The sequence below is a fragment of the Microtus pennsylvanicus genome, chromosome 2 (genome assembly GCF_037038515.1).
Source record: "Microtus pennsylvanicus isolate mMicPen1 chromosome 2, mMicPen1.hap1, whole genome shotgun sequence".
Taxonomy (NCBI): Eukaryota; Metazoa; Chordata; class Mammalia; order Rodentia; family Cricetidae; genus Microtus; species Microtus pennsylvanicus.
The window spans coordinates 83,393,177-83,537,355 of record NC_134580.1 but is presented as its reverse complement, the minus strand read 5'-3'; the positions used below and the strand labels follow the sequence as shown (position 1 = coordinate 83,537,355).

At 40.6% G+C, this 144,179-nt stretch overlaps 1 protein-coding gene and 1 pseudogene across 3 annotated transcripts; one reads left to right on the top strand and one right to left on the bottom strand.

Annotated features, from left to right (window-relative positions):
- Positions 1–9,391: 9,391 nt before the first annotated feature.
- LOC142844960 (sentrin-specific protease 2 pseudogene) lies at positions 9,392–10,900 on the bottom strand (annotated as a pseudogene).
- Positions 10,901–43,099: 32,199 nt separating this feature from the next.
- Positions 43,100–113,715, top strand: Qser1 (glutamine and serine rich 1). 3 transcript variants are annotated; one of them, XM_075961609.1, is made up of 12 exons: positions 43,102–43,388; positions 68,598–68,704; positions 70,016–73,687; positions 79,691–80,010; positions 81,322–81,438; positions 81,986–82,119; positions 83,561–83,778; positions 96,079–96,216; positions 97,816–97,913; positions 107,554–107,706; positions 109,803–109,898; positions 112,660–113,715. In XM_075961609.1, exons 1-12 carry the CDS (start codon positions 43,222–43,224, stop codon positions 112,798–112,800), a joined length of 5,361 nt encoding a protein of 1,786 aa, XP_075817724.1. In that variant the 5' UTR covers positions 43,102–43,221; the 3' UTR covers positions 112,801–113,715. The 3 variants fall into 3 exon arrangements, 2 of the variants coding, with proteins under 2 accessions (XP_075817725.1, XP_075817724.1); XM_075961610.1 differs by lacking the exon at positions 107,554–107,706 and having other exon boundaries at positions 43,101–43,388; XR_012909685.1 differs by lacking the exons at positions 107,554–107,706; positions 109,803–109,898; positions 112,660–113,715 and having other exon boundaries at positions 43,100–43,388; positions 83,561–83,750.
- Positions 113,716–144,179: the final 30,464 nt, after the last annotated feature.

Below are 144,179 nucleotides of genomic sequence, written 5' to 3'. Positions count from 1 at the left end.
ACCACACAGAACCTCATGGAAGGGAAAGTGGGAAGTACCCTTGAACACATTGGTACATTAGACCACTTCCTAAATATAACCCCAGTAGCATAGACACTGAGGGAAATAATTAATAAATGGGACCTCCTGAAACTGAGGAGCTTCTGTAAGATAAAGGACATGGTAAACAAGTCAAAACAGCTGCCTACAGAATGGGAAAAGATCTTCACCAACCCTACATCTGACAAAGGTCTGATCTCCAAAATATACAAAGAACTCAAGAAATTAATCATCAAAAGAACAAATAATCCAATAAAAAAAATGGAGTACAGACCTAAACAGAGAACTCTCAACAGAGGAATCTAAGATGGCTGAAAGACACTTAAGGAAATGTTCGACATCCTTAGTCATCAGAGAAACACAAATCAAAACAACTCTGAGATTCCATCTTACACCTGTAAGAATGGCCAAGATCAAAAACACTGATGACAACTTATGCTGGAGAGGATGTGCAGTAAGGGGAACTAAGGGGAACACTCCTCCATTGCTGGTGGGAGTACAATCTTGTATATCTGCTGTGGAAATCAGTATGGCAGTTTCTTAGAAAATTAGGAATCATTTTACCTCAGGACCCAGCAATACCACCTTTGGGAATATACCCAAAAGAGTCACAATCATACCACAAGGATATTTGATCAATTATGTTCATAGAAGCACTATTTGTAATAGCCAGAACCTGGAAACAACCTAGATGTCCTTCAACTGAAGAGTAAAGAAAATGTGGTACATTTACACAATGGAGTACTAAAAAAAAATAACATCTTTACATTTGCAAGCAAATGGACAACGCTATAAAAAATAAATCAATCCTGGGTAATGTAACCCAGACTCAGAAAGACAAGTATAGCATGTACTCACTCATAAGTCGATACCAGACATAACCCAAAGGATAACCAGCCTACAGTTCACAACCCCAAAGAAGCTAGAACCCTCTTCCAGAAACAGATGAAGCAGATGCAGAGATCCACAACTACCACAGGGCCGAGCTACAGGCAAAGAGAAGGATGAGTGATTATATAAACAAAGGGGTCAAGACCATGATGAGGAAACCCACAGAATCAGCTGGCCCAAACTAGTGGGAACTCACTGACTACTGAGTGACAACTGGAGAATCTGCATTGGACCAAATTAGGCCCCCAATACAGGTGACAATGGTGCGGCTTGGGTAATGTATAGGGCCACTGGCAGTGGTACAAGGATCTAACTCTAATGCATGAACTGACTTTGTAGAGCCCATTCTCTATGTAGAGATACCATGATCAGCCTATGCCTGGCGGGGGGGGGGGGATGGGCGGGGGCGGGAGTGGACCTTGGTCCTGCCTCAATGAGGTGATGGGACAGTCATAATTGACTTCCCAGGGGAGGCCTTAACCTCTCCAAGGAGAAGATGGGAGGAGGACTGGGGGGAGTGTGGGGAAGAGAGGAGAGAGGGGGAACTGGGATTGGTCTATGAAAATTAATCAATTAAAAAAAAAACAAAAGCTGTGAAAGCGTCCACATAAAACCAAAAGATTAGTGGCAATAATAGTCCTTAAATATTTGTTTTACTTCTGTCCCATATGAGGTGACTCTTCTGACATGAGACAGAGATTTCGGATGCTTTAATAAGCGTGCTTGGGTTTAGAAAAGGACAGAGTCCCACTCCAATTCCAGAGCTAACTTTAATCTTTAACTGTACTGTGACTACAAAAAGATCATTTGTATTATATGTCTGTAGAGAACAGCAGAAACAAACATTTGGTAATATTTATGAAATTTTATCCTGTTGGAGTTGTGATATATCAATAGGCTAATTTACTCTTTCTCTTGGGCTCTTTTTTTCTGGATGATTTGTTCTTTTTCTTCAGATGTCTCATTTGTCCAGTGGTCTTCATATGCCTTAGCTGAACAAATTTTTTCTCCTAAAAAGTAAAAAACAAAACCCTGTTCCAATTCTAATTTGGAGGAAGTTCTCTTTTGGAAAGTTATTTCTAGTCAAATGAAAAACATTTGTTAGTTTTATAGATTAGTTTAGATCAAATGGCCATGCTGCTTGATGAACTACCATCTCTTCTAATCAAGAGGTGTCTCAGTTCATCAGGTTTTATCCCAATAGTGGGCCATGGAATAGATTGCGTTCTTTGGAAGTCATTAAGAGTTCGCGATCAATCTCTCCCAATTTGCACCTGTTGGAGTCTAATTTTCTGTAAACCTATTTTATAGCCTAAATAATTAATAGAATCTTCTTTTTATATATTTTCAGAAGTCATTTGTAATCCCCAACAAGGCAAAATCTTCTATATTTCTTCTAACATTTTTTTTAAAGTATCAATGTTTAAATCAAATAATAATATGTCATCCATGAAATGGTAAACTATAGATTCAGGAAATTGCTTACATATTCTTCCCAGCAGTTGCTGTACAAAATATGGCACAGGGTGAGGCTATTTAACATTCCCTATGGGAGAACCTTCCATTGATCTCTCTTATCAGGCTGAGAATTATTATAAGTAGGCACCGTGAAGGTAAATTTTTCTGTCTTTTTCTTGTAATGGTATAGCATAGAAACAATCTTTTAAATCAATAACTATAAGAGGCCATACTTTAAGCAACAGAGAAAGCAAAGGAATGCCAGACTGTAGAGAGCCCATTGGCTGAATCACCTTATTAACAGCTGTTAAATCTGTTACCATTCTCCACTTTCCAGATTTCTTTTTACTAACAAATACAGAGGAATGCCAAGGGCTGGTTGATTCTTCAATATGCTGAGCACTTAGTTGTTCTTGTACTAGCTGTTCTAAAGCCTGAAGTTTTTTGTTGTTAAAGGCCATTGCACAATCCATACAGGTTTTTCTGTCAATCATTTTAAAGGTAGGGCTGTTGGTGCCTTTGGAAGATCAGCAGCTGTTGTATCCTATTCTTGTACAAACTGAATGGTCAGTGACTGTTCTTTATAATACCTTCTAATATTTTTCCCAGAAACATAGGTTAACTTATGGTTTGTTTCTAAGATTGGGGGAATATTAATCTGAGCATTCTGTTGCTGTAACAAATCACATCTCCACAAATTCCTTGCTATGTTAGCAACATATGATTTTAATTTTTCTTTCTGTTTTTCTGGCCCTAAATATTCAACCCATCTCACTCTCTGTTTTACCTGAGATAAAGTTCCATACACTAAAAGCTGAATATTTACCTCCTAAAGAGGCCAATTTGGATGTCAAGATTCTGGTTAAATTATTGTTTTATACCTGCACCTGTGTCTACCAGACCTTCAATGATTTCATTTATTCATATTTTTAATTTTGGTTTTTTGTTCATTTATAGAAGTTTGCCAAAATACTTACTTTATGGTTTCTCCCGAAATTTTTTGTTTTCTCTTCTATAGCTTCTGTTATCAAGAACAATATGTTTTCTTACAAAAAGCATTAGGTTCTTTAATTTCTTTGGGAAGAAGTTTCCTCTATGATGGCAAGAAAACACAGATGTATTTGGTATAGGAGCCTGTGAGAGGTCCCTCAAGGAGTTTCCCCATGACAAAGGGTTACATTGAATATCTTTTGTTGATCTACCTTCATTAGTCCAATGCCTGCCTTTGTCACATCTTCTGCATAATCCAGAAGGCAGGGACATTCTGAATGGATTATGCTTAGAAAATGATTGCTTTTAGAAATGCCCTGTTTACAATCCCTTTTAAGGTGACCTTGTTTGCCACAATTTTGATTTTTCCTCAAACTTCTGGAAAACACCTCTCCTATTCAAGATTCTTCATGGTCATGAGATTCAATATCAATTATATTTCAGATCCATTCCTCCAAGGGTACTGACATTGCCTTCAATGTCCTAATTATCCTTTTGCATTGAGAATTAATATTTTCAAAAGCCAGAGACTCAATTATTATTTGTTTAGCTTCTGAATTTGGTGTCACTCTATTTATTGCTAAAGTCAATCTTTGTAAGAAATCTATAAAGACTTCCTTTGGGACATATATAACTTTAGTAAATGACTCAATTTTCTTTCCTATTTCTCCAATTCATTCCCAAGCATTCAAAGCCGCTGCATTGTATAAAGCCAGGGTGTGGTCATCACATACAGCTTGCCTTTCTATAGTAGCATAATCTTCTCTCACAATAGCTGATCTTGGGAGATTTCCCTACCTCTAGCTTTACAGTTGTTCAATAGTCTTAGCCTCTTCTCTAAAGCAGGGACACCATTGTAATTGTGGACCAGGCTCTAAAACAGTTTTAACAAAGTCTATACAGTCTTTAGGGATAATTCTATTATAAATTGACCACAGGTTTAGCCTTTACTTAACAAAAGATGAAAGCATGCCATATTACCTCCTTGAATCTCCTTAAATTCAACATTTCCATGGGGATATCAATCATTTGGCAGTTGTTCCTATAAGATTGGTTGATTGAAAACCTTAGGCTGTTTCTCTCTAACCTTATAATGCAATGCTGAAATTGGTTCTCTATAAAGTCTTCTGTCTGAATCTGAATATCTCTATGATCTGTTTTATTTTTTGAAACCCTGTATCTTGGCAGTCAAATCAAATAACTTTTTTTTAAAGAGATAAACCAAAAATTATCAAAACAACAACAAGGATTATCAAAACGATAATTAATAGTATGTCAATTCTGGTTAAGTTGATTGTCTGTTCATTTAATTGTTCCATTCTTAAATCATGCATTACATAATCATACAGAGACCTAACTTTCTCTCTCATAATTGTATCTTTCTTTTTTTTTTAACTTGGGAAAAAACTCTCCCTTTTAGCTAATTCCTCCCTTTAAGAATTCCCAATTTTTTCATTAAACCTGCTATGATGATAAAGATGTGAGGCTTATTGTTGCTGCATAGAAGAATAAAAGTCTTACTGTATTTCAAGGCAGCTACCTTGCTTGGCAGGTAGCTGACAATGGGATTCAGTGAAAGCTCACAAGGAGAAAAGAAAGAAAAGCCTAGCCAATAGGGTGGTTACTCTGGTCATGTGTAGCCCCAGCCTCTGCTGTTGGCTGTAAAGACACAGACAAATAGCTTTTTTATGAATTTGTACCCAAAAGTTGGGTGCCAGATGGAGCATGAACAACAAAAACCCAGAGACAGATATTGAGATTCAAGGTGAAGATAAGAAAAGCAAAGCAGACAAGCAACTAGCGAGCTCTTACCTCTGCTTTATTTGTTAGATGTAGTACAGGTAATAAAAAACCAGAGACAGATATTGGGGTTCGAACTGAAGATCAGAAAAGCAAAGCAACCAAGCCACTAGAGAGCAATTACCTCTACAAAATCTTCAGACTAAAAAGAGTGAATTCCTGTCTCATACCACCTTATATTCCTCTCCAGTGCTGGGATTAAAGGTGTGTGCCACCACTGCCTAGTCTGTATGGCTGACTAGTTTGGCTAGCTTTGCACTCTGATCTTCAAGCAAGCTTTATTTATTAAAACACAAATAAAATATCATTATATAGATACATTGAAAATGTATACAAAGAAAATGGAAATAAAGAAAATACTAAATCAAAAAATTCCTCACATAGAACATCCAAAAAAAAAATCTGTGATGATATGAAAAGACCAGACCTAAAAATAATAGGATTAGAAAAATGAGACGAATCCCAGCTGAAAGGCCCAGAAAATAGCTTCAACAAAATCATAAAAGAGAATATTCCTACCCAAGAGAACTCACAAGAAGCATACAGAACACCACTTATACATGCAGAACATACAGAACATCACACAGATTGGACAGAAAATAAAGTCCCTTACACCATAATAATCAAAACTCTAAGCATACAAAGCAGAAAGATTTAAAAAATTAAAAGCTGTAAGGCAAAAAGACCAAGTAACATATAAAGGCAGACCTATTAGAATTACACTCAACTTCTCAATGGAGACTCTAAAAGCCAGAAAGGCCTGGAGAGATGTGCTGAAGACTCTAAGAGACCACAGATGCCAGCCCAGACTACTATACCCAGAAAAACGTTCAACCACCATAGATGAAAAAACAAGATATTCCATGATAAAGTCAAATCCAACCCTATAGAAGGTGCTAAAAGGAAAATTCCAGCTGAAGGAGGTTATGTACACCCATGAAAACACAGGCAATAATCTCATCTCACACCAGCAACACCAAAGGAAGGGAAGCACGCACACGCATGCGCGCGCGCACACACACACACACACACCACCACCACCACCAACAACAACTACTACTACTACTACTACTACAACAAACAACAACAAATAACACAGGAATTAACAATCAATGATCATTGATATCTCTCAATATCAATGGTTTCTATTCCCTAATAAAAAGACAAAGACTGATAGAATGGACAGGAAATGGGATTCATTCTTCTGCTGCATCATACAAGAAACACACCTCACCATCAAAGATTGTTATTACCTAAAAGAAAAGGATTGAAAAGGTTTTTCCAAGCAAATGGACCTAAGAAGCAAGCTGGTGTAGCCATTCTAATATCATAATAGACTTCAAACCAAAACTAATCAAAAGAGATGGGGAAGGACACTTCATACTCATCAAAGGAAAAATCCACCAACATGATCTCTCATTTCTTAACATCTAGGCTCCAAACACAATGAATGATATCCATATTTGTTTTTTTAAAGACATTACTATTTAAATCACATGTTGACCCTCACACAATGATAGAGTGATTCAATATCACACTCTCACCACAGACGGACAGATGGTCATCCAGACAAAAACTAAACAGAGAAATACTAGCACTAACAGGAATTATGAACCAAATGGGACAAACAGATATCTACAGAACATTTGACCCAAACAGAAAGGAATATTTTCTTCTTCTCAGCACCTCATGGAAGAATCTCCAAAACTGACCACATACGCACGGTCACAAAACAAGTCTCAACAAATACAAGAAAATTGAAATAATCCCCTGCATTCTATCAGACTACCGGAGATTGAAGATGGATTTTTTCCCTGTGGAATTGCATAACCTTTTTTTTAAAAAAAAATTTATTCATTTTACATACCAACCACAGTTTCCCCTCCTCCCCTTCTCCCGCTAGGCCTTCCACTTTCCCCCAACCCACACCTCATCCACTCCTCAGAAAGAGTAAGGCCTCCCATGGGAAATCCACAAAGCCTGACAGTCAAGCTGAGACAGGACCAACCCCTTGCCCCCTGCATCAAGGCTGAACAAGCCATCCCACTATAGGGAATGGGCTCCAAGAAGCCAGCTCATGAACCAGGGTAGATCCCTGTCCCACTGACAGGGTTCCCACAAACAGACCAGGATACACAGTTTTTACCCACATGTAGAGGACCCCTGCAGACTCCCCAGCTGTTGGTCTAGATTCTGTGTTTAAATTTCAGGGAAATTCTTCAGGATGAAAGAAAAACATGAGAAATGGCAAATTATATGATAATTTTTATTTTATATTGTAATGACTTTAAACTCTATTACATAAACATTGCATTAACACAACTGAAACATAATGAACAAAAAAAGTTAAATACAAGTTTATCACACATGAAATGGATTATTCTATAATCAGCAATGTCAAGGTTAAACACGAAATCCCCACTGCCACAGTGGGAATGGGATATAATAATAGTAATATAACAAATTAAGTAGAAAACATAACTTTAAATAGAATAAAACTTTTCAAATAATTCAATGCAACCCTAGCAAAGCTGATGTTTGGATTCATTGAGACCTGAGATAAAAATGGATATTTGCAATTATGGTTATTTTTAATCAGCTTCCAAAACTAAGGCTGATCCCATTAATTCTGGGAAAGACGGTGTCTTTGGATAAACATAATGCTTGTCTCTATAATCCTGGACAGCAGGCAGTAGTTGGCCATATCCGATGGCCACATAGGTCTACATGAATCTTGGACAGGCGTCCAGCAGCTTGCCACACTCTTGAGCCACACAGGACTACAGGAGTCCTGAAAGGAGGCAGCAGCTTGGCCACGTCCTATGTTCACAGAGGTCTACATGAGTCCTGGAAAGGAGGCAGCCGCTTGGCCACATCCTATGTTCACAGAGGTCTACATGAGTCCTGGAAAGGAGGCAGCAGTTTGACCACATCCGATGGTCACACAGGTCTACATGAGTCCTGGAAAGGAGGCAGCCGCTTGGCCACATCCTATGTTCACAGAGGTCTACATGAGTCCTGGAAAGGAGGCAGCAGTTTGACCACATCCGATGGTCACACAGGTCTACATGAGTCCTGGAAAGGAGGCAGCAGCTTGGCCACGTCCTATGTTCACAGAGGTCTACATGAGTCCTGGAAAGGAGGCAGCCGCTTGGCCACATCCTATGTTCACAGAGGTCTACATGAGTCCTGGAAAGGAGGCAGCAGCTTGGCCATGTCCTATGTTCACAGAGGTCTACATGAGTCCTGGAAAGGAGGCAGCAGCTTGACCACATCCGATGGTCACACAGGTCTACATGAGTCCTGGAAAGGAGGCAGCCGCTTGACCACATCCGATGTTCACACAGGTCTACATGAATCCTGGAAAGGAGGCAGCAGCTTGACCACATCCGATGTTCACAGATGTCTACATGGCTCCTGAAAAGGAGGCAGCCGCTTGGCCACGTCCTATGTTCACAGAGGTCTACATGAGTCCTGGACAGGCAGGAAAGCAGATTGACCACATCTATGGTCACTTATGTCCACAACCTAGGCAAGTCTAATAGGTTTCAGTGGGTCAGAAAAGAATCAGTTGATACAATTCATTTTCCTTTGTTATACGATACTCAAATGTTAAAAAAAACATACATAAAACACACCCCTAGCTTCAATTTAGCAGCTCATCACCAGCATTAGAGGTGCTAGTCGACACTGCCTGCCTCCTCTTGTTGATGTTTCTCCTGATCTTCAGTAGGGATAACACTGTAATGGGCATGCCTTTCAGGGATAAACAGTTCAAACAAGAAATAGAGTTGATAGTTATAATAATAATAATAATAGAAAAGTAAAAGAAATATTATAGAAATAATATTAATAATAATAATAGAAATTAACAACTGCCAAGGTTTACAAATGAGTTAATGAAACAAAAAATCATAGGGGGGCAAGAGGACAAAAAAAAATTCATAAACTAAATCCAGCATTAAAGAATATATTGAACATGTGCTCTTCTGTGGGTTGGACAGCAGTTCCTAAGCTTGCAGTAGTTACATGCATCCTATAGGCGGCACTGGCAGGACTCCCCAAGTTAGGACTGACTACATTGAAGATAGTGGGATTTATGCAAGTTGGACAGCTCAGTATCTGTTTTCAGTATTTTCAAACCATCCTGCTTGAGGTATAGAAAAGCATCGATGGAAAAGTGCAGGGTGCCATAGCAACTGGCAGGATGTTGTTACAGTAAGTGACTGTGCAGGATCTCCCATACCATCCTCTTCCTAAAGATGGGCATGTGCTGCTGAGAAAAGGTGGTAGGTTGGTCTCTAGAAATGTAATCTGCATATTTGCAGGTAAACACGCCACAGTCGCTCCCGTTGAGCTGTTGAGGAATCTCCTCTGATGTCATGCTGTATTGCTTCCACTCCAAAGGGTTCAGCTCAATGTTCCTTCGAGTCTTGCTCTCATTTTGTAAATATTGAAAGATGGTCTCACAAATGCTCTGCCCTGTGTATCCCATGGAGTCATAGTATATAATACTCTGTTTTCGGAGGTCGATTTCTATTAGGCTCCAATGTGTGTTCTGGTGGATAGGCACTAAAATAATTTCCTTTTCAAAGAGATCCATTGCCCGAGTCCATCTCTTCACAGCACTGTAGCCGCCATGTTTTAGCTTGGGGTAAAAAAAAGTGCTAAACACATGAAGAGCAGGGTAGCTTTCCTTTTCACTTCTCTTAACCAGAAGATTCATGTAAAAATTAATTATCTCGTCATTGAGCCATTCACCAGGCTCTAGGGTCTGGATATCACCTCGAGTAATGTGCAATTTGAACGCACTACTTAATACTTCCTCTTGGGGCCCTGGACCTAGTGCCTTCTTGATTTCCTTTTCCATGTCCTCGGTAATATCACGCACTTCATCCGTTCCTCTGCACTTCCCTTGGTCTGCAACATGCTTTTCCTTTGTTGTAAATATGGGTGTCTTGTTGGGGAGTAAGCTGCTGCTGCCAGTATGCAGGATTTGAGCCCGTATTCCTTGCAAGTCAGACTCCGAGTGGTGTCTCCTTCTTTCTTCAAAGTTTACTCCAGCTTTCTTCTGTGCATCAGAAGATTCTTCTGGAGACATCTTTCCTATATTGTCTGGTGACAGACATTCTCTTATGGCAGCAAGAGTAGATTGTTTAGGATCACACTTAGTTGTTCTGGATCCGTGACTGTGCTCTTCCACACGACCTTTAACCTTCGAACTATGCGTAAGTGCCCTGGGAGCCCTGGGTGGGTCAGAGATCGTGTCATCATTGTGTTGAAGGTGCTGCTGGAACTTTTGGTGCTTTACCCTATGGTGGTCTAGGGGAAATGCCTCCATGACCCAATAGGGCCGCTTACGACCCTTGCCACCATCAGAAGATTTTCTCCCAGTTACAGCCTGCTCCTGTGGACCTTTGGCCAAGTCTAGGATCTTTAGTTGTCTTGGCCTCCCCTCCCGGGGTTTCCGTGGCTGCTCCTTGCCTGGCTGTTCACTTTGAAGCCATCCATCTTGCTGTTCCTGAGCTAGCCTCTTCTGAGCCTTGCTGGGCTCTTCAAACTCCCAATCCGTTCGACCCTCTTCCTGGTGTTTCAATTTTCGACCATGTCTCAAAGCTTCAGACTCAGTCTCTGTGCCTTCTTCATCCTGATGCTTCCTTTTTCGATATTGTCTGGAAGCTTCAGGCTTCATTTCCATCCCACACTGTCCTGGGTGCCACATGGTATCACTGTGTGGATTGCCTGTGTTGGGTGACGGACCCCAATGTAGGGAGAACCACTTATTCCAGGAAATGGAAGATTCAGAAGTTTGTTTAAGGTCAGAATCTATCCGGTCAATGGATGAAGAGCTTTTCTTCATAAACACAGTTGATTTGAGGTTTCAGGGTCAGTCAGAATATGAATCCAATTGAGTGGGGAATGTCGAGAATCGATTGGTGAATCAGTCAAGTGTTGGCGGTTCACCTGGGGCCACTGTGGGAATCCCTGTAGAGTTCTAGGACTGCTTACTTAGAAGAGTCCCTTTAGAGTAAAGTAACCAGCTAAGGAACCAAGTCGTCAAAATCAGACAGACTGTCCTCCTCACTTAAGACACCAGGCCTTACCCGCGAGGCGAACACATCCGAGGCAAGCCTCACAAGTGATACCTGAGTCCGAGGTTGCCCTAGACACAGCCTTCAACATTCCACAGCTGGTTGTGATGTGACCCGAGATAGCCCAACTCAATGTTCTTTGGAGGGTGGTGGCCCTGCTCACCCCCAACTGGGTTGAGGCATTGGAAGACAGGGTTGGAGGATTGTGAAACTAATCACACGCATCTCAGTTCCCTTCTGCAGAACACAAGGTTACCCAGATCATCTCAGCTAATTTAGTTCATCCTGATTACAACTTTTATCACTCAGAAAATTTTACATCGGGGTCAATAACAGAACAAAAATATAACTGTCCTTCAAAATGGCTCCTCACAATATGCTTATCATTTACAAAGAATAAGCAGAATTTCACATTTATAAAACCCAGGAGATACTGTTGTGTGACAAAACTTCCCATAGGGAAATGAAGCATGTGTCTCCTCTCCCCACATAAGGAGCCCAGGATAAGTAAAGTACAGATACCAACAAAGTTCAGCTCGGTGAACCAATGAGTTTTATTGGGTTACTTACAAGAATATGGGTGAGGGGTTTCTTATAGGAGCAGAAATGAAGCACAGACAGGTGCATCATCATAGCCCACCCTCAGCATGGATGACAGCTCACAGAAGCTGGGGACCTGGAAACACTGCACACCTTGCACACAGCTCAGCAGGCTGCAGTGTCCTTTCCACGTGACTCCGTGGGCCTAGACCTCTTCAAGACAGCTGTCTGGTTTCTGCTCCTTCCAGGCAGCTGGTCTGAGGTTGGCTCTTCTGAGAGTCTTCCTTGCTGCTCAGCTCTCTTCAATTTGAGAGGGTCTCTTGGCTTTTATTACTTACTAAGGCAGGGAGGGGCCTAGTGAATCTGGTTAGTTTTATGTCCTTTTGGGCTCTCTTGGGTTGTTTGCCTTCCCACTTAAGGGGCTTCCCTTCAGAGAGGAATGCTTCAATCTTGGAGGAAACTGTTGCACAACAGGTCCCAACTCACCAGGGATCAGTATGCTACCATGAGAGTGTAAATAAAACTCAGCATTGTCAATAGGATTAACTGAGAAAAAGGTACTCGTTGCCTTGGTGACGGTCCTAGTAATAACAGAAGCCCTGAACTCATCCCTAAAGACTCTAGGAGGAATTCCACCAGAGCTGGAGTTACAGATGTGTGGATGTTCAGTGGGTGCAGGGATCTGAATGGCAATCACCATGTTTGGACAACAAGCACTTTTACTACTGGTTATCTCTGGCTTCTTGAGCTTCTCTTCATCTACTTTCAAAGGTACAGAGACTTTTTACAAAAGTTGGGCAAACGGTCAGGTCACATATTGTGTGTTGTTCACACTGAGATGTGACCCCTTAACAAACTGTGCAAGGATATTTACACCAGCGATTACTGGAAGGAAAAGGTACTTTTCTCTGTGAAAGGTGTGAGTGTCTTATGATATTACCCCAGGTGTCATTTTATTCTTATCAAGCTTCTTTCTCTTCTTTCTAACTACACCTCAGAGGGATTTGTTCACAAGCAGAGGAATAAAGTTCAGGTCCCGCACTGATCTTCACATCACTGAAGAACCTAATGAGAGAACTGCCTTTGTGAAGTGAGCATAAGGCTTAGAGGATAAATTTTTTTTGTGCTATGTTTGTAAAACCAGGGTTTTTTTAATTTATTTATTTATTAAGCAGTTTGGATGCTCACCTTACAAAACCAGGGGTTTTTAACTCGTGTCATTTACAAGGGAGTTGTGCCTACCTTGAAAGTACCCTGTCAGGGGCCCAGTATGAACCAATTCCTGGTGCAGTTTGTTGTAAGCTTTCTCATTGGGACTGTCAGTCCTCCAATAACAACACAGACTTACTAATTATGAAAGCTTAGCCGGGCGGTGGTGCACACGCCTTTAATCCCAGCACTTGGGAGGCAGAGGCAAGTTGATCTCTGTGAGTTCGAGGCCAGCCAGGTCTACAAGAGCTAGTTCCATGGCAGGCTCCAAAGCAACAGAGAAACCCTGTCACAATAAATCAAAAAAAAAAATTGAAATCTTGACCATAGCTTAGGCTTTTGTCCACTAGCTCTTATAATTTAATTAACTTGTTTCTATTAATCTACACTCGATCACATGGCTTGGTTGCCTTTCCTCCGTCTCCCATGTCTGACTTCTTCTGCTTCCCTTTGGCATCTCTCGAGTACCCAGATGCATTCCTCTCACTTCCTGACTTCTCTCTGACGGGAATCCTGCCTATCTCCTCCTGCCCAGCCATTGGCCATTCAGACCTTTATTACCCCAGTCACAGCAAGACATCTTCACACGGTGTACAAATATCTGACATGTCCCCCTCTTTATCTAAATAGAAAGGAAATGTTTTAACTCTATCGTAGTAAAACTATATTCAGGAACAATTCTCAGGTAAGGATTACATTCACAATGTTCGGTCCATTTATATTTGCAACATTTGGAGAAAGTACTGTATTATCTATCTCATCTTGGTGAGTCCAGAGTTTTATTTAGAACCTAAATGATGTTCTACCATAACTTGTATGACCATCCTAAACACATCTTTTTAGACCTTAAGACATTTTTTTTAGATATACCACTTAAGCTTTTATATTTCTCAAACTTAGAAACTTATATCTCTTATGTAGTTTCTCTTCTGAATTTGGTAAAAAGGTAAGCTGTAACTATAATTATCTAGGTTTCAACCCATCAAAGAACAGAGAAGAATATAATATTACCTTAGTAAACAGGAAGTACAGAAAAAACAACCTCCAAAACAATAGAAATGACAAGGACAGCTGGCTGCCTGGACAGTCACCTAAGGTTCCTCTGCAATGGTGAGGCATCCATCTTCAGTCTTCAGGCCTTGAGTATCTTACAGACTTTTCTGTAAAGCAGGAACTTTGAAGCATTTCCTACCTTATCTTGGTAAAGTTCAGCAGTTACTTTCTTTTTATTTCTTCTCGTTCTATTTGGACATTGTACTGTCAGCAGTTGGGGCAAAGGAAGCTTCTTGCCCAGTAACTACCTTTACCACATTGAAAGTTAACTCCATATGGAGGTTCTTTGATACTTAATCATCCTGTTTTATTTATTTTTATTTATTTATTTGGTTTTTCGAGACAGGGTTTCTCTGTAGCTTTGGTGCCGGTACGGAACTAGCTCTTGTAGACCAGGCTGGCCTCAAACTCCCAGAGATCCGCCTGCCTCTGCCTCACGAGTGCTGGGATTAAAGGCGTGCGCCACCACCACCCGGCCAATCATCCTGTTTTGAAGTAAATTGGTATTGCCAGGACCAGACTTGTCTCACTATCATGAAAAGCCTTGTGTTAGTAAAACATCTTAAATGCTATATTCTGTAGATCTCTGAAGTGTTTGGAGACCATCTATCTATCTAAAATATGTTTGACCTTGAAAACATCCCTAACATGACTATAAGTTTGGTTGTTATAGAAGACTAACTACTAACCTGCATTCCTGATTACCTTAAGTACTTTATAATAACAGCTTTCAAGGGCTAAAATATTACATTGCATAGTTTAATGAACTGCATAAGTCCAATACCCTAAACAACTATGAATACATATATACCATAATAACATTAAATTTGTATCAATATACAAATGTTCATACCACTATAAAATGTTTGAGACTAAGAGTTGCTTTTTTGTTTGAAAGTAGATTCACCAATCTAACCTTTTATCCTATCATTTCACTTTTATACACTTTTTATAACTATTATTTATTTGTAAATTTATATATCAATCCCAGCTCCCACTCCACCCCCTGCTCTTACTCCCTCCACCTTCCCCTGCACTCTACCCCACATCCTTCCTATGTGGAGTCAACAAAATCTAGCACATCGCTGTGAGGCTGAACCAAGGCCCTCCCCACCATATCGAGGCTGTGCTAAGTATCCCTCCAAAGAGAATGGCTTCCAAAAAGCCAGTTTAAGCTGTAAGGATAAATCCTGATCCCACTTGTAGTGGCCCCACAGATCATCCCAGCCATACAACTGTCACCCACATTGAGTGGGCTTAGTTTAACCCTATGTTGGTTCCCCCACTGTCAGTCTGGAGTCAGCTAATGGAGTCCCATTAGCTCAGGCAATCTGTTTCAGTGGATATCCCCATTATGGTCTTGACCCCTTTGCTCATATTATCACTCCTCCCTCTCTGACTGGACTTCAGGAGCTCAGTCCAGTACTTCCCTGTGGATCTCTGCATCTGCTTCCATCAGTTGCTGTATGAATGTTCTATGATGACAATTAAGTTGGTCATCAAGCTGATTACAATGGAAGGTCAGGTCAGGCATCCTCCCCACTTTTGCTTAGGGTCATCCTTATGTGTTCCTGAGAATTTCCCTGGAGCCAGGTTTCTTGCTAACCCTATAACGGCTCCCTCAATCAAGATGTCTCTTTCCTTGCTCTCCTCTTTCCCTCATCTCAACAATCCTGTTCCCTCATGTTCTCCTACTATCTCTCTTTCTGTGCTCCTCCTTTTCTTCACCCTCCTTTCTAGCCTCCCAATGCTCCCAATTTTCTCAGGAGATCTTGGCTATTTTCCCTTCCCAGGAGATCCACATATGTTTCTGTTAGGGTTCTCCCTGTTACCTAGCTCGTTGGGATTGTGGAATATAGGCTGGTTATCCTTTGCTATGTGCCTAATATTCACTTATGTGTGAGCACATACCATATTCATCTTTCTGGATCTGGTTTACTTCACTAAGGATAGGGCTTTTTTCTAACTCCAGCCATTTGCATGAAAATTTCAAGATGTCTTTTTTTCCCCACTGAGTAGTACTCTAATGTATAAATGTACCACATTTCCTTTATCCCTTTTTTAGTTGAGGGACATCTATGTTGTTTCCAGGTTCTTACTATTACAAATCATGCTTCTATGAACATAGATGAGCAAATGACCTTGTAGTATGATTGAGCATCCTTTGTGTCTATACCCAAGAGTTGTAATGATGGGTCTTGAGATAGATAAATTCTCAGTTTTCTAAGAAAGCTCCAAACTGATTACCATAGAAGGTGTACACGTTTTGCATTCTGACCAGCAATGGAGGAGTGTTCCCCTTATTCGACATCCTCTCCAGCATAAACTCTCATTGGTGTTTTTGTTTTGACCTTAGCCATTCTAACTGGTGTAGATTAGTATTTCAGAGTCATTTTGCTTTGCATTTCCCTGATGTCTAAGGGTTTTGAGCATTTCCTTGTGTCTTTCACCCATTTGTGATTCTTCTGTAGAGAACTATGTTTAGATCTCTACACCATTTTTTAATTGGATTAGAGCTGTAGTCAGGCACACAGATATAAAACCTTGTATCCAGCATTCTTTGATCTACTGTTTACAAGTTATGACAATATAGTGAGACGTGGGTAACCTTAACAGAATTCCAGAAACAAGGGGTGTGTTAGGAGGCTGCAGGATTGTTCCCAGCTGCCCAGACTTGAAATAACCACACAGAGACTGTATTAATTAAATCATTGCATGGCGTACTACCCAAGCTTCTTATTGGTTAGCTCTTACATCTTTTTTTTAATTATTTATTTATTATGCATACAATATTCTGTCTGTGTGCATGTCTGCAGGCCAGAAGAGGTCACCAGACCTCTTTACAGATGGTTGTGAGCCACCATGTGGTTGCTGGGAATTGAACTCAGGACCTTTGGAAGAACAGGCAGTGCTCTTAACCACTGAGCCATCTCTCCAGCCCCAGCTCTTACATCTTAATTTAATCCATTTCTATTAATCTGTGAATCACCACATGACTGTGGCTTGCAGGCAAGGTTCTGTCTAGTGTCTGGCTCTGGTAGGGCTACATGGCTTTTCCCTGACTCCTCCTTCTTTCTCCCAGCATTCAGTTTGGTTTTCCCCACCTAGCTTTACTCTACTTTTTCACAGCCCAAGGCAGATCCTTTATTCATTAACCAATAAAAGCAACACATGTACAGAAGGACTTCCCACACCAAGGGGGGAAGACAAAAAAATGAGCTCACCAGTGGATGAGGGGGAGGAATTCAACTCCGCCTTGTTCTGGGACTAAGATGCACTGAGATGGAGAAACAAACACAGCAACAAAACACTAAACTCTCTCCTTGATTCCATCGTGGTTTGAACTCTTCAGTTTTTGTCACTTCAGTAAAACAAATTAGATGAAAAAATTGTGATGTGGGGCTCCCCTCTGTGTGTTATGAATGCTCTATTACCACTGGGTAATAAAGGAGCTGCTTTGGCCTATGTTAGGGCAGAATATAGGTAGGCGGGATAACTAAACTGAATGCAGGGAGAAAGAAAGCAGAGTCAGGCAGACACAATGTAGTGCCAAAGGAAAAAGATGCCAGAACCTTATCAGTAATTCACAGCCTTGTGGAGTTACACAAATTAAGAGAAATGGGTTAATTTAGCTAAGCAGTGGTGGCACATACCTTTAATTCAAGCAGCCTGGTCTACAAGAGCTAGTTCCAGGACAGACTCCAAAGCTACAGAGAAACCCTGTTTTGAAAAAATCAAAAGGAGAAAGAAATGGGTTAATTTAGATATAAGCACTAGATATGAATACACCTGAGCTATTGGCCATACAGTGTTTTACATTTCTTGCATTTTAATTATTATATGGCGAGGGTCTATTTGGTGTTTTCTAAGCTCCTTGTACTTTCATAGGGATATCTTTTTTTAGGTTGGGAAAGTTTCCTTCTATGATTTTGTTGAATATATTTCTTGTCCTTTTGAGCTGGAGTTCTTCTCCTTCTTCTACCCCTATTATTCTTAGGTTTGGTCTTCTCATGGTGTCCTAGACTTCCCAGATGTTTTGTGTATAAAATTTGTTGGATTTAATGTTTTCTTTGACCAATGAATCTCTTTCCTCTATAGTATCTTCAATACCTAAGATTCTCTCTTCCATCTCTTACATTCTGTTGGCTATCCTTGCCTCCTTAGTTTCCTTTTGTTTACCCAGATTTTCCATATCCAGAATTCCCTTGTGTTGTGTTTTCTTTATTACTTCTATTTCAGTCTTCAAGTCTTAAACTGTTTGTGTCACCTGTTTGACTTTTTTTTTCTTGGTTTTCTTGGGTTTCTTTGAGTGATTTATTGATTTCTTCCACTTATTTGTTTGTCCTTTCCTCCATTTCTTTAAGGGAATTTTTTATTTCCTCTTTAAAGATGTCCATCATCCTCATAAATTTATATTTAAAATTATCTTCTTCTGCTTCTTCTGTGTTAGGATGATCGTATTCCTGTCATTCGACTATGTTCTGGTATTACCTTGTTGCTTTTTAGGTTGTTGGATAAATTCTTTTTTTAATATTTATTTATTTATTATGAATACAATATTCTGTCTGTGTGTATGTCTGCAGGCCAGAAGAGGTCACCAGACCTCATTACAGATGGTTGTGAGCCACCATGTGGTTGCAGGGAATTGAACTCAGGACCTTTGGAAGAGCAGGCAGTGCTCTCAACCACTGAGCCATCTCTCCAGCCCTGGATAAATTCTTACATTGACACCTACCCATCTCTTCCTTCAGTTGGTGCCAGCAGTGTCTTTGCCTCTTGGTCTAATCCTTGCAGTGGCTGACTGTGTCTTTGGGAAGTATTCTTGGTTGGCTCTGTCTATGTCTCAGGGAGCCACTGAGGTCTCTCTTGGCTTGCTCTCTTGATTTGCTCTCTTGGTCCACTCTGTACAGTCACAGTTTGTGCTTCAGAGTTCCTCTCTTGGTCTTTTCTGTGTAGTTGCAGCTTGTGTTTCAGTATTCCTCTGAGGTTGCAGGGGGTGAGGTGGGATAGGAGGGTTTGGGATGCAGTGGGACTTGTAACTTTCAGAGTTCAATGGATGGGATGAGGGATTGGAGCAGCCTACCTGCAGGAAACTCGCCTTCTGGCTGGCTAGAGAAGCCAAGGCAGGTGGGGGAGGGGCCCGGGGTATTGTCCTAGTATGGAGGGCCTAGAGAGTAGGTTGTTCTGCCAAGTGGTGGTCACTCGCGTCTTGGTCCTTTCTGAGTAGTAGCAGGCTGTGTTTCAGAGTTCCACTGAGGTTGCAGGGGGATAGAAGGGTTTAGGGATGAAGTGGAACTTGCAGCTTGCAGTGTCCGATGAGTGGGATATTATGGAAATATTATGGGAAATATTATGAAAATATTATCAGAAATATTATGGAAATATTATTCTGAGTGGAACAAGCCAGATCCAAAAGGACAAATATTGTGTGAATGCCCTGATGAAATTTCCAGATACACAAATTAATAGGGACTGACAGTAGAGATGTGCAGAGGTGGAGTGGACAGGAAAGGTAGGAAAGATTATTAATTAATTGTATACGGCTTTCTATTCCCAAGCACAAAAAAAGTAACTAATTGTAACAATTGACCATCAGACGTGTATATGTCACTGAACTGCACATGTTAAAGCTGCATCTATATATGCATGTATCATGTACAACAATTAAATGTTTCATAATAAACAAAAGTTGCGTTAAGGACATACTTCATTTTTCAAATGTTAAGAACCTAAATTATTCCAGTCATTATTTTTTCCAAAGAAATCTAATGTGTTCTCTAGATAGCTTTCTGTAGTGTTGAAACATGAAAATCATCCCCAAAATCTTTTTAAAAAAAATCATTTTCCCAGTGGACCTGAGTTCAGATCCCAGCACCTATGTGACAGGAATGATCTGTCATGTGCCTGGAGCCCCAGCGATGCATGGGTTGGAGGATACATTAACATCATTGGGCCTTGCCAACTGCCAACCAAAACCTCAAGTTCCAAGTTCAAGGAGAGACCCTGCCTGAAAGGAATAGATGGAGAATGATAGAGGGCACATGGTGCCCTCTTCTGGCCGCTGTACATGTGCAAGCACACACACAAGACAGGCACACACTTACTTGCAGGCACATAATATGCACACTTCCACACCTCACACACACAGTGAAAAAAAGCAACTTCTTTTAAAAATCATTTTCTCAACATAACTCACAAATCTACAGTTGGGATGCTGTTTTTCCTGAAGCACGTGAACAACATAATTAATCCCCCCATGTGTGAGTGCCAGGGTCAGAAGCTGCTGGTAGAGTTTTACCTGGATGCACAAGGCCCAGGGTCCCACCCGCAGGAGCAGGTCCATGCTGGATGCACAAGGCCCAGGGTCCCACCCACAGGAGCAGGTCCATGCTGGATGCACAAGGCCCAGGGTCCCACCCGCAGGAGCAGGTCCATGCTGTGGTGCACACCTATACCTGGTGGGAGTTTTGAGTGAGCACTTCCTGGAAGAAAGGCTCATATTCCTTGTTGCTTAAATACCTAGCAAAACTATGTGCTCTAGAATGACATAGCACAACAGAGAAGATTGACAGAATCACCGCCCACGTAGCAGGAGTTCGTAGGTCTGAGGGGCAGCACCAAGGTTGAAACGGCGCTCCGTGTGATGTGTCTCAGAGGAGGCAATGGCGTTTGCAGGCAAGTTAGCGACTTGCTTTTAAGAAGATTGGAAATAATAAGGAATGCCTCGTTTTTTAATTTTTCAGATTATAAAACAGGATTCAGAGAGAAAGCATGCCATGGCTTTTGACGATTCTTTGGATTAGCACAGTGAGACGTGTTGAGTCTCATCCAATAAAGTTTAAAACTGATCCTGATTGATGGGTGCACGTGTGCCAGGGAGACCTCAGACGTGAGAGTTAGATGTCCCCTCCCCCCATGCGTCCCACCGGGCTTTTTCAAGAGGAGGCCTGGAGCAATAGCAACCCCAGCCCCCCAGCTCTAGTCACTGTCATGGTTTGTCTGATAAACCTTGGCCAGTCAGTCACCAGCAAGCTGAGCAAGCAGCATCCTATGAAGGAAGCCGGACTAGGTGAGGTCTGAAATCAGGTCTGAACTGAACAGGAATGATGACGATGTGTTTGAAATGTAAGCACTAATGTTTTTATCCCATGTGTTTGTCAAACAGCAGTCAGACGTTCTGAAGGTGAGCTCACGCCCTACTTCTGTAAAACAAGTCCACTTCCAGATGACATTTTAAAATAATCCACTGCTTCAATCTTTACTTCTTTGTCGTTAGTTCAGATATCATTTTATTTCATGTATCAGCTGCATTTTAACTTTTGGAATTGTATTTTGTTTTTATTACCTTCAAATTCTGAGGAAGAAGGTAAGGTTTTGAAATTAAAGAAGAAGGGCTGGAGAGATGGCTCAGAGGTTAAGAGCACTGCCTGATCTTCCAGAGGTCCTGAGTTCAATTCCCAGCACCTGCGTGGTGGCTCACAACCATGAGGTCTGGACATGCAAGCAGAACACTGTATACACAATAAATAAATAATTTTAAAAAAAGAAAAAGAAATGCCGTCAACATATTATTAAAATTCTCTAACGTTAATCCTTACGACCTGTCAAGATTACCTCACAGTACTATCTTCATTTACTGAAGATGAAACCAAGGCATAGAAAAGGTTGAGCCGGGGCTGGAGAGATGGCTCAGTGGTTAAGAGCATTGCCTGCTCTTCCAAAGGTCCTGAGTTCAATTCCCAGCAACCACATGGTGGCTCACAGCCATCTGTAAAGAGGTCTGGCGCCCTCTTCTGGCCTTCAGGCATACACAAAGAATATTGTATACATAAATAAATAAATAAATAAATATTTAAAAAGCAGCCATTGGCCCTGAACACAGCCATGCCTCAACACACTGCTCTTTATCGTGGTACATTCATTGTCTTCATCCCCATTCCCTTCTTACCACATGGATAACAAAATCCCTGGCTGATTAACCATAGTATGTGTTCTTCTGTCTGTTCCCAAGAACATATCCAGAGCCCGCCACGGTGGCAGCGAGCAGGAAGGTGAGAATTGTTTCTGGAGTTGGTAAAACAGAGAGAGCATTGCCTTGGAGCCAGTGAAGGTCCATCTGCAGAAGAACTTCCCAGATCCTGAGAAGGAACCAAACGTGTGCACACTCAAAAGTTCCGATGGAGTTTTAAAACTAACTTAAGATTTTCTATTCGGACCCCCCTTCTTCATGTTTTCTGTGTCAGTTAGAATGGAGTTGCCAGGGGCGTGTTTGAGATCTAAGCAACAGGTGGTTTAGAAGCATCTTTTATTTGACTCTGGAAAGCATCTGTGTTGCTTGCAATCTCACTCTACAGTAAGGTATTGTAGATCCTATGACAAGAGTTTAAGAACGACAATGAGTTAGGCTGGATCGTTGTTTAGGATCCAGTTAATTAAGAGGAATTTGTCACATGGTATGTCAAGAAGATGTTTTGGTTTTTTTGCTGATTTGAAATGAATACCAACCAAGTTGATATAGGCAATGTAATTCTAGGAACACTTGATCAATGGTGTCAAAGTCAAAGAAGGTATTGGGCCAGTCTTTGCGCAGAAAACTACAAGCGACCGTGGTTGGAGAATTTGCACAGGAAACAAAGTTTGAAAGTACAAAGAACTGACATTCCAGTTGAACATGGCAGATGAAGGCATGAGTTGATTTTTTTACACTTTCTATAAAAAAAAATATAAACATTGGGGAGATGGCTTAATGACTAAAGTGCTTGCTGACCTAGCCCTACAACCCATGTAAAATCCATGAGATGACATACAACACCAGTCCTGGGGCTCACTGGCCAAACAGCATAGCAAAATTGATGAGCTTCCGGTTCAGTGATAAGCCCTGCCTCAAAATTAAAATGGGGAAAAGATTAAGGAAAGACATCCCAATGTCAAACTCTGGCTTCAGTATACACTCACAAAAGTGAACACACCTGAATACACACATGTACAAATGTCTATACCATGTGTGCATGCACACATACACACTTCTATAACACACACACACCTACATCACACACATTTTTATTACACACACATACCCTTACGTCAACATACTCCTACACCACAGACACCTTTATACCACACACCCTATACTACACACCCATATACACACATCCCTACATTACACACACTCTTACACTATGCAAACTCCTATAACACATACACACACACACCTACATCATACATACTCATATTCCCCCCACATTCCTACATCACAGATACTATAGACACACACATACATACCCCTAACCACACATCCCTATTACCACAAATACACACATACATGCACTGACAAAGGAATGTATTCACATACATATGCACACACACATATGCACACACACACACACACACACACACACACACACACACTTCTCCCCTCCCACCTTCCACCGCATTATCCCAGGCCTCTTTGCACTAGTTCCTTTTAACTTGTTCTACTGTTAAGAAAAAAAATTAAGACATACTAACATGCAAAAACAGAAAACAACAAATAAACACATAGTTTTAAGAGACACAGCAAGTGTCAGCACCAGATCCGCCGGTGTCACAGTCAAGAAGAGCCAGCTCCTAGACCATGCAGGAGTTAGCGCATTAAGATCTTTCTATCTGAGGGGCTTGGAAAAGAAGGACACTCACTCCTATTCTGATGGTTTCTTTCTATTCACTCATGTTGAATTCAGTTCTCCTTTCTCTTCACAGCTTTAAGTACCCACTAAATCTTTCAGGCGTTACATTTGAAAGTCGCATTCCATTTCTTAAGGTAATGATAAAAGCAGAGTCATCTTGACAACGTACATGAAATAAATCCAAATAATTTGTCACAAAGCAAAGAAGGAACATGTTTTCCTCAATCAACTCCCTAATTGGTGGGCTGTAACATGCAGCTGCAAAGAAAGAATAGCCATTTTATTATCTATCTAGAGAGGAAGTCTGATAAAGGATTTCAAAGGAGCTATAAAACTAAACTGAACAGTCTAAGAAAAATAAGGATACTGTGTACTATCTCCTATACTTCTGAGTATGAAAACATTTTAAACTAACATTTTGTGGTTAGCAGTCATAAAAATCGGGTTTATTTGAACACAGAACATTCTGTTTGGTGTGTCATAAATTCTTTTTTTAAAATATTTATTTATTATGTATACAATGTTCTGTCTGTGCGTATGCCTGCAGGCCAGAAAAGGGCACCAGACCTCATTACAGATGGTTGTGAGCCACCATGTGGTTGCTGGGAATTGAACTCAGGACCTTTGGAAGAGCAGACAATGCTCTTAACCGCTGAGCCATCTCTCCAGCCCTGTGTGTCATAAATTCTTTAGATTGAGCTCAAGGTACTGAAAAGTTCTTAGTGTCGGTTTATTCGGCACTTCTTAAGACAGTGCTTTAAACCTCAAGATGTGCTTTCCGCCCTGTGTATAACTATTGACTATGAAAACAAACAAACAAACAAACAAAAACTTGTAACTCTTTCTCAGGGTTATGAAGTCAGATTATTTTTTTGTCACTCTGACCAGTTAGAAAATCTTTCCCTGTGCTGTATCTGAACAAAAGCTATTTTTGTTTCTGGACTGTGGTTAATTGTTCTCTATCACCTGTGAACTTTCATTTTAAAAAAACAAAACATAAAAAACAGTTAATTGACTGAACTTTGAGTATTCAGGTTCCATACCTGTATCATAAAATGAGGTTAGGAATTTGTGTAGAGTGTTAATCACTGTCTGACCTAAGTTATCATCTAGACCTTTCCAAAAAAGCTGGTATTGCGATTAGGTTGCTCAGCGAGGCACCTGGTCAAATCTAAAGCTACTTTGAAACTTTATATCAGCTAATAATAATAATTGGCAGCTGGGGAAATTCAACTTTTTTCCTATGTCAAGCTGAGTTGTGGTCTACAATGGGTCCTAGGAGGAATTTATAATCCCTGACTTGTATAGCATTTCATTCTATTTATTTTTATCAAAACTCTGTATAAACTAACATTATTAATATCAATTAGACAATACAGCTTAAGGAGGAGTCCTCTTCTAGACAATCCAGAGATTAAAAATGTCCAGTCGATCAGGATGTAATTATGAGATAAACACTATGATAAGGCAGTGGGGACAGGGGAAAAATCACAGAAGCACATGTGAAGTTACAGACGAAAGCAAATGATATTCCGGAGCCTGTAGCCTCGTGGCCTTGCTTACCGAGGGTTCCCCTCAGAAAGTTTCTTCCTAGTGGGCTTGAGTATTAACCGCCATTGCTGTTTTTATGTCATGGCTTCCAGCATGCCAGGCAATAATTCAAGACAACAGGGTCAATACATTAATTCCAAGGGATAAAATAGAACAGACACATGCACACAAAGAGCTGGAACTTCTAAGAACTACCTCCAGCGGAGCTAGAAAATGTACCAGAAAATGAAAATAACCTTGACTGGCTTTTTAGTAGACTGGATACAACTGAAAAAAATATTGTAATTGTGGAGTATATCAATAAAAAAAATATTCAAAAGTATGAAGCAATGGGTAAAGACTAAAAGGCAGAATGGAATCATGACAGTTTGAGTGGAGCAATGAGACCCACACGCTGGCCCTGGCGGTCTGCCTCCTTTCTGAGGAGAAAACACTGGTGCCTTAAGGTGCCTGACAGGACCTTACTATGGTGAGCAAATAAACAGTGTGGTATAGAAGAGAGAGGGGGAGAGACAGAGTAGTCCGTGTCCTGTGGACAGAGGCAGATCTGAAGAGGTAAAAGTGGTGAGGTACAGGCTGAGGTGGCTGGCGGCATTACCAGCCAGGGCCATGGTGATGTCTGCTGCTGCTGTCATGGCTGCTGCTGGAGCCCATGCCTGGGCTCATGGCTCTGATGGAGCAGGGGTGTGGATTGATGTCCCTGGCTCCTGATACCACCAGGAGTATACAGAGTTGGCCCCGCCCCCTCACTGGGTGCCACACCAGGGAGAACTGGTCCTGCCCCTTACCACATACAGTACTCAGGAGAGAGGATCTTACACTTCATCTGGGCAGCACAGTAGAGCTGACCCTGTTTGCAGGGGCATGAGCGAGCTGGTCCCGCGGGTGTGAAAATGGGATAGAAGGTCATGCTTACCACGTGGTGAGGGAAAGATGCCTCTCCTCGGCCCTCATCACCTGCAGCAGATGGGGAACCTGACCCAACCCCTCACCAGCTGCAGCACTCTCGAGTACAGGCCTGCACTTCAGCTGGGCACCATAGTAGAGTTGACTCTGTAGACGGGAGAGCGGGGGAGTCAGGCCTGGTGGCACAAGAGGGCATAGCTGGTTCCGCCTCCCTCATATGCCGTGTGGCGGTAGGAATGAGGGAAAGATTTCCTTACCACCTCCAGCTGGCGAGGAAGCTGACCCTCCTCTTATCTAGGATATGAGAGTGGATGGCTGGCCATACCCCTCATCTGCCCCTGTGGTGGTGAGGGCAAGGGAAAGATGACCTCCCTGCCTTGCCCCTATCACCTGTGATGGGCAAGGGAGCTGATTGTCCCCATTACCAGCTGTAGCATTTGGGAAAGTGGACACTGCACCTCCCCTGGGCAGCACAGTAGAGCTGACCCTATTGACAGGGGTGCAGATGAACATGAGCATGGAATATCTGCCCACCCCTCATCTGTCACATGGTGCTGAGGACAGGGAAGAGCTGGCAGGCTGACCAACCCTCCAACTACCCAGGCCCAGAATGAGGGTTATGAGTTGGCCTACCCCAACACCACCCAGTCTATAATCTGCTGGAGTACATAAAGTGGCCAGTCCTGCAGGCCCAAAGATGCATGATCTCCACAGGGCAACAACAGGATATCCCAGAGAAGTCCCAGTGAGGGCCCAGCATCGATAGTGTAACAGAAACCAGAGGCCTTGACCAGACCAACAACTCTTTGCAACGAACACTTACACGTAAAGATGTACGGACAAAAGTGTCTACTGCGTCACTCATTGTGTCTCGCTACAGCTTCCATGATGAGATTGATTTTCCTTTATTTTTTTCTCTTCAATTTTCTTTTGTTTTATTTTGTGAAGGACAGTGCCAGGGCAGAGGGCAGATATGAAAGGGCAGGAAATGAATGAACTCAAGATGCATGGTGAGAAAGATAGAAAGAATAAATAAAAAGAAAGTTTAGGAAAGCAGAATGGATTGCCCAAGGATACAAGACACATGCCCAAGATGTGACATATGGAGAAGAGTGAGAACCAAAAAATTTTATTTGAAACATTTCTAAAATTAATATCAGGCAACAACTACAAACTCAGGAAACTAAGAAAATACCAAAAGGGATATATAAAAACAAAACAAAATGAAAAGAAAAAGAAAAGCCATTAACCATCTCCCTTGGATACACATGAATTAGCTAGGCAGCTGTCTCATGCTATAAGTGATATTTTGTAGCTATAAAATTAACTGAGGTGAAAAAGTTTTAAGTGTTTTTCATTCATTGGTCATTAAGGGACTTAATGGCATTCAATGATACATGGTGTCAAGGCTTAGCAGACTTTCAAGATCTTCATGACAGTCAAATCTGGGAACTTTCCAGATATTACACCAGAAAGGGATTGTCCAGGTACCCATAGCAGTCACATTTGGAGATTGCTGCGTTTCCATTGTATCAAACCCTGGGATAAGACCACCTCACCTCAGATGTGACTTTTATAAATCTCAAAACAAACCTTCCCAAAACAGCTCAAGTTACTCTGCAGAAGTTCTGAAACCCAATCCAGATCAATGTAGAAATGAGACAAAGAATCTGCAAGCCCTAGAACGGCCTCTGAAGAGACTATTGGCTGGTCAGTCATCTGATGGTGGAGCTGCATCAGGGGTCCCAAGCCCTAGAACGGCCTCTGAAGAGACTATTGGCTGGCCAGTCATCTGATGGTGGAGCTGCGTCAGGGGTCCCAGGCCACTGGCAGGCTCTCTCCTTCCATCTTGTAACAGTGCTGCCTGGGTGAATTGCTGGAGCATCACAAAGTGTCCAAGACTCAACTTGGATGCAAAATGGACAAAAACAGAGGAGGTGATCCTAGGGACATCAGTCAACTAAGATGCATGAGCACTCAGAAAACAACAGAATATCTTTTCCAGCAACACCAAACCAAAGATAAGAAAAGCCCTGAAGAAAACAGAAAGACGAAAATAGTATAGCCTCCAGAGGGACAAAAACAAGAGTTATATTAGATGGGTTTCTTTTTCTATTTCTATTTTATTTAAAAGAAAAACAAAAAACTATCTTTTTTCATTTCATATACCAATCCCAATTCATACTCCTTCCCCTCCTCCTGTTCGCTCCACCTTCTCCCCTCCACACCATACCCCCCATCTACTCCTCAGAGAGAGTAAGTCACATTGCTTTGAGGAAGGACCAAGGCCCTCCCTATTATATCTAGGCTGAGCAAGGTATCCATCCAAAGAGACCGGGTTTCAAAAAGCCAGTACAAGCAGTCAGGATAAGTCCTGGGGCCACTGCCAGTGGCCCTGCAGTTTGCCCAGCCACCCACATTCCAAGGGTCTAGTTTGGTCCTATGCTGCTTCCTTCTCTGTCCATCCAGAGTTGGTGAGCTCCTACTATCTCAGGTAAGCTGTTTCAGTGGGTAACCCCATCCTGGTCTTGACCTCTTTGCCTATAATCTCACTCCTCCCACTCTTCAGCTGGTCTTTGGGAGCTCAGCCCAGTGTTCTGCTGTGGCTCTCTGCCTCTGCTTCCAAGAGTTGCTGGATGAAGGTTCTGTGGTGACATTTAAGACAGTCGTTAATCTGACTACAGGGCATGGCCAGTTTGGGCACCCTCTCCACTATTGCTTAGGGTCTTAGCTGGGGTCATCCTTGTGGATTCCTGGGAACTTCTCTAGTACCAGGTTTCTTGCTAGCCCCATAATGGCTCCCTCAATCAAGATATCTCTTTCCTTGCTCTCTGTCGCTGTCCTCCCCCATCTTGACTATCCCATTCCCTATAGTTCTCCTCCCCCCTCCCCTTCTCCCTTCCTCCCCTTCTACCCTCTCTTCGCCCCCCCCCACCCCTATGGTTGTAATCCCATACAGTTATATTAGGTTTGATTTCTCCTCAGAAATCAGGCAACTAAGAATATGAATGAATGTTGAAATGTACAGAGAACACAACCAACGACAATCCTGAGCCCCGTGGAGTTGTCACTAAACCTAAGGCGGATGGATTAATAAGGATGTAATTGAACGCCATCAATCAATGGGCATAACTGATATCTATGGTTTGTTTTATCCACCAACAGAAGAGAACATATTATTTTCAAACTCACATCAAGACAGGGCACTGTGAGAGAGAAGCATGTTCATGAGCTACAGTGCAGAGTTGTGAGCATCTTCCCTTAGACACAGTCAAACTAAGCCAAAAGTTAATTTAAAAAAATACCTGAAAGATTTCAAGATATCTAAACACTAAATAATATATTCCCAGATAGCACAAGGATCAAAGAAGTCTCAGGAGAAACTTCTAAATATTGTGATCTGTCCAGAATGAATGAAACACAAACAAGCATAGATTTTGTCAAAATTAGTGAGACACAGTAAAGTCATGCTCTACAGCTTTGAAGATGTATAATGGACAAAAGAAGCCAGCTCTACAATTAACAAACTAAATGTCCCCACTTGTAAATTGCTAAAAGATATCTTACCTAAATTAAGTAAAAAACAAGAACAAAATCAAAGCTGTAACAAAAATCAATAGAATTTATAAAGAGAAACCAATTAAAATTTTTCAACAATAAAGTCAGCAGTTGGTTTTGTGAAAATATCAATAATGTCAATTATAGGCCAAGCCAATTAAAAGAAAGAAACAATAGACATCAAAGAGGTGACATGATCATACAGCCATAAAAAGATACAGAAGAGAGTAAGGAATGCTATAGATAACTCTATACCCATTAATTTATCAATGGACCAATTCCACGATAGCAATCTATCAAAGCTTCCAGAAGAACATGAAGAAGCATAGGCTCCTGATCAATTGAGAATACTGAGTCAGTATTTAGTCACCTTCCAAATGAGACCTGTCGAACTCAGCTGCCTGTACTGTTGAATTATACATAGCCTTTGAGAAAGAAGCCAGACTACATACAGTTTTGTTCAGCAGATAAAAGCAAAGGAAACACTCCTCCATTGCTGGTCAAAGTGAAAATTGGTACATTTGCTTTGGATATCAATATGGCGATATCTCACAAAATTAGGAAACAACCTACCTCAAGACCCCGCAATAACATTTTTGGGTATATACCCAAAGGTGCTCAAACATACCAGAAGAACATGGGATCAATTATGTTCATAGCAGCATTGTCATAGCCAGAACCTAGAAACAACCCAAATGTCCCTCAACTAAAAAAATGGATAAGGAAAATGTGGTACATTCACACAATGGAGTACTACACAGCAGAAAAAATAATGACATCCTGAAATTTGTGGGCAAATATTGATCTAGAAAACATAATATTAAGTGAGGTAACCCAGACCCAGAAAGACAAATATCATATGTGCTCACTCACAAAGTGGATTTTAGCCGGGCGGTGGTGGCGCACGCCTTTAATCCCAGCACTCGGGAGGCAGAGGCAGGCGGATCTCTGTGAGTTCGAGACCAGCCTGGTCTACAAGAGCTAGTGCCAGGACAGGCTCCAAAACCACAGAGAAACCCTGTCTCGAAAAAAAAAAAAAACTAAAAAAAAAAAAAACAAAGTGGATTTTAGACATAAAACATAGAAAAACTAGCCTACAATTTACAATCCCAGAAAACCTAGACAACAAAGAGGACCATAAGAGAGATATACATAGATCTAATCTACATGGGAAGTAGAAAAAGACAACATCTCCTGTGTAAATTGGGAGCATGGGGATCATGGGAGAGAGTAGAAGGGGAGGGGAGAAAAATATATAGCTCAATAAAAGCAATTTAAATAATAATATTTTACTGTTTAGTCAACCTGGCCTACATAGTGAGTCCCAGGACAGCCAAGGCTATGTGAAGACCCTGTTTCAAAATAATAAAAAAAAAAAAATGTATTGTTTGAGTGTACCAGTTTACTAATTTATATCCATACTTTGCTTGCTGTTGAAATGAAATATCTGACAAAATCAACTTAAAGAAGGAAATGTTTATTCGAACTCCCAGGTGGAGGATACAGTCAGTCCCTCGTGGTGGGGAAGATGTGGTAAGGAGCTCGTGAAGTGGCTGGGTACACTGAGTCTGGAGCCAGGACACACAGATGAATGTTGGTACTCTGCTCACATCCCCATGCGGTTTGGGACCCATGGGATGGTGGTAGAGCCTTCGGGGTGGGTCTTCCCTCCTCAGTTAGGCCTGTATAGGAACTCCTTCACGGACGTGCCTACAAGTTTGTATGCTAGGTGATTTTATATCTTGCCAAGTTAACCATGGAATTACCCAGTCTTCTCCTTGATTCATTCCAAGGTTGAGGAGGAGATGTATTACTTCTGAAAACTCAAAGCCTACTCCCAGTGACACACTTCCTCCAACAAGGCCATGCCAACAAGACTACACCTCCTAATCTTGTTAACGCTTCTCAAATGGTGCTATTCCCTGGTGAGTAAGCATTCAAATATATATGAGCCTATGGGGCTAGTCTTATTCAAACCACCACAAGCATTTTTATATATTTATTTTAACTCAGTTTTGTTTCTTTATTCAACCTGGAGCCAGTGGAAGATTCAGCAACTGCTTAGGCTTGGGGTAAGGCACCTATGAAAAATAAACAATTAAATTAGAGAACTAGAATTAAATCTCAAGTGCCAGCATAGGCCATCCTCCAGAATCAGGAACCCATGAGAAGTATCTGGGCACAGGTAATTTACTTTGAAAGGAACAAGAATAAGCAGGGAAAGAGACGAGGAAGAATGATCAAATGTACACATTATTGACTGGGCAGTGGTGGCGCACGCCTTTAATCCCAGCACTCAGGAGGCAGAGGCGGGCGGATCTCTGTGAATTTGAGGCCAGCCTGGTCTACAAGAGCTAGTTGCAGGACAGGCTCCAAAGCTATAGAGAAACCCTGTCTAGAAAAACAAAAACAAAAATACATTATTGAAGTCACTGTTGCAACCAACATAGTTGCCCTAACAGAACCACTGAGAAGGGAGCAAAGTGCCTTCCAGAACAGTCTACCTGGAACCAAGGGCCTGGCACATTTATTTATTGATCACCTTTCTTTGGTGATAGAGGGTTTCTCCTGATAGAGAAATGTAGGCACTCCCTGGGAGCTCCAATGGTGTCCAAAAAAGACACACAGCAGGAAGTCATACATTGGAGGATCTTGGGGTAGCCTGAGAGCATAAAGTAAAGGGTCCGCTACAGTGTGCTGAACCACATTTCTCTGCTTGCGTTTTCTGTGTGTTTAAATACATACACACATCTGTGCATAAGCAAGACGACAGCTATCTTCCTCAATTGCTCTCCATCAACAATTTAATCCTGATTGACAGTTTAGCAGGATTTAGAGTCACCATGGAAGCCAATCTCTGGGCAGGTCTATGAGGGATTACCTAAATTAGGGTGAGGTGGGAAGATTAACCCTAAACATAAGTGGCACCATTTTGTAGACTGGGGTCCCAGACTAAATAAAAAAAGAGAATGTGAGCAGATATCTCCCCTTTCCCTGCTTGCTGTCTGTGGATACAATGTGACCAGCTGTCTCATGACACCATACTTTCACGTTTTGATGGAACTGTAATAAACGTTTCCCTCCAGCCGGGCGGTGGTGGTAGCCTCAATCCCAGCACTCCAGAGTCAGAGGAGGGTGGATCTCTGTGAGTTTGAGGCCAGTCTGGTCTACAGAGTGAGTTCCAAGACAGCTAGGGCCACACAGAGACACCCTGTCTCAAAAACAAAACAAAACAAAATAAAAAAAAAAAACTCTTTCTTCCTTTTAGTTGCTTTTGCGGTGAATTTTGTTGTGGCAACAAGGCAGATGATGGATGCTCTCCCTTTCTAGCTGACCTTAATTCTCAAATCCCTCCAGGGGTCCAACTGATACCATGTGACCCCAGCCCTCTCACGTTGTTAACATAAACTATGTGATAAAGACCAATGTCTCAAGTAAACAAAGATCTTAAAAATGGGTAGAATATTCCAGGCTTTCAGACAGACAGCTCAGCAATTCAGAGCACTTGTAGCTCCTGCAGAAGACCCAAATTGTGTTGCCAGCACAGAGATGGTGGTTCATAAACATCCTTAACTCCAGTTCCAGAAAATTCAATCCCATCTTCTGACTACCACAGACACCAGGCACGTGTGTCATGCACATACATACATATGGGCAAAACACAGAAAATAAATACATCTAATATTTTTTTAAGTTTATAGCCATAGAACCAGGCCAGTGTCAAACTTTTCTTTGTAATGTGTAGGGCTCAAACTGAACCTACTTTGCTAACAAAACCATGAGCTAAAATATAAATCTATGAGTTTATGTTAACATAAATAAATAGGATAAGTGGGTTGGAGTAATGATTCAGTGGTTAAGAGCACTGACTGCTCTTCCAGTGAACCGGGGCTCAATTTCCTACACCCACATGGTGGGTCACAGCCATCTGTAACTCCAGTTCCAGGGGATCTGATGCCTTCTTCTGGCCTCCACCGGTACCAGGTACATAAGTGCTGCAGAGACAGACATACATACGAGCCCAAACATGCACATAAAATAGAATAATAAAAATTTCAATGAGGGAGCTGGAGAGATGACTCAGAGGTTAAGAGCACTGACTGCTCTTCCAGAGGTCCTGAGTTCAATTCCCAACACCCACATGGTGGCTCACAACCATCTGTAAAGAGATCTGGTGCCCCCTTCTGACATGCAGGCAGAAATGCAGACAGAATACTGTAATAAACAAACAAATAAATAAATCTTTAAAAAAAAATCAAGCTAGCCGGTGGTAGCACACGCCTTTAATCTCAGCACTTGGGGGACAGAGGCAGGCTCTGTGAGTTCAATGCCAGCCTGGTCTATAGAGCAAGTTCCAGGAAAGGCCCCATAGCTACAGAGAAACCCTGTCTCCGAAAACAAAAACAAAAACAAAACAAAACCAAGACTTTACTGTGGAGTCTAGGAGGGTGAAAATAGCGGAGAGGGGAAAGATGTTTTATCCAAGCAGCTCAAAAGGGCTCAGGCCTGTAGGGGAACATGGGGTGGCCCTAAGGCAAGTCAGGGCAATGGGGAGAAGGGAGGGCCAAGATAACCTGAGTTCAATGGAGAGCTTGGTTAGTTGTTGTTTGATGAGTCCCATTGTCCAGATGTTGAGACCTTCTGACACGAGCTCTAGGACCCTGAGCCACCACATCTGCTGTTTCCCTGGAGACCGGAAACGCTTTTATCTATCTTGTAAAAGTGTCCACAAGTTTTAAGAGATAACAAAGTTTTTTATGAGTAGGCATATGAGTGAAATCAACCTGCCAATCTTAGCCCGGTTGGTGTCCGTAAAGCTGGAGCAGAGACTGACGTGTGTGGAGAGCCCCTTGTGGATTGGCCTGGGCACACGTCTGACAGGAGGAGTGGACCTGTAAAATAGAATCTCAGAGATGGGTGGGATCAAAAAAGGGCTCCAAGAAGCGGAACAAAGCTTTGGGGAAGTGACTAAGGATATCTCCACCCAGTAAGGGTGCTGGGCAAGCAGGTATTGCTAAGAAAGAATGAGAGAAAAAACTGTCCTGCAAGAATGCAGGGCAGTGGCAAAGTTTTAAGTAGGGAGGAACGGGTCCCATCTACCCCCATAACTGAAACTGGTGAGGGTAACTTAATGCCCGAGTAAGATGTTAGAACAGAATAGGTAGTTCCCGTGTCCAATATAAAAGTGATGGACTTACCCACTACCTGCAGCTTCACCTTAAGCTTGGATAGGGTTATGGAATAAATCAAGTCTGGGCAGCATCAATCCTCTGCAAGGCTGAGAAGTTTGAGGGCTGGCTGGCACAGTTTCACTTGCCGATGGTGAAGAGGCCGGACCTCCCTGGCTTGGCATAGAGGACAAGCCCGCATGGGGGCATTGTGATTTCCAGTGTCCAGGTTGCTGGCAGATAGGGCATAACCTTGGAGGAGGCGTAGTGCAATATTGTGCCACGTGACCATTTAGACCACACTTGAAACAGTGTGCCTCTGAGGTTGATTTAGGCTGGGCTCTATCAGGGTAGAGCCCTGTGGTTGGCTTCCCTTGTCCTCATTCCTGTGACCTCAGGGCAGCTAATGCCCAGCTAATGCCTGGGCCTGTAGATTGTTGTAGCGTTGTCTGTTGGGAAGACTCAGCTTTGGGGGCATTAAAACTTTAAATTTTCACCAATTCCCATACAGGAAGGAGTTTGGGGACCATCCTCAACCTTTCTTAACTCTTTCCTAATATTTGGTACTGACTAAGAGATCAAACAGGTAAGCAGAAGGATTAGTAGAAAAGGAACCTAGCCACTTTTCTATCTGAGAGAGATCTGGAAGAGAAAAGAGAACATGGAGAGGATTGGGAAGGGCTAGCCCAGTGCACAGAGAGGGTCCGTGGGTAGGGAGTTGAGGTAGGTGGGTAAGGTAGAAGCTGACCTTGAACCCCAAGGGAAGGGGTGTGGGCTCGAGGGAGTGGAAGAGACACTGGCTACTAAGAGGGAGCGGGACGAGAGCACAGAGCCCAAAAGTCATGACGTCTGTAAGCTCTGTCCATTTGTCCTTATGGCAACAAAAATTTCTTTTACGTCCCAGAGGGTGGTAAGCTCAAGACTTAGTACATAGGGAAATTAGCCATTTGGGACAGATTGTATCAAACAGGCTCAATTTAAAAGATTTTTGTAGGAGGCATTACAGGGGCAACAGCAGATCTGGCTCTGAAGTGCAAGTGCTCATTTTAAAGTATATGTCCAACCACATGACCTAAGTCCACTCCAGCGTGTCCGCCAAAATGGCTCTTAGGTGCAAATGGGGCCTTGGAAATTCAATGCCTGGCGTCCCAAAACAAACAGATCTCTACCTCAGCCAAGGCTGGCCCACCTGTCTGACCGCTGTTAGGAATTGAACCCCTGGCACGGACCATGACTTCAACAGAAATCCAAAAAACGACAAAAATAAGAATGAATGGGTTCCCCCCAAAACCCTATAGCATAGACAAGAAAAGGGACTCACCAAGACGCAGCCGCTGTTGCCCAGGAGCCGGTTTTAGCGTGGTGTGGAGAACTCAGACTGTAGACTACCTGCAGCCTGGAAAGGGCCTGCCCATCTTGCTGGGACCTCCAAGATGTTAGGAATATTCTCCTAACAGGAGCTCTCTGCCGACACAAATTAACAATCAAGCCAAATCAAAACAAGCCAAATTTAAAAATACCCAGGTTTAATGGGAGTTCTGCACTCTTGGTAGCCCCGAGGGGTTGTGAACAAGACCACCAGGAGAAAGGAAAAGAGACCACGTTGTCCTCTTTTGGAAATACTCATTTAAATACTCTTGGGAGTGGTCCTGACCACCACCCCGCCAGGGGTCAGGACCTGGCCTGCTGGGATCTGGAGTCCAGACCAATACAAACTCTCAGGCCTGGAGGCTGGGATAGATGCAAGGGGCTGGGGTCTACGCTCCTAACAGTAAGGAGAGCTATCATTAAAAAATCAACTACATGAGGGCAACATTTGCTCTTAAAATGTCAGGCTCTGTCTGTGTGTGGCACCTCACATAGAAAATATGGCCAGGCAGTGGTGGGGTACAGCTTTAATCCCAGAACTTGGGAGGCAGAGGCAGGTGGATCTCTCTGAGTTTGAGGCCAGCCTGGTCTACAGAGTGAGTTCTAGGACAGCCGGGGTTATACAAAGAAACCCTGTCTCGAAAATCCAAATAAAAAGAAAATATGGAAGTGTGGAGATTTTTAATTCTTCCCAAGTGTCTTAGTTACTTTTCAAGCTGTGAAGAGACACCATGACTAAGGTAACTTATAAAGGAAAGAGTTCATTGGGTGGCTTGCTTACAGTTTAAGAGGGTCAGTCAGTCCGTGGCCCTCACGGCCTGCAATATGAGGGCAAGGCATGCTGGTGGGTCAGTAGCTGAGAGCTTAAGTGTTGAAACAAAAACTCCTCAAGGTCTAGAGAGAGCTAGGCACGTGCTTTTGACATCTTAAAGCTCATTCCCAGTGACACACCTCCTCCAACAACGCCATACCTTCTAATCCTTTCTAAAACTGCTGACCAAGCATTCAAATATATGACTTAACATTCCAAGCTACCAAACCCATAAAGTTCCAGCTAGACCTGTCAGTCACCTGGTGAAGAGATCATGCCTGATCCACTCTCTCCAGTGTTAAAGTGATAGGAAGAATAATGACCCCTTTACATGGATACTGTACTATGAATCCCTTACCCTGTCTCTAGCACAGGTATGTGGAGCTATTACCATATGGCTCTGCTAGGGTCTGCCCACGTTTCTGTGTCCTAACTCTGAAATGTGTTAACATTTCCTCCCCTTCCCTCTTTAATCTCTCTCCCCTTCCTGCCCCATGCTGGTTATGCCTGGAAATTCTTTCCCAGATACTCCGAATTTTCTCACTCTTTTTCTCTGAAGTTGTTCCCTGTCTCCACTTCCACCATGTGGCTACTTACAAACTATGCAGTTTTCTCTTCCTTCTCCTCCTCCAGGCAGCTGCTGAGATCTACAGCTCACTGCCTAAGGGTTTGTTTTCAACTTTAATGAGGTCATTTCCAAGCTTCCTTCTAAATCTGTTCCATAAATTCTTTAATTATGAGTAAGACCTTTGTGAGGGCACCCCAGTTCCCCAAGATACATATGACAACCCAGGAAGGGCTCCCAAAATTTCCAGGTGCCAATTGATAGGAAGGGCTGGAGAAAGTTAGTGCTAAGACATCCAGCGAATTAAAAGCAACCTGTCTTAGTCAGAGTTCTACTGCTGTGAAGAGATACCATGACAACGGCAACTCTTAAAAAGGAAAACTTTACATTGGGGCCGACTTCCAGTTCAGAGGTTTAGCCCACTATTGTCATGGCATGAAGCATGGTGGCATGCGGTTGGACATGGTGTTGCAGAGGTAGCTTGGAGTTCTAACTAAGCAGGCACAGAAAGCAGTGGGCCAGGCTTAGGGTTCTGAGAACTTAAAGCCTGCTCCCAATTACATGCTTCAGCTAACATGGCCACACCTACTCCAACAAGGCCTTACCTCCCAGCCCTTACCAGGTAGTGCCACAAAACGTTCAAATATATCAGCCTGTGGGGACCATTCCTATTCAAATTACCATATAACCCTTGAGTTGAAGGAATCCCTGATCTGTGACTGGGAAGTGGTGGGCAGTTATACAAGCAATAGCAATGCAGTACTAGTGTTACTATAATAGAAATCAGCGCTATGTGGTGGTTTACACCTGTAACTCTAACACGTGAGAGACAGAGGCAGGGAAATTGCCAGGAGCTCCTTAGGTCACAGTGTTATGGATTTGCTGCAGGTCCCCGGCAGCTTGCTGCAGGGTCGAGACCAGCGGCAGGTCCACAAACCAAGGTGGCTGGACCCCTGGGCATCCCCAAAGGCTAGCCATGTGGGTGGCAGGTGGGCAAGGGGCAGATAGATAGGCACACCATACAGATGGGTTTGTTGCAAGCTGCCGGGGTCCCAAGCAGGGACGATGCACGAGACCATGCGGCAGGCTCCCTGTGACCACGGCAGAGAGAGACAGATAGGCACACCATGTAAGGTAAAGTTAGATATTTATTAGATGGGTTATAAAGGGGAAGGAAAAAGGAGAGAAGGGGGAGAGAGAGAGAGACAAAGAAAAAGAGAAAGCAAAGGAGAGAGGCTGCCTCTTCGAGAGAGGGGACAGGAAGAAAGAGAGTCAGGGTCTCTGAGCCTGCAAGCAGGAAGGGAGTGGGCATAGCTTGTCTCTTAAAGGGACAGAATAATCATTACACACAGAAACCCCTAAAAATGGCCGAGGTGCCTATTAACCCATCAGAGTGGACACTAGTCTGCTCTCCAGGCATACTCAGTGCCTAAGGCTCCTCCCAGCATCACTCGGTGCCTGAGGCTCCTCCCAGCTCTCCCAGCATCACTCAGTGCCTGAGGCTCCTCCCAGCATCACTCGGTGCCTGAGGCTCCTCCCAGCTCTCCCAGCATCACTCAGTGCCTGAGGCTCCTCCCAGAACTTCTCAACCTGCCCCCTACCCTAAATGTCTTTCTCCCAGGGACTGGGCTTCTGTTCTCTTTCTCTCCTCCCCACTCCCAAGTCATTTTCGCTACAGTGGCCTTGAGGGCTCTTGGCCCCGAGAGCCTCTCTTAGTTGGCGGCTCCTCTCTTGCTCTCCCTCCCCACTCTCTTCTCATGGTCTGGTTTAGTCTGCCAGCCATATGCAGCCTGGACTCTTCCCTCTGCCTGCTTTCTCCCTTATAGTTATAATAAAAATCTACCCCATACTTTAGGAGTATGGGGTAGATTTTTATTCCTCCTTTTATTTTGAAAGACCCTACAGACCCCCTCCTCAAAACCCGCAGCTAGCATGCTCCCGGGGGAACGTCCTGTTTGCTTAAAAAAAAAAAATTCTCCGGATCAGCAGCCAGCCTGCTCTCGTAAGAACATCCCATGTGCTTGAGAGAGCAGGATGTCTATGAGATAGGAAGATTGCAAGGCAGGATATCGATAAGATAGGACATCCAACAAAGCAGGTTGACTGGAAAAACAGGATATCTATAAGATAGGAACAGGATGACTGTTGCCAGACATCCATGCTGAGAGAGGAAACCATTCATGCCCCCCCCCCCCGCCTCATTCCGATAACCACGCTTTTGCTTCTGTAAACTTGCTTTTTGCTCTTCCCTATAAAAAGCCCACCCTCCAGTTGGCAGGCATGCAAGTCTTCCAAGAGATCTTGCCGCCCGCAGGTACCTGTGTCTACTCAATAAACCTCTTGCTAATTGCATCCTGTGGTTTGGTCTAGGAGTGTCCTGGTTCTGGGGTCTTCATCATCGGAGGAAAGGTCCTCTCTGAGGGTCTTTCAATTTCAGTTTTTATTCAGACCTATAGCACATAGTGAGTTCCAGACAAGCCTGAGGTGCATAACAAAACTTATGTCAACGAAACAACCAGCCAATCAATCAACAGAACACATAGTAGACATTAAAATAAAGCACCATAGGACAACTTAATCTAAGCAACTGATTTTGCCTGGAGGAGTTGGGGAACCATAACAGAAGATTTATCATTTCAAATGAGTTTTTTAAAAATGATTTATTATGTATACAGTATTCTGCCTGCATGTATGCCTACAGGCCAGAAGAGGGCACCAGATTCATTGTAGATGGTTGGAAGCCACTGTGTGGTTGCTGGGAATTGAACTCAGTATCTCTGGAAGAGCAGCTATCTCTCCAGCACTCAGATGAGTTTTTAATGAGTTAACGAGCAGGTGTTTAATAGGCAAGAAAAAGGGGGTGCGGGATTTTTTTTTAATATCTGCTTTTCAAGCCTGGGGAGGTTAAAAGTACTGGCTACTCTTCCGGAGGACCTGGCTTGATTCCCAGTACCTACATGGCAGTTCACAACTGGCTGTAACTCCAGTTCCAGGTGATCTGACAGCCTCTTCTGGCCTCTGCTGGCACCTGGCATGCACATAGTGCACAGACACACATGCAGGCAAAACACCCATACACGTAAGATAATAAAATACCTTATTTTTAAAAAAGCAAATAAAAACTCTACTTTGCCGTATTTATTTTTAATTATTTTGCAGTGCTGGGTATTCAAACCCAGGGCTCATACTAGATGAGATTCTATCTGTGAGCTATACCACACCACACACACACACCGGCTTATCTTATTTAAAACATGAACAACAATTGTTATTCTAAACTTTTGATCCTTCTTGGAACAGGTTTGATTAGGCATGATTTGAAGCAGACGAGAAAAATTTGCAGTTGTGAGACTCCATCTTTAGTAAAGACATCCTTCTGAAGATCATCGATTCATTCAGAATGCATTTAAAATTCAGTTGTACAGCTCTTTTCCTTCTCTCCTCTTTCTTGCTCTTTCTTTCTTCCTTCCCTCTACCCCCCTTTTAATAAAAATTCACATTCAATCTAAAAAATTTCAATTGTACATAGCTTTATAAGTTTAAAAGATTTGCTTACTTGTATCAGAATATCACATTGTACCTTATACATGTATATAATTATATCATATTAAAATATTCAGTGATGATATTCATAGACATCTAACAGTTGAGAATAAACTTGTCTTGATTTTGGGTTAGAAAAAATGTTAATCACAGGCAAAGAAACATACGATGATAGGAGCATCATTTAAAATACTAAAAATTTCCTTGGCATCTCTTCTCTGATTTATGTGGCATTAACAAACTACATAATGTTGCAAGAAACTATAAAGATTTTATTGGCACTTGTTTGGGTTTTGCCAGTGAACTCACCCTGAGTACCTGTTGTGGGTATCTCAAAATGAGTTCCGTAAAACATTTTACAGCATGCCACTCCATTTCCTACATTTTCCACAGAGACAAAAATTTAGCGCTCACAACTTTTAAACGTAACAGCTAGGTGTGAAAACTTGTCTCATTTAGACTCCAGCTCTCAGGGCTGGTGGAAGAGAAGGTTGTAAAGGTACTTCTCAGCGGGTTCTGAGATTTGGCAAATTCCTTCCCCCAAGGAAACCACTTTTCAAAGGTACCCTCGGTAAGTGCTTACTAGATTAACATAAAACTGGAAAGGTCACGTGTGTCCACACCTTCGAATTCACTTGTAAATAACCACTACTTTCTCTGCTTCCCTACCCGCGAGCCAGGCTCCTGGCGTCACAGGTGCAGTAGGGCTTACAACTAAAGACTGCAGAGAAACAAAGGACGTAGGCGCCAGAGGGAAAACAAAATCAGTCTGGGAAGGAAGAGCAGATCTAAAACCAGATACTACTGAAGTCACCGAGATAAGTGTGTTAACTTCTTTAGGTCTTCCGCTACGCCTGTCCGATTTGCTTAAACCTCGGTGTTAGTCTTTATCTTGAGGGATAGATCTCTTTGCTAAGCACATGATAGGTGTTAAGCCAATATGGATTTTAAAAGAGAGGTAGACATTAAATCCAAGCTTCACGGTTACTTTTAACTTTCAATTTTTGGCTCTCTAGCCAAACGACTTCTTATGATCCCTGAATTTCATTACTCACAAGGAGAAAGAGCTTTAATAGGCACACCCTCTAAGTCATTAAATTACCCACACCACACAGCTTGGAAGTCAGATAAGGCAATGTTTGGGTAGAGTCCTGCAGAGATTACAAATCTTGAGCAGAAAACCCCAACACAGTGCATAGTGAGTTCAAATGTGTTGTAATTAAAGTCATCCAGATGGTAGTTGGATTAATCAGTGATGCGGCAGTATTTATCTTGGGATACAAAATTCTGAACTCCAGAGTGAGAAAATCCCCAAGGTGGGGGTGGAGACAGTTAATAAGCACCCCTGGGAAAGGCCCATTCAGCGAGGGCTGGAAAATTCGTTTGAATTTGAATCAATTTGAATAGAAATCTCCCCCAGGAAGCAGGAATAGGGAACCAGATCCTCTAAGCCCAGCAAACTTTGGGCAGGAAGCGAGTACTGCAAAGCAGCAGCCAGTCGTCTGCGGTTTGGGGCGCAGAGAAAGCAATCACGGGAATTGAGTGTTTGTGCTCCTTCAAAGAACCCCGGAGGGTAGAGTAACGAACTCCAGGCGTAGCGTTGGCAAGCCTTTCCCGCTCCGCACCCACGCGGGTGCTCGAGGGCGTAGGCCTCGTCTCCACCGCCAGGGCATCCACGGAGCAGCCCTCGTCCGGCCGGCCCCCGAGTCCGCTGCCCAGAGCGCGGGGCGCCGAGGGGGCGGGGCGATGAGCGGGCGGAGGGCGCGGGAGGTGCATCCTGGGAAATCCAACAACATGGGGCGCCTGGGCTGCGGGCGCTCTGGCCGCCGCGAGTCCCGGCCGCAGGCGCCGCCGTTCGCCTGACGTCCGAGCCGAGGCCCCGCCAGCCGCAGCCCGGTTCCTCCCGCCAGCCTCCCCGCCCCCCTCGGCCGGCCGCGCCATGTGAGGGGCCGCTCCCGCCGCCGCCTCTTCCTCCCCGCGCCTCCCGCCCGCCCCCGCCGCCTCAGACCCCGCCATGGACGCGCACTACGCGCCGGCGGGCTTCGCCGAGCCTCCCGCGCCCCCCGCCAGCGCCGCCACGCAGCAGCCCGCCGCCGCCCCCGCCTGGGCCTACGAAGCCCGGGTCCCGACCGCCGCCTCCAGCCCCGGCTGCAGCGGAAGCAGCCCCAGCCTCAAGGCCAGGTAGAGAGGGTGGGCTCGGGGTCTCACTGGGCCAGGAAAGGCCGCGGAGGCGCCGGGGCCTGTACCACCCCTCTCGGGGCCCGGGCCGGGTGGGGACTTTCGGGGAGCCTTTCATTGCTCTCAGGAGAGCCGGTGGACGACTCCTGGCGGGTGGTCCGGGCTGGGTGGGGGCAAAAGGGGCAGGATTCGCGCCTGGGGCGGGTCGGAGCGGGAGGCTGAAGGGAAGGTGGGGTGGGAGAGGAGGGGCTCAGTCATCCCTCGGTGGTGGATTCCCACTTGGTGAAGTTTAGGTGAACTCGGTTTCTGGGGAACCGGACTGACTCAGGGGGGAGGCCTAGCGGGGCATCGTAGAGCTCCGGGCAGTGACATTCCATTGTATTGGAACCTGGGTGGCCGATGATGTGTTGGGGGCCTTGACGTTGTAAAGATGGGGGCGATGGCGGGGACGAGGCGCGGGACCGTGTTGCTGACACTGGGGGACCTGGGGTGGCTGGTCTGCAAGGGAACCCCCAGGGCGGGACGCGAACGCTGAGCAGGGGCTGGGTGACATATGTTTGCAGTGGTGGCTCTGTTCCACGCGTTCAAAGTTGCTCTTGGGTTTCCTCTCCTTTTAACAACGGCAGGAAGTCACGAATCCCTCTCTTCTGTCTTATGCGGGAGGGTGACTGACTGTTGGGAAGCATTGAGGGCTGGTGGTCAGAGAAGGCTCTAAAGGTCGAAGACCCAAAAATACGTTTCTCCATCTCGGCTTCATTTTATAGCGCGGGCGTTCAAGCGTCTTTGCTCCAGCATGGCCCAAGGACCCCAAAATGTGGGCTCCTGTTTGATATTTAAGTTTGCGGGAAATGTGTAGTACCACACTTTGAAATGGTCCCGTTCGAATAAGTGGAAGGCGTGGTCTAGTGTGGAGGTTTTGGGTGCCGGGTATTTTTAAAGCCGCCTCCCTTGAACAATACTGAATCTGGTAGGTGCCGCTTCTAATCCAAGAACAGGGGAATCCTGCCTTGCTAATTAACGACTTCATCCTCAGCTACCAACAGGGAGCTTCGAAGCCTCTATGAGCTCGCCAGGTTTCTAAATCATTTTGACGACACGAGTGAACTTTTTGTTTCACTCTACACAGTATTCTAATTGTCTTTATTTTTATGAAAATGCTGCTTTCGTGATTTAGAATAGATGTGTAAAGAGTAGCTGGTCTTTGTCTTAGATTGTATCTTGGAATTATTCTGAAAGAATGAGACAAATCATGCTTCAACAAAAGGATAACAAACCTCAGAAAATCTTAGCCCTTTTGTTTGAAAAAGCCAGGATTTTTAACAGAGTGATTTTCCAGTTTTGAGCTAAATGGTGATATGCTGAGGTCTTTTAGAAATAACTCATAGTTTTGTGTTCTATGTAACTAAGCCATTTTGAAGGATTTTAGTACGGGTATTTGAACCTTGATTATTTTTGGTGCTAGGTTTTTTTTTTAATCATTTTACATAGAACATTTTCATTGTCTATAACAATTTACAAATTAACTTTCTCTTCAGTGAACAGCAATGATGTGCAACGTGCGGCATTTCTTAGCTCAAGTAAAAAACTGTTCTATTAGGCAAATAACACAGAAATGCTGCCTACTTATTGTCTGTTATTTCTTTGAGCAGAATACCTCCTAGGCAAGAAACAAAAACTGGCTGGTCATATTTTTCAAATGTTATCAGAGTAACCCAGAACGACTCCCCAAGCCTGTTTGAAAGCAAGTTTAAAAGACTTTTGTTATTATTTTTTAGATGTTAGTAGTACTTAAATGCAAACCCCTTCCTATTGCTTTAAAACATTTTTGGAGGGTTGTGGTCAGTTAAATTATAGCCTACAAAAAGCAGGCTTTCCCCCTCCCCCACAAAACCTGCTTTGTTAACATGTTGTGTTAGGATCAGGCCATCTGTACAGGGCTGCTCACACTTCAAATTACTTTTCTTCAAATCAGGCAAATGTCCTCTTTGATTTCAGTTACACCAGAAGTACTGTATCTGTAATGTGCTTTCAGAGTCCTTAAAATATCAGGAAGCTTAATCATATTTTTACAATGTTTTAAAAAGTGAATGTTTTTGTTTCCTTTTGTGCAGTTTCATTAGTGCTCACAAGTGAACACTAGCTGTGATGATGTGACATGGATATTTATCCAAAAAGAATTAGCTTGTCTGCCACCTTATTTCCTGTACTTATTCAGAAACTGACAGATGGTAATGGCATTCACTTTACTGACATGGGATTTAACATCCTACTTTATGTCTTCCTCCTAAAAATGCGTTTTCATGACTCAGTATGAAGGTGCCTGGGAAATCATGAGTTTGAAACAATATTTTCTTTGATACAGCAGCTCCATTGGATTTTTTTAAATTTTGGGGTTTTTTTTTTTTTTTTTTTTGTGTGTGTGTGTGTGTGTGTGTGTGTGTTTGTTTTTGTTTTTTGACTACTGTTCTTGACTTTTTGAGACAAAGCTGTCCTGGAACTCACTGTGTAGACCAGGCTGGTCTCAAACTCACAAAGATCTGCCTGCTTCTGCCTCCTGAGTGCTAGGATTAAAAGTGTGCACCACCACTGCTGGAACTCCAGGTTTTTTGTTTTTGTTTAAAAAAATGTATGGAGAGGATTTTGAACCCTAAATGTTTCTAAAGTAACATTTGATAACTACTTGTGTATTTTGGCAATAGGTCTTATACATTTCGGGTTGTTTGTGCCCCTCAGTTTCAGAAACCAAATGAACATATCCTTTGCCTATCGTCACGACCTTTTGGGGGTTGTTTGCTTTTGTGTTTTCAATGGTCAATATGGATGCTTTAAGGGAGAATAAGTTGAAGGGGGTAAGAAAAAGTCTAATCTGCCTTTAAATTAGGGAGCTTTGTAAACCATGTAAGTGAAAGATAGGAGCTTGTATCAGCCCAGAATGGAGACGAGGAGTGAAGATGTATTTAACAGCAGCAAGGCTAGACAGGCATGGAAACCTATAATCCTAGTAGAAAGGAGGTTTGTTCTGAGTTCAAGGCCAGCCTGGTTTACAATGTCTCAGCCCCACAAAAGGCAATAAGGTTTGGTGACAACACACAGAACTCCTGGGTTTCTGTACTGAGCTACTAGATGGCTAGAGGTGTGGACAAAGATGAGTCTGTAAGGAGAAATAGAGGTGAGATGGGTGTGAAACATGAGCTCATCATTAAATGACCTTTACATATTCAAGTAAAAGGTCAGAGAGGTAGTGGAATACGTGACTAGGTTCTCACAGGAGGTTTGAACTGAAAACAAATAAGGTCATCTCCTTTGAGATGGCATTTAAAAACACATCAGTCCTGGGCTTTGAGTAAACAAGAGGGATTAGTTAGAAGAGGAATTAAAAACTAGTCAAGAACAAGGAAAAGCTCTGCGCCAGAGATGATGAAGGAGAACCAGGAAAGTGCAATGCAATTGAAAGAATGTTCAGTCTATAGCAAAAGGACAGTGAAATAGGATATTGGTGTTTGTTTGCTAGATCAAATCATGAAAACTAATTTAACTGTCCTGTGAGTGAGTGGTGCCATTAGACTCACCATGCAGCATCACAGTATAACCGCTAAACAGACAGTCAAAACTCAGTGCCCAAGATTAAATCTCAGCCTCATCACCTAGAAGCTTTGTGACTGCAGATGTGTCTGTGCCTTAGTTTCCTTGTCCATAAAAGGAAAATGGAAAGAATACATACTCTAGGCTGGACAGATGGCTCAGCAGCGAAGGGCATTTGCTACTCTTGCAGAGGACCCAAGTTTGACTCAGTTCTCACCACCACCCACATGGCTGCTCACAGATCTGTAATTCTAGTTCCAGGAGATTTTGATGCTCTTCTCTGGGGGCACCGTACATCCATGTGATGCAGGTAAAACACTCATACACATAAAACTGTATTTTAGAAAAACCTGTTGCAAAGGATTTTTGTATAAAACAAATAATTATGTGTGGCTTAGATCAGTGGCTAGTACAAATTAATTGCTCATGAAATAAATGGCATCAATAGCACTAATACTGTTTCCATGAGTTAATAGTTTTTAACTCTAATAGCAGAAAGTTTGATTGAAATAACCTTTTGTTAATTTGGGATTGTCTTTTCTTATAAATTGTGCTCTTGTAAGAGCTTTTGAAAACTTGAAGGACCCTCTAGCTTTAAGAGTTTAGTCTGAACAGTCGAGAGACAGAGCCAGCCTGGTCTACAGAACACGTTCCAGAACAACCAGGGCTACACAGGGAAACCTTAAGACTCATTCAGAGGCTGGCCATGTAGTTCAGTGAGTAGCTCACTTGCCTAGCATGCTGTAGGCCTTGGGTTTAATCCCCAGTACCACATAAAAACTTCAAATGGTGACTTTGTGTGGGGTAAGGTGGGAGTTGCAGTGAATAGTATAGGTGTATCTCAGTCCCCTTTCACCCTGTAGCAGGGACCAAGGTGAAGGGTTTGGATGTTTGTAGTTATTTCAGTATAAGGATATGGGCCACTGCTTGCCTTCATATTTCCTTGCTGTGTTCTCTGGAGTGAGTACTAAAGTATGTCTGCCATAGCGTACATGTTTGGTATCTGAGTACCTGATAGATGTGAAGTAATGTCGCCTTTATTGTCAAATATATTTCTTTAGTGAAAGCTCAATAAATAAGTAGCATGCATTTATTCATTCATTAAATTGTACCAAGTATCTGAGTTCAAAATATTAGACCAAGTTCTACAGGGTACTGCAGAAATAGGAAAGACACTATCCTGCCTCTTTAAAAAGCTTGTGATTTACAAGGGTGACAGGGTAATTAATATACTTGTTACTTCTCCGCTTCACTTTCTAAATCCTGGTGTGAGCCGGGCCTTAGAGGTCCATCCTTCTCTCTCCGCTCACTCAAGTTCAACTTGATATGAATGAGTTGACATTCAAAATTATATCTTTATTTCTGTACCTGGTGCCTGACACATCTTCATGTGGATATCAAATAGGCGTTTCGAACATAGTAATTCTAAAGATGATTATCTTTTCTATCTTAGTAAATGCTGTTACTGTTTACTATAATCTCCACAGAAGCTGTTGTAGTTTTTTCCTGTTGCTTTCTTTGCTTCTACTTTAGGCCCTCTAAATTTTGTTCTAATTATTTGTTGTGTGTGTGTGTGTGTGTGTGTTTTGCCTGCATGTATGTCTAAGCACCAGGTGCATGCACTGCTCTTACAGATCGGAAGAGGTCTAGGATCCCTTAGTTACAGATGGTTGTGAGTCATCATATGGGTACTGGGAATTAAACCCAGGTCTTCTAAAATAGCAGCCACTGCTTTTAACCTCTGAGCCATCTCTTCAGCCCCATTCCACATTTTGTTAGTCTGTCAGTGTGTGAAGTCTCTGGTTAAGTGTGTCATTGTAGGAGGGAGACTATACAAAGGTATGTTTCATTGTGGGGGCTCACCAGCGTTATACTACCATGGAGTGAGCACTATATTTTAGGAGCTTTAGAATTTATTCTCTGTAAAGATTAGGACATTTTAGAGAAGGATGATGGTGTGAATGAGTTGGCTTTTGTTTTTAACAGTTTATTTTTATTTATGTGTATATATCTCTGCAAATGTATGCCACTTGTGTGAGTGCTGGACCATGAACTCTAGTCCTCTGGAAGAGCAGCAAGTGCTCTTAAGTTGGAGCTGTCTTTCCAGCCTCAACCCCCACTCCCACCAAATTTAAACAAATCCTGCTGGGTGTCTCTGTCTCTGTCTCTCTCTCTCTCTCTCTCTCTTCCTTCCTTTCTGTCTTTCTTTCCAACACTTCCATTTACTTTGAAGTATTTGTTCTTAGATGGCAAGACCAGAGAAGTGTGAATTCAGTAGTTTTAGAGTCAGTAAGGAAATTTCAGAGATAAAAGATTTTAGTGAGTGAAGTGTTTATTCTCAGCCCTTAACTGAAAACTATAGTATTTACTAAGTGACAGATGTCAGTGCACTGGCCTAATAATTTTAGTATGTGTGTTTGCTTGCATACCTGGTACCCTCAGAGACCTGAAAAGGGTGTTGGATCCCCTGGAGTTGGAGTTACAGATGATTGTGAACTGCCATGTGGGTACTGGGAATTGAACATGGATCCTCTGGAAGAACAGCCAGTGTTCTCAACCACTGAGTCATTTCTCTAACTCCCATGAGTTGATTTAATAGGATTAAATTGGCAGTTAATTGCAGAATTGTTTAGAATTAGCAGAAGTAGGAAACCGGTTTTGAGAAGAGAGGCAGTGTACCACATCAGTCAAGAGGGAGGTGATAGAGATATATAATGATGCATAATGGGTTAGTGAGCCAACTCCATCTGTAAATGTGCTCTCTCTTGTAAGCTTGGTGACCAGAGTTCAATCTCCAAAGCTCTCCAAAGTTGGTTGGCAGGAGAGAACAGACTCCATTAAGTTGTCCTCTGACATGTGTGTCCCATGGTATGTTTGCCTCTTCTACAATAAAAATCAGAAGAAAAAAGAGTCAATGAATAAAGAGACAAAAAGATAAAATCACCTGGATGGCTGGCAACATACATAATAAAGGATAAAGAAGGGTACATTTTAAAGCTGGGTAACTAGAAAAAATGGTGCAGTGAACAAAGAAATTTTACTACACTTAATGTTTTTATTAATTTGAGAATTTCATGCTGTATTTTGATCATACTCATGCACCTTCTCTTGCTGTTGGGGTTTCTGTCCTGCCCAGTTCCCACAATCCTTAAGTCCCAAAGGAATCACACAGAGGTCTACATTAGTTATTAAACTGATTGGCCCATTAGCTCAGGCTTCTTATTAACTCTTATAACTTATATTAGCCCATTATTCTTGTCTATGCTACCCACGTGGCTCAGTACCTTATTCAATGAGGCAGTCACATCTTACTTCTGTGGCTGGGTCACAACTGTGGACCCAAGCTTTCTTCTTCCCAGAATTCTCCTGTTCTTGTCATCCCACCTCTACTTCCTGCCTGGTTGTCCCACCTATACTTCCTGCCTGGCTCTGGCCAATCAGCGTTTATTTAAAATATTGACAGGATAGAGACCATTGTCCCACAGCATTCTCCAGCCCTATTTTTTAAGATAGGGTCTTACTATATAGACTAGTTAGCCTTGAATTCTCTATATAAACCAACTGACCTTGGTTACATACTGAAAGAGATCCAATTATACTCACAGATTTCCAATTGCTGAAATTGCAGGGGCCCCTTTTATTTTTCCAAAGGTATATGTATTTTTAATGTGTGTGGGTGTTTTGCCTGCATGTACCGTATATATGTACTGCTTGTGGAGGCGGAAGAGAGCATACCCCAGAACTGGAGTTACTGGAAACTGAACCTGGGTCATCTGGAAGAGCAGCCTGTGTTTTAATACTGAACCATCTTTCCAGCCTCACCACCATTGGTTTTGTTTTGTTTGTTTTTGTTTTTCCCTCGAGGTAGGGTTTCTCTGTATAACAACTCTGGCTGTCCTGGAACTCTGTTCCAGACTGGCCTCCAGCCCTTAGAAATCTGCCTACCTCTTCCTTACAAGTGCTGGGATTAAAGTATGCACCACCACTGCCCGTCCACCATTGTTGTTGTTTTTTTTTAAGTGACAGAAATTGCTCACAGGTTTGTCAGTATTTAATGTGTTTTGTGTGTGTTATAAAAATGTTTGTATTCATGTCATTGTGCGCTTACATGTGTGCATGCTTACCTGTGCGAACATGGAGGCTAGGGTAACTGGTGACTTCCTGTCACTCTCACTCTACCTTAGTCACTGAACCTGGAGCTCACAGTTCAACTCTCTGACTGGCCAGTGAATCTTAGGGTATGCTTCTTACAATGCTGACGTAACAGATGCATACCACCACGCTTGACTTTTTTAAATGTATTCTGGGAATCCAAATTCAGCTTCTCATGTTTGAATGCCAAGTACTTTACCAACTGAGCCATCTCCCTAGCCCGCCAACTGTTTTGAACTATGTATGCATTTTGTAAACATATGCTGATTGACTTTTATCTGTAAATGCTGTACAACTCTTGTAGCATTAAAGATTTGGTGGCAATTAATGTACACACACACACACACACACAAAAGTCTTTGTTCCTAGCTAGTCATAGTTATGATTCTAGCATGCTCAGGTCAGGAGGAGCTTAAGTTCCAGAGCTCTGTGGGGAAACTTTGTCTTAGGGAACAAAATGAAAGTTTTGTGGGGTTTTTGTTTGTGTGTTTAATTTGAGATGGAGAGTATTTAGCTCAGGCTGAATTCACTCTGGCTATGTAGCTGAGAATGACCTTGAACCTCTTGATCCTTCTTCCACTTCCCAAGTGTTGGGATCACTCACGTGTGCTACCACGCATCTGGCAAAAGAATTTATTGAGCTTAATTTAATTCCCTAGCTGCTAGGAAGTCAGAGGGGCAGTTAAGTGAGAACATTTTCTCTTTGAGGAAATAGCTAAGGAAGCAGCATGTGCAATGGCTTAAGGCAAGGAGTTTGACAGTTACCTTCCCTGGTACAATCTTAGTAGTGTTCCTGCAGAGTCACCTGAAGGATTTGCTGAAAATACCGGCTGCTGGCCCAGACTTTCTGAGTCAGTACATGTGGGATACAGCCCTATAATTCCTAAATTCCTAGGTCATTCTATTTAAGGACCACACTGAGAACACTAATGTGGATCTTATCTCTCTTGGCAGCTTGGTTAAGTTAGAGCTATCTCTTCACAGAGCTTTCTTGACCACCAAGTCTAGTTTTAATTATATGTAGGTATCTTCCTGTGGCTATGTGATTGCAGATGCTATAAGAGGTGTCAAAAACCATAGTAGCTAGAGCACAAAAAGTTGTAATCCTCCTAATTTGAGTGCTTGGAACCAACAGGTCCTCTGGGAGAGCAGCAAGAGCAGCAAAGTCTGAATCATCTCTCCTGCCTCCCCTCCCCCCTTTTAAATAGAACCCTTATTTACTTTGAACTGTATGCTTAGCTGACAAGGAGTGAGTTTGGGGGTTTATATAGACAAAGGATGCTCAGAGATAAGGTCTTAGGAGGTGACAGTTTCAGCTTTAGCTAAGAGCTGATAACAGGTATTAGATTCCAGGTGTTGTACACTACTCTAATAATTTTTGTGTGTATAATCTCAGCTCCTCTCACTGTGCAATAGATATTATTGTTAACCCATTTTACAATGATACTGAAGCATAGAGAAGTTAGCTCTCTTAAGACCATAATGTTAAGTGACAGAAGCAGTATTTGAACTTTGGGTGTGGGAGAATATGTTAATCACAAGGTGTTTTAGTTCTCCGGGGAAATTCCTTTTGTGAGGTGGAAGATATAGCATAAAGCAGAACTGTTAAATTAAGTAAAAAGTAAAAACGAATGGTAGGGATGGAAGACTTTAAAGAAGGGGCTTTGGAGCGTAGCATCTGTGCTGAGAGACAGGCTGTACTCCCGTTTGTTTAAAAGAACTGGGATTACTTTTCCTAGAGCATACTTTTGGTAAAAGATTTTAGACTAAGACCATCGGTTTCTACCAAATTGAACAACTTGCCATAATATGTGGAAAATACAGAAATACTAAAGTATGTCATTTTAAGTACCTTTCAGTATACAGTTTTCTATTAATTTTTTTCTCAGTTTACTATGGAACCTTCACAGATGCTGCCTTATCTTCTTATTTTTAACTGGATACACAGGTTTTTCACTATGTGTATTAATTACTTGTTGCTGTGATAAAATACTTTAAAAGGCATTTTAAGGAAGCATTTGTTTTGGGTTATGGTCAAGACTATCAGGGAAGATCTGGTGGCAGAAGCACATGGAGGCTAGATACATTGCATCCACAGTTGGGAATGTATTCATTCTTAGACCCTACCCCACAGAAAGGTACTACTCATAAACAGGGTGGATGTTCCCTGTGGTGATAACTTTGTTTGTGTTTTATCAAATAATTAAAGCTTGCCTGAAGATCAGAGTGCAGAGCTAAGCCACTAGAGGTCAGGGAGTAGTGGCACACACCTTTAATCCCAGGACTCAGGAAATAGACAGATGGATCTCTGTTAGTTCTAGGCCACCCTGAGCTATAGGAAATTGAGCCACTCTAAAAGAGAAACAGCCAAGTGATGGTGGCTCATGCCTTTCATCCCAACCCTGAAGAGGTGGAGACAGGAAGAGATATGGCTGGGTGGAAAGAGGAATATAAAGCTGAAGGAGACCAAACCAGATGCAGTCTGCAGATCTAGTCTGAGGATGCAGTCTGAGGTTTGGTAGAGAGACATTCAGTCTGAGGATTTGTAGAGACAGGTTCACCTCTTTAGTCTGAGCACTGGTAGAGGCAAGAACTCTCTAGTGACTGCTCTGCTTCTCTGATCCTTCAGCTTTCATCCCTGATAGCTGACTCAAACTTTTTATTATTAAAACGAATTAGAATTCATGCTGCATCTTCCTATCTTGATTGTTCTAGATAATCCCTCACAGACATACTCAGAAATTTGTGTTAAATTTGATTTGATTCAAAAATCTCATCAAATTGACAATGAAGTGGACCATTAGAATTCTGCCCCTTGACAACTTTTGAACATCACTTTTAAGTTATGACTTACCACTCTATATACCTATAGGCTCATCACCATCTCATTGAAAAATGAATTCAGTCTAACTTCAAAAGTGCCATGGTATTTAACAGTTCCAACATTGTTTAAAAATCCAAAGTCCAGATCTTATCTGAGATTCAAGGCACTCTTAACTGTGAGTGCCTATAAACTAAAAAAGGTACACTCTACTGACATAAACATTCTCATTCCAATAAGGAAGAACAGGGCACAGTAAGAATTGTGGGATCAAAGCAAGACCAAAATCCAGCCAGGAAAAAAGTGGATCCTGCAACTAAACTATAAATTTTGAAGGCATGTGCTAGCTTTCCATTACTGTGACAGAATACCTAATATAACAGCATATTAATTTATAAGAAAAATTTATTCTGGCTCATGATTTTAGTTCATGATAGCTAAACTTTTACCTTGGGCCTGGGATGCCACAAAACTTCATAGCAGGAAATGTGGTAGATTCAAAGCCACTCCTTGATAGAAAGTAAAACTTGGGGGGGGGGGGAGTCAAGTTCCATTATGCCCTTCCAAGGGGACATCCCCATGGACATAATTTCTTGAAGGCTCCTCTCCCTTGAAAATACCAGGGGCTGAGGGAAGGCTTTGCAGTTAAAAGGCACTGTTGCTCTTGCATAGGACCCAGGTTTGGTTCCCAACACCCACATTGTGCTCACAACCATCCTATAATTCTAGTCCCAGGCCCTCTTTTGACCTCCCCAGGCACGCAGATATGTAGATAGACACATGCAAGTAAAACACTCATATACATTGTGGTGGTTTGAATGAAAACGGCCTCCATAGGCGCATAGGGAATGGCATAGGAGGTGTGACTTTGTTGGAGCAGTTATGACCTTGTTGCAGGAAGTGTGTCACTGTTGGGGCAGTCTTTGATGTTTCCTATGCTCAAGATACTCGCCGGTTGCCCATATATCAATGTGTAGCCAGCTGTGGTGAAATATTTGTATACTGTGTGAAGATTTATTGTTGTGGTTGGTTTAGTAAAGAGCTCAACAGCCAATAGCTAGGCAGGAGGTATGGGCAGTACTTCTGGGCAGAAAGAAGTAAGAGGAGATAATCAAGGTGCACAGAAGATGCTTGGAGACGCGGAGAGGAAACAGGAGGTGCAAGATGGAAGAGAGGTAATGCCATGTGTTAGAACCTAGATTAATATAAATGGGTTAATTTAAATTATAAGAGCTAGTTAGGAACAAACCTAAACTATAGGCCAAGCTTTCATAATTACTAAGAAGTCTCTGTGATATTTGGGAACTGACTGGTGGGACAGAAAAGGACTTGTTACAGCTAGTATCATGACTGCCTGCACATCACCATGCTCCCACCATGATGATAATGGACTAAACCTGAAATGGTAAGCCGCCACTTCAGTTAAATGTTGTGGTGTCTCCTCACAGCAATAGAAACCGTAACCGTATACATAAAATATAAAATCTGATATTTTTATTTTTTGTTTTTGAAAGCAGGGTTTCTCTATAATAGCCCTGGCTGTCCTGGAACTTGCTTTGTAGACCAGGCTGGCCTTGTACTCACAGAGATCCACCTGCCTCTGCCTCCCAAGCACTAGGATTAAAGGTGTGCACCACCACTGCCCAGCTCTATAATTCTTTTTTTTTTTTAATCAAATGGTGAGGTGGGAGTCTCACTTCTAGCCCTGGATGGCCTTGAACTCACAAGAGATCATCCTGCCTCTGCTTCCCAAGTGCTGGGGTTCAAGTACTCAACAACCATGCCCAGCTTAATATTTTTACACTTTTTATATGTATGTGTATGGATAGATATGTTTGTCACAGTACTTGTGTGATCAGAGAATAACTTGGAAGAAATGTCTCTTACTTGCTGAGCCATCTCTCTGGTCCTGATTATCTTTTCTATTGTAGCTACAGTACCTTGTAATTACATATATTTGTTGATTAAAGAAAAAATGTGTGCTTCTCTACTATGAACTTGTTTTATTATATTTTGTAGACTAAACGGTTGTATGTTGTCTAGTCTAATATTTTATGGCAGAAATCTTGTGTGTACCTTATACTAGTATGTTTTACATGTGTAGTGTATATTGAATAAATACATAAGTTCTTGAGTTAAAATTTTCCTTTAGAAAGAATTTTGAGTATAACTAAATGAGTATATAAGAAATATTTTATAGCTGCACTTCAGTCTAGGAGTTGTGTGTGTGTGTGTGTGTATATATATATTTAAAGCATTTTTCCCTTTTTAAGGTTTATTTATTTGTGTGTGTGTGTGTACACATTTGTACCCTCAAAAGACAGAAGGAGGGGTGTCTCCTGGAACTGGAGTTATAAGCCACCTTTGTCAGGGTCTCTGAAAGAACAGTATACCACCTTTTTTCTTCCTCCTCCTCCTCTTCCTCCTCTTCTTCCTCCTCCTTCTCCCCCCCCCCCAACTGGTGTGAAGGTTTTGCAGTTGAGGTTGCAGTTGTGGTTGCAGTTGTGGGTGCTGGGAATTGTGCTCTCTTAACCACTTGAACTCTCTCTCCAGCCGCAGCAGTATACACTTTGGACCACTGACTCATCTCTTCAATTTTCCCCTCCCCCTGTGCTTTATTTTCAAATTTTTACAGAGAGAGAGAGAGAGAGAGAGAGAGAGAGAGAGAGAGAGAGAGAGAACACGAACCTCCTTGTATATGTGCACCACATGTCACCTGATGTAATTTGATAGGCATTGAACCCAGGTCCACTACAACTGCTGAACCATCTCCTCCCTTTCAGCGTGCGTGCGTGCGTGCGTGCGTCTGTCTGTCTTTTGTGGTAGTTCTTTCCTTCTACCATATGAGTCTCAGAGATCAAACTGGCAGTAGGTGCCTTTACTCACTGAGCCTTCTTGCTGGCCTTATAAGAGGTTGGGTTTTTGTTGTTGTTGTTGTTGTTTTCCTCGAGACAGGGGTTCTCTGTAGCTTTGGAGCCTGTCCTGATACTGTGTAGACCAGGCTGGTCTTGAACTCACAGAGATCTGCCTGCCTCTGCTCCCGAGTGCTGGGATTAAAGGTGCGCACACCACCGCTTGGTACCTCATAAGAGTTTTTAAACAAAGAAATTTAAGATCAAAACTAAATAGAAGCCGGGAGGTGGTGGCACACACCTTTAATCACAGCACTCGGGAGGCAGATGCAGGTGGATCCATGTGAGCTCGAGGCCATCAGGTCTACAGAGCAAGGTCCAGGATGGCCAGAGCTGTTACAAGAGAAACCCTGTCCCCCCCCCCCCCCCCCCCCCGCCAAACAAACAAAAAAACCTGTGAATGGTGGCTTGTTTTCTTTAAATAGAATAAACATGATCCCTCTAATGTTTCCATACTGTCTCTCTATGTAGACCAGATAGATGGTTTAGAACTTATAGGCGGCAGTGGCACACACCTTTGATCCAAGCCCTGAGAAGGCAGAGGCAGGCGGATCCCTGTAAGTTCGAAACCAGCCTCGTCTACAAGTTCCAGGAGAGGCTCCAAAGCCTACAGAAATCAACCTGTCTCTGCCTCCTGAGTGTGAGGATTAAAGCTGTGTGCCACCAATGCTTTGCACTTTAATGATACCTTAAGTAGAAATAAGAAAAGGTGAGACTTTAGTTTGAACTCAGAAAACATCTCTGAGTGTGGAAATTATTATGGTTGAACATAGTTGTATCTTGCAAGTAAATTTATCTCATAACCTCTGCTCAGTCTGCTTGTCATGTACCATGCTTGATCATTTTCATGTACTTAACATGTCTTCAGTAAGCACCTAAGTTGGTAATGATCCAACTTCCATGTTTTGCTATTTTGAGTCTTCTTTCCCTGTAAGTTCCTTTGGCCAATAGCTCTCAGTTGTACTCTGAATGAGTGTAGTTGTTTGTCCTCAGAATTCCCTGTTTCAGTTTGCTAGATTTTTGCTTTGAGGCCTTCATATATATGGTTTCATCTCTTAGGATACTTCTTTATCAATAAGACTTGGGAGTCAAAGGCTGGGGTGAAAACCTGCTAGCTCAGAGAGGTTGAGTAGCAACTAACTGACCTTCTCTCTTTGTCAGCATCTTCAAAAGAGAGCATCCTTGTGCTCCACCAAAACAAAAGAACCCACGCCACACTAAGTCCCTCCCTACTTCTTCCTGTGCATCTCTCTACTGACTTACAGATAATCTTTGAAACTATGAATACTTTCTGTCAACTAAGTGCTAACACGGCTTTCTGACCCGAGCTTAATTTTATTTATTTAATGCAAACTCAAACTCGGGGTTTACAGTGTGATCAAATATCCCACAACATTTACTCTCACAACATCCTGGCAGGGCCAGGATATATTTTATAGTTGAGGAAATGAAAGCTTGTGTGGTTAGCCTCAAGTCACAGAATTTGTCTAGGCTGCTCCCTGAGACACAGATAGTGACTGCACAGAGTAGACCAAGTAGTTGATCCTGTAGTTGATGGAACCAGATGCAGAGATCCACAGTCAAGCACCAGACTGAGCTCCAGGAATCCCTTTGAAGAGAGGGAGGATGAAATACATGAACAAAGGTGTAACACCTGATTCTGTGTTACCCTCTTGGTACAGTTGGCGTGCCACTCACTGTACCATATGCGAGCCGGGCAAAGGCCTGGAGATTGAAAGAACACACAAGAGACCTGGGTCATTCAAAAAGGAGATCAATGCCGTTTATTCAAACTTAGGGGAAACCTTAAATACTAAGCTGCTGCACAGTGGAATACTCTGTCTACCTTGTGTGTGCCTGGTGTCCATAGAAGCCAGAGGAAGGTGTCAGAAACCCTGGGTACCTGGAATTACAAATTGTGAGCACCTCTGTGCATGCTGGGAACAGAACCCTGGTCCTCTGCAGGAACAGCAAGTGTTAACCACTTAGCTGTCTCTCCAGTCCCAAATTTTATACTGAAAAGTATTATAGAGAGAATGTTTGTCTTAATTGAAAACATTAGAACTAAAAGGAGCTTTGGGCCTTAGAGCAGAGAACTAGTGCTCTAGAAGGCCATGGGCTCTGCTCAGAGTTGCAGTGGCAGCTGTGGAATCAGGACCGAGACTTGAGCTCCTGACTGCATTCCCGGGTTTTTATCTTCCTCAGCCATGGAAAGACGATATTGCCAAGGCTTAAGAGAAATGAACTTTAAAGAAAATGTTGTTCTTTGTATTCTAGTTTCCAGTGGCTAAATTCTTTAACACAAAGAGAACAAAGTGACATAATTCTTAGAACAAAATCATTCATTGATTGCTTAAGAAACTTAACACTTGTATGCGAGTTCTAGCTTGTTATCTAGGATTAAACACATTTCACAGGACTTTTGAGTAATTGATTTTTAAACTTGGAATGTGCTTTATTCCTTAAGCATTATAAACATAGGGTTAGGCTACTAAGGGATGGCTTAGCAGATAAAGATGCTTGCTGTACAATCCTGAATTCAATTCCAGAGCCCGTTTAAAGGCATAGGGAAGTTGTAGAGAACAAAATTCACAGATGTTGTCCTTTGACCTCCACTTAAGTACTGTGGCATGTGCATCCCCATCACAATAGTCATTCATTAATGGAACTTAGTGTTCTCGGTTTGCCTAATTGGATTAAAACTTTAGGGAAAGATTATACTTAAAACAGGGTAAAGAGTGGCAATTAAATAATGGTTTTGGTTTTGAGGAGAAAAATTTATTTTTAAGTTTAAATGACAGCAACTAAAGAAAGATGGTAGTTTCTCATTCAAGGTTTTGGGTCCCTCTCATCCATTATTGTGTGGTCTAGGTGGACTTAATCAACACAGACTTAATTGTAAATGCTTGGTTGATAGCTCAGGCTTGTTACGAGCTAACCTTTTATTTAAATTCACCCATATTTCTTATCTATCCTCATGGCTTATTACCTCATTTTCTGTATGTCCTGCTTCCTCTTCATCTGGCCGGTGCCTCCTGACCCGGCCCTTCTTCTTTCCAGAATTCTCTCTGCCTGGAAAATCCTAGCTGTCAGTCAATCAACTGCTAAACCAATTTGAGTGACAAATTTTTACAGTGTACAAGAGGACCATTCCACAGCAGTGTGTAATGGAGATGGAGGACACATCTCTTTGTACATTTTCTAGGGCTCAGCTCAAGGTAAAGTTTACAGAGGAGGTGGAGGTAATAAAGGTCTTAGGAAAGGCTATATGGAACCTTAAATACACGTACATTTTTTCATAAGCTGATCCAAATTCAGTAATTAGAAACAGTATCTGTGTTCTGAAGAATTTTTTTCACTCTATAGTTGAGAAAAAACAAATTGGCCATTGTTTAAAACTACTAGGAGTGGTATTTTTTCTGTGGTGTCTCCTCAGCCATTGGCTGTCAGAAACTCCCTGAAGTGGACTATGAATGAAAGCTTCTTACGTTCTGTGAGAAGTGAGCACATGGCCATAGGAGTGACAGCTGATGCTCTGGGTGAAGAGTGGAAGGTTGTATCATCTGGATCGTTGTGGGAATGACAGACTTCGTTTCCCACGAAGCAAGGGGTTTTGACCTACAGCACAGTGTGCCTGCTGTTGAATAAGGGGCATTCTTGTTATAAGACCAAGGAGAACTGGAGAGAGGAAGCACAAATCTGTTTGAGGATGCATTGTGGATGCCAATCTGAGTGTTCTCAACTTGGTTATTATTTTAAAAAAAAAAAGGAAGCTGGGAGGTGGTGGCACATGCCTTTAATACCAACACTTGGGAGGCAGAAGCAGGCAAATCTTTGTGAGTTCTAAGCTAGCCTGGTTTACAGAGTTCCAGGACAGCCAGGGCTACACAGAAACCCTGTCTCGAAAAACTTTAAAAGGGGGGGGGGGGTTTCCTGGACTGACAGATACTACTGTGCCTCGATGGTTGGGACCTAAAAGAGCTAGTAGAATTAGAAAGTCTTTTAATCTTTCTGAATTATGTCCTCCAATACGTTTTCAGAAAGCCCTTAAATAAAGATGATAAGAAACCCAGGACCAAAGCACCCAAGATTCATTGTCTTGTTATTCCACATGTTCTGCAATAAAAATGCGATGTATAGCTCTAAAGAAACAATGTAGTAAGAAAACCAAGGAGGCTTCAGAACGTGCTAAGCTTTTGGCCAAGATAATGAAGGCAACCAAAGAAAAACACCAGAAACAGATTGCCGAGAGATGTAGACTGTCCTCTCTGAGAGGTTCTGCTTCTGGGTCCTCTAGTGATACTTTAATAAAGCTTGCTTGAAGACCAGAGTGCAGAGCTAAACCACTAGTTAGCCAGAGAGGACAGGCAGTGGTGGCACACATTTCATCTCTAGTGGCCTGGCTGCTTTGCATTTCTGATCTTCATCTTGAATCCCAGTATGTCTCTGGGTTTTTATTATTCATGCTATAGAGTCCAGTCAAAAATAAGTCTCTTACAAGTAAACAAATAATCTTACCTTGAAGGGAAAAAAAATTACTAGTAGTAGTGCACAACCAACGAAGTGTAGTTCGCTCCTGTAGTTCTATCAGTGGAGAGGCTGAGGCAAGAGAGGCCTCAAGTTCAATACCAGCCTGGGCTACAATAGTGTCATGCTGTCTCAACAAAATCAGCTTCAAGGACTATAGACTGGTAGCTCATTATAATGTTTAGCCTTCTGAAATTTATTTTCTACTGTACAGATATATACAGAGTAATTAATTTTTGTGATAGGGATTTGTCTTCGGGTTTATTTTGTGATAAAATACCATAACAAAAAACAGCTTGGGAAGCAAAGGTTTTATTTCAGTTTGTTTGTCTCAATCACATTCCATCTTGAATGGAAGTCAGGGCAGGAACCTGGAAGCAGAAACTATAGAAGAACTCTGCTTACTGGCTTGCTCTACATGGATTGCTCAGCCTGTTTTCTTATACAAGGATCACCTGCCTAAAGGAGGCACTATCCTCAGTGAACTGTGCCTGCCCACAATAATTGTTATTGAGGAAAACGCCCTAAAGGTTTGCCCATGGACAATCTGATATAGGTGTTTTCTCAACTGAGGTTTTTCTTCCCAAATAACTCTAACTTGTGTCAAATTGACAAAAAAAAACAGGCAAAGGATAAAACTCATAGCCTTGCACACGTACTAGGCAAAGGCCCCAATCCAAGTGTTTTTTGTTGTTTTCCCAGTGCTGGTATTCCAAACAAGGAATGGTGTATATTGAGCAAGTATTCTGCCACTGAGCTATTTTATATCTCCAACTCTGTGTATACATGTTTTAAAAATGAGTATGCAGTGTATAGAGATGGGCCAGTCACAGGAGACTGACGTGTGCAGCAAGGCAGATCTACCATAGACTCTTCTTCTTTTTTTTTTTTTTTTCCAGACAGGGTTTCTCTGTAGTTTTTGGTGCCTGTCCTGGAACTAGCTCTTGTAGACCAGGCTGGCCTCGAACTCACAGAGATCCGCCTGCCTCTGCCTCCCGAGTGCTGGGATTAAAGGCGTGCGCCACCACCGCCCGGCCATAGACTGTGTTCTTATTGATAATGTTGCACAAAAAGAAACAGCACTGATTGCTGGATGGTCACAGGTTGTACAGCTGTCACTATTGTCCAATTCTAAAGTATTTTTCTTATTCCATAAGGAACCACATTCGTTTTAGCTGCTGCTTCCTGTTCTGTCCTAGCCCCAGTCCCTGACAAGCAGTGATTTTGTTTCTCCATGGATTTGCTTACTTGGGAAATTTCATACAAATGGAATTTTGTATGACCTCATCTCTTTGTGTTTGGTTTCTGCTTAGTGATTTCCATGTTCGTCCTTTTTGTGTCTGAACGGGGTACCATTTTATGTCTCACATTTTGTTTATTTATTTATTAGCTGGTGGGCTTAAAGTTTGTTTTTGTTAGGAAAATGCTATCAACGTTCATGTGGTTTTGTGTGAATCTTTCATGTCTCTTGAGAGTAGAATTGCTGAACCATAGAGTGAAAGGAGCATGGGGTTTAATTGATCTTAATTCTGTGAACTGTTGTTAACTAAAAACTAACTTTATACCATATATAATCTTTGTTCATCCAAATAGTTACCAAAAATAAAACTGCAGTCCAGGTATCCTGGTGCACACCTTTAATCCCAAGATTTAGGGACCAGAGATTGGTAGATCTCTGCCTTTAAGGGCTGTATAGTAAGACCCTGTCTTACTCCGGAGTCAGAGACAGCTGGATCTCTGAGTTTGAGGTCAGCCTTGTCTACATAGTTCTAGGACAGTCAGGGCTACACAGAAACCCTGTCTTGAAACCACCACCACCACCACCACCACCACCACACACACACAGCTGGGCATGGCGGCCCACACCTTTAATCCTAGTATTTGGGAGGCACAGACAGGCGGATCTCTGAGTTTGAGGCCTTCCTGGTCTACAAAGAGCTCCAGGACTACATGTAGAGATCTCTCTCCAACTCTTATCTCCTCCAAGAAAGAAAAATAATGTAACTTGAAATAATTTGTTTAAACACACATACAAAACAAAAAAAAATGCCTAATACCCTATTAATAAAAATTTGGAAGGCCTTTTTCAATAGTATTTGTTGTATTGCTTTTTGTAACTTAATTTTATTTTGCGTTTATTGCTTCTGTGTATGTGTGTATGTGTACCACATGTGTGCTAGTGCAAAAGTGCCAGGTTATTAATTTATGGATATGAGCTGACCCTGTGGCTTCATGTTTGAATTTTAGGTCGCCTACACTTAGCAAGATGCCCGTTAACTGAGTAGATGCTTAGTCAGTGTTACTGAACATAAAATTTTAACTACTTGTAAGAATCTACAGTGTATCAAATACAAATCTTTGTGCTAGTGAGGAAGTGAACAGAGCAAAGACCTTGTTCTTGTGGAGTTGACGTGTTTGTTAATTATCTAATAAGCAAACCAGGAAAGGTATAGTATAATGAATATTAGTAGTCTTGTGGAGAAAAATAAAAGAGGGTTGGGGAATGAGAAGAAAGAATGGGGAAGATAGTAATATGCCCCTTGCCCCAGCCACTTGGGAGCCTGAGTTGGGAGAATCATGAGTTTGAGGTTAATTTAGACTGTATAGGAGAAGATCTACTTAGAAAAGTCAAGACATAGGAATGTAGCTTACTGTTATGTGCTTGCCTGGTGTGTATATCCCCTGGATTCAGTCTAATGTTTGTGTGTGTGAGGAAGGAGAATCCCAGCTATTACTTTAGATCATGTTCAAAAATTAGTTCTAAGTGGAATCTGAAATCCAGATGTTTGAACATTGCATAATCTTCACACATTTGCTGATGTTAGAGTGTTTGAATTTTGGATTATATATTTTCAGTTTCTAAAAGACTATGTAGATATTTCAAAATCAAAGAAACGCTTAAGCATTTTCTTAATTTTACAATCTAGAATCACCTGGGGAAGGTCTCCAAGAGGGATTGTGCAGATCAGTTTGGCACCTGTGTGTGTGAAGGCGGGGAGGGTCTTTGTTAGGTTAATTGATGTTGGAAGACCCAGCCTGTAAGTAGGCACCACCACACCCTGGGTCTGGGTCCTGTAGAGGACATAGTTAGCTGAAGAGTGAATATATACTCTGCTCTTGACTGTGGATGGGACTAACTGCTCCAAGTTCCTGCTACCGTGACTTTTCTGAAATGATGGACTTGTGAACTAAAATAGACCCTTTCTCTTCTAAGTTGCAGGGTATTTTGTCACAGCAATAAAAGAAATTAAGAGTATCTTTCCACTTTTTCTTTCGTGCTGGGAGTTTGAATGGATGTTAAATACATTACCATCTACACCCTCAGTTCCTGTTGTTAGAGACTGATGAGCTATCCAAGTTGTACTTTTGAAATTTCCAGAAGAAAACTAAAGGGAGAAAAAATACTTTGAGACATTGGGTTAGATTTTTATTTTAGCAGACGGTGGTGGGTCCACACAGGAGGAAGAGACAGGTGGACCTCTGTGAGTTCAAGGCCAGCCAGGTCTCAGAAAAAAAAAATTCAGCCAAATGTCAAAATGTGTTTAAATTAAATTAACACTCATATTTTGTTTTTGTTTTTTAGTTTTTCAAGACAGGGTTTCTCTGTAGCTTTGGAGCCTGTCCTGGAACTAGCTCTTTTAGACCAGGCTGGCCTCGAACTCACAGAGATCCGCCTGCCTCTGCCTCCTGAGTGCTGGGATTAAAGGCGTGCGCCACCACTGCCCGGCTAACACTCATATTTTGAAGATATTTTTAGAAAAATGAAAGCTGTGGGTTGGGAGAAAATATTTGTATCTGACCAAGGAATTGATTTTTATTGTTGTTTGTTTTGTTTTTTTGAGGCAGGGTTTTACTCTAACCCTGGCTGTCCTGGAACTCACTCTGTAGGCCAGGCTGGCCTTGAACACAGAGATCCAGATACCTGCCTCTGTGTGCCACCACCGCTCGGCAGTAGTTTATCCTAGAACACGTAAGCAATTCATAAAATTAATAAGAAAACAACCCAAATAAAATTGGGCAAAAAATTTTGAGTAAAACTTGGCTAGAGATTACTTCATGAAAGATGAGGAAGATGTTCAGCATTGTTATTTATTAAATGTAATGAGATACCACTGGAAATGAACTAGAATTGCTAAAGAAGTATGTATGTAGTATTGAGGCCCAAACTCAGGGCTCTGTGCTTGCTAGGCAAGAGCTTCTCTCTGAAGTCTTAATCAGCAAATTGGTAACTCAATAGTGTTCTCCCTTAGTTTTGCTTTCTCAAGTATATGCTTATACAAAGGAGTGTTATCTAACCATAATAATAATCTGGCCAATAAAGGTATGTCATTTGAATAAAAGAGATGGAGGTGAGGTTACATGTTAAATGTAAGAAGCTGAACTAGATGGTTTGTGCCCTTAATCCCAGCACTCAGGGGCAGAGACAAGGGGATCTCTGTGAGTTCAAGACCAGCCAGAGTCTTGAACAGTGAGACCCTAAAAGGGCTACTGGAGAAGAGAAAACCAGAACCAACAAAAGAGGGTAAGGTGGGTATGGATATAATTGAGCATAGTGGTATACACCTTTAATCTCAGCACTTGGAAGAGGAGGCATGTAGTCAGATTTTTTGGGGGGCTGACAGCTCACAGAAAATGGCATGGAAATTTATTATTAAAGTTCGGCTATAGTTTATGCTTGTTCCTAAGTAGTTTTTATAACTTAAATAGCCCATTTATATTAATCTATTATCTGTCACATGTAGTAATATGGGCAGTGGGGCTGCGTCCCCAAACACCCCAGCCGCCTGCCCTGCCCGGCTAGCTTTACCCGAAATAATTACACGGACACTGTATTCTTTTAAACTCTGCTTGACCCATCTCTATCTAGCCTCTTCTAGGCTAACTCTCGCACCTGGACTAGCCCATTTCTTATCATCTGTGTAGCACCGGTCTTACCGGGAAGATTCTAGCCTAAGTCCATCCTGGGTCGGAGCTTCATAGCGTGCGTCTTCCCTGGAGCAGGTAGCATGGCGTCTCTCCTGCGTCTGCTCCCGAGAGAAGAGCTGTGGAGTCTGCCCTCACTTCCTCTTCCTCCCAGCATTTTGTTCTGTTTACTCCTCCCACCTATCTCCTAAGCAATGAGAGCCAAGCAGCTTCTTTTTATTTAACCAATGACCTTCCTCCATCAGTCACATGTCATTACCTCTCTTCCATCTTGCACCTCTTGTTTACTCTCTCTGTCTCCTGGCATCTCCACCTTTCTCCTTCCCAGATTCTCTCTGTCCCTGGAAGTCCTGCCTAATATCTTCTTGCCTAGCTATTGGCCATTTAGCTCTTTATTAAACCAGTCAGAAGATACCTTGGCATCTACACGTCTTTGTAGTGTAAACAAATATTCTGCAACACAGGCAGGTGGATTTCTGTGACTTTGAGGGTAGCCTGGTCTACATAGATAATTCCAGGCCAGTTAGTACTATAGCAAGACGCTGTCTGAAAGGATGGAAGGAAAAAAGGAAGGTACATTATACAGTAGAAAATCATCACAAAGCCCATTGTTTTGTAGACTTACATATTCTAATAATTTTTAAATGCAGCTTATTTCTGAATATTTTACACTTAGAATTTTCCTCCTAAGGTTGACTGTGAATAAGTAAAATATGAAACTGCAAAACAATCCGAATAAAACTAGGGAAAAGATTTGTGTTTTGGTTTTAAGACAGGATCTCACTTTAATCCTTGCTGGCCTAGAACTTACAAAGATCGTTCTTCTCCCTCCCATACCTGGCCTGGGCAAAAGACTTGGGTAAAACTTTGTTTCTTGTATTCTCTGGATATTTATTCTCTGCCAGATGAGGATCTCCTGCTCTGTAGGCCAGCCCTTTGCTCTGGTGACGGTTCCTTTCGTGTATTGGAAGGAATCTTTTAGTCTTATGGAATCCCATTTATTTAATTCTTATTTTCTGAACTACTGGAGACCATTCAGAAGATCCTTATCTGTGCCTATAGCCAGGTTATATAAAAGTCAAAAAATTAAATACTACACACTATAGGCTGAAGAGATAGCTCCTAGGTTAAGAGCACTTCCTGGTTTTGCAGAGGACAGGGTGGTTCTCAGCACTGACATGATGGCTCACAACTGTCTGTAACTCTAGTTCTAGGGGGTTCCACACACTCTTCTGGCTTCCTAGTGCTCCTTATGTGTACATCATACACATACATTCATGCAGGCATAGACAGGTACACATAAAAGTAACAAATTTAAAACTACATACTAAAGTAATAACCCAACCAGTAAACAGACCAGTGAGTTAAACATTTCTGTTTAATATTCTTAGCTGTCAGAAAGAGTATTTCAAAACCACACTGAGATTGCATTTTACCCTAAGTTATCATCAAGAAAATAAAAGATGTAGAGGTTGGGAGAAGAGGGAAAACCTTTATATACTATCTGTGTGAATATGAATTAGTCCACATGCTGTGGAAATCATTATTGAGAGCCCTCAAAGAACTAAAACTTAGACTACATATCACCCTGCTATACTATGCCTGGGTAGTATACTTTAAGGCATCAGAGTTAGCACTGGGCAGAGATAGCTGCAGTGATGGGTATCTTGTTTAGACTATCAGTATTCACGTTAGCCAGGTTGTGATACTGGCTTAAGTGTCCATCAGTGCATGACTGGATAAGGAAAATGTGGTATAAGTAAATGCTATACGTGTACAAAAATGTCATTGTGAAAACATTGTTTTATATAGTATCATCTACTTAAATTCAATATATTCACAAAAGTATAAGACACAATATAGAACTTTCTTCCTTTCTTTTTCTTTTCTTTATTTTTATTGAGACAGGGTTTGTGTAGTGCTTGCTGTCCTGGAACTCACAGAGATCCGCTTGCCTCTGCCTCCCAAGTTCTGGGATTAAAAGCATGTGCCACTGCCTCCTTTGGGACTGTTTTCAAAGAGGAAGGTAAACTAGGATAAAGACAGGGATGGAAGATGTGAATCTGGTGAAATACGAAATCCAAAGCATTATTCTGTCTAACCAATATGCTAACTTAAAAAGTTGTTTTGGCATTGTCCATATAATGATTAATTATTAGACTCATTAATTTATAGAATTTAGTGAACCTGGTCCTTAAAATAGGTATAGTCCAGTATATAAACTATAATAAACTTATGCGTGCATTCTCATCCCTGCCTATGAAGTTTATTTAATACTGTCCTCTCTCATTTAAGCTATGAAGATGGACATCCCTCACAGTCTGAATCAGACATCCTTCAGAGACAGACATTTGCAGCCTCTCATCAGCTTCCTGGTTACGCTCCCACGCCTCAAGCAACTGGTAATAGTTCTATTGTTAAGTTTATGACTGGTTTATACTGAGTGGATAAGAACACTCAGCTGTCACATTTTGGTCTATAAACATAATATATAAGACATCTCTTCCATGGAAATGTTATAAAATGGAAATGAGATAATGTTTGGCGTTAATGATAATAAGCGGACACATTTTTCTTGCTAGCACCTTTGGAAGTTTAATATATACCTAACCAGAGTCACACATAGTGGCGCCCACCTTGAATCCCAGCACTTGGGAGGCAGAGGCAGGTGGATCTTTGTGAGTTCAAGGCCAGTCTGGTCTATATGAGTTCCAGTTCAGCTAAAGCCACATAGTGAAGTGCTGTCTCAAAAAACAAAACAAACACACACACACACAGAGGGAGAGAGAAAACTATAGGAATTGTAAAGAAGAAAGAATGCCATCTTGAAATGGGAGTCTCTTGCTTGACATTTCCTATTAATGGTCGATTTTTCATAACAATTATGTGTCTTTTGTTGTTGGGCAGTTCAAGAGAAGTCAGTACTTAGAGTTCAAGAGATTTCTTCAGTGAATATAATTTGGTTTAAGAAAAAAAGAAAAAGAAAACTTTACGGTGTTAATAACATCTCTGTTCCTTTTTATTTATTCGTTAGGTGTAGTCAATTTAGGGTTTTAATTTTAAAGATTTGTACATTTTACTTCATTATTTCGTGTGAGGAATTTGGAATAAATTAACTGTCAGGGTTATATACACTTTTACTAGCTTTTATTTTCATATGGCATTTATCCAATTTCCCATGTGTAAACTTACTTTTTTAATTGTTATAGATATGAATTGCTATTTATTTTAGGAATTTGGTTTTGCTTTAAGAAAGCAGGCTAAACGTCAGGCTTACCTTCAACCCCAGTACTCAAGAAGCAGTTCTCTTTGAGTTAAAGGCCAGCCTGGTCAGCAGAGTGAGTTCCAGGACAGATAGGGCTACACAGAGAAGCCCTGTCTTGAAAAAAAAGCAAAACAAACAAAAACAAAAAAGAAAGCAAACTAATTTTAAATGTGATTTTATTTTATTTTTTAAATTGATATTTATTGAGCTCTACATTTTTCTCTGCTCCCCTCCCTGCCTTTCCCCTCCTCCTTTCAATTCTCCCCCATCGTCCCCATGGTCCCATAAATGTAATTTTAAAAGTTTACATACAGATCCAATTTTTAAGGCTTTTTATTAACCCATAGACATCTTGATGGGATAAAAGTTGTCTTTCACTACTATGTCAATATTTATTTAAATGCCTGTGCTATAATTACCTAAGGATTTTTGTATGTTTTCTTCATAGGCATGCATTCCTCAGCAGCAACTGAGCTGTTTGTTACAGGACCCTTGCCAACCTCTGGAACACTTCCACCACCTGTGCTATCCGCTTATCAGCATCCTGCGACTTTTAGCAATAGAAACTTTGCGACCACCTCACCTTTGGTGCTTCAGGATTCAACTTTTAACACTACATCAAATGGAATTTTAAACCCTCATGATCCTTTGCTACAAATTAAGACTTCCCAGGGAACTGTTCCAACCGCTTTGGCATTTGAGCGCCTGGGCAGTTCTGCATTAAGTAATAGCATACCACCTCAGTCTTCAACATATCGCTCAGCTCAAGAGTCGGCACCACATCTCTTACAACCTCAATTTAGTTTGTTGCCTTCAACACTTGGGGGAGCCCAGCAAACCCCTCAAGGCTACAGTTCAACTCTTTTTACTAGTTCTGCTGCTTCCATTGAAAGAGCCCTTCTTCGAGAATGTAGTGTTATTAAACACCACCAGCGGCCTTCAGATACCCAGTCTATTCAGGCACAACTGACTGGTTCACAGCTTCCCTTACATAGTTATCTATCAAGTGCAAGTATTGGTAATTTTCAGGAAACATCCAGGCAGTCGTCTTTATCCTGTAGCTCAATTCGAGATTCTACTCAGGTGAGCAATGGAGCATTGCAACAGAAGACCCCTCAGGTCTCAGCAGAACATGCTCAGTCTTATTCATCTGTAATTCCATCATCAGGGTATCTTCCTTCTGCTACAAAAGTAGACGCCTGTTCTACAAAACAACCACTAACATCAAGTGTGATTCCTCCTGTACAAACACTAAACTATTCTAAACCTTTACATAACCAGAGTTCTGTAATATCAGGTCAAGCACAAATTTATTCTACAGCACAACTACCTAGTCTTTTATCAGTCAGTCAGTCCCAAAATTATGGTTTAGTACAGCCACATAATGTGCCATCTATTGTTCATTCACAGGTTTATAGGTCCAGCAGGGTTGAGAAATTGCCATCCTTATACAAAACATTGGCCTTTTCTGGGTCTTCTCAGCCTGTAACCTCTGAAAATCAGACACTTAGTTATTCATCCAATCAGCAAGAAGTATTATCTTTAGTTACAAATGAGAATTACCCTGCTCAAACAAGAGACCTGGCTCCAGTCAGTCAGCCTCAAAATTACTCATCTGGTCACTCTCAGGGTTTATCACCAGTTAGCCAAACACAGGTCAGTTATTCATCTCAATCACAAGTTTTATCAGTTGTTAGCCCTTCAGAAAGTTATGCGTCAGTACAGTCTCTGACATTAACAGCCCCTTCTCTTTCTTATTCTTCTGCCTCCCGGGGTCAGAGCTTGCCAGATTCTAGCCCAACACCAAATTATATTTCTATGCATTCATCCCCAAACACTCATACCCAAGGATCTTCACCGCCTCAGCCCCAAAAGTTTTTGCCTGCTGTGCAGTCATCTTTTGCATCCTCTACTCGTGGTCAGGCAATGCAGAATAGCATACCTTCCCCTGATCCAAAGACGTATGCTGAGAGAAAACTTGACTCAAATGTATATACATCTTCAGAGCAAAATGATGATTTTCCAATGCAAAAGTTACAGGCATTGCAGTCACAGGCATCTCTTGAGTCATCAAGCCAAAGGCTGCCTGATGGAGACGTGAATGCTCAAGAGTCAGTTTATAAGACGTCCAAGTCAGATGACCGATATTCTCAGAGTATAACCAGAAACAACTCCCACCTTGAAGACCAAGTCGTTGGAGTTGCTCTCCAGGGTTCAAAACAAGAAGAAAACATGGTTGGTTCAGTGACACAACTTAACCAGCAAAGTGGCCAGCCCAATAATGCAGTAAACACTGATCTTAAGAAGGCAACGAATTTAATGCCAGCGCCACAGATAAGGTTGAATACAAAAGACCTCAACCAGCAGCATTCTCTCATACATAAGATGCATGAAGCCAAGGTTCAGGAACAGCATGATCAAATAATTAGTGCCTCATCTCAGATACAGATTTCACATCATGCTTTGGGACATAGTCATCAGACTCTTCCTAATACACCAGTCCTTTTAGATTCTGCCTGTGACTTACAGATTCTTCAGCAGGCTGGGATTCTACAGGCAAGCCTAGGACAAGCAAAGGCATCTTTACAAGTACAGCGTGTTCAGAGCCCCCAACAGGTAGTCCACTCTTTTCTTCAGATGGATGGTCACATCATTCAGAGCAATGGTGAGCATCCACAACAGCAGCTCCATCCTCAAAATTCTGAGATTATGAAACTAGACCTCCCTGAACCTTCAAAACCTCTGCAGCAGCTAACAACGAAGGGCCCTTTCAGTGAAGCCAATCAACATGATTCAAAGAATCAGTTTGTTTCTCTTGGATCAATGTGCTTCCCAGAGGCAATGCTTCTCAGTGATGAAAGGAATATTTTATCAAATGTAGATGACATCTTGGCAGCTACAGCAGCGGCTTGTGGGGTTACACCTTCTGACTTTTCCAAGTCCACTTCAAATGAAACCATGCAGGCTGTTGAAGGTAGTGATTCTAAATCTCATTTTCAGCAGTCATTAGATGTCAGGCACGTGAATTCAGATTTTAACTCCATAACAGCTACAGTAGGAAAGCCACAGAATATTAATGACATCCCCCTAAGTGGAAGTCAAGTTACTGTAAACCTTTCATCAGTACCCACCCTTCAGTCAAAAACAGTCCTTGATCAACAGCACATGGAGACACCTGGTCAAAATATACCCACAAAAGCATCTTCCGCCATGGTTGGACCAGGTCATGAAGTGCAGGAACAAAGTGCTGACTCATTTAAGAAACAGTTGGCTATGAATCATGAATCGAAAGAAGATAGTGAAATTGCTGTTGAAAGTGCATTGAGTAATAACAGAAATCAAGAGTTTGTTTCTGCTAGCCAGAGCATAAGTGGAGAGAGTGTAGCATCAGAGAGCGACTTTACCCTAGTAGCTGACGACAGCAGTATGTCAGTGAACCATCGAAGGAACACACTTGCACTGCTTGCCATGGCCCAGCCTGGGGATGCAGCTAGTGGCAAGACTGAAGATGAAAAGCAAGATGTAGCATACTTTAACCTTCCAAAGAAAAAAACTAAAGGAAAAGGACAAGGTAAAGAGGAAGAGGACAGTAGTCAGAAACCACCAAAAAAGTCTGCTCAAAGCAAGCGCCAGAACCCCAGGGGTGCAGACATGTATTTACCATACACTCCTTCTTCCTCAGAAAACTGTGATGAAGGTTACCAGCATCAAGAAAAAATGAGGCAGAAGATCAAAGAAGTAGAGGAAAAGCAGCCAGAAGTCAAAACAGGATTTATTGCTTCTTTCTTAGACTTCCTGAAGTGTGGGCCCAAACAACAGTTTTCTACCCTTGCTGTTCGAATGCCTAGTAGGACCAGACGATCAGGAACCCAAGTTACTCATCCTTTCTGTGCCCCACCACTTGCAAAGATGTCACCTGCAACACCTGTGCCATTAGCATTTGAGACTGGAGGGATCAGTCCATCAGAGAAAGTTGACAGTGAACTTAAAAATTTAGAACATTTATCTTCCTTTTCTTCTGATGAGGAAGATCCTGGCATGTGTGGCCATGATATCTATAAGAAAATCTCTGCTCCCTTATCTGCGTTGGATACTACTTCTGATAAAACAAAGAAAACAGGTAAAGTGTTAATTCACGCTGTGACATCCTGCCATTAGTCTTTTAGCTATGGCATACATTTAAAAACCTCTCTAGTGTTTTAAGCACCTTGCAAATATCTGTTAGGGACAAGAAGATGTCTTGAGGCTTTGCTTTTTGATATTTCCTTACATGCAGGAGTTTGGTTATACCACAAATAATCTCCTAACACAGTCTGCTGTCTGCAGTTCTCCAAGTGTATAGATAGCTTAAGGCAGTTTTGGAATTGGAAACGTATTATAGGTCCTCTTGTATAAGTCTGGCATATTTTCTTAATCCAGTTTTACCCAAAGGTTAGCATTTTAATATTAGGTGTGGTTTTGTACAAAATGTATATTAATCTGTTCAAGAGAGAACTTCAGGATTCTGTGCTGGCTTCTCACTATATTTCCATATCTTGGGATAGATACCTTACTTTTTCCTTCAATTAACATAAGAAAGGCTTTGAGAAGCAGTATCTTGAATAAATAGTTAACAGGTAAGTACAGTTAAGTTCTTTCTTTTTTTAAATAGGGTCTCATTGAATAAACCAAGCTGACCTTGAACTCAGTGCTGAGATTAAAGGCATGCCCCACCAGTTCAGCCACAGTTTACTATTTAAGGAACAGATTTAGGAAAAATACTACAGCAATTTACATAGCCAATACCTCTATGCCAGGAAAAGGGTTAGGAGATGTGCACACAGAAAGGGCTGCAGAGATGGCTCCACAGTTGAGAACACATTGTGCTTTCTCAGGGGAGCTAAGTTTGATTTCTTTAGTACCCATGTTCGGCGTATCACAGCCACCTATAACTTCAGCTCTAGGGGGCTGTCTGATGCTTCCGGCTTCTTTGGGCACCTGCACTCTTGTACCTAGTTATAGACATGCACGTCATTTAAAAAAAGTAAACAGAGAGATGCACACCTGATATAACTGAGGGTAAGTGAACTACTCCCACATGACTAGTGACAAGACCGCCTGTGAACCTAGGTTTCAATGATTTTACAGCCCGTAATCTTGCTAAGCTCTTGTATAAATAGGAGTTTTAAGACAAACTCTTTTGCAATATATTTCTTATCTGAATTTGAGGCTATCTTCACTAAAGGTCATTTGAAACAACTGATATCCTAGATAGTTAACATAAATGTCTGATACTAAATATGTCTAAAGGATTCTTACTTGGAGTTTCGTGAGACTTTATTTATTTATTTATTTATTATGTATACAATATTTTGTCTGCATGTATGTCTGCAGGCCAGAAGAGGGCACCAGACCTCATTACAGATGGTTGTGAGCCACCATGTGGTTGCTGGGAATTGAACTCAGGACCTTTGGAAGAGCAGGCAATACTCTTAACCTCTGAGCCATCTCTCCAGCCCCTCGTGAGACTTTCTTAAAAAACAAAAAAAAAAAAAACTTGTACAGTGCTGCAACCCTTTAATCTCAGCACTCAGGAGGCAGAGGCAGAAGGAATTCTGTGAATTCAAGGTCAGCCTGTTTTACTTGAGAGTTCTTAGTGCGAGACCCTATCTCAAAAAAAAAAAAAAGAAAGAAAACAAACTTGCCCGGTAGTGGTGGCACAAACCCTAAATCCCAGTACTCGGAAGACGGGCATGTGGATCTCTGAAAGTTTGAGACAAGCCTGGTCTACGGAGCAAGAGCCAAGACAGCTAGGGCTATATAGAGAAACCATGTCTCAGGACAGGAAAAAGAAAGAAAAGGGGGAAAAAAATTCTTTTGAGACAAGGTCTCACTGTGAAGACCAGACTGGCCTCATACTCACAGGTATCCACTTGTCTGTACCTGCTGAGTGCTGGGATCAAAGATACAGACCACCACATCCTTCAGAATTTTATGAATTCTATAAGTGACTTGGTAAATAATCTGTGAATACAAAGAAAAGGCAAATATTACTTGGTATTATTACTCAAATATATCTTCTAAAAAATTTCTGAAGAGGCCAGGGATAGTGGCACATGCCTTCAATCCCAGAACTCAGGAGGCAGAGGGAGGTGAAACTCGGGGAATTTGAGGTCAGCCTGATCTACATAATGAGTTTCAGGAAAGCCAGAACTATATATAGTGAGACGCACACACACCCTTGGAAAAATAATATAAAATTTCAAAAGAAAGAAATGTATATTCTTTCTTCAAGGAAAACATTCTACCTAGAATTTGTTGTGGAGAGAGGTGCAGACAAGGTGGATCAGTGGGTAAAGGCAGTTATCAGGAAGTCGACAGTTTGGGTTTGATCCTAGACACAATGTGAAGGTGGAGAAAGAATGAACTCCTCCAGACAAGCTTTGTAGCACACATGCACACACAGACCACATACAATAAACAAAAGTGAAAAAATATAGATGCTTCATGAATTATGAAAGTGATGGATGACTGAAACAGACATCAAAATATTTATGATTTTTGAGGTTGGGTTATATACTTATAAGATGGCATATTCTCTTTTTATTTACATGCTAGGCAAGTAATTTACCACTAAACTAGGGTCCTCAGTGGTAATTTACTTGTTATGCTTTGAATTTTTGTGATTAGGTGTATGGTTTGCTTTTTTGGGGGGATTGTATCTTTTCTCCGTTTTAGCTAATTTGTTACATTATTGTGAGGCAAACTGTGAAGCCTCAGATTCCCAGGGGTTGCCAGCCTCTGCCTCCTAGTCACTGGAGTTAAAGGTGTGTGTCACCATTCCCAGGCCAAGTGTAGAAGATTTTTCTACCTAGATTTTCTTTTTCCATGAAAAAAAATGTGTCCTTTTTTTTCCATTTAATGATTTCAGTTTCTAACATTGGCATCCCAATTTTGTTAGTGTTTTAAAATGTATTTTTTCTATTTCTGTGTTTTCTTTTGGAACAGTATTTTTTTCTTAAGCACTAAATCACATGTAGAAATATTCAAACATGCAAAGCAAAATAATCAGTAAAATTTTCATAAATTTGAAAATATAGATACTGTCCAAGCTATCCATATTTTCTGAACACCATGTAGTAATTTCATAAGCAGAATTAGCGTTTTGCAAAGAAAGGAACAAAGGAAGTACCTACCTTCCTAAATAATTCTCTGCTTAAAACAGAAACTAAACTGACTTGGAACAGACAGGGTAGCATTGAAAACAAGGGAAGGTGGCTAGAATGTGGGTGGCTACAAGGTGGAGCAAAGGAGGAAAGTTTTCATAATAAACACTGCTCTCTAGAAAGCATTCATAGTAAGTTAAACCCACCATATAACCTATGAGCTCCCCATGAGGTGATTCCTTTGCTTTTGCACCTGCTTGTTGTACATGTAGATCACTATACTTAGCTTTAAGTCTTTATCTTTAATATCACTAGTGACACATTATATAGCATTGCTACATTTTCCCCCTTATTTGGTAATCTTTTAAGAATTTAAAACGTAATTTTTGGGAATTATTTTTGGGAGCCAGGCAGGTGTGACAGGTACTTGAGGGAGAGGCATGGGTTCAAAGCTAACTTTTGGTCCATTTGGATACATGTTTGGTCTTTAATATATTTATTTACAACCTTTGTTTTGGGACAGGACCTCGTCTGTCCTAGGCTGGCTTGGAACTCTTTATGACAAAAGATGACCTTGAACTTCTGATCTTCCTACATCCGCATTCCGAATGCATTTTTTCATCACCATTAACTGAACTTTTGTGTGTTTGTTGGTATTTATTTGTTTGAGATAAAGTTCTAGAACTTACTGTGTAGATGAAGCCGACCTTGAAGTCACAGAAATTTACCTGCCTCTGCCTCCTGAGTGCTGGGATTAAAGGCATACTCATGTCTAGCCTATTTACTCATGTTTTGAGATAGGGTCTCAATATATAGTCCTGACTGGCTGAAATTTAGTATATAGGCTAAGATAGCCTTGAACTCACATATTAAAGTTGTGTGCCACCATGTTCGTTTATTGGTAATTTTTTATATTTTTCTCAAATATGTTTATATCCATGGGCCATTTTTTAAAACAGATTATTTTACATGTCTGTGCTTGTGTAACGTGTGTGTGGGGTGTGTGTGTGTGTGTGTGTGTGTGTGGTGTGTGTGTGTGTGTGTGTGTGTGTGTGTGTGTGTAGCTGCCCATAGAGGTCAGAAGCTTGTTAAAGCCTTTAGAACTAGGGAGTTCAAAGGTTTGTGGGTCATCCAGTGGAGGTGTCAGAATTTGTTCTCTGATAGAGCAGTAAATTCCCATAAACACTAAACCGTCCCTCCAGCTCCCTTTGCCCATTTTTAAAATTGATGATTTCTCTTTTTATGATACAGCTGTAAGTGTCCTACATATATTCTGGATACACATCTCTGGTAAACACCTAATTTTAAACACATCATTCTCATCTATTTGACTGGTGACAGCAGTTAAAACATAAGTTTTACATATTTAATGAGGCCACCGTTGTTTTTCTTTGGTCCCATAGGCACTTGGTAGTATGCTAAAATCATAACCTAACTTAGGTCATAAGGAATTATACCAGTTTGTCTTCAAATAATTGTATGATTTTAGCTTTTGTATTTAGGTAAGTGATCTGTTTTTATTTAATTTTGTATATGACACAAGGTAAAGGTTCAACATCACTCTTTCATACAGGGGCTGTTAATTGTCCTGATACCATTTGTTGAAAAGATTCATCTTTTGCTGTTTAATGCTTTGTCATTTTTGTGAAAGTCATTTGGTCATAAATACAGTGCTGTTTGCTGGGCAGACTCATGACTTTAATCCCAGCAATCTGGAAGTAGAGGCAGATGGATCTCTGGCTTTGAAGGCAGCCGAGTCTACAAAGTAAGTTCTAGGATGGCCAGAACATAGAGAAACACTGCCTTGAAAACAAATTGTGTGTGTGTGTGTGTGTGTGTGTGTGTGTGTGCAATACCTGTCCATATTTTCTTGATTATTGTTGCTTTTTAATGCCTTTGAACAATATTTGATAGTATTCACAGTATAAATTTTATAAATTTGATCCTAAATTTTATTTGCTTCAATAAATGTTCATTACAAATATATAGAAACAGATTTGATTATATTTTGGCCTTAATATGTCCTGCAGTCTTTCTGGTTTTGTTTACTGGTTCTAATAGTTTTTCAGTAAATTCCTTAGGATTTTCTATGGATACAAGGTCATGTCATCCACAGATAATTTTGTTAGTTCTTAGGGGGAAACACTCAGTTTTCCTCTTTAGATATAGTGAATATTAGCTGTGGGTATTTTGTAAATATCCTTTAACTGAGGAGTTTATTAAATATTGATATTATTTCCTTCAATCTTCATAGAATTTAAAATGGGGCCTGTGCATTTTCTTTATAGGATGATTTTTAAATTTTGCTTATTTGGCTGATTATTTTATTTCTATTTTTCATTCTTCCTTAGTTCTTTTTAATAGTTTATATCTTCCTAGAAGTTTGTCTTTTTCACCCGATATATTTAATCTGTTAGTATATAGTGCTGTTTTGAAGTATTTGCTTGGTTTTGTTGTTGTGGGGGGTAGTGTTTGGCTGCTTATAAGTAAGTCTGCACCATGTGTATACCCAGTTCCCATAGAGGCCAGCGAGAACGTTAGGTCTCCTGAAACTGGAATTAGAGACAGTTGTGAGGTGCTATTTAGTGCTAGAAATCTAAGCAGGATCCTCTGAAAAGTAGCCCAGTGCTCTTAACCACTGGGCCCGTCAATATCCAGTTATCTTTTCTTCTAGGAGTTCTTAAAGCTTTGGTTATTCCTATTTTCTATCACTCTTGTGTGTCTCTTCCTTTTGAAATTATCTTTGTTGTGTTTAATGTAGTTTGAGGAACTGATAGATAGGTAGGTCATAACTGCAGGTTTGCACTGCAGTCTTCCTGTCCAGATTCAATTTGCACATCTTTGATTCTTGGATTAACATCTGTTTCTTAATTTCTTCCCATGGAATTGTTTCCAAGCAATTGATTACAAAAATAACTTATGCTAAGTTTTTGGACTATGTTTAAATATTTGTCATTGGTTCTGTTTGCGTTGTTTAGTTTCAGAAGCTCTACCTGTGACAACTCCTGGTGTATCTGCTGAGACTGCTGGTGCTGCTCCCACTTCCTCCACTGCTGGTGCAAAACAAGACCTTCATTTGACTTTATCCGCTGTAAATACCCTGGAAAATGCAAACTCCACAGAACCCCCCAAAGCCATAGAACTCGATAGTCTTCCTTCGGACCAGTTTGCGAAAGGACAGGACACAGTTGCAATAGAAGGTTTTACAGATGAGGAAGATATAGAAAGCGGAGGAGAAGGCCAATACAGAGAACGTGATGAATTTGTGATAAAGATAGAAGATATAGAGACATTTAAGGTCAGTGAATGCTCCCAGCTTAAAGGACCTGGAATGCTTGTATTTTCATGATATCAGTGGCATACTTGTTGTGCTTTACAAAACACTAAAATTTTAATCAGTGTCCTGTTACTGTGTTCTATAACATTGGACTGGATGTCAGATTTTTAATTTAATTACTTAATTTATTTAGCCTCTTACTCTGTAGCCCAGTTTGGCACTGTGACAAGGGCTGTCACACTCAGCTGGTGTTGGCTTTTTGGAATGGGGGTCTTATATTGTGCAGACTAGCCTTGAACAGGATCATAGGCATGCACCACCTTACACAGTTTTATGCAATCCTTCGGACTGAATTAGGGCTTTGTGTATGCAAGGCAATCACTTTACCAACTAAGCTACAGCTCAAGTCCAAAATTACATCAGTTTTGTTAATGTTTTTTCAAGACTTCCAAGTGAGTATAAGAAAATGTTCATATAATTTTAAGAAAATAGCAGAACACAAACATGAAATTGGATTATGTTTTATAATTTTGTTTTGTTTTTTGAGACAGTGTTTCTGTGTACCTTGGCTGTCCTGGAACCTGCTCTGTAGGACCTGGCTGGCCTTCAACTCACAGAGATCCGCCTATCACTTCTCACTACCAAATAGAAAGTCTTGGTGGGGGTAGAGGAGTGAGTTCAGTAACGTCTTTCCTCCAAGTTAATTTGAACGTGATTTTTAGGAAATAGTATTTCTTAAATCAATATCACTGAAAGCAATTTTCTCGCCATAAATCACTCAGTGTTCCCATCCCACCACCACCTTTTTTGTATATTTAATTAAGGCCTTAAGTTTGATACTACTACTACAAGTGTATGTGTGGATGGGTGTTCATTATTGTAGAAACTCAGCCAAAGATAAGAAATGAAATGTGCTAGGCATGGTGGTACACACCCTTCATATCAGCACTCAGCCTGGTACATATAAATTCCAGGACAGTCGGGCCTACATACAAACCCTTCTTCACCTCCCCCCTACCACACACACACAAGAAAAATGAATGAAGGCTGGAAAGATGGCTCAGAGGTTACAAACACTGACTGCTCTTCCAGAGGTCCTGAGTTCAATTTCCAGCAACCACATGGTGGCTCACAATCTTCTGTAAAGAGATCTGGCACCCTCTTCTGGCCTACAGGCATACATGCAGACAGAACACTGTATACATAATAAATAAAATCTTTAATAAAAAAAATAGAATAAAAAATTGTGTTAAGATTCCTCCTTGCAGTAACATTCTATAAATATAAACATGTTGATATTTTCCTAAATATAATTAATTCTGCTTATTATAGGAAGCTTTAAATATAGGAAAAGAGCCCCCAGCTATTTGGAAAGTACAGAAAGCTTTGTTACAGAAATTTGTTCCTGAAATTCGAGATGGGCAAAGAGAGTTTGCAGCTACAAATAGTGTAAGTAAAATGTTTGACTCTATCAGCTTCTCTAAACTGACTGTCCGGGGAGCAGTGAGTAGGCTTAGATGCACTGACATTTCTGCTCTTGCAGAGGACCTGGATTGCAGCTGTAGGGGATTCTGTGCCTTCTTCTGGTATCTGAGAACATCTGCACTCATATGTACACATGTACACAGATACACACACCCAAATTTCAAAATAAATAAGTGAAATAACAGAGCTGGAAAGATGGCTCTGCAATTTATTACTGCTCTTGAGAAGGACCTGAGTTCATGTTAGAAAACTGAAAACTTCCTGTACCTCCATCTCCTCTTTGGGTGTCTGCATGCACTTGTGCATGTTCCTTCTCTTGCTCCTCTTCTCACTCACATTCACTCTCAAACATACTGTCTCCCCACCCCTGCCCTTTTCAAAATCAGGATAAAACTAGTCTTGATAGGGATATGTTTTGGAAAACTAAAGGGTAGCTGGCAGTGAGGTCAATAAAGTACTATTTATGTGTATAAATTATGTAATTGTATAATTCTAATACTTCCTTCCTTAGTATCTTGGATATTTTGGAGATGCGAAAACTAAATACAAAAGGATATATGTGAAGGTCATTGAAAATGCAAACAAAAAGGAGTATGTTAGAGTGTGTTCCAAAAAGCCAAGAAACAAGCCTTCACAAGCTATCAGGTATTTGTTTTTTATGTAATATATTTATGTTCTTACTTGAGCATTGTAAGGATCACATGAGGGTAATGCGGTCTCTTTTGTAGTAAGTGATTCTTACAAAGAATGAGTTGGGTGCAGTAATGTAGGTACCTTCTTCTTTGCTTGGATCTTCTTGATGTGATAGAAGGTGCAAATGTTTTGAATCTACCTCTTTGTGAAAGAACCTTTCTGAAGCTCTCTTTTCTATCCATAAAATGAAAGTAATAAGTGAATGTCAAGTTTATAATAAGGTGGGCTGGAGAGATGGCTCAGTGGTTAAGAGCATTGCCTGCTCTTCCAAAGGTCCTGAGTTCAATTCCCGGCAACCACATATTGGCTCACAACCATCTGTAATGAGGTCTGGTGCCCTCTTCTGGCCTGCAGGTATACACACAGGCAGAATATTGTATACATAATAAATAAATAAATTTAAAAAAAATAAAGTTTATAATAAGGTAATTGGGCGATGGGAACACACACAGACACAGTAGAACTCTTATCATGGATCAATATGCCTGGGTTGTCTGTGGTATGAATTTAAAAGGTAGTTGGTATGACACTGTGATGGATATTGGATGTGCTATATAACTCTAGGTACTCAGTCTACTATCATGTAGCTCTATTTTAATTAAGATCATCAGCCGGGCGATGGTGGCGCATGCCTTTAATCCCAGCACTCGGGAGGCAGAGGCAGGCGGATCTCTGTGAGTTCGAGACCAGCCTGGTCTACAGAGCTAGTTCCAGGATAGGCTCCAAAGCCACAGAGAAACCCTGTTTCGAAAAACCAAAAACAAACAAACAAACAAACAAAACTAAAGATCATCACCTATTTTCAGCTACTGACCCAATGGTCATGATGGTGGTTTTTTGTTTTGTTTTGTTTTCTTGAGACAGGATTTCACTGTATAACCTTGGCTGGCCTGGAGCTAGCTCTGTAGACCAGGCTGGCCTCTAATTCACAGAAATCCACCTGCCTCTGCCTCCTGAGTGCTGGGATTAAAGGTGTGCACCGCTACTACCCGATGTCCTGATGGAATTTAACCACACAGATCTCTAGATTTAGCATAGGACTTCAGGACTTCTCAGAAGATGCATATACATGTATTTCTTCATCAAAACCTACTTCCACTAGAGTATCAAGGCTAGATTTGGCTTTGTACACCTCATCTCCTCTGGAAAATGAACCATAAGGGATTTGATGTGCTAAAGCTGAGTTAATAGCACCTTAATAACAGCATAACGTGCCAGTGTCAAGCAATCTATTTCAAGAAAATGCTATAGTAGTCACTATTGAGTTGTATAGCACGTGAACTTTATTTTGGAACTGTTGTCCTGAGTTTGTTTAATCTTCTCTTATTAATCACCAGATTATTTCTTTTCAAGAGATATAATGATGTTAATGAAACTTGTTTTAACATTGCAGAAATGTTCCATCTAAGCCAAGTAGTAGCAGTAAAACTTCTGACCCACCAGTATCAAAAACTCCAACTACAAAAGCCCCTTCTACAAAACCCAAAGCTAAACAACTCAAAATGAAGGCTGAGCCACCACCAAAGAAACGGAAGAAATGGAAAGAAGAATTTTCATCATCACAATCTGAATCATCTCCTGAGGTCCGTTCTAGCAGTAGTGAGAATGAGGGTGAGTTCCCCAAGAAATTAGTTATTTTGACACTTTGAGTGTGTAGGAATGGAGCAGCATAGTGATGACGACAGCTCAGACTGGATTAGATGACTGGATAATTGTATTGTCCAAGTTCGTGTAGCACAAGTTCTAATAGGTCTTAATAAGAAGATGTCCATCATTTTCTCTGGAGTAGATTGGTGATGCCATGAGCAGACATGTCTCACTGTCAAAAAAAAGAAAAGAGACTATATTATTAAAACAGCCTCAATTTTATATTCTATAGCTCTCTGGAGTGTTTGAAGGTGACCTGTCTATCTAAAATATATGTTTGACCTTGAAAGCGTACCTAATATGACTATACACTCAATTGTAATAGGTGACTAATTACTAACCTGCATTTCCTTATTATTCTAAATATTTGGTAATAATAACTTTCAAGGGCTAGAAATTTGCATTACATTGTTAAATGAGTTGCCTGGGTACCATACCTTGAATAAGATTAGAAATGTATGTACACTATGGTCTAACAAAAATAATCTCAAGGACTGGAGAGATGGCTCAGCAGTTAAGAGCATTGCCTGCTCTTTCAAAGGTCCTGAGTTCAATTCCCAGCAACCACATGGTGGCTCACAACCATCTGTAATGAGTTCTGGTGCCCTCTTCTGGCCTGCAGACATACACACAGACAGAATATTGTATACATAATAAATAAATAAATATTTTTTTTTAAAAAAGAAAAAAATCTCAACTTTGTATCAATATATGAAAAAATCTAAGCCAATGTAAAATATTTAAGACTAGTATTTGTTTTTTTGGTTTAAAAGTAGATTTAATAATCTACCCTTTTATTCTATCATATGTATCCCCCCTTTTTTTCCTCAAAACAAGAACTCAGAGTCTCATCTCTTTTGTTCAGCTTTCTTCCTGACCATAATCAACAACAACTTATAACCCCCCTCCCCCCCAAATAATGACAAGATCCATAACTGATAGAATGACCAAAAACCATCCACCTCACCTCTTGGGAATTCTTTGTTGTATTCTTGAATTTACTTCCTGCTGTCTGGGTGCAGTGGCGTCTTTAGAGGATTCTGAAGAGAAAGATTTGGCTTAATTGTCAAGTCCTTGGAGAGGTAGCTATATCATTTATTGTCTAGTCTCTGCGTAATGGGAAAATGCAGGGCTTGTCTCAAGTGCTAGCTAGAGTGGTCTATAAGGCTGGATCATCTTAGCTAGCCACCTCGAAATCGTCCTGAGCAGTTTGCAGTCCAAAGCCGATCTTTAGGTGTTGTTTTTCAGTTTAGTGGGCTCCAATATATAGCACAAGTTCTAACAGATTTTACTAATAAAAGCCCAAAGTCACATATTGGGGAAAATACTGAGAGATCAGAGAGATGAGCAAAACCACAGACACCTTACCTACTCAACTTTCTGGCAGAAAAGAAACTGAACTCCTGTCTCCTCCTGCCTTATTACTTCTTCTCTTTGCCCAGCCATTTCATTTCCTATCTGTCTGTGCAGACCTATGTTTAGCTAGTGGCTAGCTCCTCCCTCTGATCCTTCAGGCAAGCTTTATTTGTACAAACAAGATATCACCACAAGTTTCTTTTTTTGGGGGGGGGGGAGTTTCGAGACAGGGTTTCTCTGTGGTTTTGGAGCCTGTCCTAGAACTAGCTCTTGTAGACCAGGCTGGTCTCGAACTCACAGAGATCCGCCTGCCTCTGCCTCCCAAGTGCTGGGATTAAAGGCGTGCGCCACCACCGCCCGGCTCACCACAAGTTTCTTAAGCTTTGTACTAATCACACCCAATGGAGTACATTTGGCCTCTGTAAATTTGATGCCTTCTAGCCTGAGGAATGCCAATTGCCTACTAATTGTGGGGATTACTAAGAATCATCTAGTCAACAGGCTGGTAAAATGACTCAGTGGTCGAGAGCATCTTGCCAATTCCCAGCACCCACATCAGGCAACTCACAACTACCTGTAACTCCAATTCCTGCACGCACACACACACACACACACACACACACACACCCCTCATGCACATAAACTCATAGAGGCATGTACGTGTGCACATAAACAAAAATAAATAATCTTAAAGGAAAAAAAATTGAGCCAGGCATGGTTCATGCCTGTAGAGACAGGTTGATGGATCTCTGTGAATTCAAGGCCAGCCTGGCCTACATACTGAGTTCCAGGACAACTGGAGCTTCATAATAAGGCCCTGTCTCACAAAAACAAAAAACAAATCCTGTAGTTTATGCCAGAAACAAAAAGGAAACAAATCTAGGCCAAAAAAATTCAATCTATAATTAATTAGTACAATATAAACTACATCTACCAATATTTGCTATAGTAGAAATTAAAACATGTACAATGTAAGAATACACTGCACACATTCCATTAGCTATGGAAACATGGAGTATAATGCAAGAAATTTTAAGCAGATCAGCAGTCAGAGGCTTTTCACATTAACTTGATTGCTATCCAACTTTTATTTGGAAACATATGATTCCATATTGTTGTTTTCCTTCCACAGTGGCAGTTTTCAGTTGTTGGTACAGAGACCATGTGACCAGAACAACCTAAAATATTCACCATATAACTGTTGTGGGTTTTTGTTTGTTTTGTTGTTGTTGTTTCAAGACAGGTGCCCATCATTGCCTGGCTCGCTATATGACACCATATGACTACAGGAAATTTTACTGACCATTATTCTTCTAAAATATAATGGTGAGTTGGTGGTGGCATATGCCTTTAATCCCAACACTTGGGAGGCAGGTGGAACTCTGTAAGTTCTAGGCCAGCCTAGTCTACACAGAACAAGTTCCAGAACAGCCAGGGCACACAGAGAAACCTTGTCTCCAAAAAAAAAAAAAAGCAAACAAACAAAATACTAAAATATAATGGTGAAGGCAAAGGGAAGGATTTTCAAGCCACACTAAAGCTGCAAAACTTGGGTTCTTTATAAACAAAGCAAAGTTTTTGGAGGAACTTAAGTAGGAAGCAACATGATGAAATTTAACTGTGAAACCTAGATTCAGGCAAAAATGGTATCAGAACCCAAGTAGTGGCAACAGGAATGGAGGAGACAGATAACAGAAATTGAGGATTATAGCACAAATAATGAAATCTAGATACAGATATTGGGGTTCAAGTTGAAGATCAGAAAAAGCAAAGCAGCCAACCACTGGCTCTTACCTGTACCTCAGACTGAAATGGCTGATTAAAGGCATGCACCACCACCACCCGGCTTCTATGGCTGACTACTGTGGCTAGCCTTCCACTCTGATCTTCAGGCAAGCTTTATTTATTACAACACAAATAAAATATCACTATAGAGTATGTTATCTGTACTTACATGAGGAATTAGTTGGTTGTTAAGAATATGATTGAGGGCTGGGCGGTGGTGGCGCACGCCTTTAATCCCAGCACTCGGGAGGCAGAGGCAGGCGGATCTCTGTGAGTTAGAGGCCAGCCTGGTCTACAAGAGCTAGTTCCAGGACAGGTTCCAAAACCACAGAGAAACCCTGTCTCGAAAAAACAAAACAAAACAAAACAAAAAAAAAGAATATGATTGAGATTGATAGGTGTTATTGCCTGAAAGCTGTTCATAGAAGCTATTTGATAGAATTAGAGGCATAATATATAAAGTCCTCAGTATTGAAATCTACTTTAAATATTTTGGGTTTTTTGAGACAGGGTTCTTTGTAGTCTTGGTTGTTTGTGATGGAGTTCACTATGTAGACAGGCTATCTTAGAACTCACAGAGATACTCCTGCCTTTGCCTCCTGAGTGCTGAGATTAAGACCATGTGTGGTTTTTGTTGTTGTTGATCTCTATATGTGCTGTGACAAACATGCATTCTATGCACACATACAAGTAAGTGTAAATTAAATATTCATGGTAGAAGTGTGTTGTAACACGAAGGCCTGCTAGTTGAGGTTTCCGCCCTGCCCAGTTCCCATAGCCGGAAAGCCCCAAAGAAAATCAATCACACAGAGAGTCTGAATTAATTATAAATTGATTGGCCCATTCGCTCAGGCTTCGTATTAGCTCTTATAACTTACATTAGCCCATTATTCTTATCTATGTTAGCCACATGGCTCAGTACCTTTTTCAGTGGGGCAGGTCACATCCTGCTTCTTCTGTGGTCTGAGCAGGACTCTCGAAAGAGCTGCCTTCTTCCCAGAATACTCCTGTTCTCATTGCCCTGCCTCTACTTCCTGTCTGGTTGACCCCGCCTATACTTCCTGCCTGGCCAATCAGCGTTTATTTAAGATATGATTGACAGAATACAGACAATTCTTCCGCACCAGTGTGTATACATGTGCCTGCATGTATGCATATGGGCATGCACGTATGTGTATATTTATGAGGAAGATAGATATTTAAGTCATCATTTGTGCTTTTTGCAGTTAAAAGTACTCATTCCTTAGAATAAGAGGTCTTGGGTTCTGAATTTAAGTATACAGATTCCTCAAGTAACAAGAAAAATTTTTGTTGCATAAGTAGCATGGCAGACCACTAGATGTCACTAGTTAAGCAGCACGTTTTGACTCTTTAAGTCAGATAATATGGATTTATATGCTGATTCTGTTTTCACATTGCATGTGTGCATGCCTGTGTCGGTGTATACATGCTACAGCACACATGTGGAGGTCCAGGGAGAACTCTTGGGGAATCAGTTCCCTCCTGCCATGCTGGATATGGGTCCAGGAATCAGTTCAGTCATCAGGCTTGGAAGCTACTGTCTTTACCCACTGAACTGTCTCACAACCTTGTAGTTTTGTTGCTGTTGTTATTTTATTTTGCTTGTAGTTTTAAGACAAAGATCTCTGTAAAGTCTGTCCTGGAAATTATGGTGTAGACCAGGCTCACCTCAAGGTCACAGAGGTCCTCCTGTCTCTGCCTCCCTAGTGCTGGGATTAATAGTGTACACCACCACGCCTGGCCTTACATGATGGTAATTTTAAATTCTTTCAGAATATTTTTATAATTTTGTAGTGCATTGTGGTTAACAAACGGGCTCAATCCACTTAGATTTACAAAGTAACAATTAAAATTTTAAAAATGATAAAATATCTTTTTATATGATCAATTGCTTATTAACACTGTGGGGTTTTTTCATGTCTGTTGTACATTTAGTTTGTTACTGTATGTCACTTTGGCTAATGTCTGAAGAGAGCATGGTAACAGAAAGTGTTTTGTTAAGAAGATAAGAATTTGAATTGTCCTTTCAGATACTTAAACTTGGCAATAGACTTTATTTTTTAATTTTATTCAGCTATATATTTTTCTCTTCTCCCCCTCTCCTTCTGCCCTCTTCCCATGATCCCCATACTCCCAATTTACTCGAGATCTTGTGTTTTTCTACTTCCCATGTAGATTAGATCCATGTATGTCTCTCTTAGGGTCCTCTCTGTTACTAGGTTCTCTGGGGTTGTGAATTATAGGCTGATTTTTCCTTGCTTTATGTCTAAAAGCCATTTGTGAGTGAGTACATATGATAATTGTCTTTCTGGGTCTGGGTTACCTCATTCAATATGATGTTTTCTTTTTTTTTTTTTTGTTTTTTGTTTTTTGTTTTTTGTTTTTTCGAGACAGGGTTTCTCTGTGGTTTTGGAGCCTGTCCTGGAACTAGCTCTTGTAGACCAGGCTGGTCTCGAACTCACAGAGATCCGCCTGCCTCTGCCTCCCGAGTGCTGGGATTAAAGGCGTGCGCCACCACCGCCCGGCTAATATGATGTTTTCTATTCTAGCTCCATCCATTTGCTATTTTAATAATCTTTACTTATGTTTATGAGTGTTTTGCCCTCATGAATGTATGTACACCATGTGTGTGCCTGGTCATGAAGATGCATAAAATCCCCTCGAACTAGAGTTACAGAAGGTTGTGAATGACCCTTTGGGCACTGAGAACCAAACCCAGGTCCTCTACAGGAGCAAGTGCTCTTAACAACTTTGTCATCTCCAGCCCTGACAATAGTTCTTTCTCTGCCGAACTCTGCTCATGCAAATACTGATTAGCTCTGTGATGAAGATCTTATAAAAATTCATACATTTCATTTTTATAGTTTAAAAGTTTTGATTAAAAACCTTTTATTTAATATTTGCTATTATTAAGTGTGTGCTATTCAGTAGCATTGATTACATCATTGTGGTACTGTCAGGACTACTTATTCCCATAACTCTTGTCATCCCAATGTTTACTATATAAACAGTGACTTTCCATTTTCCCCTATTCCAGTTTGTGGCTTCCGGCTGTCCTAGAACTCACTCTATGCTCACACCATGCTGGCCTCAGATTCTGATATCTACTTGCCTTTGCCTCCTGAGTACTGGGATAGAAGGCTTACGCCACCACCGCCTGGCTCCATTGCTTGCTTATTATTTGAATGGTTCCTTGTTCTTTTGTCGTTAACTTTAGAGTTTTTGATATTTGTCTCTGGATTGAATATGTTTTTGAAACAAGGTCTCTGTAACCCAAGCTGGCTTCCGATTGCCTTGAATTTCTGATCCCCCTGCCTCAGTACTGTAATTACTGTGTGCTTCACTTCATTTGGCTATATTCTTGGCTTTAAGCCTTTATTACGTGTATGATTTGAAATTATCTTCCCATTTTGTAGGGTGTCTTTTTAAATAACTTTAAATTCTGAGGGAGCCCAAAATACTGCTTCTGTTTCTTGTGCTTTTGCTGTGGTTAAAATTTCTTGCTAAATTCAAGGAAATCGAGGTCTAAAACCTCTTATGTTTTCTTAGAGTTCTGAGGTTTTAGGTCTTATATTTTAGAATATTTACAAAATAACATTCAGAGATTAGAAGAGCATTTGCATGGCACTCATGAGGTATTGTGTTCAATAATCTGTTGAAAAATAAATCATTAATTTCACTACTGATATCAGTAAGGCCTTTAAATATTGTGAAGCTGTCCAGCTTACAATAGTGGGTACAAGTTTTCTAGAATTCTAAATTTTACTTGTAATGAACTTAATTTTATCATTGACTAATACTGTCAGTTTTTAGGATTTTCTTTTGGTTTTGGTGTTGGTTTTTGAGATAAGGTCTCATTATGTAATCTATTTCTGGGAGTATTTTCCACCGCTTTCCGTTTGTTCAGCATATCCTTTATAGTTCGATTTGATCTCCCTATTACTGACTGACCTGTAGGATTGTTTGGTATACCTGTAATATGCTTTATATTATAATAAGCAAAAAAAAAAACCTTTTCATTTTCTTAGACACATATGCTGGACCATTGTCTATCTTTATTTGTACAGGTATACTCATGATAGTCATAACTTCTAATAAATGCATGATTATTGAATCAGCCTTTTCTGAGCTCAAGGCAGTTGCCCATTGAAAACCTGAATAAGTGCCAATGGTATGGTGTACATATTTTAATTTTCCAAATTCTGTAAAGTGGAACACATCCATCTGCCAGATCTTATTCCTTTGAGTACCCTTTGGGTTACTCCCTGCTTGTAATGATGTTTGGTTATAGAAAGAGCAAATAGGAGATCTCTTTATAATGTCCTTAACTTGTTGCCATGTAATAAAAAACTCCTTCTTTAATCCTTTGCTATTGACATGATGTTTCTTAAGAAATTTTTAGGCCTTCAGCACACTTCCAATCAATAATCGATCCATTTCTGCATTATTTTGTACTAGAGGACCTGGCAGACCTGTATGGGATCAGATGTGTGTTATATATATGGGACAGAGGGTATTCCTGATATTATTTTGAACCTGTATGAATAATGAAGTAAATTCTGTATCAATTGGTAAAATTCAGTGGTTTCAGTAAGTAAGACAACTCTTTCTGCATATTGTGAATCAGTAACTATATTAAGAGATTCTTTAAAATCCCTTAGCACCATTGTTCTACCTTACTTATATTTTCTGATTTGTAACCTGCCTTTCCTGATTTATTTACATCATTATAAAATGTACAAGCTCCAGTTATTGGTGCATCACATGCAATTCGGTGAAGAATGCAAGTACTCTTTATAAGGTTAATTCTATCACTTTTGGAATAATTGCTATTAATTTCTCCCCCCAAAAATTAGCACAAGCTCTTTGCCAAGGTTTATTATCTTCACATAATTTTTTAATTTCATCAGCAATAAAAGGAGCTATAATCCCTGCTGGGTCTATCTCTGCTAGTTGATGAAGTCTCAATATTCCTTTTATAATTAATTAAGAGACTTTTTCCACATAAGTTTTTAATTTTTTCTTGGTTTCTTTGATAATAAGATCCATTCTAAAATAATATCTTCCCTCAGCATTAAAATTCCTGGTTGGGAATTCCAGGCGGCAGTATGACTAGGATACAACTAAGATTTGGATTCACTCCATCTACATGTGCTTCCTGGAATTTCTCTTCAGTGACCATCCATTCTTTTTCCACTTCAGCTATTAATTCCCTGGGACTATTTAAGTCTTTATCAGCATCTAAGGTTTTTAAATGAACTATTAGATCAGGTGTTAACCAACAGCTGGTTGTAGACTGGAAATGTCTCCTAATAATCTTTGAAAGTCATTAAGAATCCGCAGTCAGTCTGTCCTTATTTGTGCCTTTTGTGTTCTAATTTTCTGTAGCCCATAACAAACTATTGCTTGCTTTATTTCTTTTAGATTGTTCATAAGTATTGGTTCCCATGCATATTCTTTGACTACCTTAGGATACTTTGTGCCAGATGGTCTTTCCGAGGAAATTACCAGATATGCAGTTAACTCTGTGTAAGTCATCCTGGGGTCTGGCACGTACTGATGAGGCTAAATCCTGTCCTTGTACCTTCTGTCCTAGCTCATCAATTTCACTAAATTCCTCAGTCTTTTCAAGTCTTTTTACTACTGCCTTTTTTGATGTCTAACTCTCCTGTCCAGTGTTCTATTCTAATGTTATCACTGAGGATTCCAAGGTATGAAACTTGTCCAATAAAGATAATGTCTCATCCTTGGACATATCATAACTTTTCAACAGATTTTGATAGTTAGATTCAATAGCACAATTCTTTTTTTTTCTTCAAATGTCTTCCCGCCTCCTTTCTTTTTTAAGATTTATTTATTTATACATACAGTATCCTGCCTGTAGGCCAGAAGAGGGCACCAGATCTCATTATACGTGGTTTTGAGCCACCATGTGGTTGCTGGGAATTGAACTCAGAACCTCCAGAAGAGCAGTGAGTGCTCTTAACTGCTGAGCCATCTCTCCAGCCCTGATAGCACAAATTCTTTCAGATAATTTTGTCAAATTGATGCTATCCCTCTCCGTAGTGTTGAGCCATTTTTTAATGAGATAATATTGAAAAGAAAGCTAATTCCTAGAATCAAATAAAGGGATGTAGAAGGAAAATCGTATAAGCCTTGCAGAATACCTTCCATACTATAAGCAAAATAATTATCGAGTCTCTGGATATTATCAGTCACTTTTTTGTAGTTTTTTCAGATCTTACCTATTGTAAGGCAGTTATAATAAATTGGAGTAGGTATAATAATCGTTGTCGGCCAGCAGGTGTCGCAGTTGCAGCCCTGTGGCGGAGCAAACACCACGTGTTGCTTACTTAGGTACTGAAAAATATGCTTTGTTAAACAAACTAAGAGTGGTGATGTAGGTGATCAAACGATTCTGAGAGTTGGGGCCCAGGAAAAAGAGAAAACCTTTCCATCATCAGTACATGTTGCAAATTGCATGCACTGCAGGGATCGCAAGTGGCAGTGTGTGGGTTGCGATCCAGGGAGTACTGAGCAGCAGCCTGCTGCGTCCAAGGTCCGGCTTGAGCTACAGGCATGAGAGTCAGTGCCCAATGCGCCATGTGGTGGCGAACGGATCCCCAAAAGTGTGGATTGGTCCCTATGTTCAGGTACCACATGATGATGGACGTTACAAAATAATCTTACACTAGTTCAGAATTAAGTATAATAAAGGGTTATTTATTTAGGGGAGACTTACAGATCATTGTCCTAAATCACAGTCCTCTACATGAATGGGGAACAGGAACAGAGTCTAGCAGCCAGAAGCGAGAGCAACCGCAAGCCTTACAGCAGCGCTTTATAGGATAAGAGACCATGCCCAAGTGGGCTGGTATCTTAAAGGCTATTGGCTGAAGGAGTTCCCACAACATTAAAAAAAAATTTAAATACATGCCATTAGAATTCTGTAATAATTTTTTACGTGTAGAAAAAAAAAGGAATATGTTTGTTCATGGGTGTCTTAATATTAAGTGTTTCGTTTTGTTTGGTATTTTGTTTGGTTTTGGTTTTTCAAGAAAATGTTTCACTGTGTAGACCTTGCTGTTCTTATTTTTTTTTTTATTTTTTATTTTTTTTTTTGGTTTTTCGAGACAGGGTTTCTCTGTGGTTTTGGAGCCTGTCCTGGAACTAGCTCTTGTAGACCGGGCTGGTCTTGAACTCACAGAGATCCGCCTGTCTCTGCCTCCCGAGTGCTGGGATTAAAGGCATGCACCACCTCCGCCCGGCGACCTTGCTGTTCTTAAATTACCTCCGTGGACCAGGCTGACTTTGAATTCACAGAGATCTGCCTGCCTCTCCTTTCTCCCTCTCCCAGAGTGCTGGGATTAAAGGCATGTGCCACCACTGTCCAGCTGTTTGGTTTATCAAGATTCAGTATGTAGCCTTAGCTGGCCTGGAACTTATGCAGACCAGGTTGGCCTTGAATTTATAGCTCTCTTCCTGTCTCTGCCTCCCTTCACTATGCTACTCTTGCCTACTTTACTAGACATAGAGAAATCATTGAGACTACAGCTATAAGGTAGCAGCAGGTGTTTAAGGTGTCTGTGGGATGTCAGAAGAGAAAATGGCTCTCAACTGGCCTGTGTGTTAGATGCCAGGCCCCACGATCCCCTGGGAAGCTTTGTATATGTGTAAGCTTTAATACCATTCTTAACTCTACTACCAGCAAAGTTCTGCTTGAGAGAGCTACCAGTCTAGGCTTTGTTCTGTAGTACAAGCTTTGCAGTGCTGGCCTGGTGATGCACACCTATAAGATCAGCACTAGGGAGGTTAATGCTTTTGAAGACTGCTGGATGCAAAACCCTGCATCAACGGAACAAAACAAGCTCTACAGTAATTTGCTCTTATGTGGGAACTAGGCTAGCCTTAAACTTGGTAAGTTGCTAGACCTTGAACTCCTTGTTCACTCTGCCTCACCTAAGTGCAGGTACTGCCACAACTATTCATCTGGGATATTTCTATCTGTTTCTGTACTAATGTGTAGGCCAGAGACTGGTGGCTGTTGCCTTCCTATGTTCCTTGGTACCTTACTTTTTTTTTTTTTTTTTGGATTTTTCGAAACAGGGTTTCTCCATAGCTTTTTTGTTTTTTTTTTGTTTTTATTATTTATTATGTATACAATATTCTGTTGGTGTGTATGCCTGCAGGCCAGAAGAGGGCACCAGACCCCATTACTGATGGTTGTGAGCCACCATGTGGTTGCTGGGAGTTGAACTCAGGACCTTTGGAAGAGCAGGCAATGCTCTTAACCACTGAGCCATCTCTCCAGCCCCCTCCATAGCTTTTTTGGTTCCTGTCCTGGAACTAGCTCTTATAGACCAGGCTGGCCTCGAACTCACAGAGATCCGCCTGTCTCTGCCTCCTGAGTGCTGGGATTAAAGGCGTGCGCCACCACCGCCTGGCTGGCACCTTACTTTTTGAGACAGGATTTTTCATTGAACCTGGAGTGTGGTGTTTGGGAAAAACTGGCTGACCAACAACCTCTAAGGATCCTCCTGTCTACACCATCCCAGCATTCAGGATGTAGACAGATTTCTGAGTTTGAGGCCAGCCTATTCTGTAAGAGCAAGTTCCAGGATTGGCTACAAAGCTACAGAGAAACCCTGTCTCGAAGGGAAAATAAAAGTATGTGCTGTCAAGCTTAACTTTTGTTTGTTTGCTTGTTTTTTGTTTTTTCAAGACAGGGTTTCTCTGAGTAACAGCCCTGACTGTCTTGCAGTTTGCTTTGTAGATCAGACTGGCCTTGAACTCAGAAATATGTCTGCGTCTGCCTCCCAAGTGCTAGGATTAAAGACGTAACCATTGCCCGGCTCCCACTTGGTTTTTTAGTGTGGATAACTGAGGATCTGAATTCAGATCTTCATACTAGCACTTTACTGACTGAGGCATCTCCCCAGCTCTGCCTGGGTTGTCTCTAAAGAAAGAATCAGGAAGATTTAAGTAGGAAGAAATTTTGTCTTCAGTCTTGTTTATAGATAGGCTACTGTTATAAGGAAAAATAATATTAAAATTGTCAGGAAGCAAAAATTTAGTGTCTTATCTCTTTCTAATTTGTCCTAGAATTTGATCCTCCAGCTCCCTTTGCCACTCGTTTTCTAAACACAAGAGCAATGAAGGAAACTTTCAAGAGCTACATGGAGCTGCTTGTTAGCATTGCTCTGGATCCAGACACGATGCAAGCCCTAGAGAAGAGCAATGGTACGCCTACTAAGGAGCACACTCAAATTGGTTTTGTTTAAATGAATTTTCTCACTGGTGTCTATTTTATTTTGTTATTTATTCCTGGGTTTGGTGTTGGTTTTTTTCCATTTTATTTATTTATTTATTTTGTTTGATTTTTGAGACAGGGTTTCTCTATGAAACAGTCCTGAGAGTCCTGAAACTCGCTTCATAGAACAGATTGGCCTTGAACTCACCGAAATCCAACTGCCTTTGTCTCCCACGTGCTAATAAGTACTGTGTATGCTACCACGCTTGACATTTCTTACCCTAGTGCTTGCCTGTTACTTATTTGTACATTATTTAGGTATGCCTTGTTTAATATATGCCAGTACTATACTGGGAAATTAACAGTCTAATAACCTCAGGTATTTAATACAATATAAAAAAATTTATTACCATTGTGTTTTTACTCCCTCACCCTTTTGTTTGTTTGTTTTTTTTAAATTTATTTATTATGTAGACAGTGTTCTGCCTGCATGTATGCCTGCAGGCCAGAAGAGGGCACCAGATTTCATTATAGGTGGTTGTGAGCCACCATGTGGTTGCTGGGAATTGAACTCAGGACCTCTGGAAGAGCAGTCAGTGCTCTTAACCTCTGAGCCATTTCTCCAGCCCCCCCCCCTTTTGTTTTTTAAGGGGAGGTTGAGACAGGGTTAAAGGTGTGAGCCATCACCTTTTCTAGCATGCCCATTTTGACTTACTTCTGACAATAGGTTACACTAATTTTTCTTCCCCTCCTTCATCTTTGCCCCAATTGCAGTGAATTAAGAATATCTCAGCTAGGTGTGGTGGTGCACATCTGTAATCACAGCACTCAGGAGTCAGAGGCAGGTGGATCTCTGTGAGTTCTAGGCCAACCTTGTCTAGGTAATAAGTTCAGACCAGCTAGAGTTATAGTTTGACAAATAAACTAAGGAAATCTCTAAGTGGGATTGTAAGGCACTTACCTAACTAGTGTGTGCAAGGCCTTGGCCCCATGTCTAGTTAGTACTAGCCAGAAAAACAAATCTTGTTCATATTCAGTGTTTTATAGAATTTTAAAATGTTTGTATTTTTTAGTATTATTGCTAGATAATAAATGAGGTTTAGAGAAATTGATTAGCTTTGTAGTGGCATCCTTTTGTTTTCCTTAAGCCAAGGTGCCAGGCATGATGATGTACACATTTAATCCCAGCACTTGAGAGGCTGAAGTAGGTAGATAAAGGTACCCTGGTCTGTATAGCATATTCCATACCACCATATCCATCGCTGTGAAGAATTGCTGCTTTCTCGTTTGCTGTGATAAAATCCGCTGTGTAGGCTGACCTCTCGTTAGCCCTGGCTATCTGGAATTAGCTCTATAGACCAGGCTGGCCTTAAACTCACAGAGACCCTCTTGCCTCTGCTTTCCGAGTGCTGGGATTAAAGGTGTGTGCCACCAGTGCCCGGCAAATGCCTATTTCTTAAAAGCTGTATTTTACATAAGCCAATGAATTTAATGTCTTCTAACCTACCAATGGGTTAAGGGGGAAAAAATGGGTATTAGGAAATATTTATGTTGATAGTTTTTCCTATTGAAATAAATTGTTATTTCAGATGAGCTACTTTTACCACATATGAAAAAAATAGATGGCATGCTGAACGATAATCGCAAAAGACTTCTCGTAAATCTTCATTTGGATCAGCCATTCAAGGTACTTCCACCTGTGATGTGTGAGCAGACCTCTGTAGTAGTCAGCCCCAAGCAAGGAGAAAGAAAAATGCATTAAAGTCATTGTGTAATTTTATTTTTTGAGCACTGTTTTTGTTTTGTTTTATTTTGTGTTTTGCTAGAGCTGACAATTGAACCTAGGACTTCCTGCATGCTAGGCAAGTGCTTTGCCACTGCTCTATACTCCCTCCCAGAACCACTGTAATTGTCTTTCTAAATGTAACAAAAGTTGTTTATTGGTTATGAGCTTGTTTAGCATGTTGTTAACCTTTTTGTGTTTTATCTCTAAATTTGTTTTTTTCATCATTTACATGTTATGTTCCTCCTGTAAAATTTTTTTCATGATTCCCAAAAGTAATTCTCTTCAAATCCATATTCAAGTCTTATATTCCTTTTATATCTTTTTCTTTTTTTTTCAAAGATATATTTTTATTTTCTGTATATGGGTGGGTGTTTTGCGTGCATGATCTTCCTGCAAAATGTGCATGTAGTCTTACAACCTGTAAAAGCTTTCACATTGTGGGCTGGAGAGGTCGCTCTGCACATAACGTCATGTGCTGCCTTTACAGAGCCCACATGGTGACTCACAGCCACCTGTGACTCCAGTACCCTCTTCTGCCACACACACTATTCATATATATACAGTCAGGAAAAATACCACCATAAAATAGTAAAATAAACCTTGAAACTAATTTTAAGATAGTTTTAAACTTACACATTTTATCTATAATTAAAGATTAACTGGGTGTGTGATAATATAACTATAATCCCAACACTTGGAAAGCAGAGGCAGGAAAATGAGGAATTCTAGTTTTTACTGTTAATGTATCTTAATGACATAAGTTGATATTTTTGTTACGTGAAATACAGAATTGAAAGATACTCTGAATTCAGAAAATTTATCATAAAAGCTATTGAGTCAAGAAAACTTTACAGACTTCCTTTTTAATATGTAACATCTGGAACTATTTGATTATGTCAACATGGGCAAAGTTTATTGTTGTTTTCCGTTGATGGTAATTGTATATATTTATAAGTTCAGCATTCTTAAGGTTGAGGCAAGAGGATGACCTTGAATTCCATGTCAGGTTGGCCTGCATAATAACATTATGCCTCAAACAAAAACGAAAAAAATAATCTAAACAAAAGAAATACGTAATACAGAGCTAGAGAAATAATAAATATATATATTTCAGTGAGTTGTAGAATGCTTACCTACAACACATGAGGTTCCAGGTTCAGTATCTATACAGCCCACAAAGAAAGGAAAGATGTACTCTTTTCAGGTTCATAATACCTATTTGTGGAAGCTGGAGGTCTGGAAGAGAACAGTGAAAGTTAAATTACATTCTGACCCACAATCTAACAGCAGCACTTTTAACCCTTACTGCATAATAAGGTTATATAGTAATGAATAATTCAAGCTGCTGCCAGCTAAATCTAATGTTAGGAAAACTATGATCAAAGTCACCACATTTGTAAACAGGGATCATTCTGTTATTGCATTTAGCTTTTCAGGTCACAATTACTTACCAAGCAGGTAAGAACATAAAAGTCGGTGGGTTTAAAGACTAGAAGAGGAATGGTTCTGCCATGTGGCCACTGTATCATCAGTGGCAGCACCCTCTCTGTGGTCAGAACACCGTCACACTCTGCTTTAGGATCTTTTCTTGCAAGTGCTTTCTGTCCAGTCAGAGAAAGCCAGACGAGTGCAGCATGAAACACAGCAGTCTTCTTACTGTCTTTTGTCCTTATCGTCATTTAGAATCTGATGACTTCCTGGTACATGGTTTGGCTCTGGTTCAGGGTTTTTAGTCAGGGTGGAGACGGTATTGTAAGAAATATATTCCTGGGCTAGAGAGATGGCTCAGAGGGTAAGAGCATTGCCTGCTCTTCCAAAGGTCCTGAGTTCAATTCCCAGCAACTACATGGTGGCTCACAACCATCTGTAACTGGGTCTGGTGCCCTCTTCTGGCCTGCAGGCATATACACAGACAGACTATTGTATACATAATAAATAAATAAGTATTTTTTTAAAAAAAGAAATATATTCCTATTTCCCCTATTTCACAATCAGCATTGCTAGTAATAAATCAGGAGTTCCCTCAGCATGGTGTGCTGTTGCTCAAAAAATCAGGCCATATAATTAGCCCAGATTCAAAGAGTGGGGAGACAGAATCTTTATTGTTTGGGAGAAGGTTCAAAGAATCCATGTATGTGTATATAATTTTTTTTTTGATTATTTTTTTATTGATAAAAGAATAAAGGAAAAAAAAAACAAATTTCCACCTCCTCCCAGCCTCCCCTTTCCCTCCCCCTCCTCCCACTCTTCTCCCCCTCCTCCCACCCCTCTCCCCTTCTCCCCACTCCTCTCCCCCTCCCTCTCCAGTCCAAAGAGCAGTCAGGGTTCCCTGCCCTGTGGTAAGTCCTAGGTCCTCCCCCCTCCGTCCATATCTAGGAAGGTGAACATCCAAACTGGCTAGGCACCCACCAAGCCAGCAGATTGCGTAGGATCAAAACTGCGTGCCATTGTCCTTGGCGTCTCATCAGCCCTCATTGTTCGTCATGATCAGAGAGTTCAGTTTTATCCCATGCTTTTTTTGGTAATAGTCCAGCTGGCCTTGGTGAGCTCCCAGTAGATCAGCTCCACTGTCTCAGTGGGTGGGTGCACCCCTCGCGGTCCCGACTTCTTTGCTCATGTTCTCACTCCTTCTGCTCCTCATTGGGACCTTGGGAGCTCAGTCCAGTGCTCCAGTGTGGGTCTCGGTCTCTGTCTCTATCTCCATCCATCACCAGATGAAAGTTCTAAGATGATATGCAAGATATTCGTCAGCATTGCGCTAGGATGGGGTCATTTCAGGTTCCCTATCCTCAGCTGCCCAAGGAACTAACTGGGGACCTCAGCTTGGGCACCTGGGAGCCCCTCTGGGGTCAATTCTCCTGCCCACCCTAAAGTGGGTCCCTTAACTAAGAATTGTGGTTCCGTGCTCCCCTATCCAACCTTCCTTTATCCCGATCCTCCTATTTCCCCAAGTCCCCCCTCCTTCCCTTCTACCTTTTCTCTCCCCATCTCCCCTTACCCCCTTCCCACCCCACCCCCAAGATCCCACTTTTCTCCCCGGCAATTTTGTCTACTTCCCTTATCCAAGAGGATAACGATATGTTTTTCCTTGTGTTCACCTTCTTACTTAGCTTCTTTAGGTTCGCCAATTGTAGATTCTGTGACCCCTATTTATGGCTAGAAACCAATTATGAGTGAGTACATCCCATGTTCTTCTTTTTGGGTCTGGGATACCTCACTCAGGATAGTGTTTTCTATTTCCATCCATTTGCATGCAAAATTCGAGAAGTCATTGTTTTTTACCGCAGCGTAGTACTCTAGTGTGTATATATTCCATACTTTCTTCATCCATTCTTCCATTGAAGGGCATCTAGGTTGTTTCCAGGTTCTGGCTATTACAAATAATACTGCTATGAACATAGTTGAACAAATGCTTTTGACATATGATAGAGCATCTCTTGGGTAAATTCCCAAGAGTGGTATTGCTGGGTCCAGGGGTAGGTTGATCCCGAATTTCCTGAGAAACCGAAACACTGACTTCCACAGTGGTTGCACAAGATTGCATTCCCACCAGCAATGGATGAGGGTACCCCTTCCTCCACAGCCTCTCCAGCAAAGGCTATCCTTGGTGTTTTTGACTTTAGCCATTCTGACAGGTGTAAGATGGTATCTCAAAGTTGTTTTGATTTGCATTTCCCTGATTGCTAAGGAAGTTGAGCACGACCTTAAGTATCTTTTGGCCATTTGAAGTTCTTCTGTTGAGAATTCTCTGTTCAGTTCAGTGCCCCATTTTTTAATTGGGTTAATTAGCATTTTAAAGTCTAGTTTCTTGAGTTCTCTATATATTTTGGAGATCAGACCTTTGTCTGTTGCGGGGTTGGTGAAGATCTTCTCCCAGTCAGTAGGTTGCCTTTGTGTCTTAGTGACAGTGTCCTTTGCTTTACAGAAGCTTCTCAGTTTTAGTAGGTCCCATTTATTCAATGTTGCCCTTAATGCCTGTGCTTCTGGGGTTATACCTAAGAAGCGATCACCTGTGCCCATCTGTTGTAGGGTATTTCCCACTTTCTCTTCTATCAGGTTCAGTGTTTTCGGGCTGATAATGAGGTCTTTAATCCATTTGGACTTGAGTTTTGTGCACGGTGATAGATAGGGGTCTATTTTCATTCTTCTACAGGTTGACATCCAGTTGTGCCAGCACCATTTGTTGAAGATGCTTTCTTTCTTCCATTGTATACTTTTAGCTCCTTTATCGAAAATGAGGTGTTCATAGGTTTGTGGGATAAAGTCCGGGTCTTCTATACGATTCCATTGGTCGACTTCTCTGTTTTTATGCCAGTACCACCCTGTTTTCATTACTGTAGCTCTGTAATAGAGTTTGAAGTCAGGGATGGTAATGCCTCCAGAAGATCCTTTATTGTATAGGATTGTTTTGGCTATCCTGGGTTTTTTGTTTTTCCATATAAAGTTGATTATTGTCCTCTCCAGATCTGTGAAGAATTTTGATGGGATCTTGATGGGGATTGCATTGAATCTATAAATTGCCTTAGGTAGAATTGCCATTTTAACTATGTTGATCCTCCCAATCCAAGAGCAAGGGATGTCCATCCATTTTTTGGTATCCTCATCAATTTCTTTCTTCAATGCCTTAAAGTTCTTGTCAAATAGATCTTTCACTTCCTTGGTTAGATTTACCCCAAGATATTTTATGCTGTTTGTGGCTATCGTGAATGGAGAAGCTTCTCTGATTTCCCTCTCTGCTTCCATATCCTTTGTGTATAAGAGGGCGACTGATTTTTTGGAGTTGATCTTGTATCCTGCCACATTACTAAAGCTGTTTATCAGCTGTAAAAGTTCTTTGGTGGAGTTTTTGGGGTCGCTTATGTACACTATCATATCATCTGCGAATAACGAAAGTTTAACTTCTTCCTTTCCAATTCGAATCCCCTTGATCCCATTATGCTGTCTTATTGCTATTGCTAGAACTTCCAGCACTATATTGAAGAGGTATGGCGAAAGTGGACAGCCTTGTCGTGTTCCTGAGTTAAGCGGGATGGCTTTGAGTTTCTCTCCATTTAATTTGATGTTAGCTGTCGGCTTGCTGTATATAGCTTTTATTATATTTAGGTATGACCCTTGTATCCCTAATCTCTCCAAGACTTTTAACATAAATGGATGTTGAATTTTGTCGAATGCTTTTTCAGCATCTAATGAAATGATCATATGGTTTTTTTCTTTCAGTTTATTTATATGCTGGATTACATTGATAGATTTTCGTATGTTGAACCAGCCCTGCATCTCAGGAATGAAGCCTACTTGATCATAATGGACAATTTTTCGGATGTGTTCTTGGATTCGGTTTGCCAGTATTTTGTTGAGGATTTTTGCATCGATATTCATGAGTGAGATCGGCCTGTAATTCTCTTTCCTGGTTGAGTCTTTGTGTGGTTTTGGTATCAGAGTAACTGTAGCTTCATAAAAGGAATTTGGTAATGACCCTTCTGTTTCTATATTGTGAAATACATTAAGGAGTATAGGTATTAGGTCTTCTTGGAAGTTCTGGTAGAATTCCGCATTGAAACCATCTGGTCCTGGGCTTTTTTTGGTAGGGAGGTTTTTGATAACCTCTTCTAATTCTTCGCGACTAACAGGTCTATTTAGATTGTTCACCTGGTCCTGATTTAACTTTGGTAAATGATATTTATCTAAGAAAGTATCCATTTCCTTTACATTTTCCAGTTTTGTGGCATACAGGCTTTTGTAGTAAGATCTAATGATTCTCTGAATTTCCTCTGTGTCTGTGGTTATGTCCCCCTTTTCATTTCTGATCTTATTAATTTGCAAATTCTCTCTCTGCCGTTTGATTAGTTTGGATAGGGGTTTGTCAATCTTGTTGATTTTCTCCAGGAACCAGCTTTTTGTTTCATTGATTCTTTGGATTGTTCTCTGTGTTTCTATTTTATTGATTTCAGCCCTCAGTTTGATTATTTCCAGTCTCCTACTCCTCCTAGGTGAGTCTGCTTCTTTTTTTTCTAGAGCTTTCAGGTGGGCTGTTAAGTCTCCAATGTGAGCTTTCTCTGTTTTCTTTAAGTGGGCACTTAGTGCTATGAACTTTCCTCTTAGGACTGCTTTCATAGTGTCCCATAAGTTTGAGTATGTTGTTTCTTTATTTTCATTTAATTCCAGGAATACTTTAATTTCTTTCTTTATTTCTTCCTTAATCCAGGTGTGGTTCAGTAGTTGGCTGTTCAGTTTCCATGACTTTGTGGGCTTTCCGGGGGTAGCCTTGTTGTTGAATTCTAACTTTAATCCATGGTGATCTGATAAGACACAGGTGGTTAGTAATACTTTTTTGTAACTGTGGATGTTTGCTTTGTTACCGACTATGTGGTCGATTTTCGAGAAGGTTCCATGAGCTGCAGAGAAGAAGGTGTATTCTTTCCTATTTGGGTGGAATGTTCTATAGATGTCTGTTAAGTCCATTTGTTTCATTACCTCCATTAGTTGTCTTATTTCTCTGTTAGGTTTCTGTCTGATTGACCTGTCCATTGGTGAGAGAGGAGTGTTGAAATCTCCTACTATTAGTGTGTGCGGTTTGATGGCTGCCTTGAATTTTAGCAATGTTTCTTTTATGTACGTGGGTGCTTTTATATTAGGGGCATAGATGTTCAGGATTGAGACTTCATCCTGATGAACTGTTCCTGTTATGAATATAAAATGCCCCTCTCCATCTCTTCTGATTGATTTAAGTTTGAAGTCAACTTTGTTAGAGATTAGTATGGCCACACCTGCTTGTTTCTTAGGTCCATTTGCTTGATAGGCCTTTTCCCAACCCTTTACTCTGAGTAGGTGCCTGTCTTTGTGGTTGAGGTGTGTTTCTTGTAAACAGCAGAATGTTGGATCCTGTTTTCTTATCCAATCTCTTAGCCTGTGCCTTTTTATAGGTGAGTTGAGACCATTGACATTAAGTGATATTAATGACCAGTGGTTGTTAACTCCGGTCATTTTTTTTTAGTCGTAGTGTTTGTGTTGATGAAGGGTCTCTAGATGTCTGAGTTATTGTGGTCATTATTGGATTCCTTGGTTAGTGATTTTCCTTCTATTACTTTCTGTAAGGCTGGATTTGTGGCTGCATATTGTTTGAATTTGTTTTTATCCTGGAAAATTTTATTTTCTCCATTTATAGTGAACGAAAGCTTGTCTGGGTATAGTAATCTGGGCTTGCATCCATGGTCTCTCAGTTTCTGCAGTACATCTATCCAGGACCTTCTGGCTTTCATGGTTTCCATGGAAAAGTCAGGTGTAAGTCTGATAGGTTTACCTTTGTAAGTAATTTGGCCTTTTTCCTTTGCCGCTCTTAATATTTTTTCCTTATTCTGAATGCTTTGTGTTTTGATAATTATATGGCGAGGGGATGTTTTTTTTTGATCCAGCCTATTCGGTGTTCTGTATGCTTCTTGCACCTTCATAGGTATATCTTTCTTTAGGTTGGGAAAGTTTTCTTCTATAATTTTATTAAATATATTTTCTGGACCATTGAGCTGCACTTCTTCTCCTTCTTCTACTCCTATTATTCTTAGGTTTGGTCTTTTTATTGTGTCCCATATTTCCTGAATGTTTTGTGATGAGAGTTTGTTGGACTTGCTGTTTTCTTTGATCAGTGTGTTTATTTTCTCTATGGTATCTTCAGAATCTGAGAGTCTTTCTTCTATCTCTTGTATTCTGCTGGTTATGCTTGTTTCTGTAGTCTCTATTCGTTTACCTAGATTTTCCATGTCCAGCCGGCCCTCTGTTTGTGTTTTCTTCTTTGCCTCTATTTCAGTTTTCAAGTCTTGAACTGTTTCCATTATCTGTTTGATTGTTTTTCCTTGGTTTTCTAGGGTATCATTCACTGATTTATTCAATTCTTCAAACTTTCTGTTATATTTCTCATCCATTTCTATAAGGGCGTTTTTTACATGCTGTTTAAGGGCGTCAATCACTTTCATGAAGTCAAACTTTTCTCCTTCTTGATTAAGGTGTTCATGACCTTCCCTTGTGAGGTCGCTGGATTCTGGTGGCTTCATGTTGCTTTTCAGTTTGTTGGGCGAATTCTTGCCTTGGTGTCTGCCCATCTCTTCTTCCAAATACTCCCTTATGGGTCTTCTTTTACCAGATCAGGTCTCCTTGCCTACCCAACGCGGCCTCACCAATGTTGGCTCTCCTGGCACCAAGGGATCAGGTCTCCGTGCCCAACCCTGGCTCGTCCCAACGCTGGTTCTCCCCAATGCTGGTTCTCCCCAACGCTGGTTCTCCTGGGCCGAGAGATCAGGCCTCCGTGCTGGTTGGGCAGCTCGCAAACAAAGCGCCTACTCTCCTTGGTGCAGGCAGGCCACAGAAACAAAGGCAGTGGAGCCCGCCCGGGCGCCGGGAGGACTGGGACCCAACTCCCAATGCCTCGCGCCAAAAGAGGGCGGGGGCCCAAGTGGGGAGGGCTCTGGACGGAAGCTGGGTGGGCCAGGAAGAAAGAGGCAGTAACCAGGGAATAGAGGTCCTGCAGAGAGCCCAAGAAAGACAGGAGGCCAGGGGACCCCCGAGATCCCCGTCCCTGGCTGGCGCTGCGGGCCAGAAACTCACCCCAACGCTGGTTCTCCTGGGGCCGAGAGATCAGGCCTCCGTGCTGGTTGGGCAGCTCGCAAACAAAGCGCCTACCCTCCTTGGTGCAGGCAGGCCACAGAAACAAAGGCAGTGGAGCCCGCCCGGGCGCCGGGAGGACTGGGACCCAGCTCCCAATGCCTCGGGCCAAAAGAGGGCGGGGGGGGGGGGGGGGGGCCAAGTGGGGAGGGCTCTGGACGGAAGCTGGGTGGGCCAGGAAGAAAGAGGCAGTAACCCGGGAATAGAGGTCCTGCAGAGAGCCCAAGAAAGAGAGGAGGCCAAGGGACCCCCGAGATCCCCGTCCCTGGCTGGCGCCGTGGGCCAGAAACTCACCCCAACGCTGGTTCTCCTGGGGCGGAGAGATCAGGCCTCCGTGCTGGATGGGCAGCTCGCAAACAAAGCGCCTACCCTCCTTGGTGCAGGCAGGCCACAGAAACAAAGGCAGTGGAGCCCGCCCGGGCGCCGGGAGGACTGGGACCCAACTCCCAATGCCTCGCGCCAAAAGAGGGGGGGGGGGGGCCCAAGTGGGGAGGGCTCTGGACGGAAGCTGGGTGGGCCAGGAAGAAAGAGGCAGTAACCAGGGAATAGAGGTCCTGCAGAGAGCCCAAGAAAGACAGGAGGCCAGGGGACCCCCGAGATCCCCGTCCCTGGCTGGCGCTGCGGGCCAGAAACTCACCCCAACGCTGGTTCTCCTGGGGCCGAGAGATCAGGCCTCCGTGCTGGTTGGGCAGCTAGCAAACAAAGCGCCTACCCTCCTTGGTGCAGGCAGGCCACAGAAACAAAGGCAGTGGAGCCTGCCCGGGCGCCGGGAGGACTGGGACCCAACTCCCAATGCCTCGCGCCAAAAAAGCTGTGTATATAAATTTTGAATGACTAGAAACTCCAATTATTTTTCTTCTGATGTCAGTTATTTTCCTTCATTATTTTAAAGAATGCATTGGAAAGTTTTCCTGAACTAACAATTATTACTCGAGACTCTAAAGCAAAAAGTGGAGGATCTGCTATTTCTAAAATAAAAATGAATGGCAAAACTTATAATAAGAAAACTCTAAGGACTTCTAAAGCAACCACTAAGTCTGCACAGGTAAGTATATATTGCTTAATGAATAACCTTTTCCAGTTAATACAGTTCCCATGGCACCATGGAAACAAGCAGGTGTGCTATCATGAAGTGTCATTTTGGGATGGAATAAGCAGCTATGTTCAGAGGAAGGGACACTCTTACTTCTCCTTTGTGTGCCTTGAACTGTGCCTGGCAACAGTGAGTGTTCACAGAATTTATAAAATAGACTAATAAGGGAAATCATCCGATGTTTAAGTTTATATGTTTGCATATAGTTTTAAAACTATTTTTACTTGGTTAAAAATATTTATGTGTAATATATTTAAAGTATGTATGCATTGTGGAATGATGAACAAGAAAATTTATCATTTTTTACCTGTTCAAAGTTACTTGTATATAGTTTGGAAATACATGTTTTGGTGTGTGTATATACATACTTTATTATAAGATTGAATTTTTTTTAAAGATTTTATTTATTATGTATACAGATTTCTTATAGATGGTTGTGAGCGACCATGCCGCTGCTGGGACTTGAACTTAGGACCTCTGGAAGAGCAGTCAGTGCTCTTAACCTTTGAGCCATCTCTCCAGCCCCATAAGATTGAATATTAATATGTCTGTACAGTCACTAAAATGACATCTGTTTATCTCTCCTGTATAAGTAATTACAAACTTTTTAGAAAATAATTTAGCAGTATAACCATTTCACATCAAAAACTATAATTAGTAATTCAGGCCTGGTACTGCGTACCTGAATCCCAGCACTTGGTAAGTGGAAGCAGAAGATCAGGAGTTTGAGGACAGCCTCGGCTACACTGCACTTTCAAGGGTAGCCTGGGTTATTTGAGACCCTGTCTCCAAAAAAAGGAAGGTATTTCTTGTAGAAATTCATTCACAAACGCAAAAAGTATGTACTTATTGCAAAGTAGTTTATAAGACTGGATGTGGTGTCATATACCTTTAATCCCAGAGAGAGGCAGTGGGATCTCTGTAAGTTCTTGAATAGCCAGGGTGATATAGAGATACCCTCCCTGTCTCAGAAACAAAACTGTGATATTTAGTACTTCCTGTTTTTTTCTTTTCTTTCTTTTCTTTTTTGTTTGTTTTGTTTTGAGATGAGGTCCCACTATGCCATTCTGGAACTTGCTATATAAACTAGGCTTTACTTCAGACTTTGCTTCTGGAGTACTAGGATTAAAATCATATGCATGGTGCTTGGTTTAAAATTATTTACTTTATGCAAAGAAGAGATAGACCCATTGATTGTCTCTCAGACAACTACAGCAAGCACTTTGTGTATTTGTACTGTGACAAATACAGTTCTAAGTACTAGGGGACTAGAGAGGTGTCTCAGTCACAACTATATACATAATCAAAAATAATAAAGTAGATCTAAAGAACTAGGGGCATCATAGTCAAAAGCTAGTCAAAAATCCATGCTTTCAAATAATTTTTATTTAGGGGATAAGTATAGAATGATATACCTATAATAAACCTAAAGTTTTCTAAGTTATAGGTTGATAAAATTGCTGGAACTGCTGTGTGCTTTGTGTGTGGGTTAATTTGTGTTTGGTGATTCCATTATTGTCAGAAAATTAATGTTACTTAAATATTTAAGCCTAGCCTAGAGGAAGAGCCTGGAAGACTATGTAACATACCACCAGCCACATTTATCTCTGAAGCCATAATAGAAATCTTTTACTCTGCATTTAGACTGGTAATTCTGGTAACAATTACATGCTATACTTTGGGAGGCAGGTGGCAGGAGGATCAGGGGTTCAAGGCCAACCTCAGCCTTATGGGCCCAGTTTTAAGAATATCCCACTGCTAGGGAGACAGAGGCAGGTGTATCTGAGTCTCAGATTAGCCATAGCTACAGAGTGAGATCCTATCTCAAAAAAAGGCGGCTTTGTTATCTTACATGTTTCTATTCGAATTTTTCTATAGTACTAGTTTTTCAAATAACATATACTCATAACCTGATAAAGGGTGAATTAAAATATAATTCATATTTAAACTTCTATGTATATTCATACAGTCTCATACCTAGCCATATAAGACAATTTCCAGGTTGTCATTCAACATGAAAAGTACCTGTAAACTTCTTTCTTTTTTAGGAGTTTGCTGTTGATCCAGAGAAAATACAATTATATTCATTATATCATTCACTCCATCATTATAAATACCATGTTTATCTAATATGTAAGAATGAGGTAATTTCGTTTTATTTATTTAAAATGAAATAACATGTTTTCATGGATTTTCTGTTTTTAGGGTGTGTGTTTTTTTTCTTTTTTTTTTCCAACACAAAGTTTCTCCCTTGGCCCTGGCTGTTCTGGAACTCACTCTATAGACCATGCTGGCCTCGAGCTCACAAAGATCTGCATGCCTGTGCTTCCTGAGTGCTAGGATTAAAGGCGTGTATCACCACTGCCTGGCACCTGAATTTTCTTAAAAGAGACTCTAAGACGGGCAGTGGTGGCGCACGCCTTTAATCCCATCGGGAGGCAGAGGCAGGCGGATCTCCATGAGTTCGAGTCCAACCTGGTTTACAGGCGCTAGTTCCAGGAAAGGCTCCAAAACCACAGAGAAACCCTGTCTCAAAAAAACAAAGAAAGGAGGGAGGAAGGGAAAGAAGGAAAGAGGAAAAGGAAAAAGACTAACTACACTGTGTATGGATGCTTTAAAAAGAAGTACAAAATGTATGTGCACTTACTTACCTAGATTCTTTTTTTAAAAAAATAGGGGCTGGAGAGATGGCTCAGTGGTTAAGAGCATTGCCTGCTCTTCCAAAGGTCCTGAGTTCAATTCCCAGCAACCACATGGTGGCTCACAACCATCTGTAATGAGGTCTGGTGCCCTCTTCTGGCCTGCAGACATACACACAGACAGAATATTATATACATAATAAATTTAAAAAATTAAAAAAATATATTTATTATGTATACAATATTCTGTCTGCGTGTACCAGACCTCATTACAGATGGTTGTGAGCCACCATGTGGTTGCTGGGAATTGAACTCAGGACCTTTGGAAGAGCAGGCAATGCTCTTAACCACTGAGCCATCTCTTCAGCCCAGCCTAGATTGTTTTGTAAGTAATGCCCAGATATATCAAACCCTCCTCACTCATTAAGATAAAACTGGCGCTGGGTGGTGGTGGCACACCCCTTTAACCCCAGCACTCAGGAGGCAGAGGCAGGCAGATCTCTGTGAGTTCAAGGCCAGCATGGCCTTCAAGAGCTAGTTCCAAGACAGCTAGGGCTATTACACAAAGAAACCCTGTCTCCAGAAAAAGATAAAAACTGGCAGTTTTTGTAAGCTGGTAGCATTTGATTACAATTTTATAATACATGGTGTTTTGAGCCGGGCATGGTAGCATGGTCCTTTAGTTCCAGCAACCAGGATGATCAGCCCCACCCCCACCCCCACCCCCAAATAAAAAAACAAGAAAGGAAGGAGGAAAGATTAGAATTATAACTTTTTTAGTGTTATAAATTTGAGATGGAAAAGCTATATGTGACATCAGCAGATTTTTATTTTTTCCCTCAAGACAGGGTTTCTCTGTGTATCCCTGGCTATCCTGGAACTCACTCTGTAAACCAGGCTGACCTTAAACTCTCAAAGAGATCCATCTCCCTCTGCCTCCTGAGTGCTGAGATTAAAGGTGTGTGACACCACTGCCTATCTCAGTCACACTATCTTAACCAGTACTATTTTTTTATTTTTCATTTTTTTAAGACTTAATTTTATTTTGTATGTATGTATGTATGTGCACCATGTTTGTGATGTGTCTTCAGATGTCAGAAGAGGATCCTCTTGAACTAGAATTCAGACGGTTGGGAGCCGCCATGTGGATGTTTGGGAACCAAACCCAGGTCTTCAAAAACAGCAACTGCTCCTAACTGCTGAGCCCTCTCCAGTCTCATAGTACTGAGTTTTCTAATTACCAGGGTTAATTAGTACAGAGCTGTCCCTGGTGTGTTGGGCCTCATATAGCCAGATGGTCCTAAGTCTAAAGGAGAAAGCAAAGGTGGTGATACGAGCTATCCTGACTGTTTTTATGGTCATCTAGATGGAGTTGACATCAGTATTTGTTCTTTGGGGGCAGGGGTGGCTGGAGACAGCTCAGAAGTTTAGAGCACTGTCTGATCTACCAGAGAACCTGGGTTCAATTCTTAGCACCCATATGGTGGCTCCAAGAAATCTGACACCCTCTTGTAGGTAAAATATCACACAGGCAAAATATCAGTTTATATAAAACAGTATTTCTCATCTGGGTCCGCTAAGAGTACATGGTAATGCTGTGTCACTTTAAAAATAATAATAATAATAATAATAAGGACTGGGACTGGAGAGATGGCTCAGCTCAGAATTAAGAGCACTGGCTGCTTTTCCAGAGGACCCAGGTTTGAGTCCCAGCTCACACCTGTCTGTAACTCCTGGTCTCAGGAATTTTACTCCTTCACATAAACTTGCATGTAGGCAGAATACCAATGTACATAAAATAAAAATAAATAAATTTAGGCTGGTGGCACACACCTTTTTTAATCCCAGCAGTTGGGAAGCAGAGATAGGTAAATCTCTGTGAGTTCAAGACAAGCCTGATTACAAAGCGAGTTCTAGAACAGGCTCCAAAGCTACAGAGAAACCCTGTTTTAAAAAAACTAAATAAACAGATAAATACATAAAGAAATAAATTTAAAAAGTGAGTAGCTTCCAGTGTATTAGTAAAGCCTTATTAGAAAGTAAGTCACCAGATGGTGTCGGGAGGCAGAGGAGTTGGAGACCAACCTGATATACAAAACAGGTTCCGGGACAGCCACAGATGTTACTCTGAGGAGCCCTCTCTCAAAAAACCAGAGAGAGAGAGAGAGAGAGAGAGAGAGAGAGAGAGAGAGAGAGAGAATGCTTCTAAGTCTAAAGAAAAGTGATCTTGTGTAAACTAATGCAACAAATTATTTCTTTATTTTAGATATCGTCTGTTCAGAAAAAAAATGAAGATTTAGGACAGGAAGAGATTGTTCAACTTTGTATGAAAAATGTAAAGTGGGTGGAGGACCTATTTGAAAAATTTGGAGAACTTCTAAATCATGTGCAACAGAAATGTTCCTAACACTTCCACAACATCCCACCATTTTTATAGCACTAATGAACTGTCACAGTGTCACAGATAATCACATCTCCAGCAGTGGTGTCTTGCAGACATACCCAATACCATGGGAGAACTTTGACCAGGACCTTGCTGAGGACAGTGGTGCTGCCACGGAAGCCAGTCATTTTATCCTAAATGAATGATTTTTCTATATTTTCAACTGTGGGGTGACTGAGTTTTCATTTTCAGAAATGTCTTTTGACAAAATGATAAAGCATGCACTAAGTATACTTTTATTGCTAGAGAAATGACATTAAAGTGACCTGACTCCCCATGACTGGTGTCAGGATGAAAGAGGTGGCAGATATCATTCGTGACTGGCCACGGTGTGGAAAGTATTGTACATTTTGTAAACGGATCTGGTATGGTGTGACATTCTATATGGGAATGTCTTGAGTTTAAAACATGAAACTGAGAAGCTGCGCTCTGCTCTATCGAGTCCTTTACCATGTCCAGGAAACTGGGTGTGGAACTGTGCAATCCTGTGACTGCTTTTTGTGTCAAGCTCAATTGTAATGATGGAAAAAAAAGTGACGTACTATTTTCCCTGTTATAAAGAAAAGTATTTTTGTTTATAGTGTGTTTTTTTCCTTTGGAAAATTTTCAATTGTACATTTTATTTTACTAATAGTTGTATTTTTCACAGAGAAAATGTGGTTTTAATTTTTCTATCCATACTTCATTGTTTTCAGTATACCCTGTGTTGGTACATGTCATTTCCATTGTAGATTCTGTCTTGAGGTAGCCATTTTTGTTTTGCCTTAGTGTTACTTGGAATATTCATTCGGTGCTAGAATTAGTTTAGCTTTATAAATGGGACTGTGTGAAACACTGCACTAATTTCATATTTCGTAAAATAAATTTCTTACCAAACTAGCACTTGATTTATACTGATTTGTCAAAGTAAAAATCAGCTACTGCCGGGTGTAGTAGCGCATATCTTTCATACCAGCACTTGGGAGGCAGAAGCAAGGCAGGTGGCTCTCTGTGAGCTCGAGGCCAGCCTGTTCTACATTGTATGCTCCTAGAAGGCCAGAGCTACAAACTAAGACCTTGTTCTGAAAAAACACAAACAAAAACTTAACTACTGATAATTTCGGTGCCCAATTGGGTAAAGGCACTTGCTGCCAAGCCTAACGAACAGTTTGATTCCCAAGACCCATACTGTGGAAGAAGAGAACCAACTTCTGCAAGTCCTGTCCCCATGCATGCACATACATACACAAATTGATTAATAAGACGGTATGCAGTGTTACACACAGCTTTCCTAGCTCTCAGAACTGGAAGTGGAATTCTCCTTTGGTGCCTTTAATCCTTCCACACCCTAGTGCAGCTTTCTTAAGTTTGATGGCATTTCAAGTGGTTTAGCTGAGACAGTGAATGTATTAGGTTCATCATGACCTTTTGTTTCTTTTTGTTGCCAACAAGCTGCCTTGTTTGTGAAGAAAATTTAATGGTGTCATTCTAAACAATCGCAGGATTCTAAAAAAGTAACTCATCATACCTGTTTATTTCACCACCATTTAGTGCCTTACTCCCTATCTAAAAAGCAGTGTTACTGTTCAGTGCCCAGATAAGACACACTTACGTGGATAAGCCTGCTGTCTTGGTTTTGAGCAGGCAGTAAACTGACAAGAATTAAAGCTAACATGCCACTTCATTTAAGAATAAAGCACTGTTACATTGGGTGAAAATGAGCATCTAAGTTACGCTAACGTATTTACTTCTGGTGATTATCCTATTAAAAGCAATATCCTTAACATTTGTACCTGGTATTAGACTCAGTAATGCCAAGTAATGGAAGTTACTCTCCGGGGTCAAATGTACCACTTCTGAAAGTTTAAAAATGTTTATTTGACAACAAAAGCAACCTATCAGACTTATTTTATGTAGCTCATATGAGAGATGCCCGTGGCAGGAAAATCATGAGATTTGTTTTACAAGCAGAGGAGAGCAGGAAGCAGCCATATTCCATTCCGATATTGACCCTGGGCACAGAAGGTATGTTTCCAACATAGCGTTGGCATGCCTATATTCCTTTACCTTCATCTTGGATTATAAAGTATGAAGTATGTTTGAACTTCATTTTCACAAATGAATCTAGGTTAATCTTACCACAAAAATACACATTTCTTTTTTGTTGTTGTTTAAAGCAGAGTCTCACACTTTAGCCCAGGCTGTTCTAGAACTCACTATGTAGTCCAAGTTGGCTCCGAGTTTATTGCAATTGCCCTGCCTCAGTCTCCAGAATGCTGGGATTATAGGCATGTGCCTGGCTTTCCATTTCCTTTTGAACAGCAGTTGCCCTCCATCAGTTTACAATTGTATTCCCCTTAGAAAAATCAATTCACAATGTAGAAGGCCAAGTCCTCTGATCCTCCCAGACCCTGTGGTTTAGATGCATTCTCACCTCATTTATTCTATATAGCATAGGAAATAACAACCTCAGGCCTTAGCCAAAAGTAGAACTATATTATACCCATTTCTCTATAGGAAGCTAAATAAATACTTAGTTGGTTAGTTTTGCCAGGGAATTTGAAATGTATGGTATAGGAAAGCAGGCTGTAGAAAAAGATGAAGCACATGTTGCCATAAGATAGGAAGATGTTAAGAAAGCTTGAACTCCTACCTATAGCGATCTGGAGTATTGGGATGTAGCTCAGTGCAGAGCACATGACTAGCATGCCCAAGGCTCTGGGTTTCCTCCCAGTCCCCATCCCTCAGATGCACGTAGAGATCTGGAGTAATTTCATGTAAAAGGTATTCTGTGTTGATATTTGTTACTAGCCCAGAAAAGTGGTTGCCAAAGGGGCCTCCTTGCCATTTTGATATAACTTAGTTACTACTTGATCCCTAATATGTCTGAATTTATGGTGATTTATCACATTAAGTTGAGCTAGAAGCTATCCATTACCCTATAATTTTGCCAAATTGAAAGTATTGGTAAGATAGGAGATAATCCTATTTTTAAATGTTTAATACATTTTCATATAATATTGAATGTTCTAAATTTATCTAAATTTCTAAAACATGAAAATTTATATATGTGTTTACACTTTAGGGCTATTTTCAGAGCTTCACATTTCAAAACTAATTTTTCTGTTTACTATTTATTTTTCTTAAAGCAGATAAATTCCAGCCTATAGCTGTAAGGATTTACCCATAAGTTGTTTTGGTTTGTGTGTTGGTGTCCTTTACTGGTTCAGATGAGTGGTTCCAGAGTCTCTTCATTTTCCTGGTAGTCCGATCTCTCTGCACTTGATTCCCTGATGAGGTCAGTTCAGGTTATTGGTGCAGCTTTGTTTCAGATGTGTAGGTTACAAATTTTAATGTATTTGCAGAATGTAATTTTTTGTTTTAAATGTTTCACACACAAAAAAATGCTTTTCAAATAGAGTGAAGTAGCCCAGGCTAGCTGCTCCTCTGTCGGGTATACTTGATAGCCCAGGCTAGCTGCTCCTGTGTCAGGTGTACTTGACACAGCTGCACAAATGAACAGTGTGCAAATCTTGTTTGTGCATTGACTCAGATGCACAACTTTTGACATCTGTGTTCACAAATGCACGTTTTCAAAATAACCTCTATTTATAAAACAAACAACTAAGCCTAAGGATACAAAGAAACCTGCATTTGTAGTCCAGAATTTTCAACTGGTCCATTATACCATGTATGGAAATGTGAAAGACAATTTTGTATATTTGTTACTAACTCAGATCATTAAAATGAAAATTTTTTAAACAAAATCAGAATGTGGGTTTTTGTTTGTTTGCTTACTTGCTTGCTTTTGTTTTTCGAGACAGAGTTTCTCTGTTGTAGCTTTGGAGCCTATCCTAGAACTCACTCAATAGACCAGGCTGGCCTCAAACTTACAGAGATCCTGAGTGCTGGGATTTAAGCCGTGTCTCACCACCATCCAGCATTTTTGGTTTTAAGAATTAAAGCAGGGGGCTGGAATGATGGCTCGGTGGTTAAGAACATTGCCTGCTCTTACAAAGGTTCTGAATTCAATTCCCAACAACCACATGGTGGCTCACAACCATCTGTCTGGTGCCCTCTTCTGGCCTGCAGACATACACACAGACAGAATATTGTATACATAACAAATAAATAAATATTTTTTAAAAAAATTAAAGCAGCAAGTATTGTATAACTACCACTATCATCATGTTCCTATTTCTAAGAGAATACATAGAGTATTACTCTTGTTGGTTGTGGAGTACCAGCAATTGGAAGGCAGGGGCAAGGTCATGTCTTAAGTTTGAGACCAGCCATTGTAAGACCACGTCTCAAAGTGAACCTAACCACCCCCTGGCAGCCTAAGCATTTCAAGCCAAATTCAAGTCAGTATTTAGTCCTTTGTAACTAGTTTTAGGCTACTAAAACCACTTGCTTTTAATCCCTTTATTTTACACAGAACAAGCCTTATTGGAATGTGGTGGTCTGAATTAAGCGCCATAGGGAGTAGCACTGTAAGACACGTGGTCTTTTTGGAGGTTTCCAAGCTCGAACCAGGCCCAGTGGCTCTGTGTCTCCTACTGCTTGGGATCCAAGCGTAGAACTCTCAGATACCTCTCCAAGCACCATGTCTGTCTGCATACAAAAATGCTTCCTTCCATGGTGATAATGGACTAAACCTTTAATCCAATTTGTGACTTCATGATTACAGTCATGAATGAGCTATCATTAGAAGAGAGCTGTCGCAACACAATAAAAGCTATACTCTATAAACCAATAACTAACAACATGGCAGATGAAGAAAAAGTTTTGTGACACTTTATTTAAAATCAGAAGAAAGATATCCTGCTGTTATTCAATAATAGGATTTGATTCTTAACTAGAGCAATAAGACAACAGAAAGTATTAAAGTGATATTGAAACTCTGAAACTGTCAGTGGAGACAGTAGAAAGGTATTAGGTACTTTTGTTACTGTGACAAACACCTGAACAAAAGCATCTAATGGAAGGGTTTATATTAACTTATGTTTCCAAAGGGGAAGCCCACAATGTAAAGGAAAGCATTGCAGCAGATGTTGCAGGAGGAAGCATGCTAATCTAGCTACCAATCACACACTGATAGTAGAGAATGAACTAGAAGTGAAGAGAAGTTATAATTTTTCAGGACCTCCATGGAAATGCAGCTCCCCAGCAAAATATATATTCTATGAGTTCCATAACCCTCCAAAAAACATTGCTAATAAACCAAGTGCTCAAATACACGAGCCTATGAGAGGCTCTTCTATTCAAACCCCAATAGTAGTCCACAATAAGAGACAGACTTCCTAAATCGTACTCTGGTTGCTCAGGAAATAAAGCCAACAATTGGCAAATGAACTTTATGGAATTTAAAAGCTTCTGTTCAGCAGATAAAATTTTTAATTGAGTGAGAAGGTAGTCTACTACAGGGTAGGAAATCTTCCCCACCTATATATCTGATAGAATATTATTATCTAGACTATATGAAGAACTAAAATCTGTATGAATAAACAACTTAATAAAAATGGGCTACAGAGCTAAACAAAGTTCTCAGAAGAAAAATTTTAAAAGTTTTAAGTATTTTGAATGATATGGAGCCTGATTGTCCATCTTCTATCACTAGGCTTGGCTCCTAGTGGTGATACTGGGATACTAACCCAGCCATAAAACTTTTGACCCACAACCTGTCCTGTCTGCAAGACGCCCTGGCACAGTGGTGGATCAGAGCTTGTGGTAGTGGCCATTTATCTGAGGCCTAAGCCACAAGAGAAAGCACTTCCCTGACACTGCCTGGATGGCCATGAATTGGAACCTGGATGGCTCCAAAATCTGGAAAGAATCAAACGTAACTGGGAAAAAGTCAGTAAAATGATTTTTAATAATATTCTGCTATAAGCAAAGGTTGGTGTCTAACGCAATTGACCCCGAGAGGCTTTCTCCAGCAGATGATGGGAGCAAATGCAGAGACCAAGTGCTTGGTATAGATTGCTAAACTTGCAGAAGAAGGGGATGAAGGATTGTAGGAGTCAGAGGAAATCAGAAGAACAAGACCCATAGAATGAACATAGCAGGGCTCACACAGGCTCACAGATAATAAGTCAACAACCATGGATCCCGGAAATGTTTGCACCATCCCTGTGCATACAAGCTGTGGTTGTTTAACTTGAGGTTTTTATGGGACACATAAACGTTGGATTGCGGATATCTCTTTCTCCTTTGTTTCTTTGGGGGATCCTTTTCCATATATATATATAGTCTCCATCCATGATATGAGGGTTTGCGCCTAGTCTTATTGTTTCTTGTTATTCCACATTATGATATCTTGTTATGATATTCGTGGGAAGCAAACTTATTGTTGAATAGAGACGGAGTAGTGGATCTGGGCGGGGGGGGCAAGCGAGGAAGGAGCATTGGGAAAATTGATTGTGTTTTTACAAATGAAGCATCCTTAGAATCAGAGGGTGGTGCTCACCAATAGCGGATCTAAATTAACCCTAGGGGTTTGGAGGACTATAGACAGAGAGAAGACAGGAAGTAGCAAGGTCCAGGAGGAGAGGATCTCTTTTTGGATGGAGGAATGGTAGAGGTATGAAGCAACTGGTGGCTGCTCCCTGCTTCTCTGGTCTTTCAGGTTCTAACCCCAAAACCTGACTCCTGGGATTGAAAGAGACTAATTAGATTAATGCTTTGGAGGAGGTCAGGCTGCAAATGGGATTTATTGCATGAGAAAAGAATAAATAAAAGGAAAACACTTTTATTTACTTATTACTTTATAAATAATAGGAATCAACATTTCCACTTCCTCTCCTTTACCTACTTCCCTCGCGCTTCCCCACTTACCCTTCTCCCCTTGCCCTCCAGTCCTAAGAGAGGGCAGGGTACCTTGGCCTTTAGGAAGTCCAAGGCCTTTCCCCCTGCATCTAGGCTTAGAAAGGTATGCATCCAATAGACTAGTATCCCAAGAAGCCAGTACATGCAGTAGAGACAAATCCCAGTGCCATTATCATTGGCTTCTCAGTCTGCCCCAATGTCCGCAACATTCGAGGCTCCAGTTTGATCCAATGCTCATTCAGTCCAAGTCCATTTGGCTTTGGTGAGGTCCTATTAGTTCAGGCACATTGTCTCAGTGGGTGCACCTCTCATGGTCGTGACTTCCTTGCTCATGTTCTCCCTCCTTCTGCTCATCAACTGGACCTTGGGAGCTCAATCCAGTGCTCCCATGTGGGTCTCTGTCTCCATCTGCCACCAGATGAAGTTTATGTGGTGATATTCAAGTTAGTCATTAGCCTGACTACAGGACAAGGCCAGTTCAAGCATGCTCTCCTCTTCTGCCCAGAGTCCTATCTGGAAACATCCCTGTGGGCATCTGGGACCCTCTTTAGAGTCAAGTCTCTTGCAACCCCACAATGCCTCTTTTAATTAAGATATCTTCTTCCCTGCTCCTATATCTGTCCTTCCTCCATCTCAACCATCCCACTCCCCCAAGCTTTTCCCTTCTCCCTTCTCTCTTCCCCTCTTCCCTTGACGCCATCCCCAGCCCCATGCTCCCAACTTTTGCCTGGCATTCTATTCTGCATCCAATTTCCAGGAGGATCTATATATGTTTGTTTTTTGGCGGGAGTTCACCTTATTATTTAGGTTCTCTAGGATCGCGAACTATCGGCTCAATGTCCTTTGTGTAGGGGCTAGAATCCACTAATGAGTGAGTGCATACCATATTCATATATTTGGGTATGGGTTATCCCACTCAGAAGAGTGTTTTCTACTTCCATCCATTATCATGCAAAATTCAAGATGTCATTGATTTTGCCACTGAGTAGTACTCTAATATGTATATGTGCCACACTTTCTTTATCCACTCTTCCATTTAAGGGCATCTAGGTTGTTTACAGGTTCTGGCTATTACAAATAATACTGCTATGAACGTTGTTGAACAAATGCTTTTGTAGTATGATTGGACATCTCTTGGGTATATTCCCAAGAGTGATATTGCTGGATCCTGAGGTAGGCTGATTCCCAATTTTCTGAGAAACTGGCACACTGATTTCCAAAGTGGTTGTACAAGTATGCATTCCCACCAGCAATGAATGAGTGTCCCCTTACTCCGCATCCTCTCCATCATAAGTTATCATTAATGTTTTTGATTTTAGACATTCTGACAGGTGTAACATGGTATTTCAAAGTTGTTTTGATTTGAATTTCCCTGATAGTTAATAAAATTGAACATGTCCTTAAGTATCTTTTGGCCATTTGAAATTCTTCTGTTGAGAATTCTCTGTTCGGTTCAATACCTCATTTTTAAATTAGGTTGTTTAGAATTTTTAATGTCTAGCTTCTTGAGTTCTTTATATATTTTGGAGATCAGACCTTTGTCTGTTGCAGGGTTTGTGAAGATCTTCTCCCATTAAGTGGGTTACCTTTTTGTCTTAATGACTGTGTCCTTTGCTTTACATAATTCTCTCAGTTTAAGGAGGTCCCATTTATTCATTGTTGCTTGTATTTTCTGTGCTACTAGGGTTATACGTAGGAAGTGTCTCCTGTGCCCATGAATTGCAGGCTACTTCTCACTTTCTCTTCTATCAGTACAGTGTGTTCAGATTTATATTGAGGTCTTTAATCCATTTGGACATGAGTTTTGTGCATGGTGATAGATATGGATCTATTTTTAGTCTTCTACAAGTTGACATCCAGTTAAGCCAGCAGCTTTTGTTAAAGATGCTTTCTTTCTTCCATTGTGTAATTCTAGCTTCTTTGTCAAAAAGCAGGTGTTCATAGGTTTGTGGACTAATATCCGGTAGCTCCTAGACAGTTGCAAATTAGAACTATGATCGGATTCCATATCGCTCTAGTAAGAATATTTATCATCAAGAAAACAGATGACAACAATTGCTGGTAAGAAAAGTGGAATCCTATCCATTACTGTTGGGGTTCTAGGTGTAGCCACTATGGAAATCAGTGTGGAGGCATCTAAAATATACTGACTACTGCTCATAGCAATGAACGGTACTATGCACACTACTGGAGGAGAAAAGTAATCATCAATTTCACCTTGCCACAAACCCTTTAAATTACAATAGCAACATATCTGCATGATATACCCATTGGTGCAATAGTGACACAAAAACCATGGAACTAACAAACATGGTTTGATTGAATTTAAGACATATACAATGATATGAATGCCATATCTGAGACTGCTATTTATTTCAAGAACCTGAGACTACATAGGCCAGAGACGCTATAGAAAATATACTACAATTATTCTGCTAACAAAACTACTCTAAATAACATATTACTATACCCATAAATTAGTGAATCACTCAAGTCACATCAAGAAAATTCTTGCAGTAGTGGATAGTTAATACAGAGACTCATGACTGGACAACATGGACAGGGTAAGAGAATTCAGACCTCCTATCCTTAGATGAGATGACTATAGTACTTCTCTCCCCTCATGCTAGAGATCTATATGGAAGAGGAGATAGAAAGATTCTAAGAGCTAACAGGGTTGAATGACTTTAAGGAAACAGCATGGATGTTGGGCAAATGAACTGTCAGAGACTGTAATTGCAAGCCCAATATCCACCAGGCTATTCAAACCAGAAAATAGCCTCTCAAGAAGAAGGTGAAATGGGTATAAGTTTCTTTCCCCAAGAACCTATTTGCAATTGATGTTGGGACAGGAAAAATCAGTTTCACTGATTGACACTGGGTATATGACTACAGATAATGCCACATGCTCAATAAATACTTGTTCAACACAAAACAGAATCCATTTTTTGTTCTTTGTTTTGGTGTTTATTAAAACTTTTATTTGTTTTTGCTTTTGTTTGTTGTCTTTTAAGAGAGGGTAAGAATATAAATTTAGAAGAATAGGGGGGCTGTAGGGAGGAGTTGAATTTAGGGGAAGAATGTGATTAAAATATATTGTATGAAAAGTTTAAAACATAAATTAGGAGAAGAAAACATTGAAATAGAACTATCATACCACCAGCTATACCAGTTCTGGCCACAGACATAAAGGACCCTGTCTTACTTACTTTTCCATTTAAATGAGATAAAACACCATGACCAAAGCAACTTCTAGAAGAAATAGCTTATTTAGATTTACAGTTACAGGGAGCTAAGCATCCATGATGGCGGAGGAGAAGCATGATGACAGGAACTAATAACTTACATCCTTGTTGTAAACACAAAACAGACCGCACTGGGAGTGCTGCGAGGCTTTGAACCCTCAGAGCCCATCACAGTCACCTACTTCTACCAGGTAGTGTATAGGTCCTAAACTTACTCAAAGAGTGCCTCCAACTGGGGACCAAATATACAAACATTTGAGCATCTGAGAGATATTCTTATTTGAATAACCACAGACAATATTCTACTGCAAAGATAATTGCTATTCTATTTACAATAGCTAGAGAAATATGTCACAGATCACCTAGTGAATAAATAATACACACAAAGAAATTTTATTCAGCACAAAACAATGAGTTATGATGTTTAAAATTTTTATAATTAGTATTAGTTTTGTAAAAAAAAAAAAAGACTTGTATGGAGATGGAGTCAACTGATAGGGTCAGTTCCCTTCTTCCACATGTTAGCTCCAGAGATTGAACTCAGGTCCTCAAGCTTGATAGTAAGTGCCTTTTTCATGGAGCCAACTCATTTGTCCAGTATATTTCTAATACTTTGATTATTTATGTTTAATATTGAGAATATATTTACATTGAAGAAAGAAGTAATTGCAGTGAGTAATTATCAATAATTGGATCCATGTAGCTTAATGAGATCAAAATAATTCTCCTTTCTCTCTATATCTGAGTTTCAGAGTTCTTTGGACACACTGACCAAAACAAATAATTCTCTGGAGAAAAGTTCTGTAACCATGAGCTCCTTCAAAGCTGTCATGCTTTTCCATTGTCCTTGGTCAGAGACTCACAAGGTGTATATAATTAGCTTCATATATTCCTAATGGAGGATTCTATGTGGCACTTTATCTGAGAGGACACAGGGAAACCTGGCTCTACAAGATGTTGTTATCATTCAGGTAAAATGGATAGATGGAAATAAACTCAACAGTGTATAACTTGATTATACACAGATGTTAGTTTGTGAAGTTTGTGGTTAGTATTGCTGTGGACCTGAGTTGCATCCTAAAGTACTTGATGAAGTCTAGAACAAAGTAGAGCACAGACAAGAAAAGGAATTAAACAACACAGAAGGATGATTATAACAATAATCACCGTGTGAAAGGATTTGAATTTGATTGGAAAGAGATCAAGGAGGGGTTCGTGGAGTGATTTGGAGGGAGGAAAGTGAAGGGAGAAGTGATGTAATGAGATTACATCATAATCACAAAAATAAGAGAAAAATATCTATACAAATATTGGAAAAAGCAAAACTACTGACTGCCTTTGAGCTAGAACCACATTATACATAGGCAAATATAAGTAGTACTAGAAAATGACAAAAATGTTGTAATGTTTTGTGTGAAACTTCTGCATTAATCAGTTATTCTATGCTCAGATATAATATAATAATAATATAATAGATATAATATCCTACTAAATTACAAATAAATAATAACTTGTTAACACATATAAATAAAATGGCAGTTGTTGCCATTTCTTTCATGTTTTAAAGTAAAGGATATAAACTTACCATTTTGTGTAACATAGTAGCAATTTTATTAGTGAGTTTGCAAGATGACAGTGCCTCATGTATTCCTGAGTAGGAAACAGCGCTTAACATGGAGAATACAAGACCCAGTGCTGAAAGCATACTATCCCATTTAATTTTATTTTTTTATCATGATGGGGCTATTTCAGAACACAGTGATTTCTGAGGTGCCAGGAGTTATATTTCTTTCTTTCTTCATTCTAAAGAATGTAAATTGTACTGATAATTTTGTTTCTAAACTATAAGTATAGTGGAGAAGGTTTAAAAATTTTGTCAAGCAGATATAGGAGAATGTGAGAAAGAGAATCATTAATACAAAGTCATTGCAAAAGCTATTTAGATAAGTGTAATCATTGTAGTTTTTGACTTTCTGTTTATTATCATTTATTTATTCTCCACCCCCTATTCAGTTTTAATAATATAACTTTTCTTCGGTTTTCTCTGTTGCTTCACAACTCTGCCTAGACTATCTCAATAAACTATACAGCTACATATAAAGTTTTTAATCGATAAATAACATCTTTTCCCATTCTACAGTAAAATATAATGACATCTTGAAATTTACAGGCAAATGAATGGGTCTAGAAAAACCATACTGAATTAGATAACCCAGACCCAGAAAGACAAGTATAATTCACACTTACTCATAGTGACTTTTAGACATAAAACAACAACAACAAAATCATTTACACCCTACAACTTCGTAGAAGCTAGACAACAAAGAGAATTCTACAAGAGCTATACATGGCTCTACATAAATAGAAAACAAGAAAAGATCTCCTGAGTACATTGGCAACATGAGAGTCACAAAAGAGGATAGAGAGGGAGATGGGAGCTAAGAAGGAGAGTGAAGAAAATGTATAGTTCAGTAAAAGCAATAAAAAAACATCTTTTAGGAAATATTTGCTTCTTCCAATTTTAAAGGTTTTATGATTCTTTTTGAGATGAGAAGACAGGAAAACAAACATAAGATGAAGCCTAATAGGCTGATGTCTAATTGAGGAGGGTTTAATGAACTGTATTTTTGATGAGTAGTAAATACAGATCAACTGTTCTTTGAGAGCAAGTGAACTAAGTATACATATATTTATTTGCCAGACTATAAATGTGGACATTAAAATATTATTAAATAAGCACTTACTATATTTTCAATCTGTATTTTTGGTGCTTTCTTCTAACTAACATTCAGTTTTTAGATTGGTTTATCTGATGTATTTGGTCCTATTATGAACAACTGATAGTAACAAATTAACATTTATTGAAGATTCACATTTGTATACTTACTTATTGAGTATATGGTTAGGATATTCGTTTTAGCCTGACAGTTAAATATAAATCAATATTTTTGTTTGCTCAATAAATAAGAAATACCAATTCTCAGATATTTAAACAATTAGCCTGGTATTAAACTAACAGTTGTTGCGGGAGTTCCTTCTGCTCCTCCAGCCTATAGCCGACAGGTACCAGCCCATTGGGGCGTGGTTTCTCTCCCTTTAAAAAAGCAGCTACTTCCCTTCTTGCTCCTCTTTGCTTCCTGCTCCATTTCAGGTGACTAGACTCCTTCCTGATTGTGCAGAGGGCTGTTGTCTGGGACGGTTATCTGTAAGTTTTTTCCCATTTAAATAAATATCACCCTATTAATCATAATTGCAAACTGGTGTGGCATTGTTTGTGACTTATGCCTTCACCTGGCACCAACGTTTGGTTTTAGGACCTCTTCTGCCCCTGCTCGGCTGCTGGCCGCAAGTTAGGCTTGGCGCGAGCCCCTCCCTTCCTCAGCCACGGCCTGTGCCTTGTGTGTGGAGCCAGCAGTTTAATATAAATTATCACACAGTGGCTTTTCTTGCTGCATTTCTTTATATTTTCTCTTTAGACACCTCAGATTGACTTCAAGTCCCCACGCACCCTATCGTCTGCCTCCCCACGTGGATTTAAACTCCACAGGCCCACATAGTCTCTGCCTGCATGGTTTGCTCTTTTCTGAGTTGATTTTAAATCTCCCTTGCAAGCACAGCTCTTAAGTGATGTGAACCAGAGCACGCGTTTGCCAGTTGCTGAAAGATACAACCCCTCAGAGTGACTCTGTCACGTGGAGGCATAAGCTGCTTCCAGGTTGTTCTTCTCTACCTCTGGATTCTGGGTTTCTGGTTTCGTCTAAGGAATTGATTTAGTTACATTTACTTTGTTAAGAAACTCGCATTTTCCAGTTTTTAACATCTACTAAGGCAGTGAAACAAGACCCTGTTTTCATCGCGACTCAGCAACAGTGCCACCTCCTGGATAATAGGTAATGGCAGTTTTAGTTTCTAACGTAAATTTTACTGCTTTCTTTTCACTAATACAATGGATTAGTAAATTTATATTTACTAATACAATGGATTATGTCATACAAGGTTTATATGATTATGGGAATACCTTAATTTGCTTGTTACTAGGTTTCAGTTTTCTTTTCCATATTCTATCATTAAGGAAGAATATGGCACTCCTAAGAATGATAGAATCTTTACAAACTAATAATGAACAGAAGAATATGGCACTCCTAAGAATGATAGAATCTTTTCGAACTAATAATGAACAACTAATTGACAGGATTAAAATTATTGAAAATCAGAGGTTATATGAACAAGTGGATACTATGACAGACAAAATTGACTCCATATCCAAGGGTATTAGAAAGTTACCTGAAAGGGTTCAGGCTGTTGAATTTGATGTTCAGATTTTATCACAAAGTTTTGATAAGGTAACAGACAGAATGTACCTCCAAGATGGGAATCTACATGATATACAAGAAAAGTTTAAGGAAGACATGTTATCTTTGAAGGAAAAAATTAAAGCTTTGGAATCACAGGTGCAGAATGGGGACCAAAATATTGGTACCTCAGTGAAATCACTGGAAACATATACAGGTCAGGAGATTCAGGATTTAAGAGAGACAATGATAAAAAGATTTGAAAAGATTGGAGAAATTATTAGAGCTGGTGAACAGAGTAAGGAGGCACAAGGACAGGATACAATGCCTCCACCAGCTATTAGAACTGGCTTACCCAGGGTTCTAGCAACATACCCTATACTTAATTCTGAAAAGCGTCAACTTCTAAAGGCTCAAAGGGAGTCAAAGAAGCTAGATGGACGCCAATAGCAATGAATGATCTGAAAGAAATTAAGTAAGCTGTTGTTAATTTTGGCTTGCACTCTGCATATGTAAAAGAAATGATAAGAACTTGGGCTTCTAATGCTAGAGCTACCCCCCATGATTTCCATCAGTTAGTGTCTGCAGTTTTAGATAATGGACCTTCCTTGATATTTGGAATCTATTTCAGAGAAGAATCCAAACATATGGAACAGCAAGGAAGAGCAAAAGGTGTTGAGGTTTCCCAAGATCAAATCCTTGGTGCAAGAGAATACGCTGATCCACAGGTCCAAGCTCTTTATGACGATGAAGTACTGTATCTATGTCACCAAGCAGCTTTAAATGCTTGGAATTGGATACAAGATTCAGCAAAAAGGGTTGAATCATATACCAGAATTAGACAGGGACAGAGAGAACCCTTTATTGACTTTTTGCAAAGATTAATTAAGGCTCTGGACATAGGGATAACAGACCCAGAAGCTAGACAAATACTTCTTGAATCTCTAGCTTTTGAGAATGCAAACCTAGAATGCAAAAAGATAATTGGGCCTTTAAAGTCTAGATCAGCACCTATGGATGAATGGACTCAGCATACGATGAATATTGAGACGTTTAGCTATAATAATGAATCTTGGGTAGAAGAAGCGATTTCCAAAGCAATGAGGAGACATCAAACTGCTAGGTGTTTTAATTGTGGTAAATTAGGACATTTGCAAAGGGCTTGCAAGGCAAAGAATTTCTAGGAATAATATCTCTTCTGGGAATCATAAAAATAGGAGACCTCGGCCGTCAGGTATATGTAGGAGATGCGGTAAAGGCTGGTATTGGTCCAACGAATGCAGGTCAACAACAGACAAATGGGGCAATCCGATACCATCGGGAAACTCCTTGAGGGGCCTCTCGCAGGCCCCCAAGGCAACAGTGGCCCAGTCATTCCGAGTCACAGTGGAGAATGTGCCTCACCAAGAAAATTAAAAGCTCCAATTTCTGCTGTAAAAAGTAATACTGGTCTAAATGATGAATTACACATGGAGGATGAGTCAAAAACCCCAGTAGGACAGCCGGGCAGTGGTGGCGCACACCTTTAATCCCAGCACTCGGGAGGCAGAGGCAGGCGGATCTCTGTGAGTTTGAGACCAGCCTGGTCTACAGAGCTAGTTCCAGGACAGGCTCCAAAGCCACAGAGAAACCCTGTCTCAAAAAACTAAAAAAAAAAAAAAAAAACATATATTTTGGCAGACTTCTATTAACGATCAAAGACCAAAGCTAAGAGTCTGTATAAATGGCACTTTTATTGAAGGCTTATTAGACACAGGTGCAGATGTAAGTATCATTACCCCAGAATCTTGGCATCAGAATTGACCTCTTCAATAGGTAGATGTTGAGTTCCAGGGAATTGGAACCCTATCTCATGTAAAACAAAGCACAAGATGGGTTGAATGCATAGGGCCCGAAGGGCAAATAGGAAGACTAAGGCCATATGTAGCCAATATTGCCATAAAATTTATGGGGCTGTGACCTGTTACAGCAATGGAATACCCAGATTAACATTCCTGTAGTTCTAGGAACTCATAATTCTGGGAAAGATATGATGAAGTATTATGGAAAATGGTCACCAGCTATTCAGGCTATACAAGAACATACAGCAAATGACAAACCTTTAGAGGTACCAACAGCCCTACCTTTAAAATGGCTAACTGAGAAGCCAATATGGATCAAACAGTGGCCTCTAGCTGAAGATAAATTACAGGCATTGGAACAGCTGTTGCAAGAGCAACTAGATGCTCACCATATTGAAGAATCAACCAGCCCTTGGAATTCTCCTGTGTTTGTTATAAAAAAGAAATCTGGTAAATGGAGAATGGTGACAGATTTAAGAGCTGTCAACAAGGTAATTCAACCTATGGGCCCAATACAATCTAGAATTCCTTTGCCTTCTCTCTTACCAAAAGACTGGCCTCTTATAGTTATTGATTTGAAAGATTGTTTTTGCACTGTACCGGTAAAAGAAAAGGATAGAGAAAAATTTTCCTTCACAGTGCCTACTTATAATAATTCTTAGCCTAATAGGAGATATCAATGGACTATCCTCCCACAGGGTATGCTCAATAGTCCTACATTGTGCCAATATTTTGTAAGTAAGCCATTGGAAATAATTCGTAAACAATTCCCCAAGTCCATAATTTATCATTACATGGATGACATCTTGTTATCTGATTCAAATAAAGATACTTTAGAAAGGATGTTTGAAGAAGTAAAGAAAGTCTTGCCAAGGTGGGGATTACAAATTGCCCCTGAAAAGATTCAAAGAGGAAATTCTATTAATTACCTAGGTTACAGAATAGGGTTAGAGTAAATTAAAACGCAAAAGGCACAAATTAGGAGAGACCAGTTAAAGACTCTTAATGACTTCCAAATACTGTTAGGAGACATTTCCAGTCTACGATCAGCTGTTGGGATAACACCTGATCTAATAGTTCATTTAAACAAAACCTTAGATGTTGATAAAGATTTGAATACTCCAAGAGAACTGACAGCTGAAGCAGAAAAGGTACTGACAATGATTGAGGAAAAATTACAGGAGGAACATGTGGATAGGGTGAACCCAAATCTTAGCTGCATCCTAGTCATATTGCCTTCCAGAATTTCTCCTATAGGGATTCTAATGCAGAGGGAAGATATTATTTTAGAGTAGATATTTATACCTAATAAACCAAGTAAAAATTTAAAACTTAAATGGAAAAAGTCTCTGAATTAATTATAAAAGGTAACCTGATACTTTGACAACTAGCAGGTATAGACCCAGCAGAAATTATAGTGCCTTTTACTACTGAAGAAATAAAAAAGTTTCCGTGCTCCCCTATCCTACCTTCCTTTATCCCAATCTTCCTTTTTCCCCAAGTTGCCCCCATCCTCCCCTTCTCCCTTTTCTCTCCCCATCTCCTCTTACCCCCATGCCACCCCACCCCCAAGATCCCAATTTTCTCCTCGGCAATTTTGTCTACTTCCCATAGCCAAGAGGATAACTATATGTTTTTCCCTTGGTTCAACTTCTTACTTAGCTTCTTTAGGATCACCAATTGTAGACTCCGTGACCCTTATTTATGGCTAGAAGCCAATTATGAGTGAGTACATCCCATATTCATCTTTTTGGGTCTGGGTTACCTCACTCAGAATAGTGTTTTCTATTTCCATCCATTTGCATGCAAAATTCGAGAACTCATTGTTTTTTATCGCAGTGTAGTACTCTAATGTGTAGATATTCCACACTTTCTTCATCCATTCTTCCATTGAGGGGCATCTAGGTTGTTTCCAGGTTCTGGCTATTACAAATAATACTGCTATGAACATAGTTGAACAAATGCTCTTGTCATATGATAGGGCATCTCTTGGGTATATTCCCAGGAGTGGTATTGCTGGGTCCAAAGGTAGGTTGATCCCGAATTTCCTGAGAAATAGAAACACTGATTTCCAAAGTGGTTGCAAAAGATTGCATTCCCACCAGCAATGGATGAGGGTACCCCTTCCTCCACAGCCTCTCCAGCAAAGGCTATCATTGGAGTTTTATATTTTAGCCATTCTGACAGGTGTAAGATGATATCTCAAAGTTGTTTTGATTTGCATTTTCCTGATCACTAAGGAGGTTGAGCATGACCTTAAGTGTCTTTTGGCCATTTCTTAGTTAAGGGAGCTACCTTTGGGTTGGCAAGAGACTTGAACCTAGAGTGGCTCCCAGGAGCCCAATCCGAGGTCCCCAGTTAGATCCTTGGGCAGCTTAGGATAGGGAACCGGAAATGACCCTAGCCTATAGCAATACTGATGAATATCTTGCATATCATCATAGAACCTTCATCTGGTGATGGATGGAGATAGAGACAGAGACCCACACTGGAACACTGGACTGAGCTCCCAAGGTCCCAATGAGGAGCAGAAGGAGGGAGAACATGAGCAAAGAAGTCGGGACCACGAGGGGTGCACCCACCCACTGAGACAGTGGAGCTGATCTACTGGGAGCTCACCAAGGCCAGCTGGACTGTGACTGAAAAAGCATGGGTTAAAACTGGACTCTCTGAACATGGCGAACAATGAGGGCTGATGAGAAGCCAAGGACAATGGCATGGGGTTTTGATCCTACTTAATGTGCTGGCTTTGTGGGAGCCTAGCCAGTTTGGATGTGCACCTTCCTACATATGGACAGAGTGGGGAGTACCTAGGACTTACCACAGGGCAGGGAAACCTGACTGCACTTTGGACTGGAGAGGGAGGGGGAATGGAGTGAGAGGAGGGGGAGAAGGATGGGAGGAGGGGGAGAAGGGTGGGAGGAGGGGGAGGGAAATGGGAGGCTGGGAGGAGGTGGAAACTTGTTTTTTTTTTCTTCCTTTTCTCAATTAAAAAAAATCCACGAAACTAAAAAAATAAAAAAATAAAAAAGTTACAGGAAGACAATGAACCATGGCAAAGAGCTTGTGCTAATTTTTTGGGAGAAATTAATAGCAACTATCCCAAAAGTGGTAGACTTAATCTCATAAACAGAACTTCTTGGGTTCTTCCTAGAATTATATGTGATGCTCCAATAACTAGAGCTCATATGTTCTATACTGATGCAAATAAATCAGGAAAAGCAGGTTACAAGTCAGATGAATTGAGTAAGGTGGAACAAAGCCCTTATAATTCTGTCCAGAAGGCAGAATTATATGCCATTCTTATGGTGCTAAGGGATTTTAAAGAACCTCTTAATATAGTTACAGATTCACAATATGCAGAAAGAGTTATCTTACATATAGAAACAGCTGAATTTATACCAGATGACACAGAGTTGATTTCATTGTTTATCCAGGTACAAGACATAATCAGGAACAGGCTTTGTCCGATGTACATAACACATATCCCGTCCCATACAGGTCTGCCTGGTAATCTAGCACAAGGCAACACTGAGATTGATCAATTATTAATTGGAAGCATGTTGCTGGCCTCAGAATTTCATAAAAAGCATCATGTCAATAGTAAAGGCCTAAAGAAAGAATTTTCTATTACTTGGCAAAAAGCTAAGGACATTATAAAGAGATGTCCTACTTGTTCTTTCTATAATCAAACACCGTTGCCTGCAGGGAGTAACCCAAAGGGTACTAAGAGAAATGAAATCTGGCAGATGGATGTGTTCCACTTTATGGAATTTGGTAAATTAAAATATGTACACCACACCATAGACACGTATTCAGGTTTTCAATGGGCTACTGCCCTGATCTCAGAAAAGGCTGATTCAGTAATCACACATTTATTGGAAGTTATGGCCATCATGGGTATACCTGCATAAATAAAGACAGATAATGGTCCAGCATATATATCTAAGAAAATGAAATGATTTTTTGATTATTATAATATAAAACACACTACAGGTATACCAAATGATCCTCCAGGTCAGGCAGTTATAGAAAGATCAAATTGTACTATAAAGGATATGCTGAACAAACAGAAAGGGACCAAAAATACCCCCAGAAATAGATTACATAATGCTTTATTAACCTTGAATTTTCTTAATGCTAATGAGAAAGGAACTACAGCAGCAGAAAGACATTGGATAATAGAAAAGTCTGCTGAACTAAATCAACCGATTTATTTCAAAGATGTGCTGACCTCTCAATGGAAGCCAGGAGATGTGCTTCATTGGGCAAGGGTTTTCCACAGGAGAAGAAAAATTGTGGATACCATAAAAATTAATAAAGTTTCGATTTGAAGAGGAGAAACCTCTTGGAAAGGAGAAATGACAATTCATCCATAATGATGATATTCATACAGGTGGTAAGAAAAACATATAGAATGGGGGCAGGGTTCTGTTCTTATCTCCACAGGAAAACACTCATCTTTGAAAAATTCAAGGGACCTTGGAGTTTTGGATACTGACAGATGGAAAAATACCTGGCCAATAGGAAATATCAAGACAACTGAATAGGTTGTGTAAGTAAAATATATTAAACCATATTTTAAATTTAAAGCGCTGGTTTTGAATTTGGACTCTGGCTCAGTCCCTCTCCAATTCCGAGCCTGTTAGTAAGAGAAAAACCCAGAGTTTCTGGAGTTTCTGTCTCATGTCAAAAGCCATGATATGGGACAGAAAGAAATATGAGTTTAGAAAACATTTTTGCTTTTCTTCATATCTATCATACTTTTCATTGAATATATCTATCATGTCTTTCATTGAATATATATATATATATATGATTAATTTTTAAGTTTTTAACAATGCACAGTGAGTTTTTCCTGAAGGTACATTTGAAGTTTCCAAGGAAGAAGATGGGGCCCCACAACAACAACTCTACCTGGTTGATATGACGTCATGATACGGATAGAGCTACTACAAGACCTGTTTTGGGTACCAGCTGCACAAGATGATTCCAACTTGGTTAGCTGAAATGGTGCACATCTTGTGCAATATTCTGTCCAGACCTGCACAAAATACTCAGAGACTATTTGCAATTTTAAAAGACATTGATCTTGAAATTTAACCATCATTTTACTTTCACAGGATCCCCCAGAAAGAACGTCGTCCCCATGACAGCTGGAAGTAATTCTAGAGGACGACGTCCCCTCTCCCAGTAAAGTTTTCCCTTGGGTTTAGGGACATCATTTAGGGGTTGATTATAATTAGTATACGATTGAGGCTTGGGGGAAGAATTTTATAAAGGTAGGGATCATTTTGAAAAAAAAAGAGGGATGATGGGATAATAGATTTGTAATTGTGAGTTTCTGTTTTTAGACAAATATATTGGTATCGATTCTTGTATATTGATACAAAGTTAAATTATATTGACTATTGTATGCATGCATGTTTCTACCTCTGTTTAAAATATTTTTTATGTATTGACATATATTGTATTGATATATATATATATTGTATATATTTACCATATTGCAGTGTACATTTCTACCTCTGATTAAGATACTTATATATTGTTTGTGTATTGATATATATTTACCATACTGCAAAGTATATTTGTACATTGTTTATATTTGGAGGTTATTGTCCTCATTTGTTTCACAGTCGTTTATTTTCTTAGTCTTTAAGTTAGATAGACATTGAGAATTATATAGGTTAATAGTCATCTAAGTTTGTCATTTATAATTAGACTAATCAGGTTCTTTAGATATATAGAGATTATACTCAGTATAGATAATCTTCAACCTCTTCAAAGAGCTGTAGAAAATGGCCTTTAATCTAGCTCAGAGTTTTGTGGTAGTGAGACACAATTGCTCCTGGCAACACCGGTCTATACCCAAGAGAATGTTGAGCACCAAAGACACTCCACCTGGAACCTTTCTTTTTGGCAGAACTGGCCTTTGGGCAAAGAAATGCCCATACCTCAACCACTGACAGAGATACAGAGCATGCATCAATGGATAAAACAGGACTGTCGTATCCTGCCAAGACATGGTAAGATAGTTTTGAAAAGTTGCTTGCCTTTGAAAATGGTATGTCAGTTATGTTAGGCCTTAGCCAAAGTTAGTTGCTTCAATGCTGCTAATGTGACTTTGGATGATTGCCCAGGTAGCTAGTTGTCTCTGTGATTTTTTGCATGTTTTGGAAGTTGTTTTACTGAACTTCCTAATTACCCAGGTAACATTATTTCCCTTCTCAGATCTTCGATGGGGTTGAAGACTATATAAATGTGGTTACTTTTCTCTCATGACTTGGCCAAGTTATTTACTATACAAGACCTAAGCTATTTAGAATAGGATATTTGTACTTATTGTATATAATTTCGTAGTAGGTTTAGAACTTTCTTACTTAAACAAAAGGGGGAGGTGTTGTGGGAGTTCCTTCAGCTCCTCCAGCCTATAGCCGCTGAGATACCAGCCCATTGGGGCGTGGTTTCTCTCCCTTTAAAAAAGTGGCTACTTCCCTTCTTGCTCCTCTTGGCTTCCTGCTCCATTTCAGGCGACTAGACTCCTTCCTGATTGTGCAGAGAGCTGTTGTCTGGGACGGTTATCTGTAAGTTTTTCCCCTTTAAATAAATATCACCTTATTAATCATAATTCCAAACTGGTGTAGCATTGTTTGCGACTTACGCCTTCAACCAGTAGGTAAAGTTTGGTGTTAATCTTAGTTTTTGAACCAAAACCCCTATCATCTCTAGTATCTATGTTAATTCTTAAAATAGAACAAAACCCTACAGTATAATGTGACAACCCATTTTACAGAGATATGAACATATAGTTACTATTACATCATGTCAACTTGCAGAGGATTCAGGACAATTGGAATTACTTCAGGGCAGTGATTCCTATTATTCCCAGCATTTCAAGGACTTATAGTCTCCAAGAATGTGAGTTTGGATACTTATTTTGTCACAATGTCAATTGCTAGAAAAATTGGGCTAATGGGTGTTCCTCCAATGTGATAGGCGCCGAAGTAGCTGTGCCAATCTTGCTAACAGTTCCCAGTTGTTCACTCTGTTCTGTAGCTATACATTTTACTTGTGGTTTTTCAAGCCTCTATTTTTTTTTAGCTCCATTGCCCTTTTATGGTAAGAACTCACTATTCTAGACATCTCTGATTCTTTTATTATCTTTTATTTGTTCTTATAACCCCGCTCAAACTCTGAATATCTTTGCTTACATAAATTCTCTTCCATTATCAGAGTTTGCTATATTTTGTTTCCTGGATCTTGATTTATTCCCTGTTACATCTGTGAAACAATAAACAGAAAATTGAATTGCATTTGCAATATACAAGAAAGATCTGAAACAACACAAAAGACACAATGGTTATCCCAAAAGGAATAGGTAGGGGTTTGTTTTGCCTGAGTTGTGAGATGCCCCAGCATGACCACCAAGAATCCATGAAGTTAAGAGCTTGCATAATACTTGTACAAATATTATAGGACAGACCATTTGTATTGGATAGCAAATTAATGTGTTCTTCCTTGGAAGACTATTTCTCCTAATGTCAGCATTCCTGAGCTGTCTGTAGTTCTCTGTGTAGGAATGAGACTCTTGGGTTTTCCCTCATCCATTTTACCATGGATGTTGGCCTTGTTCACATAATGTTTAGGCAATCATACTGAGACTTTATGAGTACAACTACTGACATTACTAGAGGTCACAATCTCATAGCAAACTCCCTGTCCTCTGACTCTTACAATCTTTCTGACCTCTTCTACAATTACTCCTGAACCTTAGGTATGGGAGTTGTTTTGTTTAAATAATGGTCTCCATTCATTGCAAAGAGGAGCTTCCTTAATGAGGAGTAATGACATCACTTATCTGTGTGTATAAGGATAAATATTTAGAATGCAGTTAGAGAAAACGCTGGTTTAATAAAGTGGCAGTTGTTGGTTTTTCTCCAAGATCCATGAATTTCCTTCCCTGAGTAGCTGGCAAAATTTCCCATTCCACACATAAGTACCCTATTGTTGAACAATTCTTTTATTTATTTGTTTGTTATTTGTTTATTTATTTAGGTTTTTAAGACTTGGATGCTTAGTGAAACCTTAGCAGTCCTGGAACTCACTCTGTAGACCAGGCTGGCCTGGTGCTCTCAGAAATCCGCCTGCCTCTGCTTTCTGTGTGCTGAGATTAAAGGTGTGTGTTTCAACCATCTGGCTTGAGCAAGTTTTAGAAAGTTATGCATTTTTCCTTTTTGAATTTTTTTTAAAATTTCATTTTTTATTCCATCCATAGTTCTCACCCCAAATATCTCTGTCTGATCAAACCCCATCCACTCCTCCCAATGTGTAAGGGTTCCCATGGGAAGTTAACAAAGTCTGGCACATTAAGTTGGGGCAGGACTAAGCCCCTCCCTCACACCCTGCATTAAGGCTGAGCATAGCATCCCACCATAGGGAATGTGCTCTAATAAGCTTGCTCATGCACCAGGGATAGATCCTGATCCTACTGCCATGTGCCTCACATATAGTCAAATTTTCACCCCTGTCTCTGACGTAGGGAGGGCCTAGTTTGGTCCCATATCAGTTACACAGCTTTTTGTCTAGAGTTCATGAATTTCCACGGGCATGGTCGAGATGTCTGTAGATTTCTCTATCATGATCTTGACCTCTCTTGCCCATATATTCCCTCATCCCTCTCTTCAATTGGATTCTCAGAGTTTGGCCTGGTGCGTGGCTGTGGATCTCTCCATCTGGTTCCATCAGTTGCTAGATTGTTGGCGCTTGTTTTTCCTTGCTGCCCAGAACTGAAATAATCACACAGAAACTGTCTTATTTAAATCACTGCTTAATCCATTAATTCTAGCTTCTTATTGGCTAACTCTTACAACTTAATTTAACCCATTGTGAATCGCCACATGGCTGTGGATTACTCAAATGACTCTGGCATGTCTGTTCCCGGTGGGGCTACATAGCATCTTTGAGATGCCTCCTTCTTTCTCTTAGCATTCAGTTTAGTTCTTCCTGTTATCTTCTTCAATTTCTTTCTTAGAGACTTAAAGTTCTTATCATACAGGTCTTTCACGTTTTTACCTAGAGTTAACCAAAGATATTTTATGTAGTAGGGCTTCTGATTTTTTTAGAGGTAATCTTGTATTCTTCCACATTACAGAAGGTGTTTATCAACTGTAGGAGTTTCCAGATATAGTTTTTTGGGTCACTTATATAAACTTAACCTATCTTATCACAGTGAAAGTTTGCCTTTTCTTTTTTATTTTTATTTTTATTTTTTTTTTTAAAATATTTATTTATTTATTTATTTATTTATTTATTTATTTATTTATTTATTTATTATGTATACAATATTCTGTCTGTGTGCATGTCTGCAGGCCAGAAGAGGGCACCAGACCTCTTTGCAGATGGTTGTGAGCCACTATGTGGTTGCTGGGAGTTGAACTCAGGACCTTTGGAAGAGCAGGCAATGCTCTTAAGCACTGAGCCATCTCTCCAGCCCGCCTTTTCTTTTTTAATTTGTATCCTCTTGATCTCCTTTTGCTGTCGTTTTGCTCTAGCTACAACTTCAAGTACTATATTGACTAGATATGGAGAGCCTTGTCATGTTCCTGATTTTAATGGAATCACTTTGAGTTTCTTTCCACTTATATTTTCTGTTAATTTTTGGGTTTTAAATATTGCTTTCATAATGTTTAGGTATGTTTCTTGTATTCCTGACCTCTCCAAGATCTTTATCATAAGGGGTATTGAATTTTGTCAGAGGCATTTTTGGCATCTAATGAGATGATCTTGTTTTTTTTTCTTTCAGTTTTTTGATACAGTGGATTATATTGACAGATTTTCAGATATTGAGCCAACCCTGCATATCTGGGATGAAGTCTACTTGGTCATGGTGGATTTTTTTTTGATGTGGCTTTGGATTCTGTTTGTCTCTTCACTGAGTATTTGTGCATCAATGTTTGTAAGTGAGACTGGGCTTTACTTCTCTATTTTAGCTGCATCTTTGTGTGGTTTGGTTATCAGGATAACAGTAGTAGAGTTTTGGGATGCTTCTTCTGTTCCTATTCCATGGAACAATTTGAAGACTTTTGGAATTACTACTTACTCAAAATTTTGGTATAATTCTGTGTTGAAGTCATCTGGTCCTGGGCTTTTTGTGAATGGGAGACTTTTAATGGCTATTTCTATATCCTTTAAGTTATACGCTTATTTAAATTGTTTTTCTTGTCTTGATTTAATTTTGGTATACAGAACTTATCAATTCTTTTAACCCTTTCTTTTAAATTTTCCAATTTTGTGGAGTACAGATTTTTGAAGTGTGATCTGATGATTCTCTGAATTTCCTCAGTATCTGTTGGTATGTCCCTCTTCATTTCTGATTTTGTTAATATGTATATTCTTTTTTTTTGACTTTTCATTAGTTTAGATGAGAGCATGTCTATTTTATTGACTTTAAAGTGTTTCTTCATTTTGTTGAAACAAGGATCCAACTCTTTGTTTCATTGAATCTTTATATTGTTCTCTTTGCTTCTATTTTATTGATTTTTGCCTTTAATTTGACTCATAACATCTCATAGTTCCATTGTTTTTCTATTAATTTTCAGTCTAGAAGACGTGGGTATTAGTAAGATAGGGGGGTTTAAATCTCCCATTACATAGATGTTCAGGATTGAGACTTCATCTTAATGGATTTTTCCAGTAATAAATATTAAATGTCTTTCTTCATTGCTTTTGATTGATCTTAGTTTGAAGTCTATTTTGTGAGACATTAGGATAGCTATACCAGGTTGTTTCTTCGGTTCTTTTGCTTGGAAAGCCTTTTTCTAACACTTTTCTCATAGGAAATACGTGTTTTTAAAGTTGAGATGTGTTTCTTGTATGCAGCAGAAGGTTGGATTCTATATCCATTCTGTTAGTCTGTGTCTTTTTATAGGCAAGTTGAGTCCATTCAATTTAAGGAATATTAATCACCAGTGATTGTTAATTTTTGTTACGTTTTGGTGGCAGTATGTGCGTATTTATCTTCTTTAGTATTTGCTGTTGTGTGATTATCTATTGTCTGTGCTTTCATGGGTAAAGCTAACTTCCTTGGGTTGGAATTTTTCCCTTTAGTACTTTATGTAGGACTGGATTTGTGGATCAGTATTGTTTAAATCTTCTTTTGTCATGGACTATCTTGTTTTCTCCATCTATGGTGATTGAAAGTTTTGCTGAGTATAGTAGTCTGGTTTGGCATCCATGGTCTTTTATTGTCTGTATAAGACCTGTCAAGACCTTCTAGCTTTCAGAGTCTACATTGATAAGTCAGGTATTATTTTGATGGGTCTGCCTTTATATATTACTTAGCTTTTCCTTTACAGTTCTTCATATTCTTTCTTTATTTTATATATTTTATGTTTTGATTTTTATGTAATGAAGGAATTTTTTGGGTCCAATCTATTTAGTGTTCTGTATGTTTCTTGTATTTTCATAGGTATTTCCTTCTTCTTGTTGATACAGTTTTCTTCTATGAGTTTGTCGAATGTATTTTCTGTGTCTTTGAGCAGTTATTCTTCTCCTTTTTCTATCCCTATTATTCTTGTGATTGGTCTTTTAATAGTGTCCCAAATTTCCTGAATTTTTGTGTTATGACGTTGTTACTTTTAATGTTTTCTTTGACTTATAATTCTATTTCTTCTGCTTTTTCTTCCTTTGAATGTCTAGGTTTTTCTGTTGTAGGACTACTAGGTTCTGGTGGTACCAGATTGCTCTTTAGGTTGTTGAATATATTCTTGCATTGGTGTTTACCCTTCTGTTAGTCCAATTTGTACAGGTAGTGTCTTTGACTCTTAGTTCGATTTTTGCAGTTGGTGTCTGTGTCTCAGTTATCCTGTCTTGGACCAATCCGTGCGTTGCTATCTGTTTTATGAAGTGGCTCTTGGTTCACTCTGTGTAGTTGCAGTCTGTTTGCTGCTGGTCACTCACTTCTGTTCAGTTCTGTGCAATCACAGTCTGTATCTCAGGGGGCTTCTGAGGTCACAGGAGATGAGTAGGCTTGTGATTGAAATGGAACATGTAGATTGCAGGACCTGATAGGTGGTGCTTGAGTACCCTGCCTATAGGAGGTTTGCCCTTGTATTTGAGGTGTGGAAAGGGCCCATGTTTTGCCTAGGGCATAGATACTGGGCTGACCAGTTGATTTGATCTATGCAGTTGTATAGTCCATGTCTCATGGAGTTGCTGAAGTCGCCTGGGATTTGTGGCTTTGGAGATGAAGTGCTACTTGTCAATGCTATGCATTTTGTGGTAGCTCTGGAGCAGGAAAATAATATGTAAATTTTGTAGAATAAAAGACTAAATTGCAGTATAGAGTGTCACAATTTCCTTATCCTGAACACACACACACACACACACACACACAAGAACAATTTTTGACAGCTTTTCTAAGTAAAAGAAACAAGGAGATGACATCTATATCTACAAGATATCAGGACAATTTTTCAGGAGAGTCTTCTCCTACTTAGTTGATTCTAATTTTTGGCAAATTGACATTAAAACAAATCATAATGTACATATTCTCTCTCTCTCTCTCTCTCCCTCTCTCTCTCTCTCTCTCTCTCTCTCTCTCTCTCTCTCTGAGTGTGTGTGTGTGTGTGCACATACAACTTGCAGTATTTTCTTCATTATGGAGAAGAAAACATAAACCTGTATTGTGAAGGTATTCACATACATTGTTGGAATAACTTGAAAGAGAATATCCACTGAAAAATATCTAATACAGAAATCTGCCAATTATGTGGGTGCAATTTGGACTCTAATTTAGAGTGGAAACTGGAAACATGAGATTTAGAATTTAGGGAATGTTTTGGTGTTCTTTTAACGATCTCTCGTAAGTGGCTTTCATACATTGTATAAATAATGATACATATAAAATGTATCTTGTCAAAATAGATGGTTATTTAAGTGAAAATTTTCCAGTTTTTAAATAGATAATACTATGTAATACAAATCCTGATGAAGGATAAGATGATCTGACGGAAACTGTGTTATTAGAACAAATCTCTTGAAAACATCTGGCAATGACATAATTACTCATTATATGGCCCAATGCTTTCCTAATTTGATATTATTTTCCCAACTCTGTTCATATCTCAGATTTAAGAAGACAAAAGGTACAAATATTTCACCACTCCAGTTACACCCATTTTCCATTTCTCTCCTATTTGTGGATATATTAAGCGGCAGTCCACACCCTTGACACGAGTATGCCATTCCTAGGCACAGCCATTTCCTTACAAGTTGTAGAAAATCAAATCACAGTATAGCTCACTGTTCCTACACCCTTACTGTGCTGTGGTACTCATTGGAAATAAATCTATTTTTGTCTACATTCATGTTTATTTACTTGTACAACAGTTTTTTAGATGATGTTCTACCGTCTGTTCTTTGTATAAACTGTGAAACTCTTCTTATATAGTAGCAACATTCTTTTTAGGGGGTTGTAGGAATTGACATGGGTGGAGAATTGTTTGTTATTCTTAGTTGATAGATATTTTGACATTGTAGTTATAGGTGACAGTTTTACTGAAAATGTGGACTTCACACAAATTCTTCTTCTTAAACTACACTATAATTAAAATATTAGTTTGATTTAACTCTGTGATGTTAGGTATACTTTGAGAGAATATTTATCTATTATTAAAGAATAATAGCAGTGAGAATTTTTTTTATTGAGAAAAGGAGAAAAAAAACCAAGTTTCCACCTCCTCCCAGCCTCCCATTTCCCTCCCCCTCCTCCCACCCCTCTCCACCTCCTCCCACCCTTCTCCCCTTCCCCCCACTCCTCTCCCCCTCCCTCTCCAGTCCAAAGAGCAGTCAAGGTTCCCTGCCCTGTGGTAAGTCCTAGGTCCTCCCCCTCCGTCCATATCTAGGAAGGTGAACATCCAAACTGGCTAGGCTCCCACAAAGCCAGCACATTACGTAGGATCAAAACCCCTTGCCATTGTCCTTGGCGTCTCATCAGCCCCCATTGTTCGCCATGTTCAGAGAGTCCAGTTTTATCCCATGTTTTTTCGGTCACAGTCCAGCTGGCCTTGGTGAGTTCCCAGTAGATCAGCTCCACTGTCTCAATGGGTGGTTGCACCCCTCGTGGTCCCGACATCTTTGCTCATGTTCTCCCTCCTTCTGCTCCTCATTGGGACCTTGGAAGCTCAGTCCAGTGCTCCAGTGTGGGTCTCTGTCTCTATCTCCATCCATCACCAGATGAAGGTTCTATGATGATATGCAAGATATTCGTCAGTATTGCTCTAGTATAGGTTCATTTCATGTTCCCCATCCTCAGCTGCCCAACGAACTAACTGGGAACCTCAGCTTGGGCACCTGGGAGCCCATCTAGGGTCAAGTCTCTTGCCAACCCTAAGATGGCTCCCTTAACTAAGAATTGTGGTTCGTGCTCCCCTATCCACCCTTCCTTTATCCCAATCCTCCTGTTTCCCAAAGTCCCCCCCTCCTTCCCTTCTACCTTTTCTCTCCCCATTTCCCCTTATCCCCATCCCACCCCAACCCCCAAGATCCCAATTTTCTCCCCGGCAATTTTGTCTACTTCATTTAGCCAAGAGGATAACTATATGTTTTTCCTTGGGTTCACCTTCTTACTTAGCTTCTTTAGGTTCACCTATTGTAGACTCCATGACCCTTGTTTATGGCTAGAAACCAATTATGAGTGAGTACATCCCATGTTCATCGTTTTGGGTCTGGGATAATTCACTCAGGATAGTGTTTTCTATTTCCATCCATTAGCATGCAAAATTCGAGAAGTCATTGTTTTTTTTTACCACAGCGTAGTACTCTAGTGTGTATATATTCCATACTTTCTTCATCCATTCTTCCATTGAAGGGCATCTAGGTTGTTTCCAGGTTCTGGCTATTACAAATAATACTGCTATGAAGATAGTTGAACAAATGCTTTTGTCATATGATTGGGCAAGAGTGGTATTGCTGGGTCCAGGGGTAGGTTGATCCCGAATTTCCTGAGAAACCGAAACACTGACTTCCACAGTGGTTGCACAAGATTGCATTCCCACCAGCAATGGATGAGGGTACCCCTTCCTCCACAGCCTCTCCAGCAAAGGCTATCTTTGGTGTTTTTGACTTTAGCCATTCTGACAGGTGTATGATGATAT

What these genes read in the sequence shown, in the direction of transcription:
- Qser1 (XM_075961609.1), top strand. Translation starts at nt 43,222, where the DNA reads ATGGACGCGCACTACGCGCCGGCGGGCTTCGCCGAGCCTCCCGCGCCC. An exon ending in AGCCCCAGCCTCAAGGCCAG is followed by an intron (nt 43,389 to 68,597) that starts GTAGAGAGGGTG and finishes CTCTCATTTAAG; the next exon opens with CTATGAAGATGGACATCCCT. An exon ending in ATCTAATATGTAAGAATGAG is followed by an intron (nt 109,899 to 112,659) that starts GTAATTTCGTTT and finishes TCTTTATTTTAG; the next exon opens with ATATCGTCTGTTCAGAAAAA.